The following is a 143,021-nucleotide window of genomic DNA, read 5'->3' as shown; positions in this document are numbered from 1 at the left end:
AGCCTCACCAACTCAGGGGACGTCCAGAGCCGCTCCTGCAGATGATCTCAGTGGTCGAACTGGGATATAAGGGTTCAGGTGGTCCCTAAGATACCCTGGACCTGAGTTGGTCAGGGCTTTGTACGTTAATGCAAGGACCTTGAACTTGGCTCAGTAGTGGATGGGCAGCCAGTGCAGAGGTTTTAAAAGTGGTGACACATGTTGTTGGCCATATGCTCCCAATCAGCATTCTGGCTGCTGCATTTTGCACCCGCTAGAGCTTCCAAACCAGGGCCGAGGGCCGCCCCACATGGAGTGCATTGCAATAATCGAGCCTCGAGGTTACCAGCACATGGACTACAGTGGTCAGGCTATCCCTGTCCAGGAACTATTGTAGCTGACGAACCAGACCAAGCTGGTAAAAGGCACTCCTACCCACAGAGGATACTTGGCCCTCTAGTGACAAAGATGAATCCAGCAGTACCCCTAAGCTACGGACCTGTCCTTCAGAGGGAGTGCAACCCCATCCAGAACAGATAACTTGCCTGTCTCCAGGACATGGGAACCACCTACCCAAACAGCCTCCATCTTCCCAGGATTCAAGCACAGTTTATTGGCCCTCATCCAGTCCACTACAGCATTCAGACACCGATCTAAATTGTTCACAGCCTCTCCTGATTTAGATGTTATGGAGAAATAGAGCTGTGTGTCATCAGCATACTGCTGACATCTTGCTCCAAAACTCCTAATGACCCCTCCCAATGGCTTCATATAGATGTTCAATAGCACTGGGGAGAGAAGAGTGCCCTGCAAAACCCATAGCACAAGTGCCAGGGGGTCGAGGAACACCCACCCACTGTTACTCTCTGGATGCAACCCTGAAGGTAAGAGTAGAACCACCGTAATACAGTGCCTCCAATACCCATCCCATTGAGTCGATTCACGAGAAAACCGTGGTCAATGGTATCAAATGCCACTGAGAGATTAAGCAGAAGTAACAGGGTCGCACTCCCCGTGTCTCTCATGATAAAGGTCATCCATCAGGGTGACCAAGGCTGATCTTGTTCCAAAACCAGGTCTGAATCCAGAGTGTGATAGATCTAGATAATCAGTCTCATCCAGAAATATCTGTAGTTGCTCTACAACCACCTTCTCCACCACTTTTGCCAAGAAAGGGTGTTGGCAACTGGTCTATAGTTGTTATACTTTATTGGGTCCAGTGTGGCCTTTTAGAGAAGAGGACGCACCACCGCCTCTTTAAGGGCAAAGGGCATCACATCATCATGCAAAGATGCGTTTACCGCACTTGTGACCCATTCAGTCACCCCATGTCAGCTAGCTTTAACAAGCCAGAATGGACAAGGATGGCATGAGCAGGTGGTCAGGCGCATCATTACAAGCATTTTGTCCTCATCATCTGGTTGCATTAATTGAAATTGATCCCACAACACTGGTTTGGCATTACAATGGACACCTCAGCTAGAACTGCCAAATAGCAGTGTCTAAATCACTGTGGATCTGAGCAACTTTGTCCTTGAAGTGTTTAGCCAACTGGTTACAGCTGGACACTGTATGGAGGGTCCACTTCCCTGGTCAGGAGTGACCAGCCTCCTGACCATGCAGAACAACTTAGCCAGGCGGCTCCTTGAGGATGCAATGGTGGCAGCAAAGAAATTCTACCTTGCAAAGAGATCCTGCTTTGCTGCCCCCATCGCCATGTGATAGGCCCAGTCATGAGCCACTTACACTCTAGCCCTTGCCTGATTCATTTCATCGACCACATCTTCTCAGTGTACCAAGGAGCAAAGTGGGCTCTATGGAGCTATTGTGTCAATGGCCCTATGAGTCTCACCATTTCATGGGGAGACTTGGGACTCAGCAGGATCACCTGCTCTATCCACTGGAAAATCCCCTAGAGTGGTCAAGAATCTATCAGATTCTGTCAGTCTGCAGAGGTGGACCATCTTAACAGGTCTGCCATTGCTGCAGGGGAGAATTGTCGCTGCAAGACCAAGCCTCACCTGGAAGTGGTGTGACCATGACAATGGGGTGATATCCATCCCATCAATTTCCAGACCACCACCCTTCCCACATGGAGCAAAGACTAGATCAACAGTATGCCCTGCTCTGTGTGTTGGACCGATGACCTTTTGAGACAGGCCCATAGTTGCCATGGAGGCCATGAACTCTCAAGCTGGACCTGAGGCGGCCTCTGCATGGATGTTGAAGTCACCCAAAACCACCATTCTGGGTTCCTCCAACACCCACACCCAAGACAACCTCAGCCAGCTCGGTCAGGGCGGGTGCTGAGCAGCAGTGCAGGTGGGACACCAACTGCATCCCTAATCTGTCTCTTTGGCCCAACACCAGATGCAGCCTGCTGCAAGAGAGAGGGGTTTCCTGGTGATAGGGAGTGTAGAAATGAATAATCTGGTAACACTGGTGGCTGAAAAGAATAAAGAAACGTAAGGTTTATTACACCTGGAAAATGAAACCATTCTGAGTACAGACATGCATGTGGCCATTACAGAGTCATGAGGTTAACACTTGCACACTGAGGAGGAGGAAGGAAGTAAAGCCTGAGAAAAGCAGCCTGCATATCAACAAGTTCCTAAAAAAGGAATCAGCAAGGGAAAAATAGAATAGGCCGCTTTTCTGTCTACTGGTTCTTGTTGCAAGCATTGGTGCTTAGTTCCCAACACCCTTAAGGCTTGTGGAGAAGCTGCCGCTGGTGCAGAATGCTGCAGTGAGGTTGCCAGAGGGAGTGTCCTTTTGACAACATGCAACATCATTGCTGAAAGAATGGCACTGGGTTTTGTTTAAGGTCTTGCCTTTAGCATGTAAAGCCTTGAACAGCTTGGGACAAGATTATCCAGGGCATTCCAGAGGGAACCCGAAAACTCCTGTATTTTGTGGACATAATGCAAACCTCAGGAGCATCCAGAAGAATTGCCGCCCTGGGCTTCTGCTGGGAGGAAGGGTGGGATGTAAATCTCATAATAAACAAATACATTTTAATTAATTTTATTATTAAGAATGTTTCTCTTAAGGAACACAGTGACCAGGCAGGGGCACCAGGTAAGGCAGTCTCCCCATAGAGGTGCGTCCGGCACCTTCCTTGTACAGCATTTGTCATGTTTCCAAGACATGAGAAGTTTTAATTCTCGCTAGTCAGACCTCATCTGGAGCACTGTATCCATTCCAGGGTGATACATTTTAAGACAGAGGTAGCAGCTTGGAACAGGTTCAGAGGAGGGTGACTGGTGTGATCAAAGAAATGGAAAACAAGTCCTGTGAGGAAAAGCTGGTGGAACATGTTTAGCCTGGAGAGGACTCTCTCTCTCTCTCTCTCTCTCTCTCTCACACACACACACACACACACTCTCTCTCTCTCTCTCTCTGTGTGTGTGTGTGTGTGAGTGTGTGTGTGTGTGTGTGAGAGAGAGAGAGAGAGAGAGAGAGAGAGAGAGGTGACAGCATGTTTCAAATACTTGGAGGGGCTGTCCCAGTAGGCAGGATAACCTGCTGGATGGTAGATTTCAGCTGAACAGCAGAATCTTTTTGACAGTAGGAGGAGTCTGACCCTGGGCCCTGTTACACAGAGAGGGGTGGTGGGCTCCCCTTCTCTCTTGGTGTGGCCTTTGTTCCAGCAGATGGATGGCCTGTGATAAGCTCCCCTTCTAGCTCTAGGCTGGCATATTTCCAAACCCTGCCCTGCCCTGCCCTTGGAACATGTGGAGAAATGATATCTGGTGCTTCTGAGAAAGTGAAGAGTAAGGAACTGCCATAGCTTGCAGCCTCAGTGCCTCTTTTTAAAAATGACCCACTGTTCAAGTCACACATCTGGCAAGGACTCAAGATGTGGTCTTCGGCAAAACACCATCTCTGACCTTCAGGTACTTCTCTAGAAACCACAGCAACCCACACTGTAGGGAGGATGAAGAGGAAAAAAGCGCTTGAGCAGCCTTTTATTGGGAAACAGCCACCACAGCTCTCGGCAGCAGTGCATTTGCTGGTCACAGTAGGCCAGGCATCCTGGGACATTCTTACTGAGCGCAGGAGGTATGCTTGTGCCATCTTGCCTTCTCTGGGTGCTGCAGATGGTTCTGTCTTTGGGCAGAGATCATCAGAGCCCAGAGACCTTTTTGGCCCCAAGCAAATGGAGGTGCGAGCCAAGAGATGCACCCAGCCCACATCCTCTGCTGCTGTGATCGTGCGTGGTGCCCTGGGTAGCCCTCAAACCGTTTGGCTGGCCTGCTGAGGGGCAGCCAGGGAGGCCATGCAGCTGGGTGGACTCTGCAACACCAGTCCTATCTCCACAGATGAGCAAGAGGAATACTTCCACAACCTGCGTGCCCTGCTGGAGGAAATGCATGACTCCTACCAGCAGCCTGTCTTCCTCATTGGCCACAGCTTGGGAAATCTCTACATCCTCGACTTCCTTGTCCGGCAGCCCCAGGCCTGGAAAGACCAATATGTCCGGGGCTTCATTTCCCTGGGAGCTCCCTGGGGCGGAGCTGTGAAGTCCATAAGGCTCATGGTCTCAGGTGAGTTGCCTGCCAACAGGTGAGGTGGGCCTGGCCTAACATCCTCCCCAACTCAGGGCCAGAATGTCAGGCCCCTCCAGCCTTTCACCGACCAGAAAGGGGGCACCTTCCCTTTCACTGCTGTCTGAGGGCGCCCCCTCCTTCCCCACTGTCTAGGGTTGCTGCCAGGTCTCCTGAGGTGCAGGGGGTGGAGCCTCATGGTTGGAGGCGGTGCCTGTCAGAGGGGGTGGAGCTTGGAGACACTCTCTTTAAAACAGGCCTGTTGGGCTTCTCCTTCATCTAGCCAATCTCCAGCCCAGAATAACCATCCTGCTAAACTGTGGATTAATTGAGACCTGGCACTGGGCAGGGTTGAATGCATCTCACACCTGTTGTCGTAGCTGCTCAGAACTGAAATGGCTCCATTTGGATGAGTCCGGCCCTCCCTCCCCCTCAGCAGAATGAGAAGAAGGGCTCCCAAATGCAGCAGCAAGGCTGCCTTGCCCTTCATTTGGAAATAGCTCCCCACCTGCTGTAAGATCATAAGGGCCTCCTATCAGTCTGTCTCTCTCTCTTCCAGAATCCCCCTCCCAAGTCCTAGGGTGGACAAGCCTGAAATTAATAAACCAGAGCATTAGGAGATCCTGATGTGGGTTTTCAGATTCCCCCCCCCCCCCGTGGTCCCTCTCTGAGACCAAGTTGGAGACGTTTGATGGCTCTTAACTTGATGGCAGCTGCAGGAAGCCTGATTTGTCTCATGAGAAAGGGTTAAGTCCAGCTCTCTCACCTTGGGGCCCTGATCCAAGTTTCTCCCCACAGAAAGAAAGAAATTAGTGATGCATCCATGCATTTTTGGTTTTAGATTGTTTGGCCAATAAAGGCGTGAGAAGTAGGGAAGTTTTTAAATTGAACTCAAATGCTATGGAGAGTCTCATACTATTTGGCAGCTGATCTCTACTGCTGAATAATATTATAAATTAAATAATAATAATAAAATGTTTGAGCCATTAAAGAATAAATGGGATAGAAAATCAGCAAAGACACAAACTATTAAAGGGGGTGAAAGTAGGGAAAAGCAAGGATTGCAGGGGAGGGTGTTTGCAGTTGTAAACAGGGAGGTCAGAAGGCAACAAAATGCAGGAAAGTACAGCCTGCACCTGTGTGATAAAAATTCATTGTGCAGATTCAGTCCACAAATGATAGCACTGAACCTCTTGATTTATTATCATTCAATGTTTTCACGGTGCACTCTGCTTTTGAAGTGGCTTTCTTCACGGATGGCCACCTTTAGGTCATTTACAGGGCATCCTGGGAGGTTTGTGTGGTTGGAGAGTCTATGTTTATATCGCAGTTGATGGCAAGCTGGTCTGAATTCTAGGGGACAACCAAGGCATTCCAGTCATGTCCAGCATCCAATTGCGTGAAGAACAGCGCATGAACAACCCCTGGATGTTCCCAACTAATCTGGCTTGGCCCGAGACCCACGTCTTCATCTCAACCCCCTCCTATAACTACACCTACAATGACTACCAGCGCTTCTTCACTGATGTAAACTTTGAGGATGGCTGGTATATGTGGGATGACATCAAGGATCTGCTGAAAGGGCTGCCCCCTCCGGGAGTTGAGGTGTACTGCCTATACGGCACTGGGGTCCCCACTGTAGAGACCTACATTTATGACGACCGCTTCCCCTATGAAGACCCCGTGGATGTTGTGTATGCAGATGGGGACGACACAGTCAGCAGGTGCAGCCTGGAGCTGTGTAAGCAATGGCACACGCAGCAGAAGGAGAAGGTGCATGTCCTGGAGCTGCATGGAGCCAACCACCTCAACATGGTCTTTGAGAACAGCACCCTAAACTATATCAATGAAATCCTGCTTGGAAGCTTTGGAAATGCCTCAGCAGGGGGAGGGCCCTCTGAGCCCCATTTGGCAAAGCGAAAGAGAAGTAGGGACGGCCTCCCACTTGAGGGAATTTGGGGCCGGTCCATGTCTCCTTCATAGATGTGGCACAGCACGGTTGCTCATACCCCCCCCCCCCAGTGCCACATGCAACACAGCTGAATGCAAAAGTGACCTGCATGGTCCAACCATCCCGCTTGTTTTGAAAGGAGAGGCTCTTGCAGATTGTCCCTGCAGCTGTCATACAGTATTTTCACTGCTGACATGATGCCCCCCCCAAGAGTTCATGTTTTCCAACTCTGCTTTCAGTGGAACCATTTAAGTAAGCCAGTGAACTAGCCTGGAGTTATATTTGTTCTATGCAAAAAGAACAAGGAGTCTTGGGCCACCCTTTATTATGGCATTAGACTTCATGGACTATAGCCACTTCACCAGATGCATGGAGTGTGATCCTCAGCTAGGGATGGGCAAGAATTTCTATTCAGTTTGCGTTTCAAGCAGAATCTATCAAATCCACACTTTCCAAAACGATATGAGAACTGAAGCACAGCCATCTTTCGAAATTTGTACTTACCCAGTTTTGAGATGCAGTTTGCTAACCAACCAATATTCACAAAAATGATGTGTTGGGGGGGTGCATAGAAATAAATATGATTGATAATTACTTACAAAATGCATTATGATGAGAAATGGCTCGCAAAAATGTGTGCATTAGTCTAAACTGCCTGCAAAAATTGTTTGTCAAAAGAAATTCATACTAAAACGAGAGCTTTCATGAGGATTTTTTTAAAAAAATTGCAAGTTGCTGCAGAAATGTGGAGAACTGAATTTAAGATTGGAAAAATGAGAGAACCAAAATGGGAGACCTTTCCATCCCTATCCTCAGCTGTCCATGGAGACAGACAGACAGACAGACACACACACACACACAGAGAGAGAGAGAGATGCAAATGAAATGCAAGAAATATGGGCAGGGATAATTGTGTCAAAGCTTAACTGTATGTAATTACACCACCCAAAGTGGTGTTAGTGATCATACAAACCTTCTGGCATCTGATGAAGTGGACTGTGGTCCATGGAAGCCAATGGCATCATACACTCTTTAAGGTGCCTCACAATTATTATTTTTTACTGTAGCTGACTTCAAGCAAGTCTGCCGCTCTTGAGTTTGCCCTGTGTAGATACCTGGACAGCTGCAGAGTTATCCTGCTGCCTCCAGTATTATTCAGAGGTCTGTTAGCTCTTTCAGGGACAGCCTTAAATCTCTCCCCCCGCCCTGGCTGACACTGCTGAGCTGTGCATTGCCACAGAATATGTGCCATAGACTGGACCATTTATAATACAAATTTTATATCACCAACGACCAAATGTCTTGATTAGGGGTGGTGGTATGACCATATATCCTCCCCAGTCATAACACAATTGCTCCCTTTCTCTCTCCCCCCCCCCCGCTTCCCCAGTTCAAGGATGCAACAGGCCTCCCTCCACAAAATCAGAGGCCACTTGGCTGGTGATGAAGAGATGGCCACCGGCTTGATTTCTGGACCACGCTTGAGCCAAATCCTTTTCTGTTGAGAGCAAGACCTGAAAAGTATGTGCAGCACCTTACACTCCCATGGAGGGAAGGATAGCTGAAAGTTTCATTGGAGCAGCTGGGTGCATCTCACACAACCCTTGGCCTCTTCCCCTTAACAGGGGTGTCATTTCTAAAACAAGAGGCAGTGGGGCAGAAGGGTGCCTGCTCATTTCAGATTCTTGTTTACATAGGGCACACTCTGCATAGGCACAGAGGTACTCATCTCTGCATGGCAGAGCAGTGGTACCACTTGAGGAAAGGGGCAACCTTGGCTGAGAGCTGTCTCCAACCCCACCACCAGACTGGCCCTGAGGGAAGGAAGGAAGGGCGGGTGTAGGGCAACCCTCATGTTGGAGGCTGGAGCCAGCTGGGGGAGGCTCTGTGCCTACAGCGCTGTCAAAAGGGCCACAGACCCTGCCACCAGAGGCCAGTTCTGACAGTCTTGACCAGGCAGTTTTTGACAATTGTGAGGCACACTTTCTAAAATATTTTGGGAACTGTGAAAAAGAATTCCTGTACATAGAAATCAAGACACCAGGTCGCAGGGTTCTGTGGGGTTTTTTTGTAAATTATTTTGTGCATCAAGCATTCCTTCATGTGATGAACCCCCTCCTGCTGTCTGAAGTAGTCCAGCTCAGACCCAGGCTGGCCACTTGACGGGCTGCCTGTGAGAACAAGGTCCCCATCCCATCTCCACCTGGCAAGGGGCCTCTTCCACATCAGGGCCACTGAACCCAGCTGAGACTAGCAGGCTCTGCCCCACCAGACCCAAAGGGAAGTGAGCCCTTCAAGCAGCAGACGTGGGGGGGGGAGAGAAAAGGGTGGCAGCATTCCTCCTGAGTCCACGAGCAGTTCCTCTCTCTGAGTGCCACTCAGGCTTCCCTGCACCTCCTAACGCGGCCAGCGTCCCTCAGATGTGCTGGTGGACAATCCTCTTCCATCACCAGAGAGCCATAGGCTAGGGGCGGTATAGAAATGGAATGGAATAAAATAAATAAATCACCAGTCCTGAAGTCAGATCCAACCTCAGCCCAGTTGGCTGCTCCTGTACATGGAGCACTCTGTGTGTGTGTCTTGGCCTTGGCCTGAAGTGGCAAATGTCTTGGGCTGGTCCTGGAGGCAGATCAGTTATTTTACCAAAAAGAGGCTTTAAAAAATGGACCTTGAAGCACGTAAGAAAAAGAACCTGCTGGATCAGACCAGTGGCCCATCACTCCGTGGCCAAAGGCTAATGTTTCAGAGTGAAGTCTGTGATGATCAGTCAACTGGAAAGGACTCCAGTTCAAAAGGAATCAGGCAGCAGCAGCGGCAGCTGATAGGAGAGGCCTCCCTCTGCCTGAGGCCAGGACACCTGTGGCCAGTCAGATTCTGGGATAGGTGGCAGGTGGTGTGGTCTGCTGTAAGGCAGCTGTAGGGCAGAGGGAGAGGACTGTGGCTGAGATAATATCTCCCCGTTCTCAGATTTGCAGATTTGTTGAATCATCCATTACCAAGAGTAAAATGGCCGCCTATGAGGAGACGCTACCTTTTTCTCTCTGAGATAACCTTATTCAAAAGCCATTTAAATACAACTGAAGATTCTTATAATCTTCTCTGACACGTTCTCAAGCATATATCTACCATCTTGCAATTTGGATATCCGTTTGCTGACTGAATAAGCCTTCCATCTCAAAATGGTTCAAACACGGAAAAGATGCTATGGAAAAGACCCGCAACCAGACAAGAATCTAAAAGAACTTGAGAAAGAGGTTTCCCAACCTAAAATTACAAACTATTTTTTTCCATCTAAAGAAGAAAATACAGAAAACAGTGAGTTGCAACTTTCAGAGAAAGCCTCGGTAATTTCTGTAAGGAACAATCACACCCTGGACAAAATGAGATCTTGGTAATGGATGATTCAACAAATCTGCAAAACCTGGACCTTGGAACAGATATGGACTCTCCACACGAATGGATTAACTCTTCTTTGCAAGTATCTGAGAATGAGGAGATATTATCTCAACCACAGCCCTGTCAAAGTGATTCACGTTCTTTAGCAACCGACGAACATGCCTTGAACTTCGATTGTCAATTCCTCTCTTTTTCTCGGTTCCAGCCGCCTCCTGTCTGCTCTACAGAGGCTACAGTAAGTAAGGATTTGGAACAACTCGGGCAAAAACTACTGCTAGCAGGCCAAAAATGCCTCCAGCTTCAATTAGCAATATTGCTGAAAGAAACTGAAAATATTAAAGCCTTCCTGGGTGATTCAAACAGTTTATTGAAGGCACTCACCGACAAATTAGTTAAATTATACCATCTTTCAAATTGTCCTCCCTCTTCCCATAAAATACCTTCCATTTTGAAGAAACCAAATGCAAACGCTAAAAGGACTCGCACTGCACTTAAAAGGAAAAAATCTAAAAATATTAAAAATTACAAGCCCCCTGGGTGCGTAAAGATGAACCTCCTGAAACTTTTTAAATTACTCAAAACACAACAACATCCTAATCCACAGAAAAGGAACTACTTCGACGTCAGACTTATTGGTTGTATCCCCAGAAAAAATAATCTCTCGAGCGCAGGGTGAAGCTCCATTTGAAAATAAACCTCACCCGAAATTGTCAGAATCTCCCACCTACTCCAACCGAACAGAGACTTTACAAACAGTAATAACTTGCGATGAAAAGACTTAAATGGTAATTGGCTTCTCAAATTCAACCCAAACAAACTTGCACTATTGAACCTTCCTCTTCACAGATTCCAAGAAAGTCCGGCTATCAGGAAACAAAGAATCTGCCACGCTTTACGGACGATGGGTCAGTTGGATTTATGGCCCGACGACATCTTGAATGTGGAACTTCTTTATAATCCCTCAATAAAAACGTCTGTTTTACTCACTTTTAAAACGCCTGGGATAACAACACGACTAATTGCAAATAAATCCCTTCTCTACAGAGGTGGCATATCTATCCGAAGACACTTTACAAACCAGGCAAAGCCTAATCCTTTGATTATAAAGAGAGCTCCAGCAACAAAACTTGTTTCACCTCTAGCAGAAAGGAAGTCTCCCCTGAATAGAAGAAAAAATCTACTAAACCCTGGAACTTTGACTCCACTTACGGATCGGCTTCTTCCTAACAGCCAGGGAAAATTGGATAATTTATTTATTTATTTATTTAATTAAGCTTATATACCGCCCGACTAGCAACAGCTCTCTGGGCGGTGAACATTAAAAATACAATAAAAATAACACAAAACTGTACACAAAACTGTGCAGTCTAAAATCAAAATATAATAATTTAGAATTAACAGGAATTAAAATGCCTCAGAGAAGAGAAAGGTTTTAACCTGGCGCCGAAAAGATGATAGTGTCGGCGCCAGGCGCACCTCCTCGGGGAGACCATTCCATAGTTCGGGGGCCACCACTGAGAAGGCCCTAGATCTTGTTACCACTCTCCGGGCTTCCCTATGAGTCGGAACCCGGAGGAGGGCCTTCGTAGTAGACCGTAGTGTACGGGCCGGTTCATATCGGGAGAGGCGTTCCGACAGATATCTTGGTCCCGCGCCGTATAAGGCTTTATAGGTAAGTACCAACACTTTGAATCTGACCCAGAAGCATATTGGAAGCCAGTGCAAACGGGCTAGCACAGGTGTTATATGCTCAGACCGCTTAGTTCTTGTTAGCAGTCTGGCCGCCGCATTTTGCACTAGCTATAGCTTCCGAATCGTCTTCAAAGGTAGCCCTACGTAAAGCGCATTGCAGTAGTCCAGACGCAAGGTTACCATAGCATGTACCACTGATGAGAGGTCCTCCTTACTCAGATAGGGACGTAGCTGGGCTACCAACCGAAGTTGGTAGAACGCATTCCGGGCCACCGAGGCTACATGAGCCTCAAGTGTGAGGGAAGAGTCTAAGATGACTCCCAGACTACGCACCTGTTCCTTTAGGGGGAGTGTAACCCCATCCAGGACAGGGTATATATCCACCATCCGATCAGAGAAACCATCCACCAACAGCATCCCAGTCTTGTCAGGATTGAGTCTCAGTTTGTTAGTTCTCATCCAGTCCATTGTCGCAGCCAGGCAACGGTTCAGCACGTCGACTGCCTCACCTGAAGAAGATGTAAAGGAGAAGCAGAGCTGCGTGTCATCAGCATACTGATGACAACACACTCCAAAACTCCTGATGACCACCCCCAGCGGCTTCATATAAATGTTAAAAAGCATGGGAGACAGAACCGAACCCTGCGGGACCCCACATTGGAGAACCCACGGTGTCGAGCAATGTTCCCCAAGCACTATCTTCTGGAGACGACCTGCTAAGTAGGAGCGGAACCACTGCCAAGCAGTGCCTCCAACTCCCAATTCCGCAAGCCTCTCCAGAAGGATACCATGGTCGATGGTATCAAAAGCCGCTGAGAGGTCAAGGAGAATCAACAGAGTTACACTCCCTCTGTCTCTCTACCGACATAGGTCATCAAACAGGGCGACCAAGGCAGTCTCAGTGCCAAAACCAGGCCTGAATCCCGATTGAAATGGATCTAGATAATCGGTTTCATCCAATAGCGCCTGGAGCTGGTCAGCAACCACACGTTCCAGGATCTTGCCCAGGAACGGAACATTGGCTACTGGTCTGTAGCTGCTGACATCCTCTGGGTCCAAGGAAGGTTTTTTCAGGAGTGGTCTCACTGCCGCCTCTTTCAGACAGCCAGGGACCACTTCCTCTCGTAAAGAGGCATTAATCACTTCCTTGGCCCAGCCAACTGTTCCTTCCTTGCTAGTTTTAATTAGCCAAGAGGGGCAAGGATCCAGTACCGAAGTGGTCGCACGAACCTGTCCAAGCACCTTGTCCACGTCCTCGAGCTGAACCAACTGAAACTCATCCAACAAAACATGACAAGACTGTGCTCTGGACACCTCAGTAGGATTAACTGCTATTAAATAGGAGTCTAAGTCCCAGCGAATGCATGAGATCTTATGCTGGAAGTGTTCAGCAAATTTATTACATCGAGCTACCGATGTATCTGCCGTATCTTGTAGGCCTGGATGAAGTAGGCCACGAACCACTTTAAAAAGCTCCCGTGGGCGTGAGAGAGATGACTGAATAGTGGCGGCGAAATGTTGTTTTTTTGCCGCCCTCACCGCTCCTACATAGAGCTTAGTAGAAGCACGAACCAGCTCATAATTGCATTCATCGGGAGTTCGTCTCCATCTCCGCTCAAGCCGCCTCCTGTCTTGTTTCATCGCTCTCAGCTCCGGAGTATACCAAGGAGCTGTATGAGCTCTACATAGGAGAGGGCGCGCAGGAGCGATCGTGTCAACAGCCCGGGTCATCTCTGTATTCCACAGATCGACCAGGGCTTCGACAGGAGCGCCAGTCTTATCAGCCGGAAAAACCCCCAGAGCCTTTTGAAAACCTTCAGAATTCATTAGTCTCCGGGGGCGGACCAATTTAATAGGTCCCCCACCCTTGCAGAGGGAAAAGGCTACTGAAAGTCTAAACTTCAGCAAGCAATGATCTGTCCATGACAACGGGAGAGATGTAAAACTCCCCACATCCAGATCACTATCCCCATGTCCAAAGACCAGGTCAAGAGTATGCCCCGATGTATGTGTTGGGCCACTAACATATTGAGACAGCCCCATGGTTGTCATGGCGGCCATGAAGTCCTGAGCTGCCCCAGACAAAGTAGCCTCAGCATGAATGTTGAGATCTCCCAGTACTAATAGTCTGGGGGATCTCAACAGTATCTCCGAGACCACTTCCGTCAGCTCAGTTAGGGAAGCCATTGGGCAGCAAGGTGGGCGGTACACCAAAAGGATTCCCAGTCTGTCCCTCTGGCCCAGCACAAGGTGCAAACACTCCAGACCAGTGATTGCATGGACATGGTGCTTGGTGAGTGAGATGGAACTCTTATAGACCACAGCAACCCCACCTCCCCGACCCTCAGATCTACCATGATGCTGAACCAGATACTCCGGTGGGCAGAGTTGGGAGAGACTAACTCCTCCCTGTTCGCCCACCCAGGTCTCGGTTATACATGCCAGATCGGCCACCTCGTCCACAATCAAATCATGGACGAGGGAGGTTTTATTATGTACCGATCTGGCATTAAAAAGCAGCAACTGGAGATCTGAGAGTTGGCTGATAGGACAACCAACAACCCTGCGGGTATGAGAAGGACCAGAACGCGGCACAGCCACTACATGTCTGGGCCGCGTTCTCCTTACCTGGCACGTCCCTCTCATATCACCATACCTCCCTCTACCCGTCACTACGGCAATTGGGGCCCCCTCAGGTCTCCCCTCTTGATGATTAAATCTCTTCCCGAGGCACATGATAAACTATAAATACAAAAAACTGATATACATAAAAATACACATTCACTCACAACATACACTCATATAACACCCATTCATCCACTTCAAACCCACACAGAAGACACAGTCCCGTATTCTTTGCGCCCAAACGCCAGCTCTAAGACCGTTCTTCTTCCCACGTATAATGCCACCTGGGGCCTGGTCCTGCAAGGTGCCCACGTGCAGAGCAGGAGCCCAAGGAGAGCAGAGACGCCAGCCAAGCAGCAGCAGCAAAGCAGGCAGATGGCTCTCCATCCCTGGGCGGTGATGGTCCTCTTCCCTTGCATTATTATTAACAAAATCAAGTAAACTGGGAAATAAAACAACTCCTCTAATCACTCCTTTGCAGGAAAAATCGAACTTGGAATCACTAGATACCAGCGATGAGGATCTTATTACAATAGACGAGGTAATCTCCTCCCAGCTCTTAGACACCATTTCAGCCCCAACACCAATACCCCCTATTTCAGTAAACAATAAGATGAATCAAGAAACAGCCTTTGACTTTGCATGTGAGGGAGAGGAGGAACTAATAAACAGCTTTCACACCTTTTCTGATAAGGAGCAGACCGAGGTCATTAACAAACTACAGAATTTGTTAACAAACCTCAGAGCCAAAAGGACAGGTTCTAGATTTTTAGAAGACTCTGAGATGGGCTCTCTGTTAGATGTCCAAGCTTCTTCCCCAAAAAACCTTTTAAATGCACTCCCCCAATACTACTCAAATGTTTGTAGACCTAGTATATCTTGCGAAGCAATAATTCATGACCCTCCTGATTTAATCTGACAGTCTTCTTCATTATCCAAAAACCTGATCCCAGCTCATCAACCACCTGAGAAAAGAGTAAATTTTTATTCTAAGATTATAAGACATGATCTTCTTGCAGAAGACTGTTCCTATGAGAGAGGGAATTTCGATTCTAACTCAAACCAGCTTAAAATCATATCATGGAATGTTGCCGGTTGGGCCTCCAAACTAAATTGTCCAGGATGCACAGAATTTCTAAAAGCTTATGATGTGATTTGCCTGCAAGAAACCTGGTCGATCAGTAATATCTCTCTGCACGGTTTTCTAACCCTGGAAATATTTGCTAAACCGGCAATAAATAGAGGCAGACCTAAAGCCGGTATAGCAATTTTGATTTCCACTTTGATGGATGTAAAAACCAAGAAACTCGCTCCATGTGAAAATATTGCGATGGCAGCCCTTTTAGAATTAAACCATATGTCTATTCTATTAATAAATGTATATATCCCCCCGTCAACACATATGGGAAAAACAGCCCTAGCCTGGCAACAACTGGAAAAATACATAATAAAACTAGAACAAGATCACCCAAAGGCCCAAAGCATAATTGCTGGTGATTTAAACGCTAGATTAGGTTCAAAAAATGACATCTTAGCTGCATCCCCCTTATGGGGTGACCTAAACTCTAAAGACCACAAGGTCAATTTTGCTGGGATCTGCTTAACTCAATTAGCGGCTAGGTTAAACCTGGTTATAGGCATGAGGCTATTGATCCGATTGCAGAGTTCACTTTCATCTCAGGGCGTGGGAGCAGTACGGTGGACTACTTGCTGCTATCCCCCTTTTTGTTTTCTTGCATCACCAACTTTTTAATCGGTGATAGACTAGGAAGTGACCATCTTCCTCTACTATTTAACCTATTCTTAAAAAAAGGCCACCTCCATACAATAAAACCATCACACAAAATTCTAAGGCCTGAACCCCGCTACAAGAGATTGCAGTGGTCTGCCTGTAACATCTCTAAGTTAGAGAGCTTTCTAGTTTCCCCATGATCCCTTAACATTAGGAAGCGTGTAATGACATCAAACTCAATTTCTGAGATTCTATCTGATTACACAACACTACTCTCTGCCTTAGAAAATTCACTAGATGTGAATTCACTAGCTCAGAAAACTTGAAATTGCCGAGGTGGTTTGATAAAGAATGCAAGATCTCCAAACAGATTCTAAGAAGAATCTACCACTCTTACAGAGAAACAAAAGCAACAACTCTTCCCCCAGAGTACTTTCTGGCTAAGCAGAATTATAAAAAGCTGATTGCCCTTAAAAAAAGACAGGCCCAACAGGAAAGCTGGAAGACCTTAGTAAATGCTTCCCTAAATAATGAATCGAAGCTATTCTGGGCCTTAGTTACAAATGCCCTAGGTTCACATGCCCCTTTGCACTGCAATATCAAACCTGAAATTTGGGAACGTTACTTCTCACACCAATTTTCAAGGCATAGGAATAATTGAAGCTGGTCTTCAAATCTGATAAATACAAACAACTTATCGGACTGGCCCCCGGTAGTGCAAGAAGAGGAAGTCACCCAGATTAACAAACTCAAAACTGGAAAAGCCCCAGGAATAGATAAAATTCTCCCAGAAATGTTAAAAAATAATATTAACTGGTGGGCTCCATTACTCACATCCCTTTTTAACCAGATAAATCTGCATGGAAAAATCCCCTCAGCATGGCTTGAGGCGGTGATTATTCCAATACACAAAAATGGAGATAGGGAGGATCCTGCTAATTATAGACCCATCAGCCTCCTCTCTGTGATAGGTAAGGTATATGTGAGTTTCCTAAATATCAGACTCCAATCTTGGATAGAGGAGGAAAACATCTTGGGACAAGAACAAATAGGCTTTCGTAAGCATAGATCTGCTATAGATCATTGCTTAATTTTGAGATTCCTGGTGGAAAAATACATGAGTGGTACAAATAGAGGCCTTTTTGTGGCATACATAGATCTCAAAACAGCTTTTGATACAGTCCCAAGAGACCTGTACATGGAGCACTCTGTGTGTGTGTGTTGGCCTTGGCCTGAAGTGGCAAATGTCTTGGGCTGGTCTTGGAGGCAGATCAGTTATTATGCATTAACAGACATATTGATTCCCCTCTATGTGGCATTGATTAGGCCGCATTTTGAGTACTGCATCCAGTTCTAGACACCACACTTTAAGAAGGATGCAGACAAAGTGGAACAGGTTCAAAGGATGATGATCAGGGGACAAGAAACAAAGCCCTATGAGAGGTTGAAAGAACTGAGCATGTTTATCCTTGAGAAGACTGAGGGGAGATAGGATAGCACTCTTCAAGTACATGAAAGGTTGTGTCACACACAGGAGGGCCACAATCTCTTCTTGATCGTCCCAGAGTGTAGGACACGGAATAATGGACTCAAGTTGCAGGAAGCCAGATTTTGACTGGACATCAGGAAAAACTTCCTAACTGTTAGAGCCATACGACAGTGGAACCAATTACCTAGAGAGGTAGTGGGCTCTCTGACACTGGAGGCATTCAAGAGCTGGACAGCCATCTGTCGGGAATGCTTTGATTTGGACTCCTGCATTGAGCAGGGGGTTGGACTCGGCCTTCTAGGCCCCTTCCAACTCTACAATTCTATGATTACAGCTAGCAGCAATGCAGTACGTTGGATCAGTTTGTAAGACTGATACTGAATGCAAGAACTCCTCTCCCTTTCCTAAGAATTCTTATCTCCTTACCATCTGCCTTCTCCCTTTCTGCCTCCTGCCAGAGACAGCAAACGCCATGTCATGGAAAGGGACAGCAAATGAGACCTTATCATAACAGCTAGTTAGTTTTACCAGAAACAGGTGCTGTCCATGCCATATGAGCTTCCTCCTGTGGTTCCTACGTGCCCATAGGCAGCTGCAGCTGGAAACTACCTGCCATTCAATACACTGGTCGACTGCCCAGAACTAGACAAAGGAGGTAGGAGCAGGAAACTTTCTTCCCTTTTGACCCCTTTTTAAGGCTCTAGGGAGGTCTGCATATCTGGATGTATTGTTATGAGCATGGGGGTTCGAATGGATGATCCCTGTGGGTCCCCTTCCAGCCTCTGATTTGGAATCCTGTGCCTTGGAATGAGGAACTCGCTCTGCTGGTCAGATGAGTCTCCTTTGTTAAGCTAATAGAGTGGCCAGGTAGTTAATGGGCCTATTAGGTGCCCAGCAACTGATGGATGAGCCAGGAAGATCCTTTTGTCATTGACACTCTTCAGGAGAGCCTCCCCCACCCCCACCCTAGGAGAGGTTTGTGTTGTTAGTTGTGTCTAGAGAAAGGCTGGTAACTGGAGGCAGGCAAAGAGACTGGCTCTCTGTACCATGGCATTTAGGATGCCTCCTGCAACCCTGATGGAAAAGCTGGATATTGGATGGCTGTGATGCCTTGAACCCCACCATCCTAAGCTCAGGTTAGAATGTGTGTAAATAAATAAACCATCTTTCATAAAGACACCGCAGTCTCCGCTGACCTTCCCAAAGGAAACCAAACCCTGGAGGAGCACAGGGACCCCGGAAATCTCACTGCTTGGAGACTAGGGAGGATCGCAACAGTATGATAACCTACACGTTAGGATTCATACATACATTGCAAAGACTCTTCGATGGGAAATACATACATTAAACATGGGGCAGCCTAAAACATACCGAACCGGCTATCCAGCTCAGTATTGCCGGCACTCACTGGCAGGGGCTCTCTACGGTTTCAGACAAGGGGACATTCCCAGCCCTCCCTGCAGAGGTTAGTAACTGCAGTGGTAACCTTGCCGCCCCGGGCTGCTGCCGGGAAGGAGGGAGGGATATAAATCAAACAATAACTAACTTCTGCATGTCAGGCAGGCGCACTCTAGACCTGCCCTATAGTCCCTCCCTAGCAAAAGGTCCAGGTTCAGCCCCTGGAAACATCTCCACGGAGCCCAGCCGGTGGGTCAATAGCGTGGCGTCTGACGGCCCTTCGGCTTACGAAATGCCAAGCCGACCAGCCACGTTCCTCCGACCAACTGGCCTCTCGCCTCAGACTCCACCCTGGCCCTTCGGAGGGGGCAGGCGGCCATTCTTGCCTCTTCGCTTTACTGGCAGATTTCATGTGCCCAGGGAAAAGCGCCGGGCTTTGAAGGGGTTGCCTGCGAGGGGCGCTTTGGCAGCTTGCAGGGCGGTTGCTTGCAGTTGCCCGTCAATGCGCAAACGAAAGAAAAAAAAAAGTCGTTCCTGGTCCTGCGCTTCAAGGCGAAACCAGAGCAAAACAGTCGAAACGCCCGCTTCTGAAAATGAACGGGGCCACGACGGCGTGGAAGCTGGGTCCTGGCGCCATTTAGTCCGGCGGCGGGGGCGGCCTCTTCCCTCCGCTCGCGAACAGCGCATTCTGGCCTCGGACAGGGCGACGGAGGCGGGGACCAGAGCGGAGGACGCATGCGCACCGAGGGAAAGGAAACCGCGAGCGACGCGCGGCGGGGCTTTCCGTCCACCGGCTGATTAAAGCGCGCATGTTCTTGCTGGCATCTGTTTATTCGACAGAGTTGCCCTTCATCGGCCTGGGGCAAAAAGGCGGGGTCCAGCACGCCGCCGCGGCCCAAATTAGCGGCCGAGGCCCGCTGGAGAAAGGTCGAGCCGCCAGTCCCGGGGGCACGGGAGTCCAGCCCGAGGCCGCCAAACTGGCTCTTGGCCAGGAGGGCCCCCCGCCCTCTCATACGCAGGAGGGTAGAGGGGGGGTGCCTCGTTCGTCAAGGTGGCGCTTCAATGCCCCCGACCTTCCCACGGAGGCGGGAACGCTTCCTCTTCACCATCATGTCCTCAGGACCCCCCGGAGCCCTTCCGAAGGCTCCCCGCGGCGGCCCACCGAACCCCGGTCGCAGCCCGCCGGCCAAGGCATAGGAGGACGACCCGCCGCCAGCGGGAGGGTCTCGCCTCGGGGTGAGCGAGGGGGCAGCTCGAGCCTGGGGAAGCCCGACCCTCTCGATCCCCTCTTCGGCCACGCTTGCTCGGGAGTCTAGGGCAGCAGCCGAGGAGGGGGCGCCTCCGTCAGCGCCACTGAGCATGCTCCGAGCGCCAAGGCGGCGCTGTCCCCTCCTCCCGAGCCGCAGCAGACCCGCCGTCCCTCTCTCCGGCTGGAGGCCGCACCAGCGAGGCGGAGGCGGTGGGGGGCCGGGCAGGTAACGGGGCGGAGTGCCTGCGGCAGGGAGAGGAGCCCTGGGCGGGATTGCGCTGCGCTGCCTCCTGGGCACCGGGCCGGTCTGCCCGCTCACCCGCCCTACCGGGGCGTGGGCACTTCTTTCCCGGGACAAAGGGGCCCTTCCGCGGCTCACGCGCCCGCTTCCCTTGAATGGTGGGGAAGGGACGGCTGGCCTCGGCCCGGCTCCGGGTGTGGCCTGGGGAGGGGGACCCTATTTTGTCCTCGCAACAACAGCCCTGTGAGGTGGGCCCGAGTACGCCGCAGGTGTGGGGAACCTTCGGTTGGACGGCAACCGCCGTCAGGCGCTGCCAATCCGGGCCAGTGGTGATGAAGGGCGTGGCTGCAGGTGCCCCCCTCCCGCGGACTACGGCCTGACTGGGGGTGCCCTGCGTGCCGCGCTAATCCCGATTTCAGGCGCTATGCAGGATTTCCCCACCTGGCTTCATCCGGAGGGCCAAAAGCCGGCTTGAGCGACAGCGCTCCCCTGCAGCGGGTCTCGGGGATTTCTAGGCGGCCGCTGCGCTCCCGGTGCCCCCACGCAAGTCCCTTCTGCCTTGGCTGAAGAGTCTGCTGCAACCGGGCGACGATGTCGCAGGCAGGCAGCGCCAACTCCAGGGCCTCCCCTGCAAGAAAACGCGCAAAATGCCGCGGAGGCTGGTCCGTTGGGGCAAGTGGACCCTCAACCTCCCTCTGGCCCTGCCTCAGCCCGCCGGCCCCCAGGCCGTGCCTGTCACCTGGTCCCTCCTTAGGCTCCCCGTAGAACTCAGCAGGGGGGGGGAGGCTGGGGCTGAAACGTGAATGAGTTGGCTCTGGCTCTGCCTACAGTTTGGGTTCCCTGCTAGTTCCACGGGGCACCGGCCTCCACCCACAAGAAGCATCAGTAAGAACTAGACATTTCGTGTTGCTCCCACCCCACGTGACTGAAAATCAGGTCTCCCCTGCCCCAAATCCTGTGCCCCGTGACCAGCAGCGTGTCTCCTTTGAGGTGCACTAGTGTTCCCCTCAGTTCAAAGGGATGTTTCTGTGCAGGCTGCACTTCAAAACAAGGATGTGGTGCCCCCTCCAACCGTGCCCCTCCCACCCCTTGGGTATGAGGAGCCCTGGCTTTGCCCGAGGTGGAGGGGCGTGCGAGTGGCAGGCCCTGATTTGGTCTCCTCTTGCTTATTCAGTCTGTGATCAATAAGGGTACCCATGTGGGCTGCTGCTGGGCAATCCCATGGAGACTGCCATTGGCCGAGCCTGTGCTCCAGACTCCTAGAGTGGCTGTCCCGGTCCCCAGTCAATTCCCAGCACGCTCCCTGCAGTGCTGTGCATAACTGGGCATGTGGGTTTTGGCCCCCACAACCTTGCCTTCAAATGGAAGCCTGATGACAGCCATCCTCAGCGCCAATGACAAAGCGTCAAGGTAACAAGCCAGTTAAGTTACAAGCCATGTAACAAAAGCTTCAGCTTCGACAGTAATAGGGCCACTGTGTGCTAGGAGCTCAATCCTGTCAAAGCCTAAGAGCTGAAGAGCGAAATCTTAGGGGTGGTAAGCCTGGAGAAATCTAGACTTCAGCAGGGGAGGCAAGAGGAGGCCACAGGAACCCCAAAATCCAGATTAAATCTGTTTTGGGGAGGGGATGAACCACATACAGTCTCTGATACGTAGTTCTTCCCAGTACAGACCTTGTTAGTGGGAGAGTCAGTTTCCAACAAAAAAGGCAGGCTTAACTTTTAGGTCAATCTCAGTGTCAACTCCAGAGCTTTTTTAATGAAAAAGGTTAGGTTTCTTTAGGCATAAAGGGGGGAGCGGAAGAGGAGGACTCGGCTGAAAGTTACAGCTTTCACAGTTCAGCTGAAAGCCATTTTACAACCTGAATCACTACCCACTATCCACTCTTCATTTAATCTTTAGCCATTGGCTATTCCCCTGATAAAAATCATCATTTGGGGAGGGGGGCTAAATTGAACTAAATCCACCACCACCCTTTCAAATTCCTACTCACTGGAACTCGCACAGCTCCTTGTGTTTTCCAAACAAGGATGTCTTGACCAAATTTCTGCATTAGCAGCGGGGGAAGCTATCCAGGGATATACATTTGGAATCCATTGCAGACCCACCGACAAAACGGCAAGTGAGTTCAGCAGCAGGCAAGGAAGCCAAATCCGCATTTGACTACACATTCATGGGGTCTAAACTGGAGCTGACTGAGCAGGGAGGAGACCTTGGGGCCATAGCAGATGACTTGGTGAAGGTGTCAGCCCAGGGTGCAGCAGGTGTGAAAAAGGCAGATTCCATGTTAGGAAATATTTGGAAAGGAATGACAGTAAACTGCTAATATTCTAACGCTGTCCTTCAAATCTATGATGAGATCATACTTCAAATACTGCATACATTTCTGGTCACATCACCTCAAACAGGATGTTGTAGAGCAGGCGTGGGGAACATGGGGCCCTTCCATATGTTGCTGCCGCTCCCTTTGCGCCATCTGTAATTCCATGGAGGGTATCAGTGGCTGCCAGCCGTGATGAGCACCTTGGGAGTGCTGCGCCCTCCTCTTTTCCTGCGTCTCCTGTTCTTGGGGGTTGCTGTCATTGCTGCTTCTCAGCTACACTGGGGTGCCTCATTCTCTTGACCCTTCATTGGTGTGGCTTGCAGGGGTTTCATCATATTCCTACCCGCCAGATGACTTGTTGATCTTCCTCTTGTAGGTTATGGCTTGAAGCTGGATTCGGTATCCAGTTGCGGTGTTGCAACAATTCTGTCGTTGCACTTGCATCCTGCCTTTTCCTCTGAGGAGCTCAAATGTGTGAGCAGAGAGGTCTGGTGTTCTGGGCTACTCTGGGCTTCCCCTGGCACTCGCATCTCCCCCCTTCTCTGCCCCCTCCCCCCCCCGGTCCATTATGATGGCATAAGAATTCCCTCTCTTGGATGAAGCCAGGGGCCCATCCCGGTCAGCATTCTCTCTCTCAGAGCAGCCAGACAGGTCTGCCTTTGGGAAGCTCAAGAACTGTTTGCTCCCAGGACCAGAGGTATATTGCCTGTGCACATGGAGGCTCCATTCTTAGCAATCCTGGTGAATGGCTGTTTATTGGTCCAGCCCCTACACATGGGTGTAGCCCCTTGTAAGGATCACCTCAGTGGGCCAGATCAAAGGTCCCTCTGACCAGCTGGATGCTACTGGGAAGCAGGACATGGAGACAAGGCTTTGCTTTTTGCGTTTATACTGCCACCCTATATGGAGGCTCCATCTAGATGTCACCGCTGACCTTTTAAAAAAGCTGTGTGTGGAGGTGGCCACACACAGTGGGCAGTGGGGATGATTCCATATAAAGAGTACAAAAACCCTACATTGGGACCAGGATACCTGAAAGACCGTCTTACCCCTTATATACCCAGTTGATCACTGTGCTCTGCGGGTGAGGGCCTCCTGCAGATACCGTCTTATCAGGAGGTCCATTCTGCACCACATAGGAAATGGACCTTTAGTGTGGCAGCACCTACCCTGTGGAACTCCCTCCCCTTGAATATTAAACAGGCACCATCTCTCTTATCTTTTCAGCACCTTTTGAAGACCTCTTTCAATGTGTAGGGGGCCCATCTCAGTTTGTGTCTGTTTTGGAATTGCTTTTCAAGATTTTCTAAAAGATGTTTTTAAGCTGTTTTATTTTTAAAATGTTTTTGAGATGTTTCAAGTTGTTTTTAGTGTTTTGTTATTTGCTTCCCCGGGCTCCTTCTGGGAGGAAAGGGGGGATAGAAGTTTAATTAATAACAACAACAACAACAACAACAACAATAATAATAATAATAATAGCCTGATGTTGGCAGAAGTGCTTCTTCCTTAGGCCTGCAGCCAGTCGGCAGAAGCAAGACACCCTGAGCACTGGGTTCAGTTTGGCAGCAGCTTTGAAAAGGCCCAGGGGCCAGGCTCCTTTGGAAGAACACACTCTTTGCATGAAGAAGGTCTCTGGGCACCCCTCCAGGAAGGTTCAGGCAGCAGGTGATGAGCCAGGCCTCTCCCATCCTGAGACCCTGGAGAGCAGCTGCCAGCCAGTGTGGGCAACATTGAGCTTGGTGGACAGATAGTCTGACCCTGACCGTTTCCTCCCGAGAAAGGGTTGCATCCAATATTAGTTCTGCCCAAAGCAGTTCCATTGAAATTAATGGACATGAGTAACTTGCGTCTACTCTGAGTAGGACTTAGGGGGGAGACAATCCAAAGGCAGTGCAGAAACGTAGAGCCCATTGTTAGTGCCAAGAATGTGATCATGGAGCGTGCAAAGCAGTAATAAAAATGCTGATTGAACATGTGTGTGTGGGGAGGGTCTTCTCCCCACTGAGTCATCGCAGCTAGCCTGCACCTTAGTGAAGTGGGGCAGGTTTTAGAAATCAGCTGTGGCTTCTCTTCGCCTTTTCTAATGTGGTGAGCTGGTGGGGATGGTGGGCAAGGAGACCAGTGACTGTCTGTGGCCAAAGGAGAGCTGCTGCTCTCCTCCTCCTCCCATCCCTCCCCTCTTTTCTCTCAACTACTTTGTGAGGTACATAAGAACAACCCTGCCGGATCAGGCCAAAGGGGCCCATGTAGGCCAGCCTCATCTGTCCTGACGGGGCCAGCCAGAAGCCCAGCGGGAGCCTGCAGGCTGGCCCTGGGTGCAAGAGCCTTCTCCCCTCCTTCAGCTTCCAGCCACTGGAATTCAGAGGCAGAGTGGGCAGAGCTATCGTGGCTAGAAGCCCGTGAGCGCCTTTCCCGAAGCCCTCCAAGCTGGTGGCCATCGTTGCCTCCTGGGGGAGTGAGTGCCAGTACTTAACTATGTGCGGTGTGAAGATTAAGCCCTTCCTGTCCTCTGTCCCGAATCTTCCACCGTTCAGCTGCACTGGATGTACTCAGGTTCTAGTATTATGAGCAAAGGAGAAAAAACATCTCTGCATTCACTTTATTCATACTGGACATAATTTTATACACCTCTGTCACATCCTCCCCGACTCAACTTTTTTCTAACCTAAAAAGCTCCAAATGCCGTAATTTTTCCTCATAGGGGAGGAGCTGCTCCACCCCCTTGACCATTCTGGTTGCCCTTTGCTGAACCTTTTCCAGCTCTACAATATCCTGAGGTGAGGTGACCAGAACTGTACACCGTTTTCCAAATGTGGCCGCACCATAGATTTGAATAATGGCATTATGATATCGGCAGTTTTATTTCCAATTCCTTTCCTAAGGATCCCTAACATGGCATTTGTCTTTCTCAGAATTGCCCTGCGCTAATTACAACATTTTCATTGAGGTATCCGCTACAACACCAAGGTCTTGTTCCTGCTCAGTCACCACCAGTTCAGACCCTATGATGTATCTGCGAAATTAGGATTTTGTGCCCCAGCGTGCATCACTTTACATTGAATTGCATTTGTGATTTTGCTGGCCATTCACCCAGTTTGGAGAGATCCTTTTGGAGCTCTTTGCAATCCTTTTTTGTTTTAACGACTCCTAACTCTAGATTGTTTATGAACAAGTGAAAAAATGCAGGGCCCAGTGCCAGTTCTTGGGAGATTCCATTAGGATGTCAAGTTCTCCGAGGAAGAGCAGGCTAAGAGAGAGAGAGGGAGATTAGTCCAAAGCCACTCAGTTGAGCTTCATGGCCATATGGGGACTGTGGACTGGGTCTTCCCAGTCCTTACCTGACACTCTTTAACCACTTTCTGAGCTACATTTCTTCTGCAGTTTTTCTTTGGGGGAGTCAGTATGAAGCCTCTGTCTTTCTCTTTGCTCACAGGGGCCCCTCTGAGCTAGAATCCAAGGCTGGCTTTATGACGCCCCTTTGGAGGGCTGACCCCGAGCAAGATGGTGCTGGACTCCGTTTCACAGGCCTACCGGCGGCAGGCGCAGTCTGATGTGTTTGGGGCAGGCCTGCAGCAGAGAAGTGGGAAAGAAGAGGGCTCTCACCTGTATGAGGGGCTGCGGCGTCACCCCTTCTTGTCTCCTCCCCTTTCTCTGGAATCGGACTCTTCCAGGCCCCCCTCCAAGCCCAAGTGCCTCCAAAGCCCAGACCCCAAGGCGCCTTTGGGCCTGTGTCCTGCCTTCCAGAGTCCCTGTAACTGGATGCGCCGGAGTGAGAGCTCCCGTGCAGTGAACCGGAGAGACCGGCCACGGGGACAGATCCGCAGTGCTGCTTCCCTCCCTCATATCCCCAAGGCAAAGGCAGAAGGGAGGAGCGGTACCAGAAGGAAGAGCCCTTGTTTGCTGGTGGCCCTGAGGCCGCTGAACATTGAGAAGGAAAGAGATAAATTCTTCCGATCCTCTTATGCCTACAACCCTCAGTTTGAATATGCAGAGCCTGTCCCTGAGATGGTGCTGGAAAAATACCAAGATGCCTCAGGCCAGTTTATTTCACAGGTGAGAAAAATATCCTCTTCACCCTTTCCTCAGGTGGCTGCTAGTCTTTCCCTCTCTGTTCTGCATCATCCTGTTTGGCAAAACCTGGAGGCTAACCAGCTTTTCTAGAAGGCAGCTTAGAGGAGGGGATGGCGGTGCAAGACCTTGAGTCACACCACTGAGAGGAGCATCATGGGCATAAGTTTGGATTGTTGAGTGTGTACTGCCTTCAAGTCGATTCCGACTTATGGCAACCCTATGACTAGGGTTTTAATGATGCTGAGAGATGGTGACTGGCCCAAGGTCACCCAGTGAGCTTCATGGATATGTGGGGATTTGAACCCTGGTCTCCCAGGTTGCAGTCCAATACCTTAACCACTACACCACGCTGGCACTAGATTGTTGAGTAAAGGAAGTGGGATGTACGGTCCTCAGGGAGAATTGGAGTTTTCCAGAAAGCAAGTTTTAATGAGAGGTTTTTTTTAAGAGCGACTGCGAGAGCTCTCTCAGAAATGGAAAGGACGTGGGAGGGAATGAGAAGGGATGCTGCAAAGGAGGCAACATGGTCAGGGTTTGGAACGGGGGGGGGCTGCAGAGGGAATCGAAAAGTTGGCAAGAGAACAAGTGACACCTTTCCTCCATTTTGCTATGTCTGAGCATAGTGAGGCTTCTTAATGCCAGGGTAAAATCCAGAATGCAGATAGGAAGGATTTTTCTTTGGCTGCAGTCATGTTTTTTGGGCAAAGTCCACTGAAAGTGGGAATGCAAAGAAAGGGCTCCCAGTGTCGTGAACCCTGTTGGAGGGGGGTGGGCTGATGAGAATGAAGCAGAGGACTTCCGAGTTGGATGGTTGAGCGGTGAAGGGCCGAGCAGGAAGTTGGACTCAGAAGGCAGCCCAGCTCTGGACTTTGACAGTTCAACCCCAGCAGCTCCAGATATCCCTGTGGAGAGTCAGCCTGACCAGCCGGTTATGTCCCAACCAGACGCTTCCCTTCTCCCTGTGTCCGCGTCTGCAGGCAGCTTTCCTCCCTCTGAGGGGGAAGATGGGAAAATGACAGCTCTGCCAGGAGGCGAATGTGGTGGGAAATTCAAGACACACTTGAAGCAGAATAATCGCCTTAGCACATGCAAGCAGGGTGCCTGCCCAGCCTCTCTTAGGCGGAGGGGAGGGAGTAGTTGCTGAGCCAACGTCTTAGTGCAGCGAGGTTGTGCCTAGTTAGACCTAGAGAGATGCTGAGTTCAGAGGAAGCCGTAGATAGATTCATGAAGCTCACTGAATTGAAACTTTCTCTTACTACAATAAAAGAAAAAAAACACAGCTGTGTCTTAGTCCGAGTTCTTCGAGGTCAGGCAGGACACCTAAAGGCCAGATTCCAAATTATGTAAGGGCATTTTTATCACATTGATATTATTTTCTGGAGTCTGGGGGTATGACAGAAGCATAGCAACTTCTGTGATTAAGCAGTATATAAATAGCTGAAATAAACTCCATACTGGTGGACCTCCTCTTTGTAAGGGTTCCTCATAAAAGAAATATGATGAGTTGCTACTACAGACTGATCCTGGCCTGAATTTCCAGTTATTTGGGAGGATTTCTAAGCCCAGGTGACAAGGACCCCTCCCGTCCAGCTCAGCTCGAGAAGTATTAAAGCAGGAAGGTGCATCAAAGTTGCTTCCCATCCCCCTACCCCCAGGCATCTTACAGGACCCTGTGAACTCTCCTTAGAACAAAGGTCCAGCACATGGGGAAGATTTTAGTGAGACATTCCAGAGAAGTGACTTTTTAAACCAATGGAATAATCTATAAAGGTATAAATAATGTTTAATAAATAATACCCAATGACCTAGGAAGGCGGTGGGCTCTCCAACACTGGAGGCCTTCAAGAAGCAGTTGGACAGCCACCTGTTGGGTATGCTTTAAGTTGGATTCCTGCATTGAGCAGAGGTTGGACTTGATGACCTTATAGGCCCCTTCCAACTCTACAATTCTATTACAGTAGGGCCCCACTTTCCGATGGTTTTTGCTTTTCGGGTGGGGGCCTGCCGTATGAGTGGGGCCCTACTGTATTCTAATTTAGCATGTTTCTGCTGTTTGAGGTGGGGGGATAGAAGAGGAAGGCAACAAGCATACACAGATACTTGCAGATACAATCAGTGTCAATCTAATTTAGCTAGCTATATTTTAACTGCTTGGGAAAAAATATTTATTATTTATTTATTACATTTATACCCCGCCTTTCTTTTCATGATTGAAACCCAAGGCGGCTTACATATGGTTCCTCGGTGGTCACCCATCCAGGCACTGACCAGACCTGACCCTGCTTAGCTTCAGCAGGGAGCTGGCTTCATGTGCCTTCAGACCATAGACTAAATCTTTCATAGAGCATCCAAAAAATAGTTCAATGCGGAAAAGAGGTTTCTGAGAGAGAGCATCGCTGGAATCTTGCTTTAGAGGGTCCCAAGAAGACAGACTGAGGGGAAAGCCTGGCATACTTATGGGGATGTGAGACCAGTAAAAAACCAGCTTCTTAATAGTTTTGGATTATTGTTTTGACCAATGGGGAGAGAAGCTCAATTTTTTATGTAAGTGGTGTAAGGTAGCCAGTTGAAGCTAGAGGCTGCTTCCACCTCCTTAATGATTCTGAACTTGCATTATAAAAGAACTAGCCAGTTTGACTAACTTCAAAATTTGAGGGTGTTGTGTCACGATATGATGTGCAATACATTAACATGTCTTGACTGGCTGCAATGTGTCATGGAATGTCTTGAATCTGGTATGCTGCAACATGGTCTGTCGAGGCATGCCATATTGTGACATCCCAACACAGTACATCATGATTTCATGATACGCCATGTCATAATGTAACGATGTTGTGATGTGCAGAGCCAGCACCAGGTTGGGATGGGCCCTTGGGCGCTAACAGCACCTCCATGGCCTCCCTGCCTAGTGATGTCAGCATGCTGCATGTGCATGCACTGATGTGATAACACAGAAGCCCGTGCCAGCCACGGGGGTGGGTGGGTGTTGTCTGGGAAGGAGGTGGAGCCCCTGCTCTGCAATCAGCAAATCACACTCCATGACCTGATGCTGAAGGTGGAGCTCCACCCTCCCAGCCCCAGCCTGTAGATCTTGGGAGTGATTTGCAATCAGAGTCGGGTTAAGGGGCATGATTTGCGGTCACGGATCATGGAGCTCCACCCTCCCAGCCCCAACCTGTAGATCTAGGCAGGGCCCCCTCAGAATCGCCGGGGCCCTCAGCTTGTGCCCCACCTGGCCACCCACTGGTGTCAGGACTGGTGACATCATGACATCATGTTATGACATGTCATGCATTAATATGTCCCCCATGTTGGGTGGTCTTGTGGTGAATTGCCATGTGACATGTGATATGTAAAATTAACATGAAGGGTCATGTAATGTCATGACACGTGTGTCTTAATGTGATGTGACACATCATGGTATCTGTTGTCAGGACTTTGTGGTGTTGAGTTTACCACATTGGAGGCTTTTGGACCAGAAATAGGTATAATGAGATGCCATGACATGCTGTGATGTGTCACCTCATCACACGTCAGCTTGGCATGTGTTGATGTAATATGAGACGTCATGGAGTGTCTGCACCTGGGAGTTGTACTGTGGGGTGCCCGAGGGCACCATTTTGCCCCTATTGCTGTTTAATATCTATATGAAGCCACTGGGTGCAGTCATTAGGAGATCTGGGCCACACTGCCATCAGTATGCTGAAAACCCAGTGGCTCTATTTCTCTGCTACATATGATTCAGGAAAGGCTGTGACTGTTCGAACCAGTGATAGTGGTGGGCTGGATGTGGGCCAACAATCGGAGACTGAATCCTGGTAAGATGGAGACTCTATCAGTGAGGAATTCTCAGTTCCGGGAGTTGGGGATAGTGTTGCAGTCTCTCTGGAGTGTTAGTTAAGTTTTGGAGTGCTCCCAGATCCATCTTTGTTACTGGAGGTCCAGGTACCTCCCTGGCAAGGAACATTTATATTCAATTTAGTTTGATATGCCAATTACGCCCTTTCCTGAATAGGGATAGCTTGGCCACTATGATTTGGTAACCTTGTGTTTAACTACTATAATGTAGTCCAAATGTGGTTCCCCTTGAGACAGGTTCAGAAGATGCGGCAGGTGCAGATCGCTGTGGTCAGGTTGTTGAGTGGAACATCTGGATTCATGCCTATGACACCTGTGCTGAAGGAACGGCTCTGCCTACCCATCAGCTACCAGCCAATGTTCAGGGTTTTGTTACTAATATATAAAGCTCTGAAAACTTGGGATGAGGTTACTTGAAAGACTGTTTGCCACCATAGAGACCGGGAAGATCATCTGCAGATAGAGACCATATGGGGAAATCTGACTCACAGCACTGCACCCCACAGAATGTTTCAGGGCAGGGACTGGATAATGGGCATTTTGTCCATTATCCTGCCCTGTGGAATGCCCTTCCCTCTTGAAGCACCATCCATCAGTTGCTTCCAACGTCTTATAAAGACAGACCTTTTTGCCCAGGCTCTCCCTGACCCATATGATAGGGAGAAACAGAGACTGTTTGAGCCAATTGCAGTGGAATTACTGAAATTCCTGTTTTTATCTGGTTTTTATGTTGTATTTCTGTTTATATCATAGAATCATAGTGTTGGAAGGGGCCTATAAGGTCATTGGGTCCAACCTAAAGCATACCTGACAGGTAGCTGTCCAGCTGTCTCTTGAATGCCTCCAGTGATGGGGAGCCCATCACCTCCCTAGGTCATTGGTTCCATTGTTAGGAAGTTTTTCCTGATGTTCATCTAAAATCCACCAGTAGGAGATGAGGACAGTGATTGTCCTCCCGTGTTGCTTGATACTGCCAAGCTGCAACCAGCAGAGGACTATAGGGAGGCTGCCTCTACTCCCATCTCCTTTAGCCAGGTCTTCCTGACATCTCCTGTGAAGCTGCAACACAGTTTCGGTGCTCTGTGTCAATAGCTGGGCTGTTTAGCATTTCATAGCTGAGGGCTTGCTGGAGGCCAGGAGGTGGTGCAAGGCCTGATCTTGTGGTGGAAATCTTCAGTTCATCATGCTCTTCAGTTTCAGTTCATTAGGTGTACAGACCATAAACTTCAAATAACAATATATGATTACTTTGTTGTTGTTGTTGTTATGTGCCTCCAAGTCGACTACGACTTACGGCGACCCTATGAATCAGTGACATCCAAGAGCATCTGTCATGAACCACCCTGTTAAGATCTTGTAAGTTCAGGTCTGTGGCTTCCTTTATGGAATCAATTCATCTCTTATTTGGCCTTCCTCTTTTTCTACTCCCTTCTGTTTTTCCCAGCATTATTATCTTTTCTAGTGAATCATGTCTTCTCATTATGTGTCCAAAGTATGATAATCTCAGTTTCATCATTTTAGCTTGTAGTGATAGTTCTGGTTTAATATGATTACTAAGCAGAGAAAAAAATACATAATGCATGCACACAAAATGTTCATTTTCATAGAACAGAATCAGAGAGTCATAGAGTTGGAAGAGGCCTATAGAGCCACTGAGCCCAACCTCCTCAATGCAGGAATCCAAATTAAAGCATACAGTTGGATTCCTGCATTGACCAGGGGGTTGGACTCAATGGCTTTACATTTTTAAAATAAGAGCATAGAATCATAGGATAGTAGAGTTGGAAGGGGCCTATAAGGCCATCAAGTCCAACCCCCTGCACAATGTAGGAATCCAAATCAAAGCATTCATAAGAACATAGGAAGAGCCTGCTGGATCAGGCCAGTGGCCCATCTAGTCCAGCATCCTGTTCTCACAGTGGCCAACCAGGTGCCTGGGGGAAGCCTGCAAGCAGGACCCGAGTGCAAGAACACTCTCCCCTCCTGAGGCTTCCGGCAACTGGTTTCCAGAAGCATGCTGCCTCTGACTAGGGTGGCAGAGCACAGCCATCACGGCTAGTAGCCATTGATAGCCCTGTCCTCCATGAATTTGTCTAATCTTCTTTTAAAGCCATCCAAGCTGGTGGCCATTACTGCATCTTGTGGGAGCAAATTCCATAGTTTAACTATGTGCTGAGTAAAGAAGTACTTCCTTTTGTCTGTCCTGAATCTTCCAACATTCAGCTTCTTTGAATGTCCACGAGTTCTAGTATTATGAGAGAGGGAGAAGAACTTTTCTCTATCCACTTTCTCAATGCCATGCATAATTTTATACACTTCTATCATGTCTCCTCTGACCTGCCTTTTCTCTAAACTAAAAAGCCCCAAATTCTGCAACCTTTCCTCGTAAAGGAGTCGCTCCATCCCCTTGATCATTCTGGTTGCCCTCTTCTGAACCTTTTCCAACTCTATAATATCCTTTTTGAGATGAGGCAACCAGAACTGTACACAGTATTCCAAATGCGGCCGCACCATAGATTTATACAACGGCATTATGATATCGGCTGTTTTATTTTCAATACCTTTCCTAATTATCCCTAGCATGGAATTTGCCTTTTTCACAGCTGCCACACACTGGGTCGACATTTTCATCGTGCTGTCCAGTACAACCCCGAGGTCTCTCTCCTGGTCGGTCACCGCCAGTTCAGACCCCATGAGCGTATATGTGAAATTAAGATTGTTTGCTCCAATATGCATAATTTTACACTTGTTTGTATTGAATTGCATTAGCCATTTTTCTGCCCATTTACTCAGTTTGGAGAGGTCTTTTTGGAGTTCTTCGCAATCCCTTTTTGTTTTAACAACCCTGAACAATTTAGTGTCATCAGCAAACTTGGCCACTTCACTGTTCACTCCTAATTCTAGGTCATTAATGAACAAGTTGAAAAGTACAGGTCCCAATACCGATCCTTGAGGGACTCCACTTTCTACAGCCCTCCATTGGGAGAACTGTCCGTTTATTCCTACTCTCTGCTTTCTGCTTCTTAACCAATTCCTTATCCACAAGAGGACCTCTCCTCTTATTCCATGACTGCTAAGCTTCCTCAGAAGTCTTTGGTGAGGTACCTTGTCAAACGCTTTTTGAAAGTCTAAGTACACTATGTCCACTGGATCACCTCTATCTATATGCTTGTTGACACTCTCAAAGAATTCTAATAAGTTACTGAGACAGATGGCTATCCAGCTGCCTCCTGAATGCCTCCAGTGTCGGAGAGCCCACTACTTCTCTAGGTAAATGATTACATTGTCGTATGGCTCTAACAGTTAGGAAGTTTGTCCTGATGTCCAGTCGAAATCTGGCTTCCTGCAACTTGAGCCCATTATTCTGTGTCCTGCACTCTGGGACGACAGAGAAGAGATCCCAGCCCTCCTCTATGTGACAACCTTTCATGTACTTGAAGAGTGCTATCATATCTCCCCTCAGTCTTCTTTTCTCCAGGCTAAACATGCCCAGTTCTTTCAGTCTCTCCTCATAGGGCTTTGTTTTCCAGTCCCGATTATCCTTGTTGCCCTTCTCTGAACCTGTTCCAGTTTGTCTGCATCCTTCTTGAAGTGCGGAGACCAGAACTGGACGCAGTATTCAAGATGAGGCCTAACCAGTGCTGAATAGAGGGGAACTAATACTTTACGCAATTTGGAAACTATACTTCTGTTAATGCAGCCTAATATAGCATTTGCCTTTTTTGCAGCCGCATAACTGAATCCATGATCGGAAATAGTTACAAAATACAAATAGAAATTTTGAATCTGCTGTGTGTACTGCAGGCTATTGGAATAATTAACGCTGTCCTGGAGAAATATGGCACATATGAGAGCTTTGAGGCATCCAATGGTGGGAAGTTACTCAGTAAATGCCAAATCTGGTCCATCGTCAGGAAGTACATGCAGAAGGAAGGGTGCTCTGGAGAGGTGAGTTCAAGAATGGCCAAAGACCACCTTTTGTACCCCAGCATGATCCAAGAGTGGGGGGAGGACGGTGGTCTGGAACAAGCATTGGGAGCCGTAAAATCATTTCTGTCCCAGTCAGTCCTTGTTTGGTATTACATTCAGTCACAGTGAGTGTAAGAAGGCACACCTGGACTGGCCCTGTGCTCACCCCTGACAACTGCACGGCCTGCCAAGAGCCCGGCAGGCAGGTAAGAGAAAGCTGGAAAGGAGGTCTGCATTCCTCCTTCCAAGAGCTGGGCTGGGATTCCCTTTCTTATATGGGCTTGGAACATTTGAGGATAAATATTGGGATGTTCTTGACTGTAGATCTCTCTTGATGGGTAACTGCTGGTGCAAGCACAATTCCAAAGGCCCATAATGGGAACCCCTTTGCAGTTAAATAGATTTTTAATTCATTGTGTAAATACTGCCCGCCCCACCCCCCGAATCTTCTTCCAGGTGGTAGTTCAGCTCACAGAGGATCTGCTCTCCCAGGCCGTGATGATGGTGGAAAACAGTCGGCCAACTTTAGCCATCAACCTCTCTGGAGCTCGTCAGAACTGGCTGGAGGGCATGTTGCGCCATGAAATAGGTCAGGATCAGCAAAGGAGAAGCAGAGTTCTGGAGTGTTCCATACTCTGGAAGATGGTGGGAGGAGGAGGGTGGAGAATTGGTGATCTGCAATGAATTGGGACAGCAGGTGCTTCCTCCAGGGGAAGGAAGTTCCAGCTGGACTACCCAACCCCATGAACAAAACCCTGAATTTTGAAACTCCAAATATGTTAGTACTTTCACAGGGTGGGGAGATTTTGACACGAAAAATGTACTTGAGGCCAAGGCATTGGCTTTCCGAAATCAGTTTATGAAACTCGGCTCTTAGGTTTCTCTTTCTTGGTCTCTTGCCAACTCTGCCACACTCTTCGTTTGGTCACCTTGCATCTAGGCTCCCTACTCCTTTGTTTCCATGCCTTTTTACGGACCTCTTCATCCTTCTCCATACACCTGTTTGTGTGAGGTTTTAATCTCATCCAAACTTAACTCCTTCCCTTACTGAATCTGGACTGTAATCTTTCCAACAGCTTTGCTTCCTGAGCAGTTGAAATATTTAGCTCTGCCAAGCAGCGATAAGGGGTTTCACTGCCACAATTGCAGTGCAGTAGAAACAGATACACCATCTGAGGCCAAGGATGGAACTGGAGTGGAAAAGACACACATGCAGCCTGTGAATCAAATCCTGACCGTCCCTCTGTCCCTTTATTTCAAGAAGGCTCTCTGCTTTTTTGGATTTTTCCTCCAGTACCTGACATGTTTATCTGATCAAACATTTGTGTGGCACTTTCACTTTTTTAGAAAGCATTTTTCCACACTCTAAACACTTTTGAAAACTGTTTGGAGAGAGGAGGAAGATTGGCTTTGTGATTCAGCCAGTCTGGGATCTGGGGAGTAGGCCTTTGCAGAAGAATCAGTCTCTGTCCCACTCCCAGCCAGTCCATGTCAGGATGGCACTCTGCCAGCGCAACAGATGTCTGTCTTCACCTGACACTGCTTATGAAAATGACTACAAGGTTAGATTAGTCTGATGTTTTCAGTGAACTCCAGGGAGTTTGGGGGAAGAGTGCTGAGAATTCTGTAAAGTGAATATTTTTAAAAAATAACTGAAACTGCATTTTAGAAACAACATAAAACAAACACTGGCTGGACATGAACAGGGGTCTGGTTGACAACTTTTGGCTGGTCTTGGTCCTCAGGGAAAGGCTATCGGCTAGCCTGCCATGATGGAAAATTCCATTAGGATACTGCGGCAATATCAAAACAGATTTCGGCTTCAGACTGAATGAAGCTGTTTAATAATAACTCGGGCTTTGTCTAGTTTAATGAAATTACTTGTGGTAGAAAAGTGATTCATTTCATAGCTTTTGACATTTCCCCCCCTTCTAGTTTTTAAGGCTCTCCTTTAAGGTGCTTCTTGAAAAACTGGCCATTCTTTGGCAATAAAATTATACGGGCAAAGAATTACAGGCCAAAATCCAGACATCCCCTACAGTTTGAATTTTGTAGCAAAAAAATGTAAAATGCAGCAGCATTCAGCTGGTGGGTGCTGAGAGCCATCACTTTGATCTCCATTTGCAAGTGATTTATGTTCAAGCCACTTGCAAATGGAATTACAGCCGACTTCCAAGGGGATGGCTCTCAGTGCCATTCCTTTTGAAGTCTGTCTGCAAGTGGTTTGAATACAAACATCAAAGCGATGGCTCTCAGCACCCATCAGCTGATTGGTGCTGAGACCCACTTCTTTTGAAAGTGAGCTCTCAGAGCCAATCAGCTAACTGGTGCTGAGAGGCTGCCTTCAAAGGGGCTCAGTGAGCCCTTTCCAGGTTGTCAACTTACGCCACAGTGAAATCAGGTGGTTGACAGGTATGTGGCCCTGCCAACCTGTTAAGATGGCTTGCAAGGGTGGGGGGAAAGATCCTGCCTGTCAGCCATCCAGATACAGTTCCCCAACCCAGGATATAAAGCATAAAGCCCAGCCCCAGGGAATTACTGTTTTATGCTATGATTTATTGACCTGGAGAACAAAAGGAGAGGAAAATGTGAGGAAAGTCATTTGTCCAAGAGAAATGAAGTTGGAATAACATATCTCCTGTCTTAGGCACCCACTACATCCGTGGGGTCAACAATGCTCACCAGCCCTGGCACAGCTTGGAAGGTCGCCAGCAATATGGCCTGAAGCCTGCTAATCCCACAGAAGAAGGCCTAGCCAGCATCCACAGTGTCCTCTTCCGCAAGCAGCCCTTTCTGTGGAGGGCGGCACTTCTCTACTACACTGTCTACCAGGCCAGCCGCGTGTCCTTCTGCGAGCTATTTCACAACCTGGAACGCTATGTGCAGGATCCTGGGGTGCGGTGGGAGTACTGCGTGCGGGCCAAGCGAGGCCAGGCAGACACTTCAGGGCCAGGTAATGCCCTTGAACCACTGAGGTGAGCTACTAGGAAGGTAGACACTTGGCAGTGGATGTGGTGGCTCTTCATGTTGGATGGACATTTCATGTCTCTAGTTCTCAGGGTCGGGAAGCTGGCCAGGCAAGACGTGTTTGCTAAAGTTCCTCTGTTGTTGAGACAGTGGAGCATTGACGCCCTGCATGGTTATCCTGCCTTCACCATGACAATAGGAAGGCTGGTGGGCTGAGGGGTAGCAGTGACCTCCAGTGCTCCTGTGCACTGATGTATAGCAGGGCTTGGGCAGGAGACCTTCCTGGCAGTTGGTGCCTTCAGAATTAGATTCTCCTGCTACCACATTCAGTAAATCTAAAAGGATTTACTACAACCCCAGCCCCTTCCAGACCTCAGGAAGCTCACAGATGTCTACAGCATTTGTATTTTACACCAGCTCAGTCACTTCTAATGGACTTTGCTGGCCCCAAGTGCCCTGTTTTCTTCCTTTCAGGGTGTTTCAGTAAAGATCAAGTGTATCTGGATGGAATTCTCCGGATTCTGAGACATCGGCAAACCATCAACTTCCAGTTGCTGGCTGCCTTGGGGAAGGTAACGTCCCTCTCCACTCCTTTGTCTATGTGGCTCCTCCTCCATTTCATAGCCAATAGGGCTTTTTTGGCTTAGTTTCTAGCAATTTGCCCAAGGTGGGGACACATGAATAGAACAGGAGACAAAGAGGCAAGGGAGGAAGGATAGCGCAGACATAGCACATGCTGAATGTTGTCTAGATAGAATCTTTGAGCCATTCTTGGACCCCGCCCATCTACCTCCCCATTACTCCACAGTTGCCTCTGTACTCAAGGGCTATTGCTTTGACTGTGAGAAAGAGAGTGGCAAGGTGTCCTTTTGAGGTAGAAACAACGGGATGCTTACTGTCGCGAACCTGCCCTTCCGCAGGGATTATCCCTCCTGACACCCCATGCTTGGTTCAGGAAATCCCCACACAGCGGGACACTTGCCTCGGCCTGGGTCAGATATGCCCTCTGCCCCACAAGCTTCAGCCCTTCCACCTTTCATCCCACCCAAAGGTGACCACTGGTGTGCCCTGTTACCACAATAGGATGTAGGTACAGGAACTGAATAGGACCCCGATATGGTAGTACACATGACCAGGCAGACACACAGGAGTTTAAATGAACAAAATACCTTTATTAAAATACAGGATGTTAAATAGTATACTGATGTATAGTCCCTCTCTCCCCTACCCTCACTAATATGTAATCCACCCTTTTCCACCCAGCTCACTCCCACAACACAACCTCCCTCCTCCCACTCCAAATCCCAACAGCAAAAAACTCCCAACTGTCAAAACCAACGGTCTTTTTATTCAAACCTCCCTTAAAACTCTCACTCACTCACACTCTCACTTCCCCCTGGCAGTCTTACATCACTCAAACTCCCAGGCATTCCATTTAGTCCTTCAAACCCGTAACACACTCAATAACAGTTGAAAAAGTGGTTTTGTTACACTTTGTTGTTGTTGTTACGTGCCTTCAAGTCGATTACAACTTATGGCGACCCTATGAATCAGCGACCTCCAATAGCATCTGTCATGAAACACCCTGCTCAGATCTTGTAAGTTCTAGTCATAGAATAGAATCATAGAATCATAGGGTTGGAAGGGGCCTTGTAGGCCATCGAGTCCAACCCCCTGCTCACAGCAGGAAATCCACAGCTAGACCATCTCCCGCAGATAGCTGTCCAGTCTCTGCTTGAAGACATCCAGCGAAGGGGATCCCACCACCTCCCTAGGCAGTCGGTTCCATTGCCGAACTGCCCTTACTGTCAAGAAGTACCTTCTAATGTCCAATCTGAATCTACGCTCCTGCAACTTAAAACCATTAGACCTAGTCCTACCCTCTGGGGCAGCAGACAACAAATCTGTACCCTCCTCTATGTGACAGCCCTTCAGGTACTTAAAGAGTGTAATCATGTCACCCCTCAGCCTTCTCTTCACCAGACTGAACATGCCAAGTTCCTTCAACCTTTCCTCATAATACCCGGTTCTCCATACCGGCTATCATCCTCGTCGCCCTCTTCTGAACCCGCTCTAACTTGTCTATATCTTTCTTAAAATGAGGCACCCAGAACTGAACGCAGTATTCCAGATGAGGCCTGACTAATGCAGAATATAGTGGGACTATTACTTCCCTCGACCTGGAAACTATAGCTCTGTTTATGCAGCCCAAAACCGCGTTTGCCTTTTTTGCCGCAGCATCACACTGCTGGGTCATGTTCAACTTGCGATCCACTACAATTCCAAGGTCCTTCTCACACGCACTACTGCTAAGCCAGGTATTTCCCATCCTATACCCGTGCATTTTGTTTTTGTGGCCTAAATGCAGAATCTTGCATTTGTCTTTATTGAATTTCATTTTATTAATTTCAGCCCAATTTTCTAGTCTATCCAGGTCCCTTTGGATTTTATTCCTGTCTTCCATTGTGTTAGCTATCCCTCCCAGTTTCGTATCATCCGCAAACTTCATAAGGCTTCTCTCCACCCCGTCATCTAAGTCATTGATAAAAATGTTGAAGAGTATCGCCCCCAGGACAGAACCCTGTGGCACTCCACTTGAAACCTCCTTCCAGTCCGAAGCAGAGCCACCGACGACCACTCTTTGAGTATGGTTTTCCAACCAGTTGTGAATCCACCTGACAGTATTTCCATCTAGTCCGCATTTGACTAGTTTGCTAATCAAAAGGTCGTGGGGGACTTTGTCAAACACTTTGCTGAAATCTAGATAGATGACATCTACAGCATTTCCACCATCTACTAAGCTAGTGACCCGATCAAAAAAAGAGATGAGATTAGTTTGACAGGACTTTTTCTTGACAAACCCATGCTGGCTCCTACTAATCACAGCATTGTCATCTAGATAGTTGCCAATGGACTCTTTTATTATCTGTTCTAATATCTTTCCTGGTATTGAAGTCAGACTGACCGGCCTGTAATTCCCCGGATCTTCTTTTTTACCCTTTTTAAAGAGCGGGACGATGTTTGCCCGTCTCCAGTCCTCCAGCACCTCTCCCGTTCTCCAGGATTTCTCAAAGATGATGGCAGGAGGTTCCGAGAGTACATCAGCAAGTTCCTTCAATACTCTGGGATGCAGTTCATCAGGCCCTGGAGATTTGAGCTCATTTAGGTTAACTAGGTATTTCCTGACTGTCTCGTTATCAATCTTGAACTGCAATCCCGACCCCTTACTGAGATTGCTACCGATGCAAGGTTGCACACTGTTCCCTTTTTGGGAGAAAATGGAGGCAAAATAGGCGTTGAGGAGTTCTGCCTTTTCCTTGTTATCTGTCAACATTTTGCCTGTGGCGTCTGTGGCGTCCTTTATGGAATCAATCCATCTCTTGTTTGGCCTTCCTCTTTTTCGACTCCCTTCTGTTTTCCCCAGCATTCTTGTCTTTTCTAGTGAATCATGTCTTCACATGATGTGTCCAAAGTATGATAACCTCAGTTTACCTTCTAGTGACAGTTCTGGTTTAATTTGTTCTAACACCCAATTATTTGTCTTTTTCGCAGTCCATGGTATGCACAAAGCTCTCCTCCAACACTACATTTCAAATGAGTTGATTTTTCTCTTACCCGCTTTTTTCATTCTACAACTTTCACATCCGTACATAGAGATCGGGAATACCATGGTCTGAATGATCCTGACTGATGCTACCATCTGCATATCTTAAATTATTGATATTTCTCCCTCCAATATTCACACCTCCTTCATCTTGGTCCAGTCCCAGTTTCCATATGGTATGTTCTGCATATAGATTAAACAAGTAGGGTGATAAAATACACCCCTATCTCACACCCTTTCCAATAGGGAAACAATTGGTTTCTCCATATTCTGTCCTTACAGTAGCCTCTTGTCAGAACAATTGTCAGAACAATCAGATGCTGTGGCACCTCCATTTCTTTTAAGGCATTCCATAATTTTTCATGAACTACACAATCAGGCCTCTGTTCCTTATTTTATCTTTATATTCTTCTGGAATGTTATTTAAATTGTATTTTGGCATTCTGATTGCTTTGTTCTTCTTGTTTAGCTTTACTCTGATTTTCAATATGACCAGTTCATGATCTGTACCGCAGTATGCTCCTGGTCTTGTTTTCACAGAAAGTATGGAACTTCTCCATCTTCTGCTACCAATTATATAATCAATTTGATTCTTATATTGACCATTTGGTGATGTCCATGTGTACAGTCATCTTTTTGTTTGCTCAAAAATGTGTTTGCAAGAAACAAATTATTGGAGAGGAACAACGAAGTGGAGGAAACTCCGTGGGAAAGGGTGACAGTTAGGAGCAGAAGAGCTAGACACCCTTCACCAGTGGAACTATGGAACTGTTTTCAACTACTCGAGGATGAGACTGGAGGACAGCCTCTGGTGGAAGAACTACAGGGGACTCCATGCAACAACGAGCAAGAGGCTGAAGCTCAATCAAGCAGGGGCAATGAAACCACAGCCCACAACAAGAAGAGTACTAGTAGTGGGAGACTCCCTACTGTGTGGGATCGAAACCCAGGTATGCAGAGAAGATCCGTGGACTCACCAGGTATGCTGTCTACCAGGACGGATTAGAGATGTGACAGAAGGGTTGCCATCACTTATCAAGCCCACCAACAGGTATCCCTTTCTCCTCATCCATGTGGGAACAAATGATACTGCCAAACGGAGCTATGAAGAAATCACATCAGACTACGAAGCTCTGGGAAGGAAACTCCTGGACTTTGGGGGCCAGATAGTTTTCTCATCCATCCTTCCAGTATTTAGAAGAGGAGTAGAAAGGGAAAGAAAAATGGTCCAGGTGAATGAATGGCTGCGAAGGTGGTGCCGACGTGAGAGATTTGGATTCTGGGACCACAGGCTATGCTTCCTGAAAGATGGACTGCTGGCAAGTGATGGGTTTGCATCTCACAAGGACTTGGAAGAATGTGTTTGGCCACAGCATGGAGAAGTTCATCAGGAGGGCTTTAAACTGAATCCTAAGGGGGAAGCAGATGAAAACTTGGTGGTAATGAAGGCTTGTGCACAGTAATGGGAACAGAGAGATCGGCTGTAATAGGGATCAGTGACAGTCCTCAGAAAAATGTAGTAAGGAAGCCAAGCCATAAATCACATGGTCTTTGATGCCTGTATACTAATGCGCAGAGCATGAGAAACAAGCAGGATGAACTTGAACTAATACAGGAGGGCAATTATGACTTGATAGGTATAACTGAAACCTGGTGGGGTGACTCCCATGACTGGAATACACCAATTGAAGGATATAACTTGTTCAAAAAGAATAGAAGGAATAAAAAGGGAGGTGGAGTCGTGCTATGTTAAAAATATATATCCCAGCACAGAAATACAAGAAGACGAGCTTGGTAGCTCCACCGAGAGTATCTGGATTAAAATTAATGGGGCACGTAATAAAAGGAATGTGGTGCTTGGAGTCTACTCCAGAGTAATCCTCTTCCATTGGGTCCAACACCTGAGAAATCCAAATGATACTTACCCAAAGAAGACTGAGGGGAGATAGGATAGCACTCTTCAAGTACATGAAAGGTTGTCACATAGAGGAGGGCTGGGATCTCTTCTTGGTCGTCCCAGAGTGCAGGACACGGAATAATGGGCTCAAGTTGCAGGAAGCCAGATTTCAACTGGACATCAGGAAAAACCTCCTAACTGTTAGAGCCATACGCAGAGCTTGGAAAAGTTACTTTTTTGAACTACAACTCCCATCAGCCCAATCCAGTGGCCATGCTGGCTGGGGCTGATGGGAGTTGTAGTTCAAAAAAGTAACTTTTCCAAGCTCTGGTACGACACTGGAACCAATTACCTAGAGAGGTAGTGGGCTCCCCGACACTGGAGGCCTTAAAGAGGCAGCTGGACAGCCATCTGTCGGGAATGCTTTGATTTGGATTCCTGCATTGCGCAGGGGGTTGGACTTGATGGCCTTATAGGCCCCTTCCAACTCTACTATCCTATGATTCTAAGCCATGCTGCAAAGGCCACTGTTCACTGTTGTGTGGCAGGTAGGTGAGTGTGTGGGCCTTCCCTTGGAGGACTCCCTGGTCCTGAGATTTCTACCCATCCAATTTGTGCCATCTTTAGGAGACTTGGAAAAGTAGTCTTGTTCTGGAGGACTTTCTCTTTTCCAGGACAGCCATTTAACCTGAAGGTGATGTATAGATCTCTTGAATTGCCTGCTGAGATGATTCTTGCTTTTCAGTTTTGTTTAACTCTGGTTGTGTGTGATGTGCATTCCCGGCCCCCTTGGCGGTGGCACAGGCCCTGGTCCTGCACACAAGCTTGGATCCCTCCGCATGAGGTAGCTTCAGAGGCTCACACTGTCTTGGGGCAATTTGGTACTCCTCTCTCCCAAATACTTTGCTGTCCCAAGAAAACTCAACGTTTGAATCCAAGCAAAGTACTCCAATGATGGATTTTGTCTTTTAATTTTTATCTTGCCCTTTCTCCACAGGGCATAGGCTCTCTCTGTCCACTCCTCCCCCACCACTTTATCCTCTTAACAACCCTGTAAAATAGGTCAGGCTGAGAGAGACTGATCCAAAACCATCCAGCTTCAGGCTGTGGGCTAAGTAGAAAATGCAGGCAAATGGCAGCTTTTGGGGGGAGGATTGTATTTACGTTGGGAGGAAGCGTCTGGGGGATGAGGGAGGCAATTCCCCCCCCTGCAACACACTCTCCCAGTTTGATCTCTCTCCCCCCCCCCTAGGCTGCTTTTAACCAAAGAAAAAGACAGCGGAGAGGCCTGATCACAGCTCTCCCACCTTGCATCCATTTTGGCTGTCAGTGGGAATCTGAACCCAGGCAAGGCAACACTGCCCCCTCCACCAGACTGGCTGTCATGTTAGGCAAACTTGGTCTGTTATGCAAAGCGTTCTGGTCTTGCAGCACAAACAAGAAGATTGAAACCTACTCCATTGTTAGCTAACTTCAGCTGCTCTTTTTTATCAGGTCTCCTACGAAGATGTGGATCACCTTCAGAAACATGGGGTGCTGGAGAAGGCCCGAATCCCCCACTTCATGCAGGACCTAGAGAGGTACATGCAGCAGCTCAACCACATCGTCGTAACCAACTGTCTCAACGATGAAGAGCTGGAACAGCTGCTGCCAGACTGAGCAGGCTTGGTTGGGAGGGGAAAAGAGAGGGCTGCAACTCCTCCTGCCTTTGCTGTTACCCTGGACAGGCTGCGATATAATCATGAAGCCTTTTGGTGGTCCTCAAAGACGTTGTTTTGTTAGATTGTGGTCTGCTGAAGACAGTGCAATGGCTCACAGCCTAGTATTTATTCTTTATTTATTGGGTGTCTCTGGTTGAGTATTAGGGGAAGACCAGGGTGAACCAGTTTTCTAGTTAAAGGAGAGAGACCTTTGTAAGGTACTTGAGTATGTCAATCCGTAATTTTAAAATGTCTCAAGCAGATGGCTTAAGATCCATGTAGAATGTGGCATGCCCCTTCTTCTGTGAGACAGGTAAACAGATGTCTGTTTTGACCGTGGTTTAAAAAAAACCCAAGCAGTTCTGAGACAGGCCAATTGGCCTATATCTGCACAATCCAGTGCTGGGTGCCTCATTCAGTCTTTTTCAGTCACCAGTGGTCACAGATGCAGAGGCTGTTGAACATGTCTTGCAGGGCTTGGCTGCTGAGAACTAGCTACAGGACCCATTTACATAAAGTAAGAAAATGTCTTATGTGTTTCCCATCTAGAATTCAGTCAGACAACCTGCAACACTTAAGCAAAAACTTGCTTTGTTGCATTGGGCAGAGATCTCTCGGGAATCTCTGTGAACAGAGGCCCAAACACAGGAAGCTGCTTCCTCTGGAAGTCAGGCTGGCAGTCCTTGATCTGTAGCTAGTTCTTTGACAAATTTAAGTGATTGTCCAGCCTAAGCAGTGGTCTGTTGTTGGCAGGTGTGCTGGAATGGGTGCTTAGTGGTAGCTTAAGCTGCGCTTTCAACAGCCAAACCTGTTTGTGGCGAAGAATGCAGAGAGATACCTTTGGCCAAACAAGACCAACAGGCAAGGTGGCCTCCTGAGGGCAGGAGGGAGGCAAAGAGGGGTGGGAAGGGATGCAGCTTTAGCTTAGACAAGAACATGTTTTAAGCAATGCCAGCTCTTTAAATGGAGCCAAGGGCGATATAAGGGAGTAGAGCTGCACTGGCGCCAACTCAGGCATGGGTTTCACCGGGGCGGGGCAGTCAAGGCTGAAGCCATTATGGTAAGAAACTAACAAGGACCCCATCTACCCGACAGTGCAACCTTACTGGGTGTATGTCACCTTTGCTTCTACACTCTCTATCAAAGTCAGTTCCCCTTCTGGGCTCTCAGTGTAAAAAGAAAAAAAACACCATTGTGATCCCTTCAATAAAGAGGCTCCTCTGCTTTTGTTGTGGTTAGGTGGGAGGTCATAGAATCATGGAACCGTAGAGTTGGAAAGGGCCTATAAGGCCCCCAAGTCCAACCCCCTGCTCAAGGCAGGAATCCAACTTAAAGCATACCCAACAGGGCCTGCCCAGCTGCCTCTTACTTGTGTTGGAGAACCCACCACCTCTCTTAAGTAATTGGTTCCATTGTTGGTACTGCTCTAATGATGAGGAAGTTTTTCCTGATGTGCAATCGAAATCTGGCTTCCTCTGACTTGAGCCCATTATTATGTGTCCTGCACTCTGGCATGATTGAGAAGAGATCCTGGCCCTCCTCTGTGTGACAGCTTTTCAAGTGCTTGAAGAGTGCTATCATATCTCCTCTCGGTCTTCTTTTCTCAAGACTAAGCATGCCGAGTTCTTTCAGCTTCTCGTCATAGAGCTTTGTTTTCCAGTCCCGATTATCCTTGTTGCCCTTCTCTGAACCTGTTCCAGTTTGTCTGCATCCTTCTTGAAGTGCGGAGACCAGAACTGGACACAGTACTCAAGATGAGGCCTAACCAGTGTGAATAGAGGGGAACTAGTTCTTCACACAATTTGGAAACCATACTTCTGTTAATGCAGCCTAAAATAGAATTTGCCGTTTTTGAAGCCACATCACACTGCTGGCTCATTTCCAGCTTGTTATCAACAATTCCAAGATCCTTCTTGCATGTAGTATGGCTGAGCCAAGTACCCCCATCTTATAACTCTGCATTTTCAAAGGTATAGAACTTTGCACTTAAATTTTATTCTGTTTTCAGCCCAGTCCTCTGTCCTATCAATATCACTTTGAATTGTTTCTGTCCTCCAGAGTATTAGCTATCCCTCTGAATTTTGTGTTATTTACAGATTTGATAAGCATTCCCTGCACCACCTCATCCAAGTCATTAATAAAAATGTTGGAGAGCACTGGCTCCCAGACCAAGCCCTGTAGTAACCAATTCATTGCCTCCCGTTTGAAAAAGATCAACTGATAAGCACTCTTTTGAGTATGATTCTGTAGCCAACTATGGATTCACCTGATATTTATTTATTTATTTTATTCGATTTATATACCGCCCACAGCCCGAAGGCTCTCAGGGCGGTGCACAACATAGGATAAAATACAATAAAATCACAAAAACAGTAGAGCATAAATATTAAACAATAAACAACCTAATATACATTAAAAGCTTAAAAAATAGATTAAAATGCCTGGGAGAATAAAAAGGTTTTCACCTGGCGCCGAAAAGATAGAAGTGTAGGCGCCAGGCAGACCTCATCGGGGAGACTGTTCCATAATTCGGGGGCAGCCACTGAAAAGGCCCTAGATCTTGTTACGACCCTCCGAGCCTCTCTGTGAGTCGGAACTCGGAGGAGGGCCTTAGATGTTGAACATAGTGAACGGGTAGGTTTATATCGGGAGAGGCGTTCCGCTAGGTATTGTGGTCCCACGCCGTGTAAGGCTTTATAAGTCAAAACTAGCACTTTGAATTTAGCCTGGAAACGGATAGGTAGCCAGTGCAAACGAGCCAGAGCAGGTGTTATATGTGCGGACCGCCTAGTCCTCGTCAGCAGTCTAGCAGCTGCGTTTTGCACTAGCTGTAGTTTCCGAACTGTCTTCAAAGGCAGCCCCACATAGAGCGCATTGCAGTAATCCAATCTAGAGGTTACCAGAGCATGGACAACTGAGGCGAGGTAGTCGCTTTCCAGATAGGGACATAGCTGGGCTACCAACCGAAGGTGGTAGAACGCATTCCGTGCCACCGAGGCCACCTGCGCCTCGAGAGACAGGAATGGATCGAAAAGAACCCCCAAGCTACGAACCTGTTCCTTCAGGGGGAGTGTAACCTCATCTAGAACAGGTTGAACATCCACCATCTGGTCAGAGAAGGCACTCACCAACAGTGTCTCAGTCTTGAGCCTCAGTTTATTAGCTCTCATCCAATCCATTATCGCGGCCAGGCAGCGGTTCAGCACATTAACAGCCTCACCTGAAGAAGATGAAAAGGAGAAATAGAGTTGCGTGTCATCAGCATACTGGTGACAACGCACTCCAAAACTCCTGATGACCGCACCCAGCGGCTTCATGTAGATGTTAAAAAGCATAGGGGACAAGACCGATCCCTGCGGGACTCCACAATGGAGAGTCCAGGGTATTGATCCATGCTCCCCAAGCCCTACCCTCTGGAGACGATCCACCAAGTAGGAGCGGACCCACTGCCAAGCAGTACCTCCAACTCCGTGAGCCTCTCCAGAAGGATACCATGGTCGATGGTATCAAAAGCAGCTGAGAGATCAAGGAGAATCAACAGAGTAACACTCCCTCTGTCCCTCTCCCGACATAGGTCATCATACAGGGCGACCAAGGCTGTTTCAGTGCCAAAACTGGGCCTAAAACCGGATTGAAACGGATCTAGATAATCAGTTTCATCCAAGAGCACCTGGAGCTGGCTGGCAACCACCCGTTCTAAGACCTTGCCCAGGAATGGAACATTCGCTACCGGTCTATAGTTGTTCAAATTATCTGGGTCCAGGGAAGGTTTCTTCAGGAGTGGTCTCACTACTGCCTCTTTTAAGCAACTAGGGACCACTCCATCTCTCAAGGAGGCATTTATCACTTCCCTGGCCCAGCCGGCTGTTCCAACCCTGCCAGCTTTCACTAGCCAAGAGGGGCAAGGATCCAGTACAGAGGTGGTTGCACGCACCAGTCCAAGCACCTTGTCAACATCCTCAAGCTGTACCAACTGAAACTCATCCAATAAATGAGGACAAGACCGTGCTCCGGATACCTCATTAGGTTCAACTGCCATAATACTGGAAGTCTAAGTCCCGGCGGATGCAAGAGATTTTATCTTGGAAGTGCCCAGCGGACTCGTTACAGCGGGATTCTGAAGGTTCTATAATATCCTGAGGGCTAGAATGTAAAAGCCCTCGGACAATTTTAAAGAGCTCCGCTGGGCAGTGGAGAGATGGTTTAATAGTGTCAGCAAAGTATCGCTTTTTCGCTGCCCTCACCGCTTCTGTATACAACTTAGTGGAGGCACTTACCAAGGCATAGTTGCATCCGTCAGGAGTACGCCTCCATCTGCACTCAAGCCTTCTCCTCTCTTGCTTCATCGCTCTCAGCTCCGGGGTATACCACGGGGCTGCATGAGCTCTGCATGGGATAGGGCACGCAGGAGCGATCGTGTCCACGGCCCGGGTCATTTCCGTATTCCACAGTTCGACCAGGGCTTCGACAGGAGCGCCTGTCTTATCAGCCGGAAAATCCCCCAGAGCCCTTTGGAAACCCAAAGGATCCATTAGTCTCCGATAGTTGTTCCATCCAGCCTACATTTAGCTAGCTTGCTAATCTGAATATCGTGGGGCACTTTGTCAAAAGCTTTGCTGAAGTAGAGATATATTATGTCCACAGGTTGGCAGAAATCATGATGTGCAGCCAATTCAGATCTCTGCTCTCACTGAATTTGGAGAGTGGTCTGCTTGGTCCCTGAATATTTTAGAAATAAGTAAGACACACAGCAGCAGCGCTCATGCGCCTATGCTTGGCAAATGAAAAGGGACAGCCCCCGCCACTGACTGCCTTTCTCTTCAACAGTTTCTAGGAGCCCCCCCCCCCAGCAGCTAACAGCCAGGAAACCACAGCCCACATCCTTACCCCTGGCATTGTTCCTCCCCTCCCAGGATGCCCCCACAGCTGCTTCTACCTGCACGCTAAACAGCAGCCATGGCCGCATGTCAGTGCAGACGCTGCTTCTCTGGGCTACTGGTTATAGCCTTTTGGGCTAGGCTGTGGAACATACACCTGTACATCTGCAGTTGCCACTTTCCCTTTTTCTCCTTATTTATTTTGCCATCCAAAGAGAAAACTTGGGTTTTGTCAGTGGAAAGTGAGGCTAAACCAGGTACATTCAACCCTTTTAAAAATACTTGCCTTTACAAGAGGCGCATTTGAATGTATCGCTCTCAGATGACACTCTACAAACATGCTCCTCAGTGCTCAATTTTCATGATTTGTTAGATTCACATGTGCTACTCATCCAATGCCTTTAGATAAACATTACAAAGTCAAAGGGGCATTGCCTTTATTTAAAAAGCAAAACAATCACAATTATTTTATGTAAGGCACAGGTACAAGCCTTTAACAGCATCTTCAACAGAAAGGGAGTTACACTTCAACCTGTGCCCCCACCTGGACACACGTCATCAGGCTCGCCCAGACAAGCACTGGTTCACCACTTCCAGTAAATGGGCGTTTTCCAAGGCAGCTGCCACTCGCTCTTTGTCAGATAGTTGCTTGTTTACTGTGGTGGAAAAGAAGCCCATGATAGTTAGTGAAGACATGCACCACCCCCTGCCACGTGGTTCAAGAGTGTACCTCACACACACCCCAATTTACACTCTTCACTTTCAGGTTTTCCTTGAAAACCTCCAGGACCTACACATTTCCCACTGTGGCCCGTTTACGTCATGACAAGTAACCTCACTAAAGTAACTGGCCAACAAAAACATAAGCCTCATTTGTTCACATGTAGCAATCTTAAAAGTCATTTGTGGTACATCACTCGCTCCTTCCCCCCAAGGACCAACATGTCCCATTTACAGGAACTTCCTTGCTCACTTGTTCCTCGGACACGAAGTTCATTGGGTGGCTTTTCTCAGCCGATACTTCATAAAGAGTTGTGCAGAGGATAAACTGGGATAACTGCCTATATTGTGCCCTCAACTCCTTGGACAAGTGGGACATAGATGGTACGTATAATAAATGACCACAGATAACTAAACTGGCATCACCACTGACACACTAAATAAAAGGAGCAACAGGCAGGCAGATGGCCAAGGAAGACATGCTTGAAACCGACCCGGCTTTCTGGCAATTTAAACCTGCTGTGCCTTATTCTGCAACTAGCTGCCCAAGAGCTCCTTTTCTTCTTTAACTGTCTTTTCAGGAGGCTTGTCAAAAATAGACATCCGATGCTTTTGCTGGTATTATGCAACAGCTACAGTGAAGCAAGTAGCTGGGAGGGGAGAGGCTATTTTCAGGTATCCCATTTCAGATCTTGTTTTTAAACGGCAGCTTTCAGATACAAATCTAGACGGAAATGTAGGTAATTTATTTCAAGAAGTATTTCACGGGGAATTAAAGCCTACCTGCATGCTCTGATGCATGTGTTCCAGGTGTTATGTGGACATCTACCTGGGAGAAAAAAAGACATCACCTGTGTGGCCAAATATCCTTCCCCACCTCAAGTCAGACCAAGCGGAAAAGTAACAAAATTATTCCTCACTAATACAATTTTCTTAGTTCCAGATTCCCAAAGTCTGATTCTGGTTGCTCAGTCACAGTCGCACACACAAAACCCAAAATGACAATGACCAGAGAACAGTCCTCTGCCTTCCGTTCTGTGTATTATTGGTGAGGATGTTTCATCACTTTGGCAGTTTCTACTTCACTAGTTTTAACGGAGAGGACTCTGCACGTTACTAACATCTGGAACACATCACAAACTCAACCCCAGAATCCATGTGTAAATAGCACTTGATTTCCAGCCTACTGGATTCCAAAAGGTGCCCTTGGCTGCATTGGATCTTGCAACTGGTAGAGGCAATATCTAATGCAGACCCTCATGCTGGCCTCAGGTACTTTTACAGGAACAAAGGGGAGGAGGAAAGCAAATGTTTCTTTGATGCCCAGCCTGTCAAGCTCCAAGAGAAGCAAGAGCTTCTGCCATTGGGAATCAGTGGAAGCAATTAAGAAAGAATGGGATGTGTGCAGCGCGGGCTCCTGCCTCTTGGAGCCAAGCAGTGCTCTAGCATGGCAAGGGAAGTACAAGCAAGCTCTTTTGGATGCCTGGGGCCTCTCCTAGGCCAATCAAGCCTTCTGGCATTGGTCTTTCCTTGAATCACTCTTCCCCCCCCCCCAAGTTTGCAACATTTGAAACATCAAGTCAAAGCAGCACTCTAGGGCTCACTTGAAGACTGCAGTTCCAGGTCAGTCATGTGCCTTGCACTTTTGTCTTTGCTTTAGGAATTGCTACTGCAGGATTGCAATGGAGAATGTACATGTTGTGTTTAGGGTCATGTGGAACAGGAGGTATAAATCTGCTTGTAGCTGATAACCCAAGAGCAATACCTCAGCAGCCCAAAAGGCCCTTCGAGAGCATTCTAAGGAACAAAAACAGAGTATCTTGCTTGCTTCTTCTGGACATTTGCATTCACCCACCTTAAACCTTTCAGGGAGGGATCTGATCAGCTTCACTTTGATTGACAGGCCAATTAGGGTTGCCATGCTGCAGTGAGGAATTGTGGGAGTAAATTCCACTGAAACAGTGCTCTCAGGATCATTTACCTGTGAAAAAACCCATCCCAACCCAAGCACAAGATTTACTGAAGACAGCAATCACTTACGCCAGACAAAATGCTTTACCAAGTGGAAAAAAGAGCAAGGGTGTCTTTATTTATCTCTGTCATGAACCCCACGGAGCAGTCCTGGAGCAACGAAGACAATGATGAAGACACAGAATTGGACCCTGGGGGAGGGTTCTGGTGGGTTGCAACCAGGAAGTGCTGAGACAGTGGCAGTTCCTCCCCCACTCTAGTTACAACAGAAGGAGCCGTCCCTTCTCCTCCCCTCCACGCTTCTCCTCCTCTCAAGGCGCTGCAGCTGCACACACCTCTAGAGGAAGAGGATCATGATGGGGTGCCACCACCCCCATCGCCTCAGACATGCAGACAACTACGACCACAGGCTCAGCTGGACCCCCTTTCCCCCTGAGAAGCGCTCACATGTGCGCACGTTCCTGTTCTGAGACACATTCCTTATGCAAGCAGAAAGAGCCTGCCCTTAAGGATTGTAAGGGGGGTGTCTAATTGCTGTGACAAAGTCTTAGCTTGGAGTAGTCATGCTGTATAGAGACGCAGGATCTTGTGTGACCTGTGAGCTGATCCATTAAGTGCTCTAAATGGAAGTTTTTCATTAAACGTACTGGAGAAAAATACACCAGTGAGTCTGAGTCTGAGACTGACTCCACGCGCTTGGCCAGGACAATGTCGGACTAACTCTGCAGTTGTAGTCTTAGAATTGGTCTCCTCTGTGTCTGTAGATGCCCAGGAGTCCAAAAAAACCACAACGATCTGGCAATTTGAGGCTGAACCAAGAGCCATTGAGCTCAGCTTTCCATCTGCTAGCCAGATGGTGGGGAGAGAGCTGGGAGGGGGATCATCACTGTAGGGCATGATGGGAGCAACAGCTATATAAAAAGCCTCATGAGGAGGCAGCAGTGGAGTGGGGGATTTAAGCACCAGGGTGGGTAAAACTGGGACGCCACCCACCCTTCCTGAAGCTGCTCCTCTACCAAAGGATCCCTTTGTGCCAGATTTTCCAGACAATACATGAGTTTCCTGACATGGCTGCAGCCTCTTTGGCGGGCCCAAGGACCGTCTTTGTTAGGAGGCCATCATTCCTCTCCAAGAATTAACTCTCCAGCTTGCAGAAGGCAGAGGCCAGGCCAGGCCAACCACACTCACCTTGACTCGAACTTGTTCCACAACATTCAGCTCTTCTAATGTTAAGGGGTGTTCTGGGTCATTGATGGAACGAATGAGATGTAGAAAGTCAAGGAAAAAAACTCCACTGGCCAAGCAACAGGCCCTGTGGGGGTTTGTTTATTCATTTAAGACAGGAGTTTCGCAAATGTGCCAAGGAAACCAGTTATGAAAGACAAACTGGAGCCTGCCCAATGTTGGAAATAGGCTGAGCAATACATCTTTAGAGAGGCTCATTACCTACCACGAGCATCTTTTTAGATCAACGATGGGGAGCCTCCACATGCTCTGGGACTCTCCTCTCACCACTAGTCAGCATGGCCAAGGATCAGTGCTGATGGACACTGTGTAACCCAGTATCTAGGGCCCCCCACAGATTCTCCATCTATGCTTTAGAGCGACCCTCCTCCTGTATCAGCTACCTCTCTCTTCCTTCATCTCAGTATACCCAGGTAGGAAGTTGTGGATGAGCATCTCTTGGGACCCACTGAATGCCACCAAGAGACCACCACTTTTCAAGTACAGCACTTTTTAAATAATGATTTGAGCTGCCAATCCTAAAACTCTACAAATATTTATCTGTTGTGTGGGTTCAGCCTCGTGCAGGCCATGAAATCCTACTCTGAAAAGCAGAAACTAAAGATTCTGCTTTAGGAATTCAATCTGTGCGAGTTTTAAGAACAAGTGACCTGATCTATACCTCCTGGTAAGCGTGCAAAAACGTATCCAGTTGCTTTTGTGCTTCTTCAATATTCCAACTTAGTTCTTAGATGTAGAAAAGGATTAAGATACATTTAGAAATGCCCATTTTCAGAGAATATAGATTTCAAAATATATTTGTGTGACTTTCTCTTAAACTGCAAATTAATGAAAAAATGGGGCGTGCTTTTGGGGCGAACGCCAGTGTGGAAGTCACGCGACCTGTAAACAGGCTGACTTGCCCACCTTGGGCAGAAACCTGAAGACCCACCCCCCGCTCCTAGCCTTAGCCGGGGCTCCGGCTGTGGTGTCGTCATTGCCTTCCTGCTGCCTGGCAGAGCGGGGATGCCGGGCAGAGCAAGGGGCAGTGAGGCGCGCAGCGAACAGCGCCAGGCCGGGGCTCTGCTCCTTGCGCTCCCATCACGGCCTCTGATGGGCACGGGCCTGCCCAGGGGTTGGTTCTCCGCCTCTCTGCCAGGGCTACTGTGAGGCGAGGTGCATCTGCAGAGGGGCGCTCTGGGCCTCCTTCAGGATATCGAAGATCTCACGGTCGTCGATGGCGTCGGGCAGCTCATCGTCCTCCTCGCGCGCCGTGACAGGCCGCTCGCCCTGGCGCCGGTAGATGAGCGGGTTGGCGTTTTCGAGCGCGGCGCCGGCGGGTGAGGCGGACGGACCTGGGCCTACCATGATGGAGGCAGTGGCGGAAGCGGGGTTGGAAGCCGAAACGGGTGCACCACCAAGTGCTTCCCTGCACCGGAAGTAGGCCGGAAGGGAGGCCGTACTCCTTCCTATGGGGTTTTATGTCAAAGCAAGGCCTAAAAGGCGCTATTACCGCCACCTACTGATGACAGAAAGAAACAACAACAACAACAACAAATCCACACAAGCCTTTTGGTACCGTCTAACTCAGTACTGATGACATGGACTAGCATAGGCTCTCCAGGATTCTAGGCAATAGTCTTTTCCAGAAATTGAATTTTGGACCTTACATGCAAAGCATATGGCCTACCAATGAGCTACAGCCCTCCCCCTGTTAAAAAATATATCTTTTAAAATTGTTCTTTGCAATTCACTCTTGAATGCACATCATACCTAGGGCAGATCCACACCATTCATTTATAGCACATTCAACACCCATTTGAAGCACATGAATCCCACCACAGAATCATGGGACTTGTAGTTTGTTAAGGGTGGTGAGAAATAGAACTGTGAGGGGGAAACTACACTTCCCAGGATTCTTTAGGTGAAGTCATGCACTTTACATGCGAGTTGGATGTGCTTTAAATATGTTGATCTACTTAATAAATTCTGCCTGCATGTAAATTGTTTTAATTAATTTTTCAAAATGGAAATGAGTTATAAAGTGTAGTAGGTGACCATGGACCATGGTGACTCACCATCTCTCTGCCTATCTGCCCCTCAGGATGAAAACAATGGAGAACCATGACCACCCCAAGGAAGAAGGGCACACTTAAAATGTAGAGGAAAAAATCATCTGTGAAATCAAAGACTTATTGGGACACAGTATGAAGAAATATTTATAAAAGCATGACTACCAAATATGTTTATTAATTACACAATCTGTAAAGATATTTAGAGTAGTAGTAATTTATTATTGCTTTTAGCCACAGGCCATCGCAAAATGCAACAATTATAAAACAACAGCAGATAATACAGCTAAAACCATTTACAAAACATTAAAAAGCTTTATAATCTTGAGTGTGAATCATACGCAGCTTCCTAGCGGCCAGTGCGAAGTTGGCCACGGAGACTGTCACCTGTTTGACGTTGTTGCTCAATAACTCCACTACCAGCTCCTGGGGGCATTTGTCTGGCGAAAGGTGAATGAGAGGGGCCAGGAATTTCCGTCTGGGGTTATCGTACAGTGTACAGTACAACAGATAATGGGTGATGTCTTCAACAGAGTTACATCCAAAAATACAACTCTGTTTCTCTAGTGGGGTTCCTAGATATCTCCCTTCTAAATAGGCAGAAGGCATCTGTTGGAATTGGAGTTCCGAAAAGGCTCTGCGTAAGGGAGCGTGTGTTAAGACCTTCAGGTACTGTGACTTAACATGATTAAGTTTGAGTTGGGGGTACCATGGGGAAAAGGAAGCTATTAAGATAGACACCCGGTCTCAGCCCACGTCCTGGTTGAAAATCCAACCCCTAAGGGCATGCGGACTAAGAGTCAAAAACTCCCCCAAGGGGAGATTGTACTGCTCCAGCATTTTTTGGCAATTAGAGGCCCATCCCCTATTTTCCAATTGCTCCATCCAGCACTGTTTGGTAAGGGAAGAGTCGGGAATCCTATATAATCTGCGCCAGTATTTGAAGAAAGCCAAATCTATTCTGGCTGCCAGTGAGGGTAGGCTGAGCTCTGCTCTGAGATGCGCAGCAGGGGTTCCCGCGGGGAGCCCTAAGGTCTGCCTCAGGAACTTGTTTTGCAGGGTTTCTATCTCCCGCTTTATGAGTTCCCCCCAAAGTTCTGCTCCATATAATATGGAGGCTAAGATTTTTGCAACGAAGACCTTAATCATTGGGCTGACCAGTTGGCCCCCTCTAGCATAAAAGAACCTTCTAAGTTGCGCTGAGGATCTGGCACCAACAAGTTTAATTGACTTTAGGTGGGACTTCCAAGAAAGGTTCTCAGTGAAACAAATGCCCAGATAATTAAATAAGCGAACCAGTTCGAGGGGCTGTCCATTAAGGACACCGTTTTCAATTGTCTTCTTCTTACCAAAGGTCATAATCTTGGTTTTAGTGTAATTAATTGTCAAACGGTGCTCTGAACAATAGGTGCCAAGCCGAGTTAGCATTCTCTTAAGGCCGATTTTATTTAGAGATAACAAAGACAGATCATCAGCGTAGAGCAGGAGGGAGATCTTGCGGTTGCCAATGAAAAGGGGGGGGAAAGAGGGAGAGGTCATTGCAGGGACAACGTCATTTATGAAAAAAATAAATAAAAAAGGGGCCAAAATGCAGCCCTGCTTCACTCCTCTTTTGATCTGAATCGCTTGAGAGAGAGTACCCTGCAGGCCCAGACGCACCTGCAAGGAATTGGCTTGATGGAGAGACCGAATAAGATGAAGCAATCTCTTGGTCTGGGCCATTTTTCCCCATAATAGCTCGCTATCTATAAGGTCGAATGCAGAAGTGAGGTCTACAAAAGCTACGTACAGGGATTTGTTTGGGCCCCCGATAGATTTGCGAATTACGTGTTGCAAAACAAATGCCTGATCGATGGTGCTCCTGCCTTTCCTGAATCCCGCTTGCTCCTTGTGAAAGATGGTATTACTGGCTTCCCAGACGAGGAGCTTATTTAATAAGATATTTAGAGTGCAATCCTATGTTTTTCTGCTCAGAAGCAAGTCCCAATGTATTCAATGGGGCTTACTTAAACAGGGAAGTGTGCAGAGAACTGCAACCTCAAGTGATAAGGAACTTGTTCTCTCAACAAGCCTTTTAAGCTGAGACCTTATCCCAGTCTGCGTCTGTGTTGGAATTGCTTTTTATTGTTTTTAAACCTTTACTTTTTTAAAAAAGATGTTTTTTAAAGCTTCTAAAAATGTTTTTAGACATGTTTTAATATATTTTAAAGTCTGTTTATATGATGTTTTAAAGTGTTTTAGTGCTTTTGTTTGCCACCCTGGGCTCCTACTGGGAGGAAGGGCGGGATAGAAATCAATAAATAAACTTCATGCACCCAACCCAAAATTCAGAATCATGCCTCTTTAAGCAGTTTTGCAACTGTTTATTCTTGCTTTATGGTTATTGGTTTTTAAAGGGATTTATTTCTTATTGTGAGCTGCCTTGGTTTCGAATCGCTAACCCTACACTGCAGATGTAAAAATACATACAGCCCATATAATAGTTTATTGTCAAATCAGTTGGTCATTGCAGAACATTTTTTAAAATATCAGTATTAGTTTCCTACATAATAAAAACTGTAATACCTAAGTAAGCCCTGCCTAATTGCTTTAAAAATAGGATTGGAGGAGATCAGATAGATTTAGAACACAAACACAATCCTTTGTTATGTTCACTCAAAAGTGCCATTAATTTCCAGCACATTCATAACCATGTCTACTCAAAAGTTAGTCCTATTGAATTCAATGGGATTTACTCTGGGTATCTGGGATTAGCATTGCTTTTACTCCCACAAAAGCAAGTACTGGGAAGGTTTTCAAAACACTGCTCTCTTCAACAGCCCAGGATCTGACTCCTGCACACAAGAGAAAAAAATATTAAATGTATAAAAAGGTAAAGGTGTCCCTGCACTTGTAGTGCGAGTTGTTTCCGACTCTTAGGGTGACGTCTTGCGACGTTTACTAGGCAGACCATATATATGGGGTGGGATTGCCAGTTCCATCCCTGGCCTTTCTTTACCCCCCAGCATATGCCGGGTACTCATTTTACCGACCACGGATGGATGGAAGGCTGAGTGGACCTCGACCCCTTCTAACGGAGATTCGACTTCCTCCTTCCGTTGGAATCGAACTCCAGCCATGAGCAGAGCTTCGGCTGTGTTACCGCTGCTTACTACTCTGCTTCAATTTATGAAATTTTCAGATAAATGGGGGGAAACCACCACTTTCTGGTGTTGCAATGAGGTCTTCTAGGCACTGCCTAAAGGTCAACCAATCACAACTCTGGCTTCACTTATTGGCTGGAATCCTGAAAGGGTGGGGTTAGAGTTACGAAGTGTTAGAACAGATCTGTTAAAAATATGTAACAGTCACAGGGTGTTTTTGACATTTTGATGTATATCTCGAGAACTCGACCACCTAGAAACTTAATTTTTTAAAAAAAATTAAAGCTGAGAATCCAGGCCACCTAATGGACTAAACGGGCACTGGGTGGCATGGATAGAATCCGGGTAACAGCCGGCTAACCGAGCAATATGGCAGCCCTACTCTGAAGACAACATTTAACTTCTCTTTGTAATAAAGGCAAGGAGACATCAATAGCTGAATGCTGCAAAGCAGTCTTTGCAGTTAAATCAGCCAGTTCATTTCCCCAGTATGGGCAAGTATCCAACAAAACTCAAGGCAGATTGCCATGGAGTGAATTTGAAGTCCAAATTTCATTAATTACATCATTTTTGCAGTCTACACCACCAGACTGAATAGCCTGCAAGCCTGGAAGAAAGTCTGATAAAAGTAGAACATTGTCTGGTCTAACATCCTTAATCCACTCAAGAGCCAAAATAATGGCCATCAACTCTGCCGTCAATACTGAAATCCAACTGGATAGCCAAAACCCCTTTTTAATCCCAAAATACGGGAGACAATAAGCTGCACTCAGTTTGCCAACAAAGGAATCCCAGAAACCATCAGTAAAGATCATACAATAATGGCTCCACTGAGAAAAAATATAATCTAAAGCTAAGTTTTTTAAACCCAAAACTCCAGACTACTTACTAATGTGCACATCCATGAAAGGGAGAATCCATAACCAACCACAGTAATTAGAAATAATTTTCCTTGGAATAAAATGATTAACTATGCTATATTTCTTTAACAAACATCTAACTCAAACCACATAGGGAGTATGACGCATTAACTTCCTGGGATCACCAAATTCCTAGCACTCATCAAATAAGCTACATAATGGGCCATCTTGAAAAGTGCGCAATTTCTCCCACAACATAAGATCCAGGAAATCACGCCGCAAATCACATGGCCATTCTCCACTAACTCCTTGCAAAATAGCACTGGGAGAAGTAACAAAGCCCCGTTAATTATTCTCAGAGCCTGAGACTGAACAAATTCAAGTTGCTGTAATGAAGTGAAAGAAGCGGATGCATAGGCCTGACAGCCATAATCCAGCAAAGGTCGAATATAAGTACGGTAAAACATCAAAAGAATCTTCGTATCCGCTTCTCATGTACTACCAGAAATAGCCCTTAGTATATTTAACCTAACTTTACTTTTCCGAAGCACAGAATCAAGATAGGCTTTTCATGTTAATTTACTGTCAAAAATTACTCCAAGAAACTTAAAATTTGGTACCATTTGGATACTACCCCCATATAACTGCAAATTGATGGGCACAGAAAACCTTCATTGAGTAAAAACCATACCTAAGAAAAATGAAAGTTCCAAGAATTACTCCAATCTTCCACTTTACTCAAAGTCACATTAAGGTGGGATTCAGCAACCTGGAGAGATCTACTGCAAACCCATAATGCACAATCATCAACATACAAACTAACGGCAACCACACTGGGAATAATGGAAGGAAGATCATTGATCATAATGTTTAAAAGGGTGGGACTAACTGCACTCCCCTGGGGAATACCATTATCCAGCAAACAGGCCTCAGAGAAAGCTGAACCCACCAGGACCTTCAGTTTCTGGCCTTGCAAAAAATCTCACAACCACCAAAAAAAATCCTCCCCCGCAAACCCAGTTGAAACAATTTATATACCAAGCCCTCCTTCCAAACCTCAATATTAAAAAAAGGGCTACTAAAAATTCCCTGGAGCAAAAACTCTTACAGACTTCTGTTTCCAATCAAATGATGTGCTCCATAGAATGTCGACCACTGCGAAAACCACTTTGTACAGGCATCAAAAGGTTATGCCTCTCCAAAAAAGCCACTAACCTAGCAGTAAGCATACGTTCCATAAACTTGCACATACAAGTGCAATAGGCCTATAAGAATTAAGATATAAGGCCTATAAGAATTAAGAATTAGTCAGAATCTTCCCCGGTTTACCAATAGGGACAACAATTGCATGTTTCCATCCTTCAGGCAACATACCTGTTTCCCACACTAGATTATAAAAGGTAAGAAGTGCTACCAAGCACTCACTAGGTAAGTGTCGAAACATTTCATATCCTATATTGTCTTCCCCAGGAGAAGTATTCTTACTTCTATTCACTGCAGTTTCCAGTTCCCAAAGAGAAAAATCTATATTCAAAGCATCATCATCATGTGGTGACCAATCATTTACAGTATCCTTATTAGATATAAGAAAACCCTGCCGCCGGAGTTTAAAAGCCTCTGACCAGTTATCGATACTACAAACCTTTTGAAACACCTCTGACAGAATGTTAGCTTTCTCAACATCAGTAGTACAGACTCCTGAGTCAGTGACCAGAGCAGGAATACTTTTCCTCTGGCCACAAATACCACTCATTGCCTTCAGCCGGCAATACACCAAAGATACTGGCTTATCCATATTAAGATTACTACAGAAACGTTGCCAACTACCTCTCTTTGCACTTCTAAATGTCCTTTTAACCAAGGCTTTACAATGTTTATACTCCCATTAAATTTTCCCCAGAGAAAAAACACCTAACTTTCCAAAACGCAGCATTACGAGCACGGATCGCTGTACTACAATCCTCAGTCTACCACGGCACTACAGGATGGAGTCTTTGCAGTGGTCTGCACTTTGGAATAGCCTGAGAAGCAGCATCCAATACTTTCCTGAAAAACCTCTCATCCGCAAAGAATAGCAATGTCTCTAGAAACAATTCCTAAATCCAAACAAGACAGATGACCAGTATATGAATCAAAATGAGTAGGAGTTCCATCATTTAAAACAACCAAATCAACATCATCACAAAATTCCTCCAAATGTTTCCCGTTACTATCAATATTACTACTGCCCCAAAGAGAATTATGACTATTAAAATCACCACAAAAAATACAAGGTCCTTTCTTCCCTTCCAAGATACTGGTCAATCCTTCCACATCAATAGGAAGGCAAGGATTATAGACATTAACAATTCTTAAAATATCCGAGGAATCTGCTAAAGGAACATCCAGTGGCAAGATATTCAAAACCCGTTTCTTTGAAAGACAGCTCTACAAAACCCAAGGCCTCCTGTATAGAGTGCAATACCCCCACCTACTCCAATCAACTCGATCTCTATGGAGGGAAACATAACCCAACATCTTAAAATCCAGAGACTCAGATAATCAAGTTTCTTGAATACAAATCAAATCAGGCAAAGCATGCAAAGAGGAAAGAGGTTTCAACTCCTGGCCATGTGCAATTAAACTATGAGCATTCCAGCTCCAGATTTCAGTACCAGATTAAACCTCAGGGCTTCCTAGTAATTCACAAATCTGTTCCGTAGTTAAATCCTCCACTCCCAGAAGCCTTCCAGCAGCCTTCAAGATAATTAACATTATTTCAGTTTTTTTCTGAGCAGTACAGTTAATCACTTCCACCATAAAAGCTACAAACCGCTCCTTTTTAACAGCATCTTCCATCCCCTTACTTAACACAGGTATAGGATTAACCATTGGGAAAGGTAAAGGGCATGCATTTTCCCTGTTCGCTATGTGACTGCGTAGTCCCCACTCGCCTGTTTCTTCGCTGTTTTTTCGCTGTTTAAAATGTCAAGAAAACCGCTTATTCTGCGCCCACACTTGAAACACATTCTTCCCGGTTTTTCACAAAGTCCAACCTCTAACTCCGCCCCTATGAGCCTATTGGTCCACAGAATAGGACGTGTGCTCCCCTCCCCCGACACAAGAGGGGGAACTTTGCTGTTCCTGTAATGGAGGTCGAGCGAGGGAGCTAGCGGAGGGTGAGTGAGCCAGCAGCCGTGAGCCAAGAAATCCCCAGCCAGGAAGGGTGGGAGTTGCAATGGAAGCAACATGCCATCCACAGCCCCCTCGCTTACCCGGGATGGGATGGGATGGGATGGGGGGGGGGAGAAAAAAAGCCTGCTTTGGTTTATGCCACCTTTCAGTTAAGACGCTGCAGTTGGTTCCTAGTTCCCAGTTCCCAGATATCGTAGAGCACACCCTCCCCTTTCCTGGACTGTATCATTTGCCCACAGCAGGTTTTGGAGTGGTCACCTCCAGTCAATTATTTTTTCCTGTATGTTTTCGTCTCCTTTGGTTTTGCGTAGATGCCCTCCTCTGTGCCCTGAGACCACCAGAACCTCTGGGCCAGGCAGGATGCAGTGGCATCTCATGCAGGACACCCTTCCCTTTCCTGGGCTGGATGATTTGTCTTGGACCACAGCAGATTTTGGGGTGGGCACCCCGAGTACTTTATTTCCCTGTGAGGATTTCTCTGCTTTGGTTTTGCATAGATGCCCTCCTCTGTGCCCTGCGCGCAACAGCAGCTTTGGACAAGGTGGGATGCAGTGGCATCTCCTAGAGGACACCCTCCCCTTTCCTGGACTGGATGATTTGTCCTTGCCCACAACAGATTTTGGGGTGGGTACCCCGACTGCCTTTTTTCCCCTGTAACTTTTCCTCTGCTTTGGTTTTGCATAGATGCCCTCCTCCGTGCCATGCATGCAACGGCAGCTCTGGACAAGGTGGGACGCAGTGGCATCTCCTAGAGGACACCCTCCCCTTTCCTGGGCTGGATGATTTGTCCTTGCCCACAACAGATTTTGGGGTGGGCACCCACAGTGACTTTTTTTCCAGGTATGTTTTTCTCTGCTTTGGTTTTGCATAGCTGCCTTCATCCGTGTCCTGAGTGCAATAGGAGCTCTGGGCAAGGTGGGATGCAGTGGCATGTCGTAGAGGGCACCCTCCCCTTTCCTGGGCTGGATGATTTGTCCTGGCCTAGAGCAGATTTTTTTGGGGGGGAATCCCCAGTTACTTATTTTTTCCTGTATGTTTGTGTCTGCTTTGGTTTTGCATAGCTGCCTTCATCTGTGTCCTGAGTGCAATAGGAGCTCTGGGCAAGGTGGGATGCAGTGGCATGTCGTAGAGGGCACCCTCCCCTTTCCTGGGCTGGATGATTTGTCCTGGCCTAGAGCAGATTTTTTTGGGGGGGAATCCCCAGTTACTTATTTTTTCCTGTATGTTTGTGTCTGCTTTTGTTTTGCATAGATGCCCTCCTCCATGCCCTGCACGCAACAGGAGCTCTGGACAAGGTGGGACGCAGTGGCATCTCCTAGAGGACACCTTCCCCTTTCCTGGGGTATATGGTTTGTCCTGGCCCAGAGCAGTTTTGGGGGCATGTACCCCCAGTTACTTATTTTTTCCTGTATGTTTTTGTCTGTTTTGGTTTTGGATAGATGCCCTCATGCGTGCCCTGTGCCCAGTAGAAGCTCTTGGCCAGGCAGGATGCACTGGCATCTCGTAGACGACACCCTCCCCTTTCCTGGGGTGTATGATTTGAACTGGCCCAGAGCAGATTTTGGGGTTTGGAGACATGTTTGAAGAGGCTAAGGGTGAAAGAATGACAGGAAAATGTCTTTGCCACTGTGAAGAGTCTTCAACCATGCTTCCCCTTTCTTGCTGATTGGATCTCACTTTAGTGCAAGGCAGCCAGTCAGCCACTGAGAAGACTCTTCTTAGTGGAAAACACAATCCACTTTCACAACCATTGCCTCCCAGCAATGTCTGTTGTTCTGATCGCCATGTGAGAGAATAACGAAGATAACCTGAAAGTGTAGAGGGATAAGCCCCCTTCCCAGCCTTAGTTGTCGTGGGCCATCCGTATGGTATATTAAAATATCGTATTGTTGCAACAATGCCAAAAGGCAACAGTAATAATGTGATTTCTTTTGGTTTCTTCTGATCTGCCAGAGACCACACCCACTATCAGCAAATTGGTCTGGAACATATGACGTATGCTCCTCTCCACCTTTGCACCCTACCACAAAAACCATACATGAAAACAGTATCCTATTACTGCTAGGTGACAAGAAAGGTGGAGGGCAGCAACTGAAGGAACATGCGTGAAGAGGCTATAGTAAAAGAAAGGGTGTAAGAATGATAGGAAAATGTCTTAGTCACTGGAAAGAGTCTTCTACCATGCTTCCCCTTTCTTGCTGATTGGATCTCAGTGTAGTGCAAGGAGGCCAGGCAGCCTCTGAGAAGACTCTTCTCAGTAGTAAACACACTCCCCTTTCCTGTATACCCGCCACGGTTTACATCTCTCCCTCTGATACAAGGAAAATGCAAAGCACTTCTATGCCAATAATTCCTCTACTTATGTTTGCTTCAGTTCCAGCTATTTCGCTAAATTGACTATATGTGTCTTTCCTTTCCTGCATAATAAACTTCCTAGATATATACACAGCCGGTCTTTCAGCTTTTTTTGGCATAATGAGAGGGCCTTGCGTTGGAGGTGATGCATTGCCATGTGATGTTATGGTAAACAGTTCTGCATGTTAACGTTTTTATTCTGCACGGGGCGACAGCATCCGCCTGGGCCACATGCTCATGTCAAGAAAAAAAGGCCAACAAATTCCTAGCAGCAAGAAGTGGGAGCTCGCCTGCCTGCCTGGATGAAAAGTGCCTGCAACCTCTGCTTGGCCTGGCTGCTAACTCTCACAGCTCCTTCTGCCCCAGACCCTTTTCTGAGGGTGCCAGGATGGGACCTCCTCTCACTCTCACAAAAGGCCCAAAGTGTACAACCGGGCAGTGTGCAGGCAAAAGAGCCACCATTTACAGCTCTTACCAGAGATGTTTTTCGAAAGTAGCTTCATTGCCCAGAATAAGTTTCACAGTCCAGGGAACCTACGGTTTCGGCCCAGTTTATCTCACGGAGCGCCTTCAACGCCACCAATTATGCCGCCCGACAAGATCGGCCACACAGGGCCTTCTCTCAATCCTGCCAACAAAAACAGCCAGATTGGCGGGTACAAGAGAGAGGGCATTCTCAGTGGCGGCCCCCACTCTTTGGAACTCCCTCCCACAAGATCTCCGGCATGCCTCTTCCCTAAATGTATTTCGGAAAGCCTTAAAGACCTGGCTTTTTCAGCAGGCCTTCGGGGTATCCGGGGAGGGTTAATCGATATAATTGTAATGCCTCCTACCCAGTTTTAATATTGTTGTTGTAGATCTATTGTTTTTATTGTATTACTGTATTTTATTAATTGTATTTTAATAATTTTGTAAGTCGCCTAGAGTGGCCATTGGCCAGATAGGCGACAAAGAAATTAAATTTATTATTATTATTATTATTATTATTATTATTATTACAAGTGTCTTTGCTTATAGTCATATTTAACTTCCCCCCCTCAATTTGCTCCTAAGGGTGCCCTAGTGGAGAGGTTTGTTATTTATTTATTGTCATATTTTATCTATTTATTTACTATTTGATTTATATCCCGCCAGCAGGAGCCCAGGGTGGCCAAAAAAAGCACTAACAACACTTTAAAACATTAGAAAAACAGACTTTGAAATACATTAAAACAAAACATCTTTAAAAACATTTGTTAAAAAGTTTTGAAATGGAAATGGACTGCCTTCAAGCTGATTCCGACTTATGGTAACCCTGTGAATAGGGTTTTCATAGTAAGCGTTACTCAGAGGTAGTTTACCATTGCCTTCCTCTAAAAAGCTTTAAAAACATCTTTTAAAAAATGGTTTGATAATTTACAAAATGGAAAGGTTTAACAATATATTAAAAAGAAATTCCAACACAGAAGTAGAGTGGGATAAGGTCTCAACTTAAAAGGCTTGTTGAAAGAGGAAGCTGCCTTGGCGGTTGACCCTTGTTATTCCATTCACCCCATATCAGCGGGCTGAGTAAAAAGGCAACACCTGGTGCCTCCACTTCATGCAAATGCATCTCTGAACGCCAGACCATTCCGGAAGGCTGCAAGCTGCATGTGAAGAAAGTACACAGGTGGTATAATTCCTTTTTTGGGCATGTACAGGGATGTTGGCAAGAACAATCCACATGAAAGGGGAATGTGTTAGCTACTGAGAAGAGTCTTCTCAGGCTACTTTCCTAGACTTTAGGTATTCTAAGAGGAGTGTGTTGAAAATAAATCTACATTTAATAACCAAAATTATAAGCGTCTGGTTCCTAAACTATGCTTTCTCTGAACAAGTATTACAAATGTTGCTAAGTAGTCTTTCACAGGACAGAAAATGTGGCATAGTGGTTAGAGTGCTTCACTATGACCTGGGAGACCAGGTTATGAATCCCCACGTAGCCATCTGTAGGGACGGCTTCAGCCTGTTCATTGTAAACTGTTTCTCTCCCTGCAAGAGAGAAGTCATAACAAAAGTATGTAAAGCAATGCATGACAATAACAAAATGTTCCAAAGTAATTTTTCTCAGTGCACTCCAAAGAAAAGATGTAGGTTGCAACATTGTTTAAAGTGGTTATGGCAGTACAGAATGACACTCTGTTACTAATCTCCACAGTTGGGTTGGGAAACAGAGTGCGACAAAATAACAAATGAAAAACACGATACATTTTGAATTTAATCGCTACTTAGGGAAAAGTGGAAAACACACTTATGGCAATGGTAAACCCCTTCGGAATGTTGTCCTTTGGCAAAAAAAGGATCCCCACCCTTGCTGAAAAAGGCTGATGCCAGGAAGCGTTTGGTTCTATCACAGACCTCTAAGGAATGGCCTGAGTAAAGTTGGCATTTTCCAATCGAGGAAGAAATGAGGGTAACTCAAAGAGGGGCTCTGCTTGCCCTGGTGGCTCCTTGTCTCCTGTTGCTGGTCAGGCTGGGAGGGAATTCTTAACTTTACAGGTGGAGTTCTCTCACTCCTTTTGCCTGCAGATCAGGCCAAATATCAAGCATGCTGGGAAGGGCCCAATGTAAAGCAACACTACTTGGACCCAAACCTTGTGCCTGTCATATACAAGGCATGCACAACTCCTGCAGCATCCAGGCAGGTGGGGGCTGGCTGAGGGTAGACTGAGGCAGGTGGAAGAGTGCCTCATTTGCCCTAAGGGATCAGCCTCAGTTGGTGGCTGTGTGCTGACCCTATACATACATAAAGAGCTGTAGCAGAGAAGCAGATGGGAAAGCTGAGTCACGAATGACTCACGGCCCACAGGCTGCTCTCCCTCTGCCACCTCCTACAGCATCTTTGCTTACCTTCCCTAATATCTTTGCTCTGCCCTACTGGCTGTCATGGGGTCATCTCTGTTTGTTGCTGGCAGAGCAGTGATATCATGGAGCAGGGCTGTTTGCCTACATTGCCAGGCTGAGACACTTTGCACATCGTTTCCCCTACCCACAGAAGATGGCCTCCGTAGGCTTTGGGATGGTAGGGGACCAGTGTGTCCCTCCTGCCTTCATGACCTCCCTCATTCCAGGCCCTTTCATCCCTTTACTTCTGGAGGGGCTGCAGTCAAAGAAAACCCATGGGGAGGAAAGAGCCCTTGCTCCAAAAGGCTATGTGGAAGGCCAGCTGGAACCTCGGGCTCCACTCCAACGTTCCAGACCACCAACCTCAGGAGAGACAAGCCCTTGCTGTTCCATCCTCTGTTTCTGGAATTGGCTTTCCCCTTCTCTCTGTCCCTCTCCTTTCCTTTCCTTTCTCTTTACTCCTCTTGGATGCAGTTCACCCCGTGCCTGACAGCCTTTCCTGGTCGATGTGTTCTTTCTCCCCGACCTGGAACTTGGCTGGGGGAAAATAAACGAGTAACATAATCAACTTGAAGGCATTTGATTTCCATTTCAATATATACATATATATACATATAAAACCTTCCACCCCCTTTCCCAGCAATAGGAAAATAATTGTAAAATACAAATACTTGTAACAACCAGCATTAGCTGGAAAGGCACCAATTTATTTATGTGCAATACGGCACCAGGAGTTGGTAAATATCACTTTGTATAAGAAGCTGCTCCTCTTCATGCGAACACATCTCTGAGCGACAGACCACTGCAGAAGGCTGCAAGCTGCAAGTGAAGAAAGCACACAGACGTTAGAATTCCTTTTTGTGGCAGGTACAGGGATGCTGGGCTGAGCAATCCACATGAAAGGGGAATGTATTAGCTGCTGAGAAGAGTCTTCTCAGTGGCTGTCTTACCTCCTTTCACTCTTATTGGCTTCAGTCGGCAGGAAAGGCTTAGAAAGCATGACAGAGGTTCTTCTCAGCAGCCTACACACTCTCCTACACACTCTAGTAGGGTTTATTCCCAAACATGCATACATATGTAGGATCAGGCTACTGCAGTTGAGTAGACAAATAAACCACCACTTCCCTTTCCCTCCTCCTTCTCTCTACCCAGGTCGGGGCATTTGTTGTCCTTCCAAAGAGAAAACATGCACTCCCCAAGGCTATGGGAGTGGAACAAAAGTTTACGTTTTTCTGGAAGCAAGCCAAACTCATTGCTTTGCTTGCCACAGGGCAGCATTTTTAACTCCTAAGGCGAGGACAGGTGCCTCCAAGAAATGAAAAGGGTGCTCCGTTATTGAGTCTCGCGGACCCCCCCCCATTTATATAAGGGGAGTCCCAGGTAGGGCTCCTTTTTTCCTTCCTCTCTCTCGCTCACTCGCTTGCTCACTCACTCACCTTTGAGGAACTCTGAGGCTCCCAACAGCTGCTCTGAGGAGACAGGCGGACCGGCTCCATCCGAAAGAGAGCGCGGAGCTGCGTAGAGGCGCGGGAAGTCGTCTGTGCCGCACTCATGAATGCCTCCCGGAGTGACGGATTCTTCGGTGGCAGCAGCGGCAGCGGCCGCCCAGCCGGATTCAGAGAAAGAAGCGCCAGCAGCGGGACATGCTGAAGAAAAGGGGAGCCACTGCCGCTGCTGCCCGCCTGGGTCTGGACTACTGCTGTTGCTGCAGCTGCAGCCACCAGAGGCTCCTTCCCCACCGCCGCCCGCATGGGATGGAAGTGCGCGCGCGAAGGAGGAAACGGGAAAGCAAGGCACTCGGGACCCAGCAACCAGCCTGAGTGGCGGAAAGAAGCACAGAGCCAGCCGGAGTGTGGTGTGGAAGAGATTTCTTCGCCTCCGTCCCGCCCTCCGGCAGCTTAAAGGGGTAGCCCCCGGTTACCAAGCACCCCACGCTAAAGCTAAGGGGAGTTTACCCAGCCACCATAGTACCTTCTTGTGAGCATCCGGAAAGTACAAGGTAACATCCCGTGGCTCTGATGAGTTCAGTTTCCCGGGCTTTTCCAAGCACATTCGTGCACATGCGCAAAAGTGGAAATGTGTGATTGGCTGAAAATGAAGGAGGGGGAATGGGGAAACGTCCAATGACCGCCCACGGAACGCCTCCTACTCTAAAGTCCGCTGCATTGCATCCGAGCCCCTAACATTGCAGCGGATGATTCACGCTTTAAAAAATATTATTGCATTTTCCGCGGTTGTGCCAAAGCGGATTTAATGCACGAAAACGCGCTTTTGCACTCAATGTCATCAGGACGACCGAAAAATAATGAGAACACAAAGCGGTCATGTCACACATTATACAGTCGTCTGGATGAGCCCTTAATCAGTCCCTTTATTCTGCTTCTTATAATGCGCAACAGCTGCTGCATAGGAAATTCCCAGCTTCACTCTCATGGCTTGAATATTCCAGGACTTCTGAGCTGCTGGGCAACCCCTAAACATTGGACTATGAGCTCCCCCACAATTACAACATACTGGAGTGGAAGAACCATCACATTGATCAAAGGAGTGAGGACCACCACACTTCCCACATCGAATACCGCCCCAACACACAGCAGCCACATGTTCAAAAACCTGGCACCAAAAACAACGAAGGGGAGGGGGAATGTAAGGTCTAACCCTAAAAGCATGATATCGAAGAAATACACGCTCTGAGATATCCTGTCCTGTAATAGAAAAAAGAAAGTAGATGGACTACTCTCATCATCACATTTAAACATTAACCGCTTAACTTGAGTAACTCTTGCTCTCCCTAAAGACCACTTAACATCAGCCTCAGGATCATCCAGCGGAACTCCTACTACAACTCCCCACGTCTCTGCCAGAAAATGAGGCAGTTGACAAGATACTTTCTTTCCCTAAAGTCCGGAGATTTAACACTTTATCAGCCTGTTCCTTGCTCTTACATTCCACCAGTAAATCACCTCCTTGCATGCGTCACGCCTGGATTATATCCCCAACAGCTTCCTTTAGCCACTCTGCCAACTTTACCAGATTCACATCTCCTACTTTTATATCTTGTGCAATTGATTTAATGACAACCAAATACCCTGACTCCTTCCTCCCGAGTAAAGTCAGCAACACCACCCCCACCACCAGCTGTCCCCAAGTCCTTCTTCTTAGCCTGAGACCCGTCCTGCACATCCTCCTTGAGACCCTCTTCCGCATGACCCTCTTTACTTGTCTTGACATTAGACGGCAGCATTTCTTCCATCCTCCTTCACACGTACTCACACTGTTATCTATAAAATTTATATGGGTGGTCAGAACAAGCTCTTGCTCCTTTCTTTTAGTATTTTATATTCTCTCAGAATCCATGAGAGTTACTGTCCCTTTAAGATTCCTATTCCTTTAAGGCTGTGTATCCTCACTGCTAAGTGTCATGCCAGCTTGCCAGCCTTAGCATTTAAAATGGCTAAATCCCAAAGCCTTGTGGAGAATTCTTCCCCTTGACATCTTTTTTGGTTAATAACAACAACAACAACAACAACAACAATAATAATATTTAATTTGTCTGTCGCCTATCTGGCAATTAGCCACTCTAGGCGACGTACATTAAAATGAAATAAAATACAATAATATCAAATGCAGTCACATTAATAACAGTAGATAAAATAAATACTGGACAGTCATCAATACGTATATAAAACAATTAATTTAGCAGCATACGATAGATGACAAAATCATGGAGATTTACCCATCCCAAGGACCTCAAAGGCCTGTTGGAATAGCCATGTCTTCAGGGCCTTGCGGAATACATCTAGGGAAGGGGCATGTCGAAGATCACATGGGAGGGAGTTCCAGAGAGTGGGGGCCACCACAGAAAAGGCTCTCTCCCTAGTACCCACCAACCTAGCTGTTTTGGTTGGCGGGATTGAGAGAAAGCCTTGTGTGGCTGATCTAGTTGGGCGGCATAATTGGTGGCGGTAGAGGAGCTCTTTCAGGTAAACTGGGCCGAAACTGTACAGGGTTTTAAAGGTTAATACCAACACCTTGAATCGGGCCTGGAAAACAACCGGCAGCCAGTGAAGATCAAATAATACTGGCATAATGTGGTCCCGGCGGCGGCTGTTGGTAAGTAAGCGCGCCGCTGCATTCTGTATAAATTGTAATTTCCGGGTTGTTTTCAAGGGTAACCCCATGTAGAGCGCATTACAGTAGTCCAATTGAGAGGTGACCAGGGCATGTACCATGAGCGGGAGCTGTTGAACAGGGAGGTAGGGTTGCAGCCTACGTATAAGGTGTAATTGATACCAAGCTGCCCGGCTCATGGCCGAAATCTGAGCCTCCATGGACAGCCTGGAATCAAGAACAACCCCGAGGCTGCGGACCTGGTCCTGTAGGGGCAACTTCACCCCACCAAACACCAGGTCAACATCTCCTAACCTTCCCTTGTCTCCCACAAGTAGTACCTCAGTCTTATCAGGGTTCAACTTCAACCTGTTCCTGCCCATCCATCCACTCATGGATTCCAGGCACTTGGACATGGTCTCCACAGCCCTCTCCGGTGAAGATTTAAATGAGAGATAGAGCTGAGTGTCATCCGCATATTGGTGACACTGCAGCCCAAATCTCCTGATGATCGCTCCCAGCGGCTTTACATAGATGTTGAATAGCATGGGAGAGAGGATAGAACCCTGTGGCACACCACAATTGAGAGGCCAAGGGTCTGAAACCTCATCACCCAATGCTACCTGTTGGCGCCTATCAGAGAGAAAGGAATGGAACCACCGTAAAACCGTGCCTCCCAATCCCAAACTCTCCAGGCGATCTAAAAGGATACCGTGGTCTATGGTATCAAAAGCCGCTGAGAGATCCAGGAGGACAAGGAAGGTGAATTTTCCCCTATCCAATGCCCTCCTCATATCATCAACCAGAGCGACCAAGGCTGTTTCAGTTCCATGTCCAGTTCTGAAACCCGATTGGTATGGATCTAGATAATCCGTTTCATCCAAGTGTGTCTGCAACTGATTTGCCACCACTCGCTCAATGACCTTGCCCAAGAATGGTAAGTTCGAAATTGGGCGAATGTTGTTTAAGATCTGGGGATCCAAGGAGGACTTCTTTAAGATGGGTTTAATAATAGCTAGCAAGCAGTTAAACCTTTAATTTTCTTTCATCACTGTGACTTGGTGATTTTTACAACACAGCTGCATCAGCTTACAAGTGGTTTTGCACCTTCTTATCAGTGGAAGGGGCCTGGTTCCATCAAGGCCGTAAAACTCCTTGCTTTGTTATGGGAAACCAAGAGGAGGTGCCAGGTGCTGTGGGAACATAGTTTTTTCATCCTTTTGATGAAAAGGTTAATTGGGTAATTGTCTCCAGCTGGGATGGAGATTTTTCATCCATAAGAAGAGGCTCAGAATTCTGGGTTAGCAGTCCCACTTTGGAGCACCACCTTGCCTTTGGTGATGTTCTGTTGTGGCTCCCTTTCCATCCTGACTTGCAACTCCCTGAGGGGATGAAAGCTATCCATTGAGAGATCCTATGCTTTGTAAGTATAGTTTAGGCAGAAAGCTTTGTTATTTTGATTTGTGCTAAGGAACTTCTTTTACCTTTTTATTTATTAAACCCTTACCCGTTTGGGTGTATAGTATTAGGATTCAATTTGCTGTTCAAACTTACTTTTGTGCACCTTTTTGTTTTTGTAACCCTTTATGCTTTTCTTATTTTCTTGGTTTAATAAACTTTAATTACTTTAAAACCAATGTGTGTTTATTCCAGGGAAAGGGGTCAGTTCCTAAATTCAGTCCTTCCCATTTGACCACAACTACCGTGTAACAGAGAAATGTTTTACCTAAGACTTCAGAAAGGGCCAGGAGTGTATCCAGACTCTGGACCTGAGAGGCTCAGGTGTTTAAGTGGGCTCTGGGGTTCCCTTTGCCCCAGAGTAGCTAACCAGTTGAAGGGTGGTGGCAGTACTACCTTGCAGGGTTGGTGAGAGTGTGCATGACCTTGGCAAATCAGAATTTGCTGGGATCAATTGCCCAAGGCTGGGGATTGACTCCCGGGACAGTGAGAGCAGATGGGGAAGGGTTCCCTGCTTTCACTACACTAAGTATGTAGAGCAAAGGTGAGGGGTCTCACCAGCCAGTGCAAATTGTGTAGTTTTACACCCCTGGGGCCCATTTTAGAACAAGAACAAGTATTCAATTTGTCCTGGAAATTCATCCTCTAATTGGAGTCTCAATTTCTTCAATCTATTTTTGTCAAAGCTTCCTGCTTCTGGCCACTGATCCTCAGGAGCCTAGGAGGCAGTATATATTGGCCATTGATTTTGACACAACTTTATCTGCTTCCCATGGTTCGGGTGACTATTGTGTGTGGGTGTGCAAGCCTTTTTGCCTTGCCTCGCAAGGACTTACACAGGGAGCACTTTCCAACTATGTGGAGCTATAACAATCAATCACTCATGTCCCACCGGTTGGCAGTCAGATGGGCTCAGACAGACCAGGCGTGGTACACCATGTAAGGGTCAACAGGCATTAGCCCTAGCCAGGCACGAGACTCGTCTTCCAGCCACAAACACACAATTCACCTGAGCACACTCACACACTCCAGTTCCCAGACACAGCCCCACCTATCTAGGTACTTTCTCAACTACAGTCCCGGGACATACCATGCATTGAAGTCGCGGCTACTCGATCTTCAATAGGCTCCTTTATTGCCTGGAGGCAAGACCAACCGCTCGGTCCAGGATCCCACACAACAGGGCGGTGAGCTCGTGATCACAGGGCAAGAGATGGGAGCCGGCCCCCAGAATGACCCGGGAGCCCACCCAGGGATGCCAAGAACTGTTGTAAAACTTATAGGGGTTCTCTTGGGTAGAGAAAAGACCAAACAAGTAGCAACGAGTCTAAGCAATGAGAGCTATTGCTAGTCGGGCGGTATACAAATTTAATAAATAAATAAAAATAAAATAAGGCTGTATTCACAACTATTGTAGTAGGGCAAACACATACATTACACAACAATGGGTGAAGCATGAGTCACTCCCCTCTTTTCTGCTTCCCCTTTTTATATGTTTTTGCAGATCACAAAGGCTTACACAGAGAGGCGCACACAAAGGCTTATCTAACCAGGCAAGAAGGAATGTGCATAACAAGATACAAGACATACACAGTTGCGTATGTGAATGTAGCTTGCAAGTCTCCTGTTGTCCTGGGATATGGACTCTCTTTTACTTTTACTACAATACTATAGCCAGTGTGGATTTTTCACATTCCGTAAAGTTAAATTGAAAATACTCCCATATGCCATTCTGATGCTTCCCATAAGTCGTTAATAAAAATGTTGAAGAGCACTAGGCCCTGGACCAAGCCCCACTTGTTACTTCCCCCCAGTTTGAGAAGGAACCATTGATAAGCGCTCTTTGAGTACGATTCTGGAGCCAACTGTGGATCCACTTGATAGTTGTCCCATCCAGTCCACATTTAGCTAGCTTGCTAATCAGAATATCATGGGGCACTTTGTCAAAAGCTTTGCTGAAGTCAAGATATATTATGTCCACAGCATTTCCACAGTTTACAAGGGAGGTTACCCAATCAAAAAATAAGATTAGTTTGGCAGGATTTGTTCTTTATAAATCCATGTTTGTTCCTAGAAATCACTGCATTGTTTTCAAGGTGCTCACAGACTGACTGCTTTAAAATCTGCTCCAAAGGTTTTTCAGGGACTGATGTTAGGCTGACTGGTCTGTAGTTCCCTGGTTCCTTCTTTTTGCCCTTTTTGAATATAGGGACAACATTAGCTCTCCTCCAGTCATCCGGCACTTCAGCAGTCCTCCATGATTTTGCAAAGATGATAGACAGCGGTTCTGAGAGTTCTTCAGCCACTTCCTTCAATACTCTAGGATGCAGTTTATCGGGCCCTGCTGATTTGAACTAATTCAAAGTGATTAGATATTCCTTGACCGTTTGTCTGTCAAGCTCAAGCTCCAATCCTGCCCCTTCTACTTCATGTTTCCTGGGAGTTAAGCCAGTGTTTCTGAGTTCAGGGCTATACGTTTTGTAAGATTTTGTTTTGAAATGAGCTTATGATATAGGGATATTTTCAGTTTAACATGGCAGAAAGTGAAAAATCCATGCTGACTATAGTATACAGCCACTCTTGTGGCTGTATAATCATAACGCTTATAAAAGGCACCCAACATTTTCTAATCGCTAAGTACGTCTATGAAAAGACATCCTGGCCACAGGTTCACCATCTAGTAGACATGACACAAAAGGAAAAAGGAGTGGGAGAGGAAAGCAAGCCAGCCCTTGGGTTGGGATGGGATGTAAATAAACATAAACAGGCAAATGAATGCTTATTTTACCCTTAGCCTAAGAATTATTGGGGGCTCCCTGGCCTGCAGGTGCTTCTTCTCCCTCCAGAGCAATAGGTGACAAGACTTGGTGGTTCTTGTTCTGGAGACAAATGGTGATGCCCTTGGAAAATCAACATTTTACTTTTGGGAGGAAAAGGAAGAGCTGGTGAGTTGTTCTCAAGGTGTCTTCTGTGGAGGAGGCAGCCTTGCTCCTCTCTGCAGGATTGTGCAACATGCCTCCCTCCTTCCGCAGCCTCCACAGTGCCCAAAGAAGCCTGGCTACACGTGTCTTTGAGCTCATGTTTTCCCCTTCTGCTCTTCTGATAGGGATTTCAGCAGCTGCCAAAAGGTGTAGCCGGTAATATTTCCTGCTTTGCATTCAGTGCTGCCAGATGTCTTGGCAACTTTTGTGTAACCTTTCCCCACATTAGAGTTAATGATTACAGTTGGAAAAATTGGAAATAGCTCACCTTGGGTTATAGTTTGATACAAGCTGTATATGGGCATTTTTCCTGACCTTATGTCTATGGAGATTTTTGTACCTTACTCTGGCAGAATGCAGAATAAAACAACAGCATCCCAAGGGCACTGGAACAGAATGGCGCCAGCCTGGTGGAGTACAGTGATCTGGGTTGTGATCAGTGCTGTTGACTTTAGAATTATTGAATGCAAAGGTAAGATATGCAATTCATATGTTTCAGGGATTGCTTGCTCTTGAGGAAACATCTACTAAATATATGAGTAGTTCATGACTTTCAGTCTCCCTGATTTTGTTGTAATGGAGGAATCTTGAAGGGGCCAGCAGGGGTCTTCGCTATTGAAGGGTGCTCCTTTTTCTTCAGAAGGTTTATGTCTGCTCTGGTGGACTATGTCTGCATCAGATGGTAAAGGCTGCCGAAATTCCCCTTCAACTCTTCCTCATCCCATAGCTGTGGAAAATATTTAATTTAGGATCTATATTTAATAGAGGATGTATGTCACTTCTTTGCAGGTCATTGCTGTGTAAATCCCCTCCCCCAATATGCTTAGACAATTAATCGGAAACTTCATCTATATAATACGTTCACCACTTGCAGCTTCTCTGCTGCCAGCCTCAGATTTCACACCAGTTCAACGCCTCACTACAGGGATATTACTAGCTCATAACAAGGATCCCTTGGAAAGCCAAACTTTGAGTTGGCACTACCTGTTTCATCAGCTCCTCTTTGTGGCATGTCTCCCAAAAGGGGCTATAATATTCTGCGGCTTAGCAGCGAGTGCTAGATTCAAGCCCAAAGAATGGGCAGGCTCTATAATATTGATATCTCATTTACCCTTCCCTTCTCCAACCAGATTGTTTGCAGGGTTCTTTGGTAAAATGGTGCATGAGTTTTGTTGCTGGTTGACTTGCTTTCAGGTTCAGTGTGAGCAACAGAAAAGTGGATACAGTCCCAGAGCACACTTTCTGGATGCAGAGCATGAGAGAGAGCCTTACGAATTATATGCAGCTGGGGATGAGGTGATGGCTAATGAGATGGTCTGGAAAGTGCTAACCTGGAATGTTAAAGGACTGGTGAATCAAATCAAGCATAGAAGGGTGGCAGATTGCATATAGCAACAATGCCTAATGTTTTTTGTTTAAAGGACACCCACTATTTAACCAAATAGAATATCTGTTGAAACATACACTTTTTGGTCACCATTTTTCTTCTACTGGGACCTCCAAAGCTTAAGGGATAGCAATTATCCTTTCCCTTTAAATGGCAAAGAATTCTCTCTGACCCCAATGGGAGATATGCATTCATGAAAGGCCTGTATAGTAAGAAAAACTTAATGATTGCTCCTTTGTAAAGCCTTGATACAAAGCAGTGGTCTTTCCAAGAAAAACACTGTGGTTGGAAAAGTTTAAAGAGGGTGATCTGATGTTGACCCAGTGCGTGCCAGCTGTGAGAAGGCATATTCCATGCTAAGGATCATTAGGGAAGGAAGTGAAAGTAAAGCTGCCAATATAATAATGCCAGTATACGTATTTGCGGTGCGACCGCATTTGGAATACTGTGTACAATTCTGGTCATCTCACCTCAAAAAGGATATTATTCACTAATAGGCAAAAAACCTTGCGGTTTAAAAACTTAGCTATAGCCCACAGATATTTCTATCAAACTTTAAAAAGCAGGGAAATTGGGCAGCTATAGTGAATGCACCAGGGGAGCGGGACACCTGACCTCTTCTCTGAGATATTGGACTGCCCTACAAATTTGTCAAAATGCAAACACAATTTAGGTTGGTCTTTCACAGTCCAATCCACTTCCTGTGTAACTTGGAAGAATTTGCCTGACCCTGAGCCATTATTTTATCATTCACACTTTCTGCACTATTAGTAAGCTGGGCCCACAGCCTGTTAGATTATTTTATATGTATTGTGGAGAGAGAAATAACTAGACTGTTGAGGCTGGTAGCTGAAAGCATAAAGAAACGTAGGTTTTTTTGCTACAAAGAAATAAAGTCATACATGCTATTGCAGCCAGGAAGGGGAGGAGCAAACAGTTCCCTTTAAAGGAAGAATCAGCATATTTCCTTGAGCTGGATTTTATTCAGTGTTAGTCCTACCAAGAGCATTGAAAATGATGGATATGACTAAGTTAGGTCTATTCATTTCAGAGGGTCTGCTCTGAGTAGAACTTAGTTGGTGACAACTCACTGACGGGAGAGTTGAAATTTTCCTATGACCCTTTGATTGAGATAACATGTAAATTTTTCTCCTTTTTGTCTTTCTGTGTTTCTGTCGAATCTTCAGTGGTGTACATTGAGTTGAATATTTTGTAAACAAATTATATTCAGTAATGCTGGCTGTGTATTACAGTTTGTATTTGTTGTTTTGTGTCCCTGTTTAGTTGTTTTTGTGCTGAAAACTTCAATAAAGTTGTTTTTTAAATGCTGTGTCTATCTTCTACTGTGGACTTTTGCATTGCTGTAGACACAGTCCTCCTGATCAGCCCACATTTGGGGAAAGTATTTTCTTTCAGACCACATCTGCTGTGTTGCCCTGGACCCCATGGTTTTATTTGTTGTTTTCAAATTTTGTGGTTCATCATCTATCTTAAAGGATTACCAACAAACTAAAAACACCCTTCTAAAACAAAATAATGTAAATTTAAAAAGCCACCACAAGATTAAAACCCACTTTAACTCAAAATACCCACAGCAAAGGATGGCTGGTCCCCTCTCCCTTCCAAGAATGTGCAGAGGGGGAGAGGAGCAGGGCTCGACCTGCTGGGCCCCCCTGATGTAACCACCCTTCACTGGCTCCACCTTCCTGGAAGGTCTGACGGGGGAAGCCTTGGGGCATACAGCTGAATGTGTGTGCCCCCCCACCCGGTTTGCCTAATGCAAAGAGGTTGGGTGGGTGGAGCCAGCAAGGGACAGAGATGTTGGGAGTGGGGCTGGCATGCATGGCCCTGCTCCTCCCTCCCCATAATTGTTCAGAGTCTGCTCTTGAGTCGCTGGGATCTTTGCTCTTGGTGTTGTGTACTGATGCTGGTGCTCTTGAGGAGCCTTACTTGTGGAGGGTCAGGCTTAAGAACAACAGAACAACTGCTGGGTCAGGCCAGTGGCCCATCTAGTCCAGCACCCCGTTCTCACAGTGACCAGCGAAATGCCCACGGGAAGCCCACAAGCAGGGCCTGAGTGCAAGAGCATTTCCCCTGCCCTGTGGTTCCAGGCTTGATGCTCTCTGGCTGCCTTGGTTTCCATCACATACCCCAGGAGCAGGGAAGCTCAGATACCAACTGTGGCCCTCTGAACTCTCTCCAGGCCACACCCCTCATTGGCCCTATGTTGCCCCTCCTTGAGTCATTTTGCCTGGCTGGAATGTGCCCCTGCACTCTAATGATGACTTTTGCCTTCCTGGGTGGAGGATGGAGAGGTAGTGGGTGAGTCTGTGTAAAAATTAGCCTGCTGCACAAAGGTAACATTTAGATTGATTGTTCCACCCACTTTTGCCTTTGGCCACATCCACCACTAGCATGTAACCCTGACCCTTGGGCTGAAAAAGATCCCACACCTCTGATATGTCTTTGCTTCTATAACTGTGATTTTACATATTTTTAAAATGTTATTTGTATGGACATACTGTATAGGTCTGGGAGAAGTCCATCCAGAAGTAGCCACAAACTATGGGAGGCTTCGTGGGAAACAAGCAGACGTGAAGGGCACAGAGAAGTGGGTCAATGTCTTCCTGGGTGTTCCCTTTGCAAGACCTCCGACTGGCTCCTTGAGATTCTCCTCACCGCAGCCGCCTGAACCATGGGATGGCATCAGAGATGCAGCCAATCACCCAGCAGTGTAAGACAGCTGCAGCTGGCTCTTTGCTGTGCCAGGGGAAGAAAGGACCAATAGAAAAGAATGCTTTAGTGGAGGTATAAGAAGCATTCAGAGTAGTGTTTTCACCTGGAGACTCTGGTTCTTGGGGGTCCTCTCTGGCTGAGTCACCTTAATCTCCAGACTCTTAGTTTTCATTTGAAAGAAAAATCAAGTTTCTAGGTCATCTGGTTCAAAAGATATAAACCAATATGGCAGCCACCACCCAAATCTATGTTAGTACCAGCTGCTCTAATCCCTGCCCTTTCAGTTTTCTGGCCAATAAGTGAAGTCAGGGTTGTGATTGACAAGACTTGTTGATGCCCCCCAGGCAATACCTGAACCCCATTTTAAGTTTCCTTTTCCTGCTTTTCTCACATCAGGAATTCAGTAAATATATAGCTTTCAGCAGTATAAAGAGTAGTTTCTCTGGACAGGATTGGGACTATCTTCTGAGTAAACATGTTGCAGTACGGTTGCAGTACAGTACGGTTGCAGTACAGCAGAAGATCACAGCAGGAGTTTGGTAGGCTTGCATAGTAAACAATTTTTTTTATAATAAAAGTGTACAAGCAGAAATTTTAAGAAGAGTACATGCCGCAGTGTTATACTTTTCTAATTAAGGAGTCAAACAACTTTAAATTTTACTGGACTGTTTAAGAGGGTGGTTTATTTGTCTTACTCATAACCTGCTTTGAAAAGCTTCCAAATATGAAGCTTTTCTGGGAGTAAATGCTAATTCCACATACCTGGGAGTTGACCCCACTGAATTCAGTAGGACTTACTTTTGAGTCCACTTTGGGTGGTCATGGTCCCCCTCTGTTGTTTTCACCCTGAGCAGCGGATTTGGCTGAGAGATGATGAGTAGCCCATGGTCACCCAGTAAACTTTGTAGCTTATTTCCGTTTAAAAATTTAATTAAAATGATTTATGTGCAGGCAAAGTTTATGAAGTAATGTAGATCAACACAATACATTTAAAGCACATCCAACTTGCATTTAAAGTGCATGACTACAGCATGAAGTGTAGTTTCTCCTTGGATGATAGTCCATCAAGTGGGTTATGGCTCCACCTATTGTCCATAGGCAGGAAGTACAACAAAGTTGCTGGGAGTAGGTCGCCTCACACATGTGACCTCCCCAGTCCTTTCCTGCCTCATCATCCTAGGCTGTTATATTTCTCTCTCTCTTTGTTCTTTACTATTTTTACCTCTTTTCTATCTTTTCCTTTCTATTCCTGATTCCACGTGGTGAATTTTTATTGTCTTTGTCTGTTTTTCTGTGTATTGTAAAAAAATTTTTTTTGGTTTATTCCTACACTTTCCTCTTTCCGTCTTCCCCCCCCCCCTTTCTCTGCCTGAGTCATTAGGGTGGGAAAGAGGGGCTTTGCTCACCGGGCTATCTTAGCTGCTCCTGACAGAATTAGAGCCGTTTTTCTCCATTTTTTGCTGCCCCTTACACCCACCGCACCCCAGAAAGACGAGTGTGCATGATGGAGTGTGATGGCTGTTATTAACAGCTCACCAAAGCAAAAGCCTTCAGGCATAGCCCCACCCGCAGCATCTGGATCTCAACAGTCCTGACAGTTCTGATGTAGAAGTCCTTCCAGTGGGGACTCGGCTGCTTTGCTTCTCTCAGCAATGGGACCATATTACTACAGATATATGGGTGCAGCAAGCAATTTGGGATGGCTACACAATAGAATTGGAAGCTCTTCCGTCAAACCTTGTTCTACCTTCTCTGGTTTCAAGCTGTCCTCAAAAATGGCAGGCGCTAACAGACGCCATCCACACCTTCTCCAAATCCACACCATAGAGGAGGTGCCTGTCAAAGAATAGTTCTCTGGAGTCTACTCCATCTTTTTCGTTGTGCCAAAACACGACAAAACAAGATGGAGAGCCATTTTATATCTGAAGTTCCTGAACCAGTTTGTCTGATACCAGAAGTTCAGGATGGAGTCCCTTTCATCCATCAGGGTGGCTCTTCATTGAAATGATTATCTGGCATCAATAGATCTCCAGGAGGCCTGTTTGCATGTTCCCATCCACCTCCATCACAGAAGGTACCTTCGTTTCTCCTACAACCAGCATCTCTACCAATACCGCACAATGCTGTTCGGTCTGTCATCAGCTCCTCAAGTCTTTATGAAGATAATGGTAGCCCTGGTAGCTTACCTTCCCTGCCAGGGCATCCACCTTTATCCCTGTCTTGACGATTGCTGATCCAGGCTGAGACCCTCTCTCAAGAAGAGCGGAGCATTTGGTTCACTGTCCGGGTTCTGACTTCCCATGGTTTCCTGATCAATTATCCCAAGAGTCCTCTGGTTCCCACAAGACAGCTTCAGCATCTGGGGACAATTATTGCCACACAAGAAACCATGATTCATCTTTCTCCAGACAGGGTGGAGAATCTGCAAGCAATCACAGTGACACTAATCAACCTGACTTTGGTGGATCTCATGCTCCTAGTCAATGCAGGAATCCAAATCAAAGCATTCTTGACAGATGGCTGTCCAGCTGCCTCTTGAATGCCTCCAGTGTCAGAGGGCCCACTACCTCTCTAGGTAATTGGTTCCATTGTCATATGGCTCGAACAGGAAGTGTTTCCTGATGTTCAGTCGAAATCTGGCTTCCTGTAACTTGATCCCATTATTCTGTGTCCTGCACTCTGGGATGATCGAGAAGAGATCCCAGCTCTCCTCTGTGTGTCAACCTTTCATGTACTTGAAGAGTGCTATCCTATCTCCCCTCAGTCTTCCCTTCTCTAGGCTAAACATGCCCAGTTCTTTCAGTCTCTGCTTGTAGGGCTTTGTTTCCAGTCCCCTGATCATCCTTGTTGCCCTCCTCTGAACCTGTTCCAGTTTGTCTGCATCCTTCTTGAAGTGCGGAGACCAGAACTGGATGCAGTATTCAAGATGAGGGCTAACCAGTGCTGAATAGAGGGGAACTAGTACTTCATGCGATTTGGAAACTATACTTCTGTTAATGCAGCCTAATATAGTATTTGCCTTTTTTGCAGCCACATCACACTGTTGGCTTATAGTCAGGTTGTGATCAATGACAATTCCAAGATCCTTCTCACATGTCGTATTGCTGAGCCAAGGATCCCCCATCTTATAACTCTGCATTTGGTTTCTTTTTCCTAAGTGTAGAACTTTGCATTTATCCCTGTTGAATTTCATTCTGTTGTTTTCAGCCCAATGCTCCAGCCTATCAAGGTCCCTCTGAATTTTGTTCCTGTCTTCCACAGTATTATTTATTTATTTATTTATTTTTAAAACTTATATACCGCCCGACTAGCAATAGCTCTCTGGGCGGTGAACATAAATACAATAAAATACAATAAAATACAAAAACATCACAATCTAAAATCAAATTTCACAGTCTAAAAAACTGGATAAGCTAAGATCAAATTACAAACATTACAATCATTAACAAAGAATTAAAATGCCTCGGAGAAGAGAAAGGTTTTAACTTGGCGCCGAAAGGACGATAGTGTCGGCGCCAAGCGCACCTCCTCGAGGAGAGTATTCCATAGTTCGGGGGCCACTACTGAGAAGGCCCTTGATCTTGTCACCGCCCTCCGGGCCTCCCTATGGGTCGGGACCCAGAGGAGGGCCTTCGTAGCAGAACGTAGTGTACGAGCCGGTTCATAATGGGAGAGGCGTTCCGACAGATACCGTGGTCCCGCGCCGTATAAGGCTTTGTAGGTTAGTACCAACACTTTGAATCTGGCCCGGAAGCATATTGGAAACCAGTGCAAGCGGGCCAGAACAGGTGTTATATGGTCAGATTGCTTCGTTCTTGTTAGCAGTCTGGCCACCGCATTTTGCACCAGCTGTAGCTTCCGAACCGTCTTCAGAGGTAGCCCTACGTAGAGCGCATTACAGTAATCCAAACATGAGGTTACCAGAGCATGTACTACTGATGTAAGATCCTCCTTACTCAGGTAGGGACGTAGCTGGGCTACCAGCCGAAGTTGGTAGAACGCATTCCGTGCCACCGAGGCTACATGAGTCTCAAGTGACAGGGAAGAGTCTAGAACGACTCCCAGACTACGAACCTGTTCCTTTAGGGGGAGTGTAAACCCGTCTAGGACAGGATATGTATCCACCATCTGATTGGAGAAACCATCCACCAACAGCATCTCAGTCTTATCAGGATTGAGTCTCAGTTTGTTAGTTCTCATCCAGTCCATTGTCGTGTCCAGGCAACGGTTCAGCACATTGACCGCCTCACCTGAAGAAGATGAAAAGGAGAAGTAGAGCTGCGTGTCATCAGCGTACTGGTGACAATGCACTCCAAAACTCCTGATGACCGCACCCAACGGCTTCATATAGATGTTAAAAAGCATGGGAGACAAAACCGAACCCTGCGGGACCCCACATTGGAGTGCCCACGGTGTCGAGCAATGTTCCCCAAGCACTATCTTCTGGAGACGGCCCGCCAAGTAGGAGCAGAACCACTGCCACGCAGTGCCTCCAACTCCCAACTCCGCAAGCCTCTCCAGAAGGATACCATGGTCGATGGTATCAAAAGCCGCTGAGAGATCAAGGAGAATCAACAGAGTTACAATCCCTCTGTCTCTCTCCCGGCAAAGGTCATCAAACAGGGCGACCAAGGCCGTCTCAGTGCCAAAACCAGGCCTGAAACCCAATTGAAATGGATCTAGGTAATCGGTTTCATCCAATAGCGCCTGGAGCTGGCCAGCAACCACTCGTTCCAAGATCTTGCCCAGGAATGGAACGTTCGCTACTGGTCTGTAGCTGCTGAAATCCTCTGGGTCCAGGGAAGGCTTTTTCAGGAGTGGTCTCACTGCTGCCTCTTTCAGACAACCGGGGACCACTCCCTCTCGCAAGGAGGCATTTATCACTTCCTTGGCCCAGCCAACTGTTCCCTCCTTGCTAGTTTTTATTAGCCAAGAGGGGCAAGGATCTAGTACCGAAGTGGTCGCACGTACCTGTCCAAGCACCTTGTCCACGTCCTCGAACTGAACCGACTGAAACTCATCCAACAAAACATGATAAGACTGTGCTCCTGACACCTCACTAGGGTTAGCTGCTATAAAATGGGAGTCTAGGTCCCGACGAATGCGTGAGATCTTATGCTGGAAGTGCTCAGCGAACTCATTGCAGCGGGCCACCGATGTATCTGCAGTGTCCTGCAGGCCTAGATGGAGTAGCCCTCGGACAACTCTAAAAAGTTCCGCTGGGCGGGAGAGAGATGCCTTAATAGTGGTGGCAAAGTGTTGTTTTTTTTGCCGCCCTCACCGCTCCTACATACCACTTGGTGGAAGCACAAACCAGCGTATAATTGCATTCGTCGGGAGTTCGTCTCCATCTCCGCTCAAGCCGCCTCCTATCTTGCTTCATCGCTCTCAACTCTGGAGTATTAGCTATGTACTCCAATTTTGTATCATTTGCAAATTTGATAAGCATGCTCTTTCCCTCCTCATCCAAGTCGTTAATAAAAATGTTGAAGAGCACTGGGCCCCGGACCAAGCCCTGTGGTACCCCACTCGTTACTTCCCCCCAGTTTGAGAAGGAACCATTGATAAGCACTCTTTGGGTACGATTCTGGAGCCAACTGTGGTTCCAACTGATAGTTGTCCAATCTAGCCCACATTTAGCTAGCTTGCTAATCGGAATATCATGGGGCACTTTGTCAAAAACTTTGCTGAAGTCGAGATATATTATGTCCACAGCATTTCACAGTCTACAAGGGAGGTTACCCAATAAAAAAATGAGATAAGATTAGTTTGGCGGGATTTGTTGTTCATAAATCCATGTTGGCTCCTAGTAATCACTGCATTGTTTTCAAGGTGCTTACAGAATGACTGCTTTATAATGTGCTCCAAAGTTTTTCCAGGGATTGGTGTTAGGCTGACTGGTCTGTAGTTCCCTGGTTCCTCCTTTTTGCCCTTTTTGAAGACAGGGACAACATTAGCTCTCCTCCAGTCATCTGGCACTTCATCGGTCCTCCACGATTTTGCAAAGATAGTAGACAGCAGTTCTGAGAGTTCTTAAGCCAGTTCCTTCATTAGTCTAGGATGCAGTTTATCGGGCCCTGCCGATTTGAACCAATTCACAGTGATTAGGTATTCCTTGACCGTTTGTCTGTCAAGCTCAAGCTCCGATCCTGCCCCTTCTACTTCATGTTTCTCAGGGGGTCAGAGACCCTTTTTTGGGAGAAGACTGAGCCAAAGTAGGAATTGAGCACTTCTGCCTTTTATTTGCCATCTGTTATCATTTTGCTATCCTAATTGAGTAGCTGTGCCGCCATTTCTTTTCTCTGACTTTTACTATGCACGTACCTGAAGAAAGATTTTTTGTTGCTCTTATCATCCCTCGCTAACCTCAGCTGATTCTCAGCTTTAGCCTTCCTGACACCATCCCTGCAATTCTGTGATACCTGCCTGTACTCCTTTGTGGCCTGGCCTTCTTTCCACTTCCTGTATGTGTTCTCTCCCCCCCCCTCCCCGGTCATCTGTAAGCTTTTTGTGAAGCCACATTGGCTTCTTCTGCTGTTTCCCCCCTTTTTTCCTTGTTGGAATTGCTTGCCATTGCACTTTTAGAATGTCCTTTTTAGAAACTCCCAGCCATCTTGGACTTCTTTTCTCATTAGGGTCGCTTGCCATGGAACTGTACTTACAATTGTTCTGAGTTTATTGAAATCAGGTTTCCTGAAGTCCAGAATGCGCGTATGGCTACTCTCAGCTTTTGCTTCTGTTAAAATCAAGAATTCAAGCATGGTGTGGTCACTTTCCCCCAGAGGTCCCGTAACTGCCACTTCATCCACCAAATCATCTCTATTGGTTAGAATCAAGTCCAGGATAGCTGATCCTCTGGTTGCATTCTCCAGTTATCTCTAACACAAGTCAGAAATTTCTTGGAGGGGCTGTGTTTGGCAGAATTTGTCTCCCAACAGATATTGGGATAATTGAAGTCCCCCATTACTACTACATCATGCCTCCTCGAAACATTGGCAATTTGCTTTTCAAAAGTTACATTCTCATCTTCTCCTTGATTGGGTAGTCAGTAGTAAACTCTAAGCACCACATTCCTGTTATTATTTGCCCCATTAATTTTAATCCATGTACTCTCAGTGGAGCTACCAAGCTCATCTTCCTGTATTTCTGTGCAGGGATATTTATTTTTAACATATAGTGCGACTCCACCTCTCTCTTCTGTTCTTTTTGAACAAGTTATATCCTTCAATTGCTGTATTCCAGTCATGGGAGTCATCCCACCAAGTTTCAGTTATACCTATCTACTGCCTGTGAAGGTAGACCAAACCATGTGTGTTTTCCCTCTGTCAATTACTACTCAAATTACTGAAATTGGGTTGGCTGTCAAAGTGAGTTTATAGCAGCCCACAGAGTAGGCAGAAAAGGGTAGAGAATTTTCTTAACTCTTACTCATTTCTCAAACCTTTCTCTGCAGTGAAGGGTCGAGTCTGTAAAGAAGTTTGTAGCAGCCATGTTAAAAGGCAGGGGGCAGGGCATTCCAGGGAGGGGGTAGCCAACCCTGCTTTGATATGGATAACATTGAAGAGGATCCCTAGTCAAGCCTTGCCAACAGCACAATCCTAACAATATCTGCTCAGAGATAAGACCTGTTGAGTTCTAGAGGGCTTAGTCCCTTAGTAAGTGTATTTAGAATTGCAGCTTTCAAAGGCATCCATCTTTACTCCTGGTTGCTCCCATCTCCCATCTCTACAACACTAGGCTGATTTCTTCCTACCATGGCCTTCTGGTGACTGGCCTAGCCTGAGAACACTTAAACCCTTCTTACCAGAAGCAAATAGGCTAGATTAAAAGTTCCTTACCCAGGTTCTCTAAGCAGATGAGAAGGAATGTTGCTGTCACTTCAGCTGGACTTGGAAACCTGGACCTCATTTAGCTATGATTTCTATCTTAATTTCCAATCAGAGAATTTTTTTTGTTTGAGTGGTATGCTCCAAGCAACTGTGGTTGATGCTTAATGCATCATGCTTAATGATATCACTAGGGCCCACCCCATGACATCACTAGGGCCTGCCACTATGACATCACTAGGGCCCACTCCCCATGATACCACTAGGGCTCACCCCTGAAATCTCAGGGTTTGAGATGCTTCTGATTTGGCAACCCTAATCCTCAGTAATTTATTCATCTTCATTTTTTCTTTTTCTTTTATTTAAAAAAGAATGACTGGAAACAAAATGGATAGACCTAATTACTAAAACATGTTTCTGTTTATTGTACAACTGCCAACCACACTTTGTGCATATACATCAAAAAGAACAACATATATATAAAAGTATATATACATAAAATACAGACTAAAAAGAGAGACAAAAAAAGATAAATCAGTAATATAAACATACTAAAATAATACAAAGATTCATTATTTAAATTAGTAGATTGATCACAATGGCTCTAGGAACATATATTATCACCAGGAGGAATAGCAACTTTCCTCTTCTGTAGGCCTACCCGATTTAGCAACCTGATAAGTACACATAGAAATATGTTCTTGCCAATAAAACAATTTTATTTTAAAAGGTATTTTCTCTGAAACCAGCCATGAGGGGGATAAGATATCTTCTTAACCTTCGACTGTTGTTGTGTAATGCCAGGTCTGTAGTACAAAAAACATCACACATCCATGATATAATCTTGGATGGACAGGCAGACCTGGCATGTATTATGGAGACCTGGTTGGATGAGGCCTCAGCTCCCATTCTTGAGGTCATGTGTCCACCGGGTTTCCATTATGCACAACAGCCGAGGGTGGGAAGGCGGGGAGTGGCAGTGGCAGTCATCTATCGAGAGTCTTTAGTCTTTGCCAGACCTCCTCTACATAGGACTAAGTTTGTTGATTGCATGTACTGGAGGTTGGGCCCGAAGGGCAGTTTAGGGATCCTGCTGGTGTACCGCCCACCCCGCTGCACGGCAGACTCCCTGGCCGAGGTGCTAGAGGTGGTCTCGGCTGTGCGGGCGTTGTCCCCAGAATTATTAGTGCTGGGTGACTTCAACGTGCATGTCGAGACCACTCTCACTGGGGCTCCTCGGGATTTCCTGGAAACCATGGCTTCCTGGGAACTGCACCTTAGTAACACTGGGCCCACCCATGTAGCCGGTCATGCTCTCGACCTTATGTTTGTCCTGAGGGGGGAGGGATCTGAAGATGGGGGCAGTTTCTTCCACCCCTGTGTCATGGTCAGATCACTACCTGGTAAACATAGACTTCTCGATGCCTCACACCCTCCGCAGGGGTAAAGGACCTATTAGAATGGTCCGCCCCAGACGCTTGATGGATCCAGAAGGATTCCTGGCTGCGCTTGGGGAATTGGAACCTGTTGAAGGCCGCTCGGTTGACACCCTGGTGTTGGAGTGGACCCTGGCCCTGGCCCGGGTGGCACCGAAACATCCTCTCCCCCTGAACAGAACTCAGCACCGTGGTATACACCATGGTATACACCATGGTTGCGTAATCTGAGACAGGAGGTGAGACGACTAGAGCGCCAGTGGCGGAAATCCCGTTCCGAAGATGTCCGGACACACGTTAGAGCAGCAGTAACTGCCTACCAAGTGGCAATAAAGGCAGAGAAGAAGTTCTTTGCTGCCTCTATTGCGTCAGCAGAGTGCTGTCCCAGGAGGTTGTTCCAAGTGGTCCGAAGCCTGGTCGGTCCAGTTGCCCAGGAACCCTTGGAACAGTCTAAGGCCTCCTGTGACAAGTTAGCAAAGCACTTTGCTGATAAAATCGAACATTTGTGGAGCTTGATTCCGTGCACTGTGGATGCAGTGAATGAAACAGAGTTGGCCAGTTGCGAGCCAGTCAAATGGGATCGGTTTCAGCCTCTCCCTTCTGAGAATGTGGACAAGGTGCTCTTGACTGTGAAGCCTACCACCTGTCTAAATGATCCTTGCCCATCGTGGCTCCTTGTGAGCTGCATAGAGAAACTGGGCGAGGTGATCAAGGCGGTGGTCAATGCATCCTTGAAGGAGGGTGTAATGCCATTAGCCCTCAAGGAGGCAATTGTAAAGCCCATCTTAAAGAAGTCCTCCTTGGATCCCCAGGTTTTGAATAACTTTCGCCCAATTTCGAATTTACCATTTTTGGGCAAGGTCATTGAGCGAGTGGTGGCTAATCAGTTGTCGACACACTTGGATGAAACGGATTATTTGGATCCATACCAATCGGGTTTCAGGACTGGACATGGAACTGAAACAGCCTTGGTCGCTCTGGTTGATGATATGAGGAGGGCATTAGATAGGGGAGAATTCACCTTTCTTGTCCTCCTCGATCTCTCAGCGGCTTTTGATACTGTTGACCACAGTATCCTTCTACAGCGCCTGGAGGGATTGGGAATAGGAGGCACTGTATTACGGTGGTTCCATTCCTTTCTCTCCGATAGGCATCAACAAGTAGCATTGGGGGAGGAGGTTTCAGACCCTTGGCCTCTCAATTGTGGTGTGCCACAGGGCTCTATCCTCTCTCCCATGCTATTTAATATCTATATGAAGCCGCTGGGGACAATCATTAGGAGATTTGGGCTGCAGTGTCACCAATATGCGGATGACACTCAGCTCTATCTCTTGTTTAAATCTTCGCCAGAGTTGGCTGTGGAGACCATGTCCAAGTGCCTGGAATCCGTGAGTGGATGGATGGGAAGGAACAAGTTGAAGCTGAATCCCGATAAGACTGAGGTGCTACTTGTGGGTGACAAAGGAAAGTTGGGAGATGTTGACCTGATGTTCAATGGGGTGAGATTACCCCTAAAGGACCAGGTCCGCAGCCTTGGGGTTGTTCTTGATTCCAAGCTGTCCATGGAGGCTCAGATTTTGGCAGTGAGCCGGGCAGCTTGGTATCAATTACACCTCATTCGTAGGCTGCAACCCTACCTCCCTGTTCATCAGCTCCCACTGGTAGTACATGCCCTGGTCACCTCTCATTTAGACTACTGTAATGCGCTCTACGTGGGGTTACCCTTGAAAACGGTCCAGAAATTGCAACTTATACAAAATGCTGCGGCTCGACTACTCACAAATTGTCGCCGCCGGGAACACATCACTCCAGTGTTGTTCGATCTGCACTGGCTTCCAGTTATTTTCCGGGCTCAGTTCAAGGTGTTGGTATTAACCTTTAAATCCCTATACGGTTTCGGCCCAGTTTACCTGATTATCACCAATTATGCCGCCCGACAACATCAGCCACTCAGGACCTTCTCTCAGTCCCACCAACTAAAACAGCTAGGTTGGTGGGGACGAGAGAGAGGGCATTTTTCAGTGGCGGCCCCCACTCTCTGGAACTCCCTCCCATATGATCTTCGGCATGCCCCTTCCCTGAACGTATTCCGCAAAGCCTTGAAGACCTGGCTCTTCAGACAGGCCTTTGGGACTTCCGGGGAGGGTTAATTTTTAGGACAAATTGCCTATTACTCTGAACTGTTACTATTTTACTGTCATGTATTTTATTTGTATTTTATTGTGATGCATTATTGCAATTGAATTGTACGTCGCCTAGAGTGGCCATTGGTCAGATAGGCGACACACAAATTAAATTATTATTATTATTATTATTATTATCAAATTCTTAAATCTGAGTATAAAGGACATTCCAGAAGAAAGCGAACCGTGTCCTCTACCTTCTGACATCCAACTACTCATCCTGCATTGACCATTACATCGTCCCACAGCCTCCACCAGCTGCAGAGTATTAAGTCTGCATTTGGTTATAAGCCCCTTAAGACCATATGGACAGATAAATATGGGGCAGTTTCCCAGGAGAAATGGTAAAAATTTTGTACATTGTGTTAGAACAACAATTAGACACTGATGTGGAAGCAGCCTGTAAGTCAACATTGGCTAAATGCCTTGTGACTTCCGGACAGGCACCACTATAACCCTTTGCAATCAAATGGGCCACTGAGAAGCCCAAGTCAGGAATAATCTGAAAGATTTTGGTGGCCCATGACTCTGAGCCCATATCTGAGCCCATATGTCATTAGGAGGGTGGGGGGAGGTCTGTTGAAAGATTCTCGTAAGCCAATAATAAAGGGCTGCTTTCCGGTCTAAACTTTTTACTGGGCAACTAGCTGTCTCCAACTGTACAACTGCCTTAGAAGCAGATCTGGGTTGTTCCAAATCGCAAACTGCAATAGCTGAGAGTGCCCAAACAGGTGCCCTATACAGCAGTTGGGGCAAGAGTTTAGTCTTGTAAAGCTCAAAGAGGGACATCACTAGCCCACTGCCTAGCCCAGCTGCATAGCGGAAAATGGCATGTGTGAGCTATTAGGGCAGCAGCTTTCAAGTGAGTGGACCAAGATCCAACGTTTTTGAACGTCACACCCAGATAAGAGCTGATTTGCTGCCCTGGGCTCCTGCTGGGAGGAAGGGCGGGTATAAATCAAATAATAAATAAAAATAAACAAGTCAGTGATTGTCTAGCTGTCAGGGATTTTTCTGTCTTCTCTCACCAAACTCAACTTTTTAGTTTTGGAATAATGAACATGTAAATGTTCCTTCACATAATATAGACCAAGGTCTTTCAGAAGTCCAGGCATCCCCATCTGTGTATATCAAAGAAGAGTAGCACTATCTGCATGCAGTAAGATGGAAATACCCTTGTCTCTCAGACAGGGGGTGGAGGTGAGGGTGGGGGACGAGAAGAAACTATATCATTAAGATGCAAGTTAAATAGGAGAGGCACTAATAAGCACCCCGGCATGCTCCCTTGCTGGCTGGAATAGATTCTGAGAGGCAGCTCCTGTCATTACTCTGACACACATATTAGAGCTACTATACAGTTACTATGGATTCTTCTAAGCAGCCTACAGTTTATATTCAGGAAGGCCAATTTCTGCCCAAGGTGGGGCCACAAAACAGAACCAAAGTGTACCTGAAGGTCTACAAAAGCAGTGTAAAGAGAGTAGTGTGGTGGGCACATAGCTTTCTCTACTAGGTGTTTCAGAAGAAGACAGTGGCGAGTTGCCTGTCTCCCATGTAGAAAGCTTGCTTGCTCCTCAGCCAAAGGTTCTGATTCCACCCAGCTTTCCAACTTGTCCAAAAGGTATCTCACATAAAGCTTGCTAAACACACCCAGCAGGCTTAGAGGGCAGTAGTTCTTCATTGCTTGTTGTGCATAGATGCAATGTCAACTCCTTAAGTAAGTTTGCAGGCCCTCTTATTAGGATGTTCTTTTTTTGCAAGTATTGAAATCATGGTGGTATCCATCTTTATGACTTCTTCCAGTCTAGTTAAAATATGTCCATTGGAGATCACATCTCAAATCTATCCACTCTCTTCATCCCCCACTTTACAAAGGGCAGCCTTTGTACGTCCACAGCAGTTACTGCCCTGCTGCCGCTGCTGCTGTCGCCTGCTGGGTAACTGAGAGCTCCCTTCTCTCTTGCAGCAGCCCATGGCATATGTTGGATGGGCGCAGAGGGGGACAAAGTGTGCCGCCCTCCTCGGCCAGCTCGCTCACTTGCCTATATGGAATTCCTCCTCGCCTGTGGCTGTCCTACTAGTGCTGGAATACAAGGCTGAATGGAACTATGTTTATTACATTTTCTACTTCTAAACACAGATATAAGTGATGATGTGTACTTATTTTCCACTTATATTTATCCCAAGTTTGTAGTCATTGTTGCAGAATTTGTTTCTGTTGCACCTAATTTCTCTTTCTCTTTTAGGACTCCAAAGCAAAACTTCTAAAGGAATTAATATGGAATTCTAATTCAGTACAAAATATTACTAGACTTTTGCAATATCCACAGTGGCAACCAATTGTGCTGCTTCATAATATGAAACCAAGTCATATAGCACTGCCCCCCACCCCGATTTTGCTTATACAATGTTTGCCTCTATTCTTCGTTGCTCATCCTCTCAAATAAAATTATCTAGCTTTTTTTTTTTTTTTTGCCAACCATCACTTTTTTGTTTTAACTTTAGTTTGGATTTTTAGCATGGCCCATCCCAAAGGCTCAAGGCAGATAACATTAGTTAGATTCCCATGCTTGGTGTATCTTTGGAGAGCACATCTCCACCCCAATGCAGCACTCCCATCGGTAAGGAAAAGGTCACGGTCAGGCTGCTTTCTTGATTTCCAGAGGGTGAGGTGTTGCAGCAATAAGAAAAAAGAGTCTAGTGGTAAGTGGCACAGTAAAGAGTAAGACTCCCCAGGGAGAGAGCTTCCTAACATGAGTGGAGGAGAAGTCCTTTGCAAATTCGTTTGTAATTCAAGTTGAATGGAAGGACCTGGGTATCTGTCCAGGAACCCGTGAAGTTGTCTTTGTGAGGACCAAATTGTACTACATAAGAAAGGGACAAGGTAAAACAAGCTTAATTGCCTAAATATGTGTAGAAATGGAAGCCCCATGGCAGACCTTTACAAAGACCTGTGACCTGCCACTAGCAATGGATTGCATTGTGCCAGGTCCTTTGCACTCTGCCCCCCTCCCTCTCTGGCTGTTATTGCCATCCCAGGATCACATGGCTGGTGGTGGGTTGTATCTGGCTTGGCCAATCAGAGAAAAGACATTTTCTGCCCTTCCAAATAGCTCTCCTTGTATTTTGCTATGCTTTCCAGGGGCAGGCAGGGGTTGTGTTGCTTGCCACTGAATCAGTCACAAGTCATCAGTGGGGGCCTGTATGACACATCCACATGGCCACATTCTGTATAGCAATGGCAGTAAGCCCCCACAGGGGAAGAACTGCATTTTTCCTAGATGGAAAAAAGGACAGACTGAGTGCTAGGAAACAACAGTTTTTGTTGTTAATACATCCCCATTAGTGTGTGCGGTGCTTTACTGAGCACAAGGGGGCAGGTCCCTGCAACAGAAGCTCAAGCATCAGACAGGTTGGACAGCCATCTTTGATTTGGGTTCCTGCATTGAGCAAGGGGTTGGACTTGATGGCCTTATAGGCCCCTTCCAACTCTACTATTCTATGATTCTATGAAGTTGTGCAGAACCTGCATGACAAATGAAAAGCAACTGGCCATTTACTGAACAACAAGCTGACCCAAAGGCTCAGAGAATACATGGAACATGTGAAAAAAGTGTTTCTGTTCCTTTTATGGCACACACACACCCTTGGAGGCTTCAAGTCCAGCAACCAATCTACCTTTTGTTACCTCCTGCAGTATGCTCATGCCATTATTTTTAAAAGTAATCTCATGGTGGTGTCCTTTGTGTAGGTGCCCCCAGGACCTTAATATACTCAAAGGAGTTCAGAAAAGATGGAAAGAAAAGCATCCACCCTTCCAAAATTCTGAAGACTGTTTATATTTAAACATTTATACTCCAGCTCATTCGTCCAAGACATCCAAGTTACCCGTAAGTAGAGAGGTGAAGGCCTGGGGGGAAAAATGGAAAAATTCAGGGGGAAAAAAGGTTTTTCTCTGATTTTTTTCTGAAGGCTTTTTGGGGGTTTTTTGTTGAAAAAAATGAAAATCTGAAAAAAAAATGGATTATGAATTATTTTCTTTCTGAATGATGAACAATGTGTTTGGGACACAGGATTCATATATTTATTCCCCTGGAATGATTTCCAAAGTTTCAAACATTTCAAGCCGAATCTATCAGATTTGCACTTTCCAAGACAATATGAGACCCCAACACAGCCATCCTTTGAAAGTTGCACTTATTCAAATTTTGCAATGCACTTCACCAACTAAACAATGTTTTCAAAAATGCATATGTTAGGGGAACTGTGCATAAAATGAACATACAAGTGAAAATAACATACAAAAATGCACTGTATGATGAGAAGCTGCTTGCAAAAATGTGTACATTAGTTAAAACTGCCTACAAGAATATGTTTATTGGGAGAAATTCACATTAAAATGCTGAAGAATTTTCATGAGGATTTTTTTAAATCGCAAATTGCTGCAGAAATGTGAGAACTGAAGACTGAAAGAATTAGAAATTGAGAGACGCAAAATTGGCAAATCTTTCCATCTCTAACCTCAGAGGACTGGGAGTGGGAGAAAGTTCGGAGGAGCACAAAAGTGCAGAAACTGAGAGTGATAGCTCAGAAAGTGAGACTGATTATATTTCATGCAGTGTTCACTGAGTCTTGGTCCCCCATCCCCTTTTTTCCTCAGCTTTTTCTATGGAAATCCCTGCTTTATTGTCTGCTCAATACTGTGGAGGACTAGAGGAGGCATAATACATAACACTTTTTTTGATTTTATTATATAATGTTGATGGTTTTTACTGTTTTTTTGTCAGCTCTTAAACTGGCAAAACAAAAGAAATGCTGCTAGGTTCCTTACAGTTCAGCAGCTTGTAGTCATTTCTGTAACTTTTTTTTTTTTAAAAAAAGTAAATTCTATTTGTAAGTATTGTCTGAATAAACTGTGCCTTTAATATACCAATAATAGTTTTATGGCAAACCATGTTATTATACCTAATATGTTTTATGTTCCTAAAGTCACAAAGTGACTTTCAATCTGTAGAGGGTGCTAAGAAAAAGTGTTGCATATTTTTTCCATTTCCCACAAACATTTATTTCCCCCAAATTTTACATCTTTACTAGTAAGCAAATCTTCTGTGTTACATCTCTAAATGAAGTGGGAACAGCATTGCAAACAAAAATGGCTGGCAGCATTATCACTGTTACAAATGTCATTTTACTTTGGAGAATATGCCTTATGTTCCTATAAAGGAATTAATTTTGAACTAATTTTAGTTGCTTTACAACCTTAAATTGTTCTGAAGAAAAAAAATCAGGAGACCTAGCTAATTCACACATTCATTCAATCATGTAAAATATGCCTTTCCCTGTAACTACTTATAACAACCCATGAAATCTATAAAATATCATGGAAATAGCATTTTGAGAAACGATTAGATAAAATATTAAAACAACGTAGTGCCAGTGCCAGAGGGTGGCCAGGCTGGGCCCTGGCTGAGGGCCCCTACAGCCCAGAGGTGGGAGGGTGGTGTTCACATTCTGTGATCCATGGCAGCATCAGGTCCTGCAACATGACCCTGGCACTCCCCCAATATAGACAGCACAGGCTTTAAAAAGTCCACACGTACGCCCCACCTACCTCTCTCATCACCCAAGATGCCTGCCATCACTCAAGCCTGATGTCTCCACTGCCATCTTGGTTGATGGCAGGCATGTGTGCTACGTGTGCACCCCATTCACACAACACAAGAGGTAGATGGGGCATGCATGCATGTTTATTAGCCCTACGCAATCTGTATCAGGGGGCTACGGTGTTGAGTTATGGTGCTGTGGGCCCAGGGCAGGCTGGTTCCCAAGGTCCCAGACATGCCTGGTGCCAGCCCTGAACAAAACAAGATTATACTTAATAGTAGTAACAAAATTCAAATCCTCTTCCTCCTCCACATCAGTAATCAAATGCTTTCCTCATGAGGAATCAGTTATTAAAGGTACAAGAGTATTCTGTAAAGGCCACCCTGTGAAGGCCCTGATTCTTGCTGATGTAGAGCTGGCCTCATGCAGTTTCATTAAGCACCCAGGGAAGGTCTCAGGTGCTCTGGGGAGAGAAATCCTCTGAGGCATGTAGCCCTATGGTTGTGAAGAGCTTGGGCCCAGAACTAAGTGATAGCCAGGGGAGCTGTTGCAAAATTAGATGATTGTGATCCAGTTTTTATAAGGATGCACTACAGGGCATATTTCCCTCTGCATTTAAAAAGGTCTATATGTTATATTATGCTATTTTAAAAATAAATTTATCAAAAATGCTCCAACTGTCAATGAGTAGAGTGGGTTCTCTTTAGCAACCTTCCTGTTTTTGTCTGCCATTCCTGCTCTTTTGAAGGTGATGGTGTGGATTCATGGAGGGAATTTTGTATTTGGGGCGGCTTCCAGGTATGATGGTTCAGCAATAGCTGCCTATGAAGACGTGGTGGTGGTAACCATTCAGTACAGGCTGGGCCTCTTGGGGTTCTTCAGGTAAGAATTTTCTGCTATAGTCATTCTAAAACTATTATAAACCATGTATGAATAAATGTGTATATTCTGATCCCCTGCAGGTTTGTTAGGAATTAAGTTCAACTGCTTACTCCCGGTGGTCTCAGGATTGCAGGCTGAAAAAGATAACTTCAAAGAATCATGGAGTTAGAGGGAGCCTTGTGCACTAATCAGTCCATACACATATTCTGCTCAGTGCAGGAAATCCAAAGCTAGAGCACCCCCCCCCAGCTGGTGAGCCTTGCTTGAAGATCTCTGGTGGGGGGAGTCTGTCCACCACACAGTATTTGAAAAGCACTGTCATGCTGCCCTTCCAATCTTCTCTTCTCCAGACTAAACATATGAGGTAAGGGAAAATATTCCCTCTGGGATCTTTTCTAGGTACTGCAAATAACAGCCATTCGACAAGATGTAAAGTAATAAAAAAACAGCAACAATTTATTGGAGGAGTGGTAGTGTATTAGCTCAGAGCTAAGACCTCAGTAGAAACCAAACTGACTGAAGTCCCGAACACCGGGTACAAGTTATTTTTATACATTTTTGGTTACATACGTTGCATACCAGTTCCTGCATCATAGACACATATTCTTTGCATAGATAAGAACTTAGCACTTTGCTAACCACACAGGCTATATGGTCCAAACAAGCATGGCAAATATGCTCTGCATAACCACAGAGGCACATTGTCTAGGATAAAGCAGGCTACTGGAACAAAGTTTGTGGTTAATAACAGGATGCTACATCGAATAAGCTGAAAGAACAGGATGTGGTGCTCTGCTACTGCTGAAGTCACTAGGTAGGCAGATTTAACTGTGTGTACGTCTCTTGCTCGCTTGGAGCCTAAGTTGTCAATCACATGGTCTAAGAATATGGGGTAACTTTGGCTCATATCAGACATATTCAGTTGCTCCTAGGACTTGTTTCTCCATATTTCTGACCATCTTCATCACCTTCCTCTGAGCCTGTTCAATAAAAGCATAGAATTGTAGAGTTGGAAAGGGTCTATGAGGCCATCCAGTCCAACTCCCCTGCTCAATGCAGGAATCCAACTTAAAGCATACCTGACAGGTGGCTGTCCAGCTGCCTCTTCACTGCCTCCAGTGTTGGAGAGAACACCTCCTCCCTAGGTCTTTGGTTCCATTGTCATACCCCTTAACAATTAAGAAGTTTTTCCTGATGTTCAGCTAAAATTATTCTGTGTCGTGCACTCAAGAAGAGATCCTGGCCCTTCTCTGTGTGACAACCTTTCCACTACTTGAAGAGTATGTTATGGGTTTGGGGGCTGAGATAAATGAGTTCAAGCCTGTGTTCTGGTATCTGAAAACGGGATATGCAATTAACTGTTCCACTCGTCAGACTAGTTTCCTTTGTTAATCTAATAGAGTGGCTGAATTCCTTCAGGAGACAGACCTTCCTCCCCTCCCCGCCACAAGGAAGTGGTTTGTGTGTCTGTGTGAGAATTAGTCTGAGGAAAAGCTGGGAGCTGGAAAGGGCAGAGAAGTTTGCTTGTTCTCTGCATCTGAAGGAACCCCAAAGTGATGGTCGATGGGGAGCAAGATCTGATGGACTGTTAATGCTGTGAACCCCTCTATCAAGCTCAGATTATATATATGTGTAAATAAACAATATCTCAAAAAGACACCACAGTCTCCGTGATGGAGATTTCCCCCCCTCCTATGGGATCTTTTGCTGGGGGTCCTTGAAATTTTAAGACACAGGCTTAAAGCAAATTTACAAGCATATGCAGGGTCAGCCTTCCAGAAACATCCAGGAGTGACTGCACTGAGGCATTGTGTGCAAGCTCTTTTAAGCAGTACAGTTACAGCATGTGACAGTAGTTCACCAATCCCATAAGCTCCTTCCCACATAACGTCACAGTTCCTCCTCTTGGCATCTTTCCAAACCAACCAGAAAGCATTAGGTAATATGCTTCTTATTCCAATTTTCTGTCTGTTATCACCATTGTTCTGCTGCCCACCTTGATTAATGCTCTTTCAGGCCAATTGAAACCAGTTACTATTGTGAATGTGCCTTCAAGCAAACCCAGTACACCCATTGTTTCATTGTTTTTGATGGGTCAGGCTGACTCAGGTACACCTGCTTGGGTTTTACCTTAACTTAGGGTAACTGAAATTCCACGAGTATCACAGGTTTTAATAGCTATAGGGCTCTTATATGTTCTTAGAAATCCCACTCCTAGCTTATAAAATACACTATTTATGGAAGAGGATTATGTTTAAAACACTGAGCTACATTTTAAAACCACACAGACTAGGGAAAAAGACTGGGTGACTCTGGGTAACTATTGTCTCTCAGCCTCAGAGAAATAAAGAAGGCATACTACCTAAGAATATCTTTTTGTCATAAAACACACGTATAATGTAGTATTACAAGTTAACATACTGGATTATACTGCAAATCAATTTTTAAATCTCACTGTTTCTCTTATTAAACCCTTTGATTATGCTGTAAAGCTTTTTCCCCTAGATGGAGCTATTGCTCTACACAGAAAATCATTTCCCAGGATCAAAACAGAATAATATATCAATCACAGCTACACAGGTTAAATGCTGAGTTAAAACAATAGACCAATTAATATATGTCAGTAATGCATCGGCCGAGTCTTGGCAAGAAAACAAGAGTTCAAACTGCTTCCATAGGCCCTTGCTCACAGGTCTGAATTAAATGCTAAGATTTTTAGGTTTCCCTGTGAGACTGGATCTTAGGGTCTCAATAGGCCTGCAGGCCTATGCTTAACTCCTTGTGATTTTAAAACATATACTTTCTTAATATCTATGATTATATATGCGTGCATATATAAAATTCCCCATTATCCACTGACCTTCTTTCCAAAGAAACCAAACCCTGGGTAAAGAGCAGGAACCCCTGGAAGTCTCGCACCACTCTGAGATTGAGGTGGTGTGAAACAATATCGCCCCTCAGTCTTCTCTTCTCAAGACTAAACATGCCCAATTCTTTCAGTCTCTCCTCATAGGGCTTTGTTTCCCATTCCCTGATCATCGTGTTCCAGTCTGTTTGCATCCTTCTTAAAGTGCGGTGTCCAGAACTGGATGCATTACTCAAAATGGGCCGTAACCAGTTCCAAATAGAGGGAAAATAGTACTTAACGTGATTTGGAAATTATATTTCTGTTAATGCAGCCTAAAATAGCATTTACCTTTTTTGCAGCCACATCGCACTGTTGGCTGGTATTCAGCTTGTGATCAATGACAATCCCAAGATCCTTCTCACATGTAGTATTGCTGAGCCAAATTTCCCCAATCTTATACATCTTAGACTAAAGTGTGGCACCCAGAAATGGACACAGTACTCCAGCTGAGGTCTGACAGGAACAGAATAAAGTGGAATTATTACTTCCTGTGACTTGGAAACTGTGGTTCTATTAATGCAGTCTAGAATCACATTAGCCTTTTTGCATCTGCATCACACTGCTGACTCATGTTTAGCCCATGATTGATGATAACCCTGAGAATTTTTTTCCACATGTGCTACTGGGAGACCATGTATCCTCCATCCTATGCCTGTGCACTTGATTTGCTTTTTGGCTGAAATGCAGAACTTTGCATTTGTCTCTGCTGAATTTCATTTCTTAGTTTCTGTCCAGTTTTCCATTCTATCAAGATATTTTTGCATTTTATTCCTGTCTTCTGAGATGTTAGATCAGGGATGTACTGATGGGGGGGGCAAATGAGGGCTTTGCCCCCCAATTATACTTCTGCCCCCTCCATGAAAATTTAGCTTTGCAGTAACTTAAAACATCAGTTGAGCTTTTAGAAATACAATTTAGGCATCCAAAGAGAGGTGCAGGGCAAAGTTACCAAGGTAATGTGAACACAGTGTTGTATTCTGTTAATAATCAGTTTGAGTTTAAGAAGTTTGTCCTAAGCAGAGCCCAGGAGCTGAGGGGAGGGAAAAGGGGCAGGAGGGATTAGTCCAAGAATGCCATTTGATGTGATCAATAAAGTTCTCCTCAAAATCCACAGTATCTTTATGTCATGGATAAAAGGGGGCAGATACCAAACACACCCAAATATAAGAGATGAACATGTGAATGAAGTGAACACAAATCTTAATGGATGGGAGAGAGTGTTAACAAACCTAAAGGTTTGTAGTTGGAGGAAGGCAAGGCAGGAAGGACAGTATTATGATTTATTATTTATTTATTTTATTCAGCTTATGTCCCGCCCGACTAGCATGCACTGACTGATGCACTGCAGAGCACCTCCCCCATTGCTGCCAATTAAATGATTTCCCCACTAAAATCTAGTGTTGTTAAGTGCATGTCTGGTGGTGTAGTTTCCTGTCTAGCGGCTAGTCGGAAATGTAGTGGATGTTAAACATTCTATGATCAGAATCTGGCAGTTTTTACAAATACTTCAATTTCATCCCCCCCCCCCCGCTATTATGTATTTTGTGAAACTTTTTTTTTTTAATCTACTTTCAGATCTTTTATTGTGTTTTTTTCATTGTTTGCATTTCTGTTCCTATGTGCAGTCTCTAAAGTGCTGCTTGACTATTGTTTCATTTCTGCTGTGAGCCATGGCTAGTTGGCTACCCCTTTGATTGAAAGGATACCAGAGTAATTTACCCAAAACTATGAGCCAGTGACAGAAAGAATGGTTTTTAAGTCAAGTCTCCAGATCCTCTGGTGTGCTTGTTTTTTAAAGGTTCTTGCCAGTTGACTGACTGAGAAGAAAAATGTGCAGGCAATATTCTACCCAATTGAAGTGTGATGCAGCCTAAGGACCACAGAAGGAGACATGATGATTAGGAACTATAAGCCTCAGAAAGAAATGGCCTGAGCATGCACAGAGTGTACCTACCTCACCAATGAGGAACTTTTGTTTGTATTTAATAAGGTGATTCCACATTGTGTATCCTTTGTATAAATAGTATATCTTATAATCATTATAGGAAGACGCTGCTGGAAAAGGCCTGTTCTCAGAGTAGCCAACCAAACACACAGCATTTTTAAACCTAAGAAAACAGGAATGTAAAACCTCCATACTTATGTCAGATCTAAAAGACACACAAATACATATTTATGTCTGCAGTTCCAAACTTAAATACATACACAATTCTAGTACTTTATTATTCACCTTGTTAAGCAATTCCTCGTAACAATGTTTCACAATAATGCAAAAATGTTATCGAACATGGTGTATAGTGGGTAAAGGTCAGATTCTGGTGGATTTGGGGCGTGGGTTTGGTGGGAATTTTTTTTTGCTGGCAACACTGACATCCACTCCCTTGCAGCCTCTTCTCAGGCAGCCTCTGCAGGTGGTGGGTGCTGTGAATGCATCTGGTGGGTGTGGCTAGGCTTTTGGGTCTAGACTGTGCAGCAGCCTAGCCTAGTCCAGGGCAGGACCTGAAAGGAAGCAGAGAGGTGAGTGAGCTGGCTCTCCAAGGCCCAGGAAGCCTACTCAGACCTTACTAACTTAGCCTAGGCAATGGGGAGAGGAAAAATTGTGTGCGTGCATGTCCAGGGCTCATTTCTTCTCTAGTTTGTTAAAAAAAAGTTGAAAAATATATCTTTTCAATCCTTTCAAGCTGGTTCCATTTCAAAATGGTTTTGAAGAGTATAGTTGCAACAGTTTTAAACCTCCACCCAACTATGGAAATGATCATTATTAATAATTCACCTTATTGAACTTTTCTTGTGTGAACTTATGTACTACCAAAATAGGTAGTGTGGCATTTCCTAGAGCCATCAGAAGCAGCATTAGCTGGCTGGCCCAGGGCCTTTCTGGAGAACATGTTATGGATATGCAAAGTAAGTCACCGGTCTGAGCTACATGCACCTGTGTATGTATTTACCTAAGAAACGGGCTTTTACCCTGCATTGAAATTACTGAGACTTAATACTTAGTCAAATTAGAAAAAGCTACTTTATTTATAGAAACACATAGTAGATAGGAAAGGCATACCTAGTTCTAACTAATTAAGTTGGAGGCACAATGCCCATACTTGGGTAGTGCCCTCATGGTTCAGGAGAGAAGAAGGGCTGGATATAAATCTAATTAGTAATAAAAGACAGAGATGTCTCCTCTCTCCTTTGACAGTCAAAGAAGAAGAAATGAAGGAGATGCAGGTTAGCTTCCCTGAGCACATCAGTTTACAAGGGAAGGAAGTTAGGTAGAGAAGAGCACAGGTAAAGGTAGGCAAGCCTAGCCAGCTGGAGGACCCTAACTCTATCTTCCTTCTGGAATACCATCAAAAGAACCCAAACAGGAGTTGCTCTTGCCCCACTTCCAACAGAACAGAGATTGAGTGCTTTTACAGTTAATTCTAGCTCCTGTAGTTTGGAGAGAAGTATAGTTCCCACGTGACATGCTCTCAAGTATTACCTTATGTAAAGTGATATTTATAGGAATTAATTTAATTTTTAAAGTGAAACTTCTCTTAATTGCTTTCCTGGCATGGCAAAGGAGGTAGGTAGAGAGTGGATGTCACTCAATGAAACAGTTGAATGGAGGGGGGTAGCTCAGAATGACAAAAAAGCGTAAGTAAAAAGTCACAGTTTTATTCCATTCATAAATGGAATAAAACTGTGACATTTTACTTACGCTTTTTTGTCATTCTGGGCTACCCCCCTCCATTCAACTATGGCAAAGGAGACCAGGGTAGTTAGTTCCAGGAGGTAGCTGCCTCAGGAGAACTGAACTCACAGTTCATTAGCTGACTCAAACATTGTACCTGTACAAGGAAGCCTTTCCATGCATGTGTACTTTGTATGCTGCAGGACTCACAGCTGTGTGTGAAAATTCATTCTCAACTTTTTTTTAGAATATATTGTATTTTATTGAATTTTTCTAACAACTTACAAACAGACACAAGTGATATAAACACTAGCTTGTGAATAGAGAACACACATCCTGGTTACATACTCAAGTAGGTGATGACATTAGCCATACCAGAAGAAACCCTCTCCATAGACCTGTGTGGGAGGCTCATTGTCAAGGAATTATTGTGGACATAGCTCATAAAAGGAAACCAAATCTGATCAAACTTATCTTGTTTTACAATGCTATATACCACTCACCTATGGTACGTGAGGTGTTCAGAGTGTGGGTGCAATGTCCCACACTCTGGACCACCAACCTTCCTTAGACAGGCTAACCTCCTCTTCCATTTACCAGTGATTTCGAGGCGGGCTGCCATCATTAGTAAGGACACCAACTCTTTATGGTGTGCAGCCTGATTCACTGTGCTTTCCATTGTCAGGAGGGCCAGCATAGGATCTGTAATGCAAGAGATTTGACCAAAACTCCATATCCAGTAGTGCTGCACCACTCCCACTCTCACCATAAGTGGACTAATGTTCCTCTGCTCCCACACCCTCGCCGGCACCCTGGTGAGAATGTCTTGGATATAGTTTACTAGGGTCTAGTGCCAAAGAAACAATACCTTTAATGTGGCCTCTTGTATTCATGCTAAGATGGTCTTCAAAGGGGGTTTCCTCCAAATCTCCTCCCATGCCTCTGTTTCTATTGTGGTGTTAAGGTCTCCCTCCCAATCCAATCTTAAACCCTCCGAGCCTCCCATTTCTTTATCGATCATTAGCTTGTAAATCATGGAGGCCATCTCCTTCTGATTAGGTTTGGTTTGGGCACATAAATGCTTAAAATACATTAGTGATCGTGGGTAGGAACTTTGTCTGCCCATCTTGCTTGCAAAGGTGTGCACCTGTAACATCTGAAGCCAATTAAATTTGATACCACATAGTTTTTGTTTTAATGCAATATCCAAAATGGGGTGTCACTTTTCAAAGAGGTCCCTGCCCTCCCATTCTTTAGATTGTGTCAATATGTCTGGGTGGTAGAAGTCTTTGTGCTGCACGAATGGGAGGAGGGGAGATTCTAGTGGGGCAAATGTGCCTTGCCATCTCTTCCAAACCTTGAAGGTGGCTTGTGTAAATGGGTTGGGGATACTGCAGATCTGGGCCCATGAGATCAATAAAAAAGGAAGCTCTCTCAAGTGAAAAGGTGACAAATGTACCTCAATATGAACCCAGGAATATCCATTGTTCCCACTATGATTTGTATTAGTTGCTTCAAATGAAATGCATCAGAGTATAGTTTTAAATTTGGAGTGCCTAAACCACCTTTCCATCCAGGGTCTGTAAAAGGTGGAAGAGCCATTATTTATAAAAGAATTCAGAAGGCATTGCCATGTAGCAAACCATGTGGCTGGGATGGTAATTGGGAGAGTCTGGAATAAATAGAGGTATTTGGGGAGTATGGACGTCTTCACGGCTGCTACCTGACCTAACCAGCTAAGGTGGCATTGCTGTCGACAAAGAAGCTTTCTGTGAACCAAGCCATGAAGATGTTCAAACTTCTGCCTTTTGAGTTGGTTGATATCTTGTGCTAGAATAACTCCCAAGCACTGAAACCCACCATAGCAGGGCATAAGAGCTGAAGCAGATAATAGCCATTCTTTTTCTGAGGCAGCAAGGTTAAGTAGAAGGACTCCAGATTTTGAATAATTTATCTCCAGACCTGCCATGGTGTGAAAATCCTTCGATGTATTTTTCAATGGTTTCAGGGTTTCCTTAGGTCTACTCAGCATCAGGAGGATGTCATCTGCAAAGAGGTTAATTTTATGCTCCCGCCCACCAGCCACCACTCCCACAATCTCAAACTGATATCTGATTTTACATGCCAGCACCTCTATAACAATAGCAAATCGTATGGGTGACAAGGGACATCCTTGTTTTGTCCCTCTATTGAGAGTGATTGTGGAGGAAGCAAGACCGTTTATCTGCAGTGATGCTTCTGATGCTGAGTAGAGTTGTCTTCTGATGTCTGAGTAGAGTGTAAATATTGTTGCCCAAAGTCCAACTTATCTAGCACTTTCTGTAGGAAGATCCATCCCACCCTGTTGAAGGCCCTAAAGGCATCCAGAGCAGTAAGTGCTGTGGGTAATTTGTGATTATTAACCTCATGAACCACATTAAAAACTCTGTGGATAGAATCTGCAATATTCTGATTAGGTATGAAACCTGTCTGGCCTGTTGCAATATAGTTCCCGATAAATGCATTTAATTGCTGTACTATTACTCCTGTTAATAATTTGGCATCATTATTGATTAGGGCAATGGGTCTATATGACCCCACTTGCATGTGGTCTTTTCTCGGCTTGGGCAGGACTACAAATTTTAAGAATTTCCAAGAAGACAGCATTTTCACCCTGCTCAAAATGTCATTAAACAAAGCTGTCAGCTGTGGTGCGACTTGGGGCTGGAATGACTTATAGAATTTGTGAATCCATCAGGACCTGGGGCTTTACCTTGCTTGAGATGTTTAATAGCATTGCTGACCTCATCTTTGGTTATACGGCTGTTCAGAAATGTTCCGTGCCCTTCAGGCTTTAGCTTCAAGTCTGCTAAGTACTCATCAATGGCTGAAGGATCTGGATGGTCCATCGTGTACTCTGCAAAGATATATATATCCTTGGCATCTCGATTCAGTGATCCGTTGGCTGAATGGATCCTCAAAATTAGGTTCCTAGAAAGTTCCCGTTTAAGCGCATGTACTAGTAGCCTCAAGGATTTGTTTCCATGCTCGTAGTGTCTGCTCCTCAAATGTGCAAGGGCCACGTGAATCAGTCCAGACTCTAACTTTTCTAATTCTGCATGGACTTTTTGCAAGCACCTGTACGTTTTTGTAGATCCTGTGTTCCTATACAGTTGCTCTAGGCGAGCAATCTCAGTCAGAAGCAGTTGGCTTGAATGATTCCTCTCTCACTTACAGGAACAAGACTCACTGATACAATGGCTTCTAATGACCGCTTTCATAGCATCCCATAAGATGTGGGTACTCATGCCCGGTGTGGCTTTTTCTTTAAAGCAGTGATCAACTGTGCTCCGCAGGTGCTTTAGGGCCAGTATATCAGCGAGGAGACCAGAATCAGAAGACCAGCAATAGAGTTTTGGATTTGCCCTCTCTGTAATAAGCTCAAGAATTATTTGGCCATGGTCCAAGACAGTGATAGATCCAATTTCAACTTGTCCTACTTTGGCCTACAAGTCCTTTGAAGTGAGGAAGTAACAGATACATGAATGAGATTTGTACCAGGGGACGAAGAAAGTGTAATCTCATCAGGGTGGTGTTCTCTCCATGCATCCAGCAGATTATCGTCTCATAGCAGTGAATGATTGAAGGGTCTTCAACACAGATGTGAAAAAGGCATCCTGGCCTGAATTGGGCACATAGAGGGTTCCAAAGGTTGTGTATTGACCATTGTTTCATGAATTCAAGCATTACATTGTTACTTTACCCCCAAATTCCCACATCATTAACCTCATTGGCTAACTCTTCTCTGTTGGTTAAAAATAAGCCAATTCTTTTACTCCTTCCTTCACCTTCTGAAAGTCCACAATTAAGATAGTTATTAGCTGAGTAGAAAAATAGCTTAGATTAGATTCCTTGTACTTTGGCAGAGAGAGTTGGCCAGGACACATGATCCTACAAATGGAGAAACTGCTGTTGGGATTGTGTACAGACAACAATTTAAAAGAGATTAGATGACCCAATGGGTGCCTTTTTTCTGCGTGGTCCACACAATGTCGCATGCATAGTTAAACAAATACAAGTTGTGCATGTCCAGAAGGAACCTGAGGTCCCCAGAACTTATGTTGTGCAGAGAAGTACTAAATGACAACATGCAGTGTGAATACATCCCTTTAAGCATCAGCCACTACTGTGGATGTCTAAACACTAAGATCAGTTTAAAGGCATAAAATTGAAAAGTGCTTATGTGTGGACAAGGTGCACCTGGAAACAGCAACTGACATACAATATAGCAAAACTCCAGGGGCTGCATATACATTTAAAGCACATTCCTTCCCTTCCTCCCCAAGAATCCTGGGAACTGTAGTTTATCCTTCACAGGGCTACAATTCCCAGCACTCTTAACAAACTATAGCTCCCAAGATTCTTTGGGGAAAGTCATGTGCTTTAAATGTATGGTGTGTAGGAGAAATGCCTTGTCGTGCCCTTTGCTTTCACCTGTAGAAAGCATCCAGGGCCATTTTTGTGAGAGGGGCTGACCTGTTGAATCAGTTGCTATCAGTTCCTATAGTGAATAAAGCTGCTCAAGGTGGGTTTGCGTGGCATCAGCACTTTCATTCTGCTTGCTGGTTTCCTTTCAGCACAGGGGATGAGAATGCCCGAGGGAACTGGGCCTTCTTGGACCAGCTGGCAGCTCTCCAATGGATCCACGAGAACATCGGGCCTTTTGGGGGTGATCCGGAGTCTGTGACTCTCTTTGGTGCATCTGCAGGATCAGTCAGTGTTTCAGCCCATGTAAGATAACAAACGGCTCATAAATTGTTGTTGTTGTTGGTTCATTAATACATATATCACTTAATGCCCAGATGGCATCTAAGCATAAAATAATAATCTCTGAGATATGCCCACAGCTCTTGCTGAAAGGGCGGTGAGGGCCCCCACTCTTTCCCCATGCACTCAAACATGCACTGTATTCTCACAACTATTTTATGGCTGCATAAGGACCTGAATCTGGCTTTCCCCAGCCACTCCTTGTTCAAGACCCTCGCCACTCTGTACAGACTCTCATAACCATTGGGATGCCCACAACACCGTGTCCTCCTCAGCCTCCACTGGTCATGGTTTATGTCCTCCTATTCAGACCTTTCATTAATCAGGGAGGCCTGTGCCGACAGAGAAACAGGTGAGGCGAGGCCACCCTAGGAGGAAGGTTCTCCATGAGCTGCTGAGGGCAGCCCTCAGGGGAGCAGATGGTCAAAGGCATCCCATTTTTCTTCTGTGAACTCTGAGATTCCACTGGTTCTAGGAGCCTCCAGGGTTGGGCAAACCTGCAGAAGCTGTTATGTTGGCAGGACATGCAAAGGTGTTTCCCCAAAGTAATGAAGGCAGTCTCTTCTCAGCACTCCTAAGGCTCATCCATGCTGGAGGTTCATGTAGATTTCAAGCAGCTTGCACCACTGGTTTTTTTTGGTGGTGTCCACATGATATCTCCTCTTCATCCAGGTGGTAGCCTGTACTTTCCCCCCTGCTAAATTCGGATTTTCTACATCTGTGGATAATCTGTTAAGTGAAGACAATGCAATATAAAATCACATGTTACCTGACTGTGGATGCACAGAAGTGCATGATGAGGGTCGGGATTTTGTTTCCATGTGTGAGTGACGTTTTGCTGGGTGTTCTCTCTCGCCACACTCCTCCTTCGATTTGTTTCCAACACCCCAAAGGGAAGAATGCCATCTGCCTTTCTCCACTGGTTATTGCTGGTTATTCTTCATGGTAATTGTTTTAACAGCTCTTTTGCACAGAAGTACTTTTGCACAAAACAGCTGTATTAAAAATAAAAATGGTCATTGCAGGTTCAGGAGGGAAAGGGGGGAGAGGCAAACATATTTAAAGTGACCATCTGAACCATATCAACTGTATTAATATTGTTGCTTCCTCCCTGCTAAAACAAGATCAGCACAGCACGTCTTCTTTCTGTTATTTGGGTTTCTTGCGGGTGTTGCCACCACTCACCATATGCTCAGAGGCACATGTTACCAAATTCTTCCAAGTTATACAGGAAGTGGATTGGACTGTGAAAAACCAACCCAAATTGTGTTTGCATTTTGACAAATTTGTAGGGCAGTCCAATATCTCAGAGAAGAGGTCAGGTCTCCTGCTCCCCTGGTGCATTCACTATAGTTGCCCAATTTCCCTGCTTTTTAAAGTTTGATAGAAATATCCGTTGGCTATAGGTAGGTTCTTAAACCTCAAGGGTTTTTTTTTTGCCTGTTAGTGAATTTCCCTGCTTTTTAGTCCAGAAGATAAGAAATGGGATCCTGTCCAAATTTGCTGAGAATGGATTGATCATTCGTATGCTTATTGAGTTCAGTGGGATTTACTCCCCTGCAATCATGCCTAGGATAGGTAAAACTGACCATGAGGAAGGAGGCCTGGAGTGGGGAGGGGAGGGGAGGGGGAGGGGAGGAAGGGCAGAAGGGAGGAGGAAGGGAGATGAGAGGGGAAGGAGGGGAAAGGCAGGTCTGCAATCATGCTTGAAAATGAAATGGAATGCCTTCAATTCTGACTTTTGGCAACCCTATGAATAGGGTTTTCATGGTAAACGGTATTCAGAGGGGTTTTTACCATTGCCTTCCTCTGAGGCTGAGAGCAGTGACTGGCCCAAGGTCACCCAGTGAGCTTCATGGCTGTGTGGGGATTCGAACCCTGGTCTCCCAGGTTGTAGTCATAGGATAGGTAAAACTGACCATGGGGGAGGGCAGAGGAGGGGGAGGAGGAGGGGGGAGGGGATTGGAAGGGAGGGTAATGAATGTGTCCAATGGTTCTGTTTCCCCTCTGCCAGGTTCTGTCTCCCTTATCCAAGGGCTTATTCCACAGAGCCATTCTGGAGAGTGGCGTTGCACAGCTTCCAACAACCTTCTCCTCCAGGCCTCAGCTGGGTGCTGAAGTAAGTTTGTTTTAGACCAAAGTATTTTCTGACTCCAGGATGTTGATTTTTTTCACCTTTAATGTTGCCCTATCTGCCCTCCGCTTGTGGCCCATGACCATTTTTACCTAAATGGAGCAGATTGGGTGGAGTCAATCTCAGAAGGTCTGCTTTGCAGGCAGAAGGTTCCAGGTTCCATCCCCTTCCCAAATGCATCTCCAGGTAGGATTGGGAGAGACCCCTGCCTGAAACTCTGGAAAGCTGCTGCCAGTCAGTGTGGACAATACTGAGCTAGGCGGACTAGGAGGTTTAGGAAGGCAGCTTCCTGTGTTTTGCTCAATATGCAATTTAGAGACACCTTAACAAGCAGGAACAGTTCCCTGTCATGAATGGGAGAGAAGTTTCCTTTGCTCTAATCCAATGTGTTCCCTGCCATTTCCCACATTCCATATAGTTAGGGTTGCCAGGTCTCTGTTTTTCCCCAGACACTCTGGATTTTTGGAGTCCTCTTCAGGTGAGTCACCTCAATCTCCGGACTCTCAGCTTTCATTTTTTAAAAAAGTTAAGTTTCTGGGTGGTTGGGTTCAAGAGATATGTCAGCCAAAATGTCAGCCCCCCCCCGCAATTTCTGTTAAATGAGCTCATAGCTGGCTGCTCTCACCCCCCTCTTTCAGGTTTGTAGCCAACAAGTGAAGTCAGGGTTGTGATTTGTTGACCTCCAGGCACTGCCTAGACCCCATTGCAGTACCAGAAAATTGTTGTTTTTTCCTGCTTATTTGAAAATCTCATAAATTGAGTAAATATATAGCTTTCAGTTTTTCTCTCTCTTGTGTTCAGGAGTCAAACAAGTTTAAATTTTCCTGGGTTGTTAAAGAGGGCAGTGTTTTGAAAACCTTCCCAATATGAGCTTTAATTCAATACTTGCTTTTCTGGGAGTAAAGCTGCAATGATAATCCCACATACCAGGAGTAAACCCCATTCAATTCAATAGGACTTACTTTTGAGTAGACATGGTTAGGATTGGCTGTAAATTAATAGGACTTTTGAGCGAACATAGCAAGAAAAGAATTGTGAAAGAATTGTGTTTGTGTTGTAAATCTTTCTCTCCCCCTCCAATCCTATTTTCAGTGCAGTTAGGCGGGGCTTACTTAGGTATAACTGTTTTTATTATTAGGAAAATACTGATTTTTTGAAAATGTTCTGCAATGACCAACTGGTTTTGACAATAAACTATTATATGAGGTGTATGTATTTTACATCTCCAGTGTGTGTGTATATGGAATCTTTCCCAACATCCCTGTGAAGTAGAGTTGCTGACTGGAAATCTAGGCAGCTCACAACAAGAAATAAATCCCTTTAAAATCCAATAACCATAAAAACAAGTATAAAACAGTTGCGAAACAGCTTAAAGTACACCTGGTGCGAACACGAGGTGCGCCTGGTGCCAACACTCTTATATTTTTGGCGTCAGGTCAAGACTTTCTTCTTCTCCCAGGCATTTTAGCATGTGTTTTAAAATTGCTTTTTAAAGAATGTTTTTTAAATTTTGTATATTTGTTTTTAATGTTTAATTGTTGTAAACCACCCAGAGAGTTTTGGCTATGGGGCGGTGTACAAATGCAATAAATAAATAATCATAATTAAACAAATAAATAAAGTGGCATGATTCTAAATTTTGTGTTGGGTGAGTGAAGTTCCTTGAGGTTGCAGTTCTGTGCACACTTCCCTGTTTGAGTAAGCCCCACTGAATACATTAGGACTTGCTTCTGAGTAAACATGCATAGGATTGCACTATAAATAACTTTACAGATTGTGCAAATAATAACATATTTGACAGTCATGCTTATATAAATATTCCTTCATACTATGTCCCAATAAGTATCTGATTTCACACTATGGTTGTACATTATTATTTCCTCGACATTTTAAGTGTGCTCTTCTTCCTTGGGGTGGTCATGGTTCTCCTCTGTTTTAATCCTGAGGGGCAGATTAAGTTGAGAGATGATGAGTAGCCAATGGTCACCCAGTAAATTTTATAGCTCATTTCCATTTAAAAAAAATAATTAAAACAATTTACATACAGGCAAAGTTTATGAAGTTTATCCACACAATACATTTAAAGCACATCCAACTTGCATTTAAAGCACATGACTTCCCCAAAAGAATCCTGGGAAGTGTAGTTTCCCCATCACAGTTATAGTTCCCACCACACTTAACAAACTACAGTTCCCATGTTTCTGTGGTGGGATTCATGTGCTTCAAATGTTTGTTGAATGTGCTTTCAATGAATGGTGTGGATCTGCTCTAGATATGTTGTATTAATGAATATTAGTGAATTGAAAAGAACAATTTTAAAAGATATCTTCCCACCTGTTTACAGGGGAAGGGCTGTAACTCAGGGGGATATGTTTTGCATGCAAAGGTCCAAATTCAATTTCTGGAAAAGACTACTGCCTGGAATCCTGGACCACCAATGCTAGTCCATGCCATCAGTACTCAGTTAGATGGTACCAAATGGCCCGAGTCGGTATAAGGCAGATTCCTTTGTTCCTAAAAGTGGGAAGAGACTCAAGGGCTGCAGTGACTCCAACATGTATTTATGTATTTTATTTACAACATGTATATACTGCTTTATTGTAAAAAACATCAAAGCGATTTACAGAAGGAATTAAAACAAAATGCCCTGGGCTCCTGCTGGGAGGAAGGGCAGGATATAAATCAAATAATAAATAAATAAAACAAAACAATAAAATTGTTGGCAGAAACAGTTAAAGACTGTTATTTAAAAACATTCAAAATAATAAAACCAACAATGAGTTAAAAAACAGATAAAAACATAATAGCTTCTACATGCCTGGGTAGGCTTGCCTAAACAAAAATGTTTTTAGCAGGTGCCCAAAAGAGTACAATGAAGGTCCCTGCCTGATGTCAATAGGCAGGGAGTTCCAAAGTGTAGGTGCTGCCGCACTAAAGGATTGATTTCTTACAAGAACAAAACAAATACTATGTGAAATCCATAACATGGAAAGCACACATTGAACTTGGTCTGGTAGCAAATCAGCAACCAGTGCATATTTCAGAGCAGAGGTACTATGTGCTGACAGGGTCTCAGTCATGTCAGCAATCACGCCACAGCATGAGTCAGGTTGTGCTGCATGTAGATTTCTGTGACCTTGACTGACTGGCTGGAAGGATTTTTAAAGTTTTGCTTAGGTACTCTGACTAGTTGTGGGATGCTGAGATTTCTGTCTTGCTCATAGGAATCGTGTTGTGGTTGGTACGGTATTGCATTTAGAAAATCATCACTGTCTTTGGTTTTTCTTTTTCATTTATCTTTAACCTCACTCCCTTCCATCCATAGAAGCAACAACAGTGGTTCCATGTGCTCAGCTCAACCCACTTAAAGCCACTGATGATGCACCTTGTTGGTTGCAGGACTGTTTGTTTCTTGCCCAGTAGTGGTAAAAAAGAATTCAAATACTGGGAAGTGTGGCTGCAATTGTTGTTCCCAAGCAGCTGCCTGTGAAGGTAGACCAAACCATGTGTGTTTTCTCTCTGTCAATTATTACTCACTGGAATTGGGTTGGCTGTCAAAGTGAGTTTATAGCAGCTCACAGAGTAGGCAGAAAAGGGTAGAGAATCTTCTTACTCATTTATCAAACCTCTCTGTGCAGTGAAGGGTTAAGTCTGTAAAGATGTTTGGAGCAAGCCATGTTAAAAGGCAGGGGCGGGGCATTGCAGGCAGGGGGTTGCCAACCCTGCTTTGAAGTGGATATTGTTGCAGAGGATTCCTAGTCAAGCCTTACCAAGAGCACAATCCTAACAATATCTGCTCAGAAATAGGTCTTATTGAGTTCTATTGGGGTTAATCTCTTAGTGTGTTTAGAATAGGAGCCCTCAGGTACATCTGTCTTCACTCCTGGGTGCTCCCATCTAACATCTGCACAACACTAGCCTCCTTTCTTCCTACGATGGCCTTCTGGTGACTGGCCTGGCCTGAGGGCACTTAAACCCTTCTTGCCAGAAGAAAGTAAGATAGATTAAATGTTCCCTACCCAGGCTCCCTAAGCAGGTGAACACCATCTTTTAGCTAAGGTTTCCATTTTAATTTCCAGTCAGAGAAATGTTTTTATTTGAGTAGTGTGCTCTAAGCAACTCTGGTTGATGCTTAATGTATCATGCTTAATGACATCAGTAGGACCTACCCCCAAAATCTCAGTGTTTGGGATGCTTCTGACCTGGCAACCCTACATATAGTTCTGGAGGATTCCCCAGTCCTCAGGAGCTGCTTTTGGGAGAGCTGCAGTGGGACACCGCACCAACCCACTCTGCAAGCAGAACTGCATTCTTTGACCATTTTATGTGCCAGAGGCAGTGGCTGATTAAGTTCCTGTCACTGTGTGTACCTACACAGATAATTGCACGTGTATTGGGCTGTGAGATGACCACCTCAGCTGCCATGGTGCAGTGCTTGAGGCAGAAGAGTGAGCAGGAGCTGATCCTCGCCAACATTACGATGCATGTGAGTGATGGGAAAGGTGGGGACCCTCCAAATGGCTGGGCCTTGACTGCACCCTGCAGTTTTCCCCTCCCAGCCAGCACCCAGACGGCCTCTTATGATCTTCTGTTCCAAGGGCAGCTCATGATGGCCTGCCTGGATATTGGTAGGAGAGATGGCCAGATTAGTCTGTTTCTGTTCGATGCCAATTCCACAATTTCATCAGTCCATTTTCTCTCACTTTCTTCATTAATCTGTAATTTACAAAAAAGCAACAGACTGTACATATATAGAGAGGTGTGGGTGGGGCAATAGTTCTGTTTCTTACATCAAAGGCACACTTTTTTTCTCTTTGTACAGAGCATTGGCCCAGTTTTGGATGGTGTGTTTATGCCCAAGACCTCTGAAGAGATTCTGGCTGGAAAAGAGTTCAGTGCTGTGCCCCTCATGGTTGGGGTCACCAACCATGAATTTGGCTGGAACATTCGCATTGTAAGATGCCCAAGGCGGGACCTTTGCTTCCCCTCATCAAATGCCTGCATAAAAACCCAAAACAAAGGGTATTAAGCAACTGCCTCCCTCCGCCGCCTCCATAATTGCATTAATACCCTTTTTACAGCTCCTTGCCTATATATAGAGAGCTTCACTATTTCACTGTCAGAAAGATAAAGAAAAAGGGTTAAAATCACAAACAGTAAAATTAACATCTTCCACCTTTCAGAGCCTTGGGGCTTCTACTGAAAAAGACCTCCTCTTTCCCTTGCAGTTCTAACCTGCACTCACTGCCAATTAGTTTCCAGGCTTAATTCAAAGTGCTGCTTTTGACTTATAAAGCCTTTTGCAGCTCAGGACCCCAATACCCCAAGGACCACCTCTCCCTCTATGTACCAGCCCAGACCCTGCACTCGGCATCGGAGGCCCTTCTTCGTGCCTCCTCTGAAAGAGGTGTGGAGAGTGCGACCCCCCCCCCCATTTGTGGAACACTCTCCCTAGGGAGGCACACCTGACACCATCATGATCCATCTTTAGGCGGCAGGCAAAAACATTTCTCTTCTCCCCGGCATTTGGTTCTTAACTTTGGAAGGCTTTTGGAGGGCTTCTGTTAGGTAGCCTTTCTAAGAAGGGTTGCTCTGCTGCCTTACATACTGTTATTGTTTCTAATATATATTTACATGTTTACTTTTTTATTAACTGTAAGTTGCTTTGACTGCACATGTGTGTGTAGAAAAGTGAATAACAAATTTAATAAATAAATAAATAAATACATAAATGACCTTTCAAGAAGGACAAAAGGCTGTTTAAAAAGGAGGGAAGATTGTCAGTCCCCAAGTGGTTCAATTCTCTCTGGGTAAACCCTCTCTCTTCCCCCCCCTCCAATTCATATGTCTCAGAGCAGGTGTGGAGAACATGTGGCCTTCTAGATGTTGCTGAATTACAGCTCCCATCAACTAGCGGCCAGGGATGATGTGAGCTGCAGTTTGGGTACATCTGGAGGGCCAGAGGGTCCCCACATCTGGCCTAGAGCAAAGAACAGTCTTCCGCTAATTACCCAAGCCTCCATTTCCTCCCCAGTTCCTCTGTTGTTTCCCTGTGTCTGTTTCAGATTGTAAGCCCCCTGGGACAAGGACCTGTCATCCCTCTTTTTTGTAAAGTGCCAAATCTAAACAAATAAGCATAATAGAGCAAGGATTGTGGGCTGACACAATCATCCTTCCCGTAAAGAAGAGCCTTTGTCCTCAGATCATTTGGGACTGAGGTTGTTAAAGAAATGTTAGCCTGCAACATTTTGAATTTTTGGTGCTTATCCTTCAACATTTATTTATTTAAAGGATTTTTGTCTTGTTCTTCAGCGAAAAATGACTCCCAGAACAGCATACAGTTCAATGCACACAAGACAGTCTCTGCCCTCAGCCTTGCAATCTAAAAAAGACACAACACAAAAGGAAAATAGATAGGGTACAAGTTCCTAGTTACAAATTGGTTTATTGTGGGCAATAAAGATCTCAACAAAGATGTTTCAATAATAAAATGATATGAAGAAATGAACATTTTGTGCCAGGAATTGCTCTCAGAGGCACAACTAACTCCTTACCTCCATTTTCTTTCTTTTTTCTTTTTATGCAGACATCACCCCTGAAAGGGCTGAGAGAAGTGGGAGACAGAAACACCATCTACGCCACTTTGAAGACACTCCTTTCCTTTTTGGTAACTTTTGATTTTGTTGATGTGCATAGTTTCTGGAATCTGAGTTCTGAGAATAAATACTCTACAATAAGTTACCTTTTACTTCTGTCTACATTACACTAATTGTGATAGGCTCAATTAAGTGCTCCATTCTGGAGATGTCTGTCTGGATGGGGCAACTAGCTACCAGGCTGAGAGAAGACTGGGAGGTAGGGCCCAGAGGAGCCCTCTCCTGACTTCATGGTGGGGCTCTGGCATTGACTGTAATGGCTGTTTGCAGAGGAGGAGGGAAAGTGAATCCCAGGCTTCCTCTGGAGCTGTTGGGAGTGCTGGAGGGGCTTCAGAGCCCTCACATTTCCAATAGGGATGGAATCCGTTGGCCAGTGCCACTTTGAAAGCATTCCATGGATCTAACAGGTGGCATCGGTTTGAGTTCGTTCTTTGTCGGCTATTAATTGCTTTTACCAGTCCTATTTCTTTTCTCCAAAAGACATAAATATTAATATCAATATTTTGAAAGGAATTCTTGATACTTTGAAAGAAAATATTGATGTTTTGAAAAAAGTTATCAAGACTTTGAAAGGAGAGTGGCTTCGCGTCCTCCTTCTCCGCTACGATAGGCTTGGCTTCCTCCCCGTTTAAGTGCTTGGATGATTCGGGTGGAGAGGGGATGGCACAGAGAGAGAAGGAGAGAGCTATAATGTGCTGTGAGTAAAATCAGTAAAAGAGCAATATATTCAAAGGAATATTTGAGAGGAAAAAATCTGGTGTCAGGTAGAAGCTGCTGAAGTTTGGAGAAATGGGATCGCTCCACAAAGATGAATCCAGTGCTATTAAATCTGAATTTAGCAAAACTATTACCTATCCCTAGTTTCCTGCCAGTGGCCTTCCCCAAAAGCCCCCTCTTGTATCCTGCCTAACCTTGGTCCCCATGCTGAGAGGGGGACCCAGTGCTGCCAACTGGGGTGCATTCAGAAGGACACGAGAAGGACACGATGGGGCACAGGATGTATTTATTGATCACCATCCATACACATCTCAAGCCTATATACAAAATGCAGTAAAACAGCTGAAAAACAGTTAAAACCAACAAAGACAATAACATACATTTCAAAACAATACCAAGTAGTTCCCCAGGGCAGAGGCCCATCCATCCAGCTGAGAAAGCTTGCTGGAAAAAAAAGGTCTTCATTCATTTCCAGAAAGTGCTATTCCACATAATGGGGCAGCCTGACTGATATCCCCACTCAGATTTACTGTGGAATGGACTTATGAAACCTTTGGAACTTGCAGGAGACCATAATGACCTTCTGGGTATTATAAGGGATAAGCAGCCTCTCAAGTAATATGTTAGTGCCACCACCTTGAACTTGGCTCGGTAGCAGATTGGCAGCCAGTGCAAATCCCGCAAGGAAGGTGTTAGTAGAAGTTTGCCTCACCAAAGCACCCTAAATGCCACATTCCACTCCAGCTCCAGAAGAGCCCCTAGACCATCCTCAAGGGTAGCTCCACATAGTGTGCATTGGAATAATCCAATCTTGAGGTTGCCAGTGCATGGACAACTGTGGCTGATCCAGGAACAGCCATAGTTGTCTTACCAGCTACAGCTGGTAAAAGGCACTGCTAGCCAACAAGGACACCTGCGTGTCCAGTGACAAAACTAGAGCCAGGGACATCCCCAAATGATGAATCTGGTCCTTCAGGGAAAGTGTAACCTCATCCAGAGCAGGCAATGTACCAGCTTCCTAAACTAGGAACCACTCACCCACAAAGCCAGAATTCAGACTGTTTATTAGCCCTCATCCAGCCCATCACTGCATCCACAAAGTTGTCTAGGGCCTTTCCCAATTTAGATGTTACAGAGAAATAGAGTTGGGTATCATCAGCTCAGTAGTGTAGTAGGAAAATCAGAAGTGCAGGGTCCCTTCATGATAGTCACGCCACCCCCCCTCACAGCCAGACCCCCTTTTGCACTTTCCTTTGTCTCCCTTACTTTTTGTGTCAACACTCCACAATAACAGACAGCCCTAGGAGCTAATCAGCATGAAAGGGGAGGCTGTGTTAGCTACTGAGAAGAGTCTTCTTTCATTCGGATTAGCTCCAATCAGCACAAAAAGGACAAGGACTATTCTTAGTGGCTAACACACTCTCCTTTCATACTGATTGACTCATGCATAGGGATGTGGCTGGCTGTGACATCCTTCCCCAGGACCACCTGTGAAGCTTTCACTTGGGGCTACCAGCAGACAGGAACGTCAGGTTTTCTTCTTACCTTTTACAGCTCTAGCACAGATTTCAACAAATCCCACTGCTAGGCAGCACCACCAGTCACTTTCTGTAACCCAAACTCCCAGAGACTTTGCCTCAGTCTCTCTATAGCTTGTTACTTTGTGACTGTGTGCCTATGCTGTTCCCAAACCCTTGTATCTTTATATTTAAAGCATACAACTCTGGGTTGCTGTGGATACTTGACTTGTTACAATATCTCCCTGTTCAGCCTTGGTAATTACCTTGCCCTCCCTTCTGGTCTGTATATTCCCCCAGCCAAGGATTAGGCCTTTGGTAAACCAAATAAGTATTTATTTAATATTAGAAATAACAAGATTACTTAAGGAATGTTTCACAAGCGTATGGTTTCATCTATATTCTGTTAGGTACCTGACTTCTTACTAATTGCCTCAGAACTCCGACTCACTCTCAACAACACCACTTCCAAACACCACCTCAACCTCTCTCTCCACCGCTCAATTCACCACCTCCTTGATTCAACTGTCATTCTTCCATTCAAACGCTCAGCCAATCATCCAGCATTCTACTCCCCTCTCCTCTTTCACTCCACTTACCATATGTCTTCTATACAAACAGCACTTACCATATTTACAATATAAGCAGGAACTTCACACTGGCACCCTGCTTTCAGAAGTAATGGGTCTATGACCCTCCACAACCCTGGAGGACTACACCCCTGCATCAGCATACTGATCACACCTTGCTGCAAATCTAAATCTAAAGGCTGTTCCCATGTAGACATTAAACAGCATCAGAGACAGTATAGTGCCCTGTGGCACCTCATTGCTCAAATGCCAGGGGTCCGAGAAGCATTCATCCAATTCTGCCTTCTGGAACCATCCCTGGAGATGACCAAAACCACTGCAGAAGAGTGCCCCTGATACCCATCTCCCATAGACAGTCCAGGAGGATATTATGGTTGATGGTATCAAAAGCTAATGCAAGAGCAACAGGGCCATACTCCTCCCATCCATCTCCTGATAGAGGTCTTCCATCAAGGTGACCAAGGCAGATTCAGTCGTGAACCGAGGTCTGAACCCAGATTGGAATGGTTCCAGATAATAAGTTTCCTGAAGGAATGCCTGCAGCCATGTCACTACAACCCTCTCAAGTACCTGGCCCCAAAAGGGGCATTTGAGACCAGCTGGTGGTTATTAAAAGCCATTGGGTCCAGGGTAGTTTTTTCCCCCAGGAGTAGCCACACAATCACCTCCCCCAGGGCAGCAGGCAGCAGCCTCTCATGCAAAGGTGCATTCACCACATCCTGAACCCACCCAGTCATCCTCTCTCCAATTCTGTGCCAAAGTTCTAGGCTGGTCTCTTCCTTGTCCACCACGGCTGTGTTTGCTTGTTTAGCTGTAAGACTCAGTTCATAAACACCATCATTTTCATAAGCTAGTGCAAACAATTCATCATCTTTGGTCACTGTACACTTTCCATCCTGGAAATGTATTGCAAATCCTTTCTTGTCTAAAGCTGAGACGCTCAGCATATTGCAATTTAAGTCTGGAACATATAAAACATGATCTGCCACATTTACTATGGTTTGATCGGATACCTTGCACCTAAGAGCAATGGATCCAGATCCATTAATGTTCATATATTGACCATTGGCAGTCTGGATTCTTCCTTCAGTATCACTGTTTATTTCATCAAATAAATCTTCATTATAACAACTGTGATTTGTACATCCACTGTCTAAAATCCAATTGTTTGATTTTTGTTTGTAATTATTTGCCACAAGGCTTTTGTGCGTTAAAAGGAAATTTCTTCCTTTGGATCTCTCTCTCTGAGGTTCCTGCTTATCCTTAGATGAAGCATGCTGCCTTTGTTCTCTTTGTTTGATATTGGGAAAGCTGCCATTGGCTGTTGAACTTTTGGGTGAGTCACAGTCCCTGGCCAGGTGACCATGCCTCCCACATGAAAAACAGCATTGTGATTGGCTCTTGGGAGGGGCTTTTCCCTTCCCTTTATCCCTGCTAGCCAGGTAATTTGATCCATTATCATTTAAGTCTCTCTGAATCAAACATTCTTCTCAAGAGCTTGTTCAAAAAGAATTTCAGGATCATGCTTTAGAAGAGAAATGAAAGGATCAAATCTCTTTCCAAGGGATCCCAAAAGAAAACCCAACTTCTGTTGATGGTTAAAATCAAGCCCAGCCAATTTCAATTTGTTAAAAATAAGCAACAAGGAAGTGATATGTTTTTCACAATTTTCCTTTGTGTGCAATTTTAAATTCACTATCTGTTTAATCAACATGGTTTGGCATCTAAAGGTTTGAAATCCAAAAGCTGTCTGAAGTTTCTGTAGCATCTCTTTGGCACTTTTACAGTCATTTAAATAAACAAGTTGTTCATCCTTCAGAGAATCATATATTATAGCTTTTGCATGAGAATCTTTGTCTTGCCAAGCACTAGCTTCTTGGTCATTCCCTTCTGGTTTAGGATCTTCAATACAGCAAATAACTTTCTCTGCTGCTAAATTAATCAAGATTCTACTCTTCCACTGGTCAAAATTAACAGCGGATAGTTCAAGCATTTCCCTTGAAAAAACTGTATTTCTTAGCAGAGTTGTAAAAATACAAGCAGCTGGATGAGAATGTAAACCAGCCCACCTTTCTCTATATAAATAACAACAGACACAATCCTTTAGGTAAAAGAAAAAGAATGTTTACTCACGACCTCATATGTTTAGAAGAACATAGGCTTTAGCTTAGAAGAAAGAAAATATAGGAGTCTCAGTCCATCTTGGTGTTTGGTAATGGTGCTCTCAGAGAGAGAGCATCTTGCCATGCGGCCTCTCTCAAAGGTAGGAAGATCAGCAAGAAAGGCGATTACTCAAAAATCCCCCAGGACAAAGGAGAAGGAAGTCAGGTAACTAAACCCCACCCATTAGGAAGTTAGATCATGGTAAACAGGTACATGGGATATTTCCCAAATATCCCTTAAAGTGACCACGCAATATTAGCCTATTCCAACAATAAATGCCCTCCTGCCCACCCTCCAGCAGTGACTGCATTAGATGCCCTGGCTCTGCTCTCAGCCATTCTTGGTTGCTCTTGTGATTCTTCATCTTCTCTCACATCCAACTTTCACATACAACACACCCTCATGGGGGGATCTCCATCCATCCATGACTATTATAGGCCAGAGTCATGGCAGTGCCAGGTCCCGCTACTGAATCCGAGGAGTTACTGACTTGTCCACAGCCCTCTTTCAGATCATCTTTACTTGCCCTCTTGCCATTTTCCAGCCATCTCTTACTTCTCTCATAGGGGATCCCACACAAAATCCTGCCAATGTTGCTCGAGGAGTATCTAGGAGAAACAAACAACCTTGATGAACTTAGAGAGGGATTCCTGGACTTGCTGGGAGATGCAATCATTATCATCCCATCCATTAAAACAATGCAATATCACAAAGGTAAGACTGCTGCTCCCTAATGTTCCTTGGAAGAAAATCTCCCATTGATGCTGAAACCAGGATATGTAGCAAGGTTGTGGGTTGTCTGGATTTTGACTATGAAAGGCTCTTTGCTTTCTTAAATTAACCATGAAGGTTTTTGGGCTGTGGCTCTGAGCACACTCCCCATGGTCTACTCCTTACTCTGCCTTGGTTCCTCCACCCCATTGGCCTTGAAGTCCCTGTGCCTTGTCTGTTGCAGTTGTCGTTTCCATCTCCATGAGTCTGGAGCTCTCTGGTCTGTCTGGGCTGCCCTTCCCATCCAGACAGGCAATTTCTTCCTGCAGCAGAGAATGCTGGGAGGTATGGGCCAGGAGCAAAGTCTGTGAAGGTTGCAGTGTGCTCTCTGGGGGTGTGAAAGGATATTCCCTATCTGACCTTGCCACAGAATAAATGAGTCACAAAGGTCCAAAATCGTTGGTTTTTATTGCAAACCTTATGCCATATGCCTTGGCTCCTCCATGAGGGGGGTGGGAGTGGCAGCCTGGTTGGGTACCAGCCTGGCCACACCAAAACAAGGGGCTCCGTGGCATAGCATAGGGAGCGGGGGGAGGGGTAGTTCTGCCCTTCCTCCATGGGGGAAGGAGAACAAGGGCAGAGTGCCCAAGAAGTTACCATTAGCTTCTCCTGTGTCCAGTGCCTGGAGCCTGTGGGAACCTAGCTTCTGCTGCTGGGCCTGAGTGGCTCTGATCCTGCTGCTGAGCACAACGCAGGCGAGGTCTGGCTTGCTGCGCTGGTGGCCCCACAGCCCCTCTGCTGCGCCAGCCTCTTTGCTCCATGTACACACGTTAGCCAGTTGGAGCTCCAGCATGTTCATATCTGCGCTGTGAGCTGGACTCTGTGGTCCTGGGCAGGCAGAGCTGCTGTGGCTCATGCGAGGGGCGGTTGCTGCCGCCACCGCCAGCCCCCTTCATGCAAGGGAGAGGGTCATGCTATCCCTAGAGAACACTACTCCCCTTTGGGTGAGTTCCATGCCATGCCAGCTGCTGTGGGTGTCTTGTCCGAAGAGCTTCTGCTGGGCTTCTGTTTGGAAGTGAAGCATGAGGGTATGCATTAGCATTGCCCGCCCAGCCCCAATTCCTGGGAGGTAAACTTTGCTCAGAGTGAAATCTTTTTGGCTAAGTGTCTAGCATTTATGCTTGCCACTGTGCAAAGTACCGTTCCACCAGGATACCTCTTCCCCAGAGCTCTCTTCCTGAGCTCAAAGCTCAAAGCCCCCACAAAGCGAACTGTGCTGGATTATATCCTGCTGGTGCTGTGCATTGATTTGTGTGTATCTGCAGGAACCAGAGGGTGCATGACTAGTTGATGGAGTGAGGTGGGTCTCATGATTTTGCAGGATTGGGCCAGGCCCATCCTATGGACTGTGTCACCATGCACTGATCCTTTGACCCTCTTTGACTCACTTCAGTCTCACATGGTGGACAATTTTCCAGTTATCAACAATAGGTCTGTAACTCAAGGAGGCAGTACTAAAACCAGTTTTAAAGAAGCCCTCCTTGGATCCCCAAGATTTGAACAACTTTCGCCCAGTCTCAAACTTACCATTCTTGGGCAAGGCGGTGGAGCGGGTGGTGGCAAAGCACTTGCAAGCGCAATTGAAGGAAGCAGATTATCTGGATCCATTTCAGTTGGGCTTCAGGCCTGGATATGGGACTGAAATAACCTTGGTCGCCTTGGTGGATGATATGAGGAGAGTGTTGGATAGGGGTGAGTGCACCTTCCTCGTCCTCCTGGACCTCTCAGCGGCTTTTGATACCGTTGACCATGGTATCCTTCTGGATCGCCTGGAGGGGTTAGGCATAGGGGGCACTGTATTGCAGTGGTTCCATTCCTTCCTCTCTGATATGCACCAAAGAGTAGCATTGGGGGATGAGGTTTCGGACCCTTGGCCTCTCACTTGTGGGGTGCAGCAGGGCTCCATCCTCTCCCCAATGCTATTCAACATCTGTATAAAGCCGCTGGGGGCTATCATCAGGAGATTTGGGCTGCAGTGTCACCAATATGCGGATGACACGCAGCTCTATCTCTCATTTAAATCTTCACCGAGGCTGGCTGTAGAAATCTTATCCAAGTGCCTGGAATCGGTGAGTGGCTGGATGGGAAGGAATAAGCTGAAGCTGAACCCTGACAAAACTGAGGTACTGTTTGTGGGAGCCAAGGGAAGGTTAGGGGATGTTGACCTGGTGCTCAATAGGGTACAATTGCCCCTGAAAGACCAGGTCCGCAGCCTGGGGGTCATTCTTGACTCCCAGCTGACCATGGAGGCTCAAGTCTCGGCTGTGAGCCGGGCAGCGCTGTATCAACTCCATCTGATGAGGCTATGCCCCTACCTTCCCAATCATCTGCTCCCATCGGTGGTACATGCCCTGGTCTCCTCTCGCCTGGACTACTGCAATGCACTCTACGTAGGGTTACCCTTGAAAACGGTCTGGAAGCTGCAACTGGTACAGAACGCAGCGGCACACCTGATTAAAGGCAGCCGCTGGCGAGATCATATCACTCCAGTGCTAAAAGAGTTGCACTGGTTACCAGTTGCTTACCGGGCCCCATTCAAGGTGTTGGTTTTGACCTTTAAATCCCTATAAGGTTTCAGCCCAGTCTATCTGAAGGAGCGCCTCCAGCATCATCAGCTATGCCACCCAACAAGATCAGCCTCAAAAGAACTTCTCTCCATCCCATCAGTCAAAACAGCCAAACTGGTGAGGACTAGAGAGAGGGCTTTCTCAATTGTGGCCCCCCACCCTGTGGAACTTCCTCCCAAATGATCTCTGCCATGCCCCTTCTATGATGAGTTTCCGCTGGGCCTTGAAGACCTGGCTCTTCAGGCAGGCTTTTGGGGTGGGCTAGATTTTGTCATCATTGTTTTTAGATTTTTAATGTCTAATGTATTGTATGCCTATTTTGTACATCACCCAGAGTAGCTGGACAACCAGCCAGATGGGCGACTAATAAATTCAATAAATAAATAAATAAAATAAATTCTAAGGTACCTTTGGCCCTCGGCCTGGTGAAAGCAAAGCACTCTGCTTTCTGTGGCACATGATGTATGTAATTCCTGCAGCAGTTTGGGGTATCCAGTGGTGAAGAGGGCAATCAAACCCAGCCCCTTCGCCACATGCCACATGGAGCCCCCACTTGTCTTTGGAGGTGCTTCTGTATTTGATTGACTGTCGTTCAATTCCAGCCACTTTGGTTACTGGACAATTTAAAATAAGTAAATCATTTCTGAGCTGGGCTAAAACCTAGGGGCAAAAAAGATAAAGGTATGAACTCCCTCACCCACTGACAGATGCTGGCCTGACAAAGGCATGGTGTGGGATCCATTGGGATTATTCCCTGCAAGGGCCCCATTGGAAGTAATGTGAGGTTGCGCTGCAGGATGTATATTCATCTCACCAATGCATGGGCAGGGGGAGTGGCCCATGCCCCCTTTCCAGGCTTTTGATTTTTTAAATGCCCTAAACTAACTAGATATTTTTTCAAAGCCTTTGTTTAGTAGACCAAGTTTGTTTCCACTCATAGTATACTAACGGAAAGTGTGTTATGATTTATGAGCTGCTAGACAAAATTCCTGACCCAGGAAGCTCTCTTGGATCAAGACAGGACTTGTAATGAGCGATATGATCGCTTTGTGTATTCATTAATTTTCCATGGTCCATACAACATCACCTGTTTTTGCGGATTTTCTCGCGGTTAAATCCACATTTGCAGTACCGCGAAAAATGCGACATGCTTTTTAAAATTGGGAATCATCCACTGTACCTTAAGGCACTTGGATGCAATACCGCAGACTTTAGAACAGTAGGTGTTCCATGGGCGGTCCTTGGGCATTTCCCCATGCCCCTTCCCTCATTCCCAGCCAATCAGAGCAATGGGGTGGTGTTGGGGGGGGCTCTGCAACTTCTACTGCACAGATGCAAAAATGTGCATTTGCGCAGAAGCAGCTACAGCCGTTTATTTTTACCCAGCCACGTTCTAGGTAGGGGAGAAAGAACACATCTACCAGGAAAGGCTGTCCCGCCCGTGGTGAACTGCATCCAAGAGGAGTAAAGAGAAAGGAAAGGAGGGGGACAGAGAGACAGGGAAAGCCAATTCAAGAAACAGAGGATGGAACAAGCAAGGGCTTGTCTCTCCGGATGTTGGGGGTCAGGAACGGTGCAGTGGAGCCAGAGGTCCCAGCTGGCGTTCCTGTGAGGTATTCTTATTGGACATTGGGGGGGGGGAGGAATTAAAGGTACAAGGACAACTTTGAACAAATCAGCTTTTAGTCGTTTGAATCGAGAATGCACCTGGGCAGGTGTGCGCAAATACGCAGAGTCACAAAGCTGCCGTGCCACCCCACGAAAGTTGGTGCTGTAAGAAGGGGCGTGCTCCCCATTAAACACTCAGCTTTCCTGCCATTCTTTACAAAAGAAGGAAGTAGTAGCAGCTCCTCAGTGTGCCAGTACCTCCCCTTACACAAGCCACTGTAAGGCATCGCTTCCCTCTTTCGCAAACAGCCCAGAATTAAACAGACCAAAGTCACTGTTCAGGCACATCCCTGTTCTTCAGAGAAAGGAAGCTCCTTGCCAGAGCCAGCAATGATTTTTGTTGCTGGTGCAGCTTCACCAAGAACAATTTTGAATGGTTTTCCTCTCTCACTGGGAGGGAGAAGTGCTCGGCGTCCTATTGACAACCACATGTTTTTTGCTAGAGCGTCTTGGCCACCCACAACCATAGAGGCTGGTGGTCTACCTTCCTAGACATGACACGTCATTACTTGCAGTTCTGGAGAAATAAGTGGAATTGCCAGCCGTGTGTATCTCCAGAAAGTTTAATATGCATAAAGGAGGCCACTTTGGCTTTGTAGTCGTGGGGGATCCTTGGTGGACCAGCCCAACAGGCCTGCTCTGCACCCTCCCCCTGTGGCCCTGGGAGACCCCTTGAGCCAAATGCAGAACATGGGGAGGGGGGAACTCCCCAGAAAATTTCAGGAGGTGCCACTGATTGATGCAGCGCCTGGGAAAGGCAGAGGCTCTGTCCACCCAGGGCCGGCCAGGCATTTGGGGGCCTTTGGGCATCAACTTGCCCTGGGCCCCTGGTGGGTGGGTGTGCGTGCACCCCCCCGCACGGCCCCCCTACCTCTCTACAGTAGTCTTTACCATTGCCCTTAATTAAGATGGCAGCTGCAGTTTCCCTAAGGGGAATGAAGCCTCTGCCGCCATCTTTGTTGATGGTACACGTGCGTGCCACACAAACACCCACCCACCCACCCACCCACACATCTTTGCCATCAACTAAGATGGCGGCAGTGGCTTCAGTACCTTAGGGAAACTGCAGCCGCCATCTTAATTAAGGGCAGTGGTAAAGACTACTGTAGACAGGTAGGGGGGCCACACGGGGGGCGCGGATGGCCCCTCAGGGGCTCCTGTAGCTCTGGGGTCCTTGGGCCAGTGCCCAACCTGGCCGCCCTTTAAAACTGGCCCTGTGTCCACCCCCCCTTTGGGAAGCCAGGAAGGTGGGGTGTTGTGGAGGGGCTCTTCCTATGGAAGACAGCGCCCCCTCCCCTCACCCCAAGTCACCTTCCTCTCCAGAAATTTTGATCTAGTCCATTGGAGAAAGTGACAGAATTTTAATACATTTGTTTAATGCTTTTCAATGGAGCCCTTCCACACTTCGGAGGGCCCCGCCCCAGCCTTGAGCTGAAGAGAGACAGCCAAAGAAAAAGAGTGTTGTGCCTTTGCTTCCTGCTCCTTTTTCTTTCTTTCGCACCCCTCCTCATTCCCCCCCTCCAAACACCCTCCCAATCTGACACAAGGAGGTATCCCACCACTGCGTGAGCACTGGCTTCAAGTGATCTTGCAGAGGAGACGGGTTTTATTTTATTTATTTATTTATTTATTTCTCCCTACGTGGGGGGGCATGTGCCTTCTCACGGGCCCCCCACCTCCAACCCATAACCCCCATCCTTCTTCTTGATTTTATATATATATATATATATATATATATATATATATATATATATATATACCGGCCCGCCCTTAGCTCATGTGGGGCCCCGGGCAAAAGCATAGTTGGGGGCCCCCCACATTCTCTCTCTCTCTCTCTCTCTCTCTCTCTCTCTTATTTATGAATATATGTAATTATAATATTTACATATGAGGCTAACAACCTATTAAATACAAATATGATTACCTTCACTTCAAGTCCCAGTCCAACACTCTAAGCACTACACTGCAGTGGCTCATACCCTGTCATCTGACTTCCATTCTCTCTGTGTACAGTTTATATACTACTTGAGGTGGGCTGTGATTGGGTGCTAAGTTACACCATCTCCTTAGCATCACCATTCCAAGATGGGCATAGTAGGAGGTTGGGGCAGATTTTGGTTCCCACTGGCTTGAAAACCAGCCCATCCAATCTACCGTCATGTTCTCACTGTGGGCAACCAGATGCCTCTGGGCAGCCTGCAAGCAGGACTACTAACACCAACACCAGTAACAATAATGGGTTGTATTCAACTGTAGCTTTACAGTCGTGAAAAGCACTTCTACTCACAGAAGGCAGGACACCAGATTTCTGCCAATCCCCCCTACTCACTGCATCCCCACAGTGCCTCTCACCCAAAAAGCACTCCTGAGGGTTGGGTACTCTCTGGAACAGTATGGAATATGAGGAGACAGTTGCAGTAGATAGGGGTGGATTGATGAAAATTAGGTGCCCCAACTTTCTTGTAAGTGCTATCAGCTAGTGCAGGGGTGAGGGACCTTTTTTCAGCTCAAGGGTTGCATTTCCTTGTGGGCAACCTGCCAGGGCCCACATGCCAATGATGGAGGCATAAGTGGGCGGAGCAACAGATATGATTTGTACCTGTGTACAGGATGCAGGCAAGCAAGAGGCATTATCACAATTCAAGGACACATTCTCGTTCAATAGTGTAGTGGCAAATTCAGAAGTGCAAGGTCCCTTCATGATAGTCACACATCCTCCTATCCTTTTTGTTTGTTTGTTTCTGGGTTGAGAATGAGGTCCTTGTTAATGCCTTCTCCCACAACAATGGACACCCCTAGGAACCAATAAGCATGAAAGGGAAGTGTGCTAGCTATTGAGGAGAGTCTTCTCAGTGACTGACCCACCTCCTTTCACTCTGATTGGTTCCAATCGGCAGGAAAGGACAAGGAAGCATGTTAGAAAACTTCTCAGTGCCAAACACACTCCCCTTTCTTGCTGATTGGCTCACAATTGTAGACATAGCGACCCCGCTGAGTCCCTGCTCCTAAAAAAATTAAAGCATTGAAGACCCCTGTGACCCCAGATGACTACACCCCTGGATTAGACAAACTCACAAAAATAAGACTTATCAATGGCTACTTATCTGAAGGACCGCCTCCAGTATCACCAAATAGGCCGCCTTACAAGATCAGCCACGCAGGATTTTCTCTCGGTCCCACCAGTCAAAACAGCTAGGCTGGTGCGGACCAGAGAGAGAGCGTTCTCGGTGGTGGCCCCCACCCTCTGGAATTCTCTCCCCTACGATCTCCGACATGCCTCCTCCCTGTTGAGTTTTCGCAGAGCCTTAAAGAGCTGGCTATTCAGGCAGGCCTATAAGAATGTTGGGGTGGAGTAGTTTTTTGTATCTTTTAATTACTGTTTTTGTGATGTTAGATTGATTGTTGAATATGTTGTTTTTATATTGTATTTTAAAATGTTATGTAAGTCACCTAGAGTGTTTGTTCAGTCAAACAGATAGGCGACTAACAAATAAAATTTATTATTATTATTAGACATGATAGTTATGTTCTACCTCCACTATCAAAGACAGTATGCCTCTGCATATCCATTGCGAGGAATGAGAAGTGGGGAAAGTACTGTTGCACTCAGTCCTGCTTGTGGGCTTTCCATTGGGGCATCTGGTTGGCCACTGTGAGAACAGGATGCTGGACTAGATGGGCCACTGGCCTGATCCAACAGGGTTCGTCATATGTTCTTATGTTTTGGTCTTTCAAAAAGAAAAACTCAAGATTTTTTTGGTCTGCAAACAGATGGAAGAATCATGGGGAAAACACTGAGGAACAGTGACTGGAGGAGCATGTCATGTGGATATGCCATTCAAAAAGTATGCGAATGAAGCATGGAAATTTCACATTTAGCATCTTGTGTGCAAGCCCCAGGCATTTGGAAAGAGGAGGGGATATGAAACAGGCAGGAGAACAGATGTGGCAACACTTAAGGAGTGTTTTCCACATCACCCAAACCCAGTTCAATACCACTTTCTACTGTAGCTACAAAACATAAATATTAATTTAACACAAACATAAACACACATGTGCCAACAGTGAAGTAGGATTATGAAACCAGGTGGGGGTGGTTTGGCCTGTTCACTCTGCTGGAATCCGGATGTTATAAAAATCCAGCCCCTGAACCTGTGTTCCTGCATTGAGCAGGGACTTGGACTAAATGGCCTTATAGGCCCATTCCAACTCTACTATTTATAATTCTATTATTCTATCCTTTGTTTCCAAGGCTTTCTCTTCAACCATGAGGACTAGTGACTCAGCAGCAAGGGCAATTCCCATCTGTGTGGGTATGCTTGAAACCTTCCCAAGTCAACACATTTCAAAACATCCTCCATGAAAAACGCCATCTGTTTCACCAGCATGCTTTGCACTGTTACACACCCCCCCCCAAAAATTTCCTGCATCCATAACAAATCCTGGACTGTCAAGATAGCACATTCAGTGTTGTTGTTTTTAAACGGCTCTTTGCCACATTCTGTCTCACATTCACAAGTGACACGCATACACTGGTACTGGGAAAAAAAGGCAGACTTTGGAAGAAAATCACTTGCCAGACCCTGCCCATAATCAGTTACCCGCCCCCTAGAAGCAGGGAACACAACATACCAACTGCTGCATTGGGCCTCAAAAAAGAAAAAAGAAAAAAACCACACATCCACACAACCCTGATCCTCCTGTGACCCCAAGACACACACCCTTCCTTTGAACCTTTTGGCAGCTGCTCAAAGCAGCTACAGACAGGGCTTGATCTAGAAAACCTGAGATAAATGGGTATAAGGGAGAGTGGAGGCAGAACCAGAGGGGCTTTAGGACCTGGCGAGGCTAGGTGGCTTTGCCCAAACAGATAGGCAGGCAGGCTGCACACACAGAAACCAAGGCTGCAATCCAGTGCACTCTTACCTAGGAGAAAGTTCCACTGAACCCAGTGGCCCTTACTTCTGAGTAGACATGTATTGGATTGCAGCCCAAAATGCCTGGGATATCTGTCCCTCTCCAGGCTGGCAAAGAGAAGATCCACCCACACGACAGAACGTCCCTCCGTTGGGGCAGGAAAGGAGCGCTGTTTCTTCTCTGCCTTTATAAGGCAGCTCCTGGGTGCTGGGTGAAAACCAGAGCGTGTTTTTGCTGTTTGCAATGTCTATCTACTCCACAGGCCAGAGGCGGCAATAGAGCTGCGAAAGGCAGGTCGCTGCTGCTGGTGCTGCTGCCTTCACGGTCATCTCAGGCGAGTCTCCCTGCTGCTGCATAGCCGCTCCCGACTGCCCCAGACGCCACAGGTCACCAGCGCACCGCAGGTTACGATGCAACAGGGCGCCAGTGGAGGAGCCTTTCCTGGCTCCTGCTTTGAGCGTGCTGCTTTCTTGCCTGGCCAGGGGAAGAAGAGAAGTGCAGCTCCATCCCGAGCAGACCCCCCCGCCTGCGAGAGAGAGGTGTTGGGGGCAGACTGGAGGGGGCCGGCAGATCACTTAGCGTGGGGGCCCCCCAAAGCGCAGGGCCCGGGGAACTGCACCTCTTCCTGGTGCCTAGGGGCGGTACTGTATACACACACACACACACACATATAATCAATAACTCTTTGAAATTGAGCAAGATCATTTTTTTAAAAAAGTGCAACCCCTCTCTTTTTCCTTCCCCTGCCCCGAAGTCTAGAAAAGTGGGGACACAAAAGAAACAGCTGTGAAGTTATTGTCAGTTCCTGGAGTGGGACTCGGAGGGGATTGTCAGACCGCGGCGGGCGGTCTGAAAACCCCTTTTTACAGGCTGTAATTGAAACATATTAATTAGATAATTTGTTGTTAGTTTAAAAGAAACAAATACAGCCCCTTCAAGGCTTCGTCCTCTGCCGGATCCTTTGCTCGTACTCCCCCTTGGCCACTCGCCCTCCCCGCTGCCTGCTCGCTTGCTGGCCCTCCCTAGCTGGGGATTTCTTGCCTTGTGCCTGCTTGCTCGCAAATTCAAATGTTGTGCTCTTGCGTCCAAGCGCCTGTGCGTTAGTAGGCTTGCTTGCAAGTGGGGGGGAGAGCACACATCATATATTGCGAACCAGTTGCCTCATAGGGGCGGAGTGAGAGGTGCAGCTTTGGGAAGAACCGAAAAGAATGTGTTTAATGTGTGGCCGCAAAAAGAGCAGATTTCTTAGCATTTTAAACAGTGCACAAACAAGAGAAGTGGGGACTACCCAATCACAAAGTGAATAGGGAAAATGAGGATTATCCGGGTGAGTTTGGACGGGCCCTTAGCCCATGTAGCCTTGTCTACTCTGACAAACAGTGGTTGCCCGGTGGTCTCAAAGGGAGGGAGGGAAATTTCTTTCCCATCCTGATCCTTTTAACAGAGGTGGGGGCCTGGGACATGTTGTTGTTGTTGTTATTTACATCTATATCCTGCCCTTCCTCCCAGTAGGAACCCAGGGCAGGGCAGATCTTCCATGACTAAGCTGTGGACAGCCCTACTTCTGTTGAGGTTTCTTCAGTGGCATTTTTCTGCACAGTTTGTCACCCACCAAGACACAGGCAGTAGCAGCCTCCCCTGCTCATCAGCCTTTGGCACATGAGGATTGCCACCATAGGGGCATGGTCAGGCTATGGCCTGAAGGCACATAAGGTCAGCTCCCTGCTGAAGCTAAGCAGGGTCAGGTCTGGTCAGTGCCTGGATGGGAGACCGCTTGGGAACCATATGTAAATCGCCTTGGGTTTCTCTCATGAAAACAAACAAACAAAATAATAGGGGTGAATGAACCAGACTGTGGATAGGTGGCCCTCAAATTGGTGAAATGATATTCAGTCTGTTCTGGACAGGGTTGCACTCCCTCAAAAGATCAAGGGTGCAGTTGTGGGATTCTCCTGGACCCAGATTTGCCAAGTATTTGGCCCAGACTTTTTGAGGGCATTTCAGCGTGGGTGGGGTGAACTCTGCAAAGACTGGATTAGTGTTTGGGTTGAAAATTGAAACCTAAGAACTTTAGGGCAGGGTGGGGTTGCCTTTAAAGATTAAGTGGCTGGGTTTTTTCATTTTTCTTTAACAGAAAAAAGCTTTGCCACTACTGCAAGCAGTTGCTCCTTTGCATCTGGGAACACACAGAAAGAGAATTAAAGAGTCATGCAAGAGGCATTCTGGGGGGTGGGGTGGGGTGGGGTGGGAAGGGGAACAATGGCTGCCTCTGTTGACCTCAAATGACATTTGAAGACAGTTTGAAAGCTTCAGTTGGTACAGGCATCAACAGGTTTTGACTGGCATAGGCCATTTGGATTGCCTCTCGTTGGTATTGAATGCCCTCCACTGAGTGCCTGCCCACTTCCGAGCCCAATTCAAAATGCGGCTATGTTTTGTGTTGTCTCCACACCTGTAGGAGCAGCTGGGCCTGCGGAATCTCCTCAGAGGCCAGGAAAATCCCTGTCTTAGCTCTATCGAGTAGCCTGGGGCAATGTTCAGTTCAGTTGAAGTTGTTCTTTTACCTATAAGCTAAATTTTCTGCCATGAGTTTTCAGCATTACAGTGACTTGTACAAAATAGTTTTTGGGGGCCATCTGGCTGGTGCTTGTTACCGGCTGGACCCTTGTCTCATGAATGCACAAAGAGGAGGGTTCTACACATTCTTTCCAGATTTATGTCTCTCCAGAGTCCTATGTGCCATGCTTTGTCCTCACCGAAGTGAGTCATGTTACTGACAGCAGACAACTGGCTGGGTAAATCTGAAAAATGGAACCCTACCCATACTTGGGGCTAAGTATGTATCAGGAAATATAATAGAGTTCCACAGCAGAAAATACAAATGTATTTCTTTATTTCTATACTGAAGTCTGGTGCAGACTAGACATACAAGCAACCGGCCTCAGCCAGTGCAGAAGTGGTCTCTACATAAGTGTAGGAAGAATCTGGCATTAGCCAGTAAGCCAGAAGGTAAATAATTAAACCACCGTGATCACCAATGAATGAAATGAATGACATCACATTAGGTTAGATAGGCACATAGCTAGCATTAACTGGTCACAAAAGGGTTAAAGGAGCACCTAGCTGGCTTTAATAAATGTGTAACAATTCAAAGTAGAAGGAAACACAGCCTTCTCTTTCCAGACAGCAGATTCATGCAACCATGACACACATTTTCAGGGGAATAATGCTATTTTAATAAGAAAAAGAGACTAGCCCATAACATGCTGTTCTCCTTGGTCTTGATGTTGAAAGGCTTCCTCAGCAGCTTAGGTCTACCCAGGAACCCGAAGGAGACGCCTCCTTCTCCCATATCATCTGACCTGCTGTTTAGGACTTTAAAACTCCACACAACTCTGTGTCTAGCAGACTAGGAAGGGAAGGCTCCGGCACCCCCATCTATGAAACATCCTCCTGAGGGAGGCTGGATTGGTGCTGACAGTGTTGCTTTCTTTTAGCCTGTGGACATACTAATTGCTTCAAAAGCAGTGAGAATGGTTTTTCTGGCTGCATTTTGAAGTGACTCGGCCCTCTGCTGGCCACACCTTCCTTCCCCATTGCTGCCTTCAGACCTTTCAGGACCGCCCACAGCAGTGTTGGGCCAAACACTGTCTCTGCCTGAGCCTAGAGCAAAGCATTTCCATTGGCCGCACCTGGAGGAGCAACAGGTTGCTCTACCAATCAGTTGCGAAATTTCCCTGAAGCTGAATTTTTTTAAAAACATACAGTCGAACTGCTCTGACCAGAATTTTAGCGTAGAAAGGAGCTTTTATGTGCTCCTGTGTTCAGAAAAGAGAGGTGGAGATGCACTGGAACTGGCACAACAATAAGTGCCAATAAGTCTCTACCCTTAAATTATTTCCCAGGCTTTCAAATATTTTAGGAATTTTCAGTCTTGCCAACTGCTGTTTTTTGGGGGGAGGGGGGAATTGTTTTATTTTCTATGAGGTTTTTATTGTTTTGAACCAAAAGCAGTTCTTAAATATTTTAAATAAATAACTAAATGGGTCACCAATTGTGCAGACCTCCTTCAGCTCATAGTGGGTTAAAATGAGGTCTCCCTGGATCTTATGGGAAAGCTCCACCCTGCAACAGATTATATTAACTTCTATACAGAGCTTGGAAAAGTTACTTTTTTAAACTACAACTCCCATCAGCCCCAGCCAGCATGGCCACTGGATTGGGCTGATGGGAGTTGTAGTTCAAAAAAGTAACTTTTCCAAGCTCTGCTTCTATAGGACACATTTATTTCAGACCCTAATCAAGGCTGCCCTTAATTAATTGCGAATGATGAGATACATGAGTTTGACAATGCATCATCTCTTTCTCTCAGCCTCTCTGTGCTTTTGCTCACTCTTTAGAGTCTGGTGCTTCAGTTTACTTCTTTGAGTACCAGCACCGTCCCAACTTGTACCATGACACCAAACCAGATTATGTTAAAGCGGATCATGCGGATGAAGTTGGCTTCGTTTTCGGGGGGCCATTTCTCACTGGTGACATCCGCCTGCGTGGTAAGAAACAGCTGCACAGCAATGCCTTGGACTGAATTGGAGGCTGGACTACTTTGCTCACAGTGTCTGGGTGAGGTTGTAGAGAGAGTCAGCTTATAGGGGATGGCAAGTGAGAAATGGGATCTTAAAGTCAAATGGTGCGAGAGGCAGGCTGGAGGTCTGCCATAGTCTGCACTAGGGATGGAAGCCTCTCCTTTTTTACACTCCATTTTTAAGTGTGGCCCCCTGGCGATTGTTGATCCGATTCTTTTTCCACCAATATCTTTTCATTTTTCTGATATCCACTGATTTTTTTTCTTTGCAGAGAATTATCAATATTATAATCCCTATTAATTCACCAGTCCCCACTGGCATCAGTCTTTATTCTGAACTGTGTAATTATTGCCTGTTTATATTCCTTTTCAAGTGCATTTGCAGAGTGGATTAAATTAGATAATCAAGTCACTGTCTTCTCCCCTGCTGCTTACAATCAACACCTCATTCCCCCCTTGCTTTCTGTCTGTCAGTTACAATCAACACTTCATTGACATCCATGACAAGGGAATACACGATTGAAGAGCTCACATAGAAAGTAGATTGATAAAAGTATCACTCACATGATCAATGATTTCAAACCGAATTTTAAAAAAAATGGAAAAAAGAAGAGTGACTCGGAAACCAGGTGTGGAGAGTTACTACTTAAAAATTCTCTCTGCAAAGATAGAGAATATCAGAAATAATAATTAATACTTTCCTGTCCACCTTCAGCAGTGTTGCCTGGGGCTATCATAAGAACATCAGAAGAACCCTGTAGCTGGATTAGGCCAATGGCCCATCTAGTCCAACATCCTGTTCTCACAGTGGCTAACTGGGTACAGTCTCCAGCACCTGTATTAGCACATTTAAATAAATCAGAACAAATGGTAGATGTGTTTCCACATACGTGCAGGTGGCCTCTTACAGATGAATGCTGCGAAGTGGGGCGGTCAACAACCTGCTCCCCCTGCCCAGAGCCACCCCAGGCATCGGGAAGTGGGGCAGTTGCCTTGGGCCCCGCGCTTTGGGGGGGCCCTGCGCTTGGTGATCTGCTCACCAGCTGGCTCCTCCCTCCCTGCCTGCTCACCTTCGCCAAGCAAGGTGCAGCACTCACTCACTCTCTTTCCGCCCGGGACGGGGGCTCACTTGTCTGCCCACCCGCCCGCCATGCCGAAGCTGCCGCCGCTGCTTCTGCTGCAGTCAGCGAACGGTAGCCGCCCTGGGGACAGCCAGCTGGGCTGGCAGTTCTGGGACTGGTGCCTGCGCACCTACGGTGGTGACTCGGCCAAGACAGTGACCCGGAGCAAATGTGGGGGGCCCCCAACTTTGCTTTTGCCCCAGGCACCGCACATGCTAAGGGAGGGCCTGCCTCTGCCCCTATGTTTGATTTTATAGAATGAATAACTGAGCAGGATTCAGTGGGACTGAATTTGGATTTCTGGTTTCTAACTTCTAATTGTGTAAGCTTTTCTCTCTTTGCTCTTCAGATGAAGCCACTGAAGAAGAGAAACTCCTAAGCAGAACAATAATGAAATACTGGGCTAACTTTGCACGCAATGGGTGAGAGGCGTGGGCTGCGAAGTGGGGGTGAGAGTATCAGGCCAAGGGGTGGGGAAGGCTTGAAGGCTGCCTGAATGCCTTGTTGCTTTGGCTGATGTGATGGAATGCTGGCTTATTGGTTCTGTTTCTAGAAACCCGAATGGAGAAGGCTTGGTGGAGTGGCCAGCTTATAACACTGGGGAGCAGTATCTAGAGTTAAATCTGAAGCAGAAAGTATCATCAAAGCTGAAAGAGAAGAAGGTGGCATTTTGGATTAAGACTGTTCCTGAAAAGATTAATGAGCTGAGGCAGAAACATACCGATTTATAATTCACCAGCTTCCAGATAATAAATTGAGCACAAAAATTGCAAACAATTAGAACATTTTCCTTCATTACTTGCTGAAGCATGTTTTACTACAAATCAAAAACAGCGTTTTCCTATTTTGAGCTGGAAAATGTTGGAGAGTATCTAATTATTTGTTACTCTTTAAAAATGTTTATTCTTTATCTATGTGATGACCCTGAGGTCTACATATTGTTTCTAAGACTAGATAAGAATTTCCTTTTGTTTACCACAATGTTAGTTTCAAAATCTTATTATTAAAATACACAATAAAATATTTCTGCTTTAACCAAATTTGAAAAATAATTGTAAACATGAATGTAGTGTTCATCCAAAATGAAGGCATGCCACGTTTTCACAAAAGTTTCTGTTTGGTTTCATAAGTTTCACCAGCTCACTAAAGGCATAACAAGGCAAGGGATCCATGATTGGGTGGCCTCTCATTTTTTAAAAGGGCAAATGCAAGTCCCCCAATTTGGATTAGGGCTATTACCTTGCCTACACATTTCTTTGATCACTTTACATGCAAACATGCTTGTAAACAGGTTACCCCCCGCCCCCCCTTGGGACGCCACTGGGTGGTGGTGCTGCTCCTTGGTGTTGCCTGGGCAGGAAGGAAGGAGGGAGGGAAGACAGTGAGCAGCAAGCAGAGGATGGCTGACTGGGAAAGGGCGGCCGTCCAGAGCCTTTGGCGTATGTGTGCGTGAATCATGCATGCGTGGCTGGAGGGGGGCTGGAAAACCGGAGATCCATGTGTTTAAGGAGAATATGGCTGGAGACCGGAGACTGCCCCCTTTTGCTGAAGACTCCGGCTGAAAACTGGAGATCTGGCAACCCTACTCTGGAACCATTTGGGGGGGAAAGTACTTAGTCTCCACTGTTTCTAGAATAACACATGTGTCTTTATCTAGTATCAGGCCAGGGCAAAGCATGACATGTATAAGGAGCAGAGAGGGGCACAAGAGATGTGGCAAGGCTGCAGTGGAGGTCTAGACATGACCAGGTGCAAATGCAAATTACACATGTTTGGGCTTCATGAGGGCAAAATGGACTGCAAGATCTGTGAAATGGAGCAGAGAGAAACAGAAGAGTTGAAGTGCTGATATGGAACAGTTGCCTTGTTTCACAGTGGCCCAAGAGTCCTGCCTCTGTCCTGGGAGTTCTTGGAGCTGCTGCGCATCAACCTTGGAGCATAAGCCTGCAACCATCCAGAAAAACTCAGCCTGCAAACTGTGGCACTCCCCAGCGAAGGGGGGCTCTCCTCAAAGCCTCTCTCCGGTAGAGTTTAAAAAGAAGAAAAATGATAAGAAGCGAAAAAGTTTGTTGATACAAATAAAATGTTTATTCCTTCTAGTTCCCCAGGTAGAATGAAGAAAAACAACAAACACAGAGAGGAGGCAAGGAGACAGGGTGGTAAAGGAAGCAGAAAGCTGGTGTGGGGGCATCCCATGGATGGTGGTCAGCAGCTGGAGCAAGTTGAACAACAGGGGCAAAAACTGAAAGGCCTTGCTTCACGGAGGGTCCACTGAAGACAAGATTGGAGGAGGGAACCAAGGGTAGGGACTGTGAGTGATTGGAGGCTAGATATAGACTAGAAAAGGGGCAACCTATAGCAAGACTCCTCAATAGACACATGTTTCACATCCACATGTTCTAAGAGTCTCATGAATTAGACTCTTTAGACAGTGGCACAAGCGTGACTTGGCAGATTTAGTTACGTACACAGGTCTTTAAAAATGGGAATATTTATTGAGCACACATAGAGAATTAAAATATATACATGGGAAATAACTCAGCGACAATATGTATTTCTTCCATTTGAGAAAATTAGATAATTTAATTCTAACCATGGCTAAGCTAACACCCACACAACATACACATTCATGAAGGAGCAAACACACAAAGCACAAGAGGAGATGGAGGAGGGATTGAGCTCAGCACCGCCTGCTCTTTCTCTCTCCGGGCTCATGTTGCAGACCAGGCCCCAGCCATGTGCCGCTGGGTGGGGAGGACACATGTAGGAAGAGGGACCAGAGGTTATAATCTGTAGGGAGAGTGCCTCAGTAAAATAGAATAGGGATCAAAGGTTAACTTTCCAGCCTTGTGGGCACTAAAACAGGAGCAGGCAAAAGGGTGCCCTGAAAGCCAGCAGGGATCCAGATTGTCAAAGGACTTTCAAGCAGCTGCAACAAGTGAGGTGCCAAAGGAACAGGAACCAGAGGCAGTGAGGGAAAAGTAGAGGAGGATAATGGAGTCAGACCTCTGGTTCCATCTGGGACTATGCGATTCAGCAAGAGTGAATTTATTTATTTCCCACCTTTCATCCAAGAAGCTGAAAGGGGCATACATGGTTCTCCTCCCTCTCCATTTTATCATCACAACAACCCTGTGAGGTAGATTTGGCTGAGAGACTGTGATTGGCCCAAGCTCACAAGCAAACTTCATGGCTGAGTGGGGATTTGAGCCTTGCTGTCCCAGGTCCTGGTCCAACACTGTAACCACTACACCATGTGGTTTCAAGTGGGAGTGACTTCAGGCAGCAAGTGGAGCTGTGCAAATGCAACTGTGCAAATGGATCATTTCTTGCTGTGAAGCCTAGAGTTTATATACCCTCATAAACTAAAGCTCCAAAGCAAATTCCAGAATCAGGGAGATGTCACTCCTCCTTTCCCTGTACCTAGTACTGGGTCTACACTTCATGGCAAGATGGAGTAGGACCCCACCCTGACAAGATTTTCTTTTGTTACTGTAGTTTGCATAGTCACTCCTTGACCATTTCTCAGCCTCAATAAGTGAGGCCAGAGAGGCACCCTATTGTACTGGATTGTATTGCCCAAGGTCATGTCCTGTGCGACAATGGACTGGATGAGGGCTAATAAACAGAGGCTCAATCCAGACAAGACTGAGATGCTGCTAGTGGGTGGTTCTTCTGACCGGAT

General features: G+C 46.1%; 4 protein-coding genes across 15 annotated transcripts in view; 3 read left to right on the top strand and 1 right to left on the bottom strand.

Moving 5' to 3' along the window:
• LCAT (lecithin-cholesterol acyltransferase) overlaps positions 1-7,080 on the top strand; it is a 15,624-nt gene extending 8,544 nt beyond the window's left edge. For both annotated transcript variants that reach the window (XM_061594419.1, XM_061594418.1), the window contains exons 5-6: positions 4,302-4,526; positions 5,884-7,080. In XM_061594419.1, the coding sequence (XP_061450403.1) occupies positions 4,302-4,526; positions 5,884-6,509 (851 nt within the window). In that variant the 3' untranslated portion in view covers positions 6,510-7,080. The remainder of the gene's footprint in view (positions 1-4,301; positions 4,527-5,883) is intronic.
• Positions 7,081-19,955: 12,875 nt separating this feature from the next.
• Positions 19,956-46,860, top strand: MATCAP1 (microtubule associated tyrosine carboxypeptidase 1). Of its 6 annotated transcripts, none has more exons than XM_061594413.1 (7): positions 19,956-20,045; positions 26,056-26,675; positions 34,356-34,499; positions 34,977-35,109; positions 37,168-37,473; positions 37,962-38,059; positions 44,483-46,860. In XM_061594413.1, the coding sequence occupies exons 2-7, from the start codon at positions 26,124-26,126 to the stop codon at positions 44,645-44,647; spliced, it is 1,398 nt and encodes a 465-aa protein (XP_061450397.1). In that variant the 5' UTR covers positions 19,956-20,045; positions 26,056-26,123; the 3' UTR covers positions 44,648-46,860. The 6 variants fall into 6 exon arrangements, with proteins under 6 accessions (XP_061450397.1, XP_061450396.1, XP_061450399.1 ...); XM_061594412.1 differs by lacking the exon at positions 19,956-20,045 and adding an exon at positions 20,199-20,284; XM_061594415.1 differs by lacking the exon at positions 19,956-20,045 and adding an exon at positions 20,199-20,284 and having other exon boundaries at positions 37,168-37,495; positions 37,940-38,059; positions 44,483-44,570.
• Positions 46,861-49,977: 3,117 nt separating this feature from the next.
• Positions 49,978-54,923, bottom strand: CIAO2B (cytosolic iron-sulfur assembly component 2B). Its single transcript, XM_061594208.1, has 5 exons — positions 54,698-54,923; positions 53,445-53,524; positions 52,141-52,266; positions 51,069-51,114; positions 49,978-50,221 (listed from the first exon to the last, which is right to left on the bottom strand). The coding sequence occupies exons 1-5, from the start codon at positions 54,846-54,848 to the stop codon at positions 50,124-50,126; spliced, it is 501 nt and encodes a 166-aa protein (XP_061450192.1). The 5' UTR covers positions 54,849-54,923; the 3' UTR covers positions 49,978-50,123.
• A 21,846-nt stretch (positions 54,924-76,769) lies between these two features.
• Positions 76,770-140,376, top strand: LOC133368929 (fatty acyl-CoA hydrolase precursor, medium chain-like). 6 transcript variants are annotated; one of them, XM_061593580.1, is made up of 13 exons: positions 76,779-76,967; positions 80,412-80,616; positions 95,815-95,953; positions 98,416-98,549; positions 109,744-109,897; positions 111,948-112,052; positions 116,446-116,553; positions 116,890-117,021; positions 118,654-118,734; positions 124,277-124,424; positions 138,034-138,183; positions 139,686-139,758; positions 139,890-140,376. In XM_061593580.1, exons 1-13 carry the CDS (start codon positions 76,793-76,795, stop codon positions 140,065-140,067), a joined length of 1,782 nt encoding a protein of 593 aa, XP_061449564.1. In that variant the 5' UTR covers positions 76,779-76,792; the 3' UTR covers positions 140,068-140,376. The 6 variants fall into 6 exon arrangements, with proteins under 6 accessions (XP_061449565.1, XP_061449568.1, XP_061449569.1 ...); XM_061593581.1 differs by lacking the exon at positions 124,277-124,424 and having other exon boundaries at positions 76,770-76,967; positions 138,034-138,253; XM_061593585.1 differs by lacking the exon at positions 124,277-124,424 and having other exon boundaries at positions 76,774-76,967; positions 139,890-139,979.
• The last annotated feature ends 2,645 nt before the right edge of the window (positions 140,377-143,021 follow it).

The sequence above is a fragment of the Rhineura floridana genome, chromosome 13 (genome assembly GCF_030035675.1).
Source record: "Rhineura floridana isolate rRhiFlo1 chromosome 13, rRhiFlo1.hap2, whole genome shotgun sequence".
Taxonomy (NCBI): Eukaryota; Metazoa; Chordata; class Lepidosauria; order Squamata; family Rhineuridae; genus Rhineura; species Rhineura floridana.
This window is presented reverse-complemented; position numbering and strand designations above follow the sequence as displayed.

Bases quoted from the DNA above. Each gene is read 5' to 3' on its own strand.
- MATCAP1 (XM_061594413.1), top strand. From the start codon at position 26,124: ATGGTGCTGGACTCCGTTTCACAGGCCTACCGGCGGCAGGCGCAGTCT. The intron at 34,500-34,976 runs GTGAGTTCAAGA...ATCTTCTTCCAG, and splicing joins AGGAAGGGTGCTCTGGAGAG to GTGGTAGTTCAGCTCACAGA. The intron at 38,060-44,482 runs GTAACGTCCCTC...CTTTTTTATCAG, and splicing joins TGCTGGCTGCCTTGGGGAAG to GTCTCCTACGAAGATGTGGA.
- LOC133368929 (XM_061593580.1), top strand. From the start codon at position 76,793: ATGGGCATTTTTCCTGACCTTATGTCTATGGAGATTTTTGTACCTTAC. The intron at 109,898-111,947 runs GTAAGATAACAA...CCCCTCTGCCAG, and splicing joins CAGTCAGTGTTTCAGCCCAT to GTTCTGTCTCCCTTATCCAA. The intron at 112,053-116,445 runs GTAAGTTTGTTT...GTACCTACACAG, and splicing joins GGCCTCAGCTGGGTGCTGAA to ATAATTGCACGTGTATTGGG.
- CIAO2B (XM_061594208.1), bottom strand. From the start codon at position 54,848: ATGGTAGGCCCAGGTCCGTCCGCCTCACCCGCCGGCGCCGCGCTCGAA. The intron at 51,115-52,140 runs GTGGGTGAATGC...TTTTTCTCCCAG, and splicing joins CCCTCCCTGAAAGGTTTAAG to GTAGATGTCCACATAACACC. The intron at 50,222-51,068 runs GTAGGCTTTAAT...TTTCCACCACAG, and splicing joins ACATGCATCAGAGCATGCAG to TAAACAAGCAACTATCTGAC.